The sequence below is a fragment of the Malaclemys terrapin genome, chromosome 4, assembly GCF_027887155.1.
Source record: "Malaclemys terrapin pileata isolate rMalTer1 chromosome 4, rMalTer1.hap1, whole genome shotgun sequence".
NCBI lineage: Eukaryota > Metazoa > Chordata > Testudines > Emydidae > Malaclemys > Malaclemys terrapin.
This window is the reverse complement of record NC_071508.1, coordinates 26,323,683-26,466,031: the sequence shown is the minus strand read 5'-3', so window position 1 is coordinate 26,466,031 and position 142,349 is coordinate 26,323,683. Positions and strand designations below refer to the sequence as shown.

General features: G+C 52.9%; 2 protein-coding genes across 2 annotated transcripts; one reads left to right on the top strand and one right to left on the bottom strand.

Annotated features, from left to right (window-relative positions):
• Nucleotides 1-78,158: 78,158 nt before the first annotated feature.
• GPR37L1 (G protein-coupled receptor 37 like 1) lies at nt 78,159-96,862 on the top strand. The gene is made up of 2 exons (XM_054024694.1): nt 78,159-79,092; nt 95,528-96,862. Exons 1-2 carry the CDS (start codon nt 78,331-78,333, stop codon nt 96,341-96,343), a joined length of 1,578 nt encoding a protein of 525 aa, XP_053880669.1. The 5' UTR covers nt 78,159-78,330; the 3' UTR covers nt 96,344-96,862.
• A 5,783-nt stretch (nt 96,863-102,645) lies between these two features.
• ARL8A (ADP ribosylation factor like GTPase 8A) lies at nt 102,646-140,629 on the bottom strand. The gene is made up of 7 exons (XM_054025549.1): nt 140,421-140,629; nt 112,878-112,958; nt 111,784-111,857; nt 109,009-109,102; nt 108,073-108,140; nt 105,769-105,839; nt 102,646-105,358 (listed from the first exon to the last, which is right to left on the bottom strand). Exons 1-7 carry the CDS (start codon nt 140,541-140,543, stop codon nt 105,309-105,311), a joined length of 561 nt encoding a protein of 186 aa, XP_053881524.1. The 5' UTR covers nt 140,544-140,629; the 3' UTR covers nt 102,646-105,308.
• Nucleotides 140,630-142,349: the final 1,720 nt, after the last annotated feature.

Sequence of the window (142,349 nt, the reverse complement as noted above, 5' to 3'; positions counted from 1 at the left end):
TGCACTCCTGAAATTAAAATCATGCCTGTGGCTCCTTGCTTGAGATGGTGCCAGTTAAATATCCAGAAATGTCTCCACCGCAGGCCCCTTTTTTGCACTTGTAACACAGGTAAGGAAATGATAGGAAGATATTTTGAACATTTCTGGAAAGGGCAAGGTTCATTAATGGTTGAGTAAACAGCAAATTCTTGCCACATATGGGCACTAATGTGTTTTATTGCCAAGAAGGCTCAGTGACTACAGTACTATGGGCTGGGGAAGGGGCGGGGTTTTGAAATATGGTAGCCAATTTGGTAAAACCTGTGGAATTTATTATGTCAATTTGCTACCTGAAATGCAGCAGTGAAAGGCATATTTCCTTGTGTAGACGGAATTGGACCAATTGCAGAAACCGGCTCAATATTGATTTGCTAAGGCTGCGCTTCAAATTCAAGTTAATTTCAATTGCATATGTAAACTGATGTCAGGAAGCAAAGATGTATTGAAACATGAAAACTGGTCATAAGTACAATTTTAAATGTTAAATTGAAGCTTATAATTGCATTGTATACTTGAGGGCAAAAGAAATGTGCACTTGAGAGAAAAACACATGATCTTCTAAGGGATATGGGGTTCCCCTAAAATGTCTCTTAAAATAAAGTGTTGTTCCTTATTTTTCATGTGTTTTTTACCTTATTTCCATCCAACAAAGATAGTCACCCTAGGGGATAGCCCTGATAGGGGCTACGTTATGCAGGGGGAGGGGTTAGCAGTAGCACCGCTGGGGATTGTTTTCAGGGTGGTAGCCGTATTAGTCTGTATCATCAAAAACAACAAGGAGTCCTTGTGGCACCTTATAGACTAACAAATTTATTTGGGCATAAGCTTTTGTGGGCGAAAACCCACTTCATCAGATGCATGGAGTGGAAAATACAGTAGAGAGGTATAAATACACAGCATATGAAAAGCTGGGAGTTGCCTTACCAAGTCGGGGGTCAGTGCTAAGGAGCCAATTCAATTAAGGTGGAAATGGGCTATTCTCAACAGTTGACAAGAAGGGGTGGAAATCGCTTCTGTAGTGCTAATAAGGCCAGTGTAATCAATTTCAAACAGTTAACAAGAAGGTGTGAGCAGGGGGAAATTAGTTTTTGTAGTGACCCATCCACTCCCAGTCTTTATTCAGGCCTAATTTGATGGTGTCCAGTTTGCAAATTAATTCCAGTTCTGCAGTTTCTCATTGGAGTCTGTTTTTGAAGATTTTTTTGTCGAAGAATTGCCACTTTTAGGTCTGTAATTGAGTGACCAGGGAGGCTGAAGTGTTTTCCTACTGGTTTTTGAATGTTATAATTCTTGATGTCAGATTTGTGTCCATTTATTCTTTTGCGTAGAGACTGTTCGATTTGGCCAATGTACATGGCAGAGGGGCATTGCTGGCACATGATGGCATATATCACATTGATAGATGGGCAGGTGAATGAGCCCCTGATGGTATGGCTGATGTGATTAGGTCCTATGATGGTTTCAGAGTAGCAGCCGTGTTAGTCTGTATCCGCAAAAAGAAGAACAGGAGTACTTGTGGCACCTTAGAGACTAACAAATTTATTAGAGCATAAGCTTTCGTGGACTACAGCCCACTTCTTCGGATGCATATGATGGTGTTCCTTGAATAGATATGTGGACAGAGTTGGCACCGGGGTTTGTTGCAGGGTTTGGTTCCTGGGTTGATGTTTTTGTTGTGTGGTGTGTAGTTGCTGGTGAGTATTTGCTTTAGGTTGGTGGGCTGTCTGTAAGCGAGGACTGGTCTGTCTTCCAAGATCTATGAGAGTGAGGGATCATCTTTCAGGATAGGTTGTAGATCCTTGATGATACGCTGGAGAGGTTTTAGTTGGGGGCTGTAGGTGACGGCTAGTGGCATTCTGGTACTTTCTTTGTTGGGCCTGTCCTGTAGAAGGTGACTTCTGAGTACCCTTCTGGCTCTGTCAATCTGTTTTTTCACTTCACCTGGTGGGGATTAAAGTTTTAAGAACTCTTGATAGAGATCTTGTAGGTGTGTCTCTGTCTGAGGGATTGGAGCAAATGTGGTTGTATCTTAGAGCTTGGCTGTAGACAATGGATCACTTGAGGATTGTGTTATGCAGCTGGATTGAGGTCATGCAAAGCTCATGGGCTGGGTTGTTTTATACAGGGGCCAGTCACCAGCTTTGCTCACCCCCTCCATGTGCCCTCCACCCCCCCGCTCACTAATGCTGAGCATGCTGGGAAATGCTAGCTCAGGACTGAGCCACCAATGGGGCCATTTCCCCCGCTGGCGGGAGTCACCACGGCTGCCTCGGTAACTGAGCCATGCCAAGCTGTGCCTAACAAACCGGCCTCCTCTTTGCTAATTACACGGGCAACATAACAAACCCGGAGGGGGGTCTTTTCTCTAAGAGCCCTGCCCACTGCCGGAACTTTGTCTATTATAACCACGAGCTGTTTAGTTGTTAAACAAGTTGGCAGCTATTTACTCCATTCAAGAAGGGAAACCATGGCGACGGGGCATGGCATGCTTTACCAGCGTCCTGGAGACAGAGCCCGTGGGTTTAGACAGGAGAGCGCGCTTGGGGCTTCTTGCCCTGTGGCCATTTGGCACTCGTTGGCTATTCTCGCTCAGCGACAGGTCTCTACCTGCTAGCTGTGGTGCCATTCTCTGCTCCCCCCACCCTCCCGTCCTTCCTTATTTATCCTCCTCTCTTGTCAATGGCAGCCCTTTGTCCGGGCTGAGTGTTTGGGTCCTCGGCTTTGTGCACGCCCTGTGACATACCATTGCAGCAGAAAGATCCTGCCTGTCTCCGGGGATGTCTCCTCTGGAGCTGGAGGTGGGATTTCCAGCTTGGATCGCCATTCCCGCGCTAGCACTGATGTAGCTAGCATGCTAGAAATGGTGGCGTAGCCACGACGGCATGAGCAGGTGGATGGGTTAGACGCCCCCAGTATGTGCCTAGGGCAGCGGTTCTCCACCTGAGGGCCACTTGCAGCCCAGTCAGCACACAGCTGTGGCCCGTGTGACATCCTCAGGGCCGTACAGGTAGTATATATATTGTGTGGATGCGGCCCACATAACACACAGAGAGCTGCATATGTGGCCCACAATGGTAAATAGGTTGAGAACCACTGACCTAGCAACATAGGTGCCGACTCTGTGGGTGCTCCGGGAATGGAGCACCCATGGGGGAAAAAATGGTGGGTGCTCAGCACCCATTGGCAGCCCCATGGATCAGCTCCTCCCCCACCCCCCACCCAGTGCCTCCCACCCGCTGGCGGCCCCTGCCAATCAGCACCTCCCCCTCCCTCCCAGTGCTTTCCGCCCGCCATGAATCAGCTGTTTAGTAGTGTGCAGGAGGGGCTGTGGGGGAGGAGCAGAGTCAGGGTGCACTCTGGGAAGGGAATGAAATGGGTTGGAAAGAGGTGGAGCGGGGGTGGGAAGAGGCAGGATGGGGTGGGGGCTTGGGGTAAGGGGTGGAGTGGGGGTGGGACCTGGGGCAAAGAAGGAGCCGAGCACCCCCCAGGAAAGGAAAAAGTCGGTGCCTGTGCCTAGCAGCTTGGATGAGATTATACTCCAGCCAGCAAGGCCGTCCTGCCGCCCTGCCCCCGCAGCGCCACATCTGGTTTTAGTGCACTAGCTCGATCAGAGCTGGCATGTGTGGTACCTCCAGCTCCAGTGTAGATGGACCCTCACTCAGCTCTGGCAGGCTGGTCCCAGGACCATTCTGCTCGTGGTTTGCAAGGTGCTGAATCCAGGAAGCATTTCTATTCGCCCAAGCACTTAAACTCCTGCTTTGTTTTTAGAAGTCCCAATGAAATCAGGGGGCTTTAAGCATATGTTTAAAGTTAAGCACTTGCTTAGTGTTTTCCTGTACTAGGGGCCTAGTGCTTTAAGCTTCCCCTGCCAAGGGGGGGCCAATGCAGATGCACCATGTGCTCACCCCAGCAGTATTCTCCAGCAGAGAAGCACCCGTTCACAGGTTGACTTCATTTGAAACTCTGTACTGTATTTAACCCTGAGGTAGAGTAAGCCTCTTTTCATCTTTTAACTGCACTGAAGAGTTCCTTCCATAAGTAAGCAGGGTGCAAACCCAAAGCCCCTCTGCCCAGTGGAGCTCATGCACAACTTGTGCCCTATTTTAAAGGTTTTCAAGGGCATTGAGTTGTACTGGGAAGTGGGGGGGGATTTCACCTTTTGATCCAGTGCCGCCTTCCTCTGTCTGTGGCAGCAGGTGAGACTAACACTGCAGTTCCTGGGGGTGTATGCCTGGCTAGGGAGGTTCTCCGGCAGGTAGACGGGCAGTGCAGAGCTCCCCAATCAGATGGCTCACAGCTGGTGACTCTTTATCACTTTTAAGCACTGCTATGAGCCTGGTGTGTGGGAGTCAGGGCGGGTAGGCCAGGTGTTCTGGGAAATCCAGAAGTGTTTGGAATTTGTAAAGATTACGGCTGACCTCACTGGCAAAATCATGAAAGCCGGGGGCAGAATCAGCAGTTGGATGGCTGACCTGGATCTGGAGGATGGCGTGGACTGCACCCTCAGCAAGTTTGCAGATGACACTAAACTGGGGTGAGTGGTATATACGCTGGAGGGTAGGGATAGGATACAGAAGGACCTAGACAAATTAGAGGATTGGGCCAAAAGAAATCTGATGAGGTTCAACAAGGACAAGTGCAGAGTTCTGCACTGAGGACGGAAGAATCCCATGCACCGCTACAGACTAGGGACTGAATGGCTAGGCAGCAGTTCTGCAGAAAAGGACTTAGGAGTTACAGTAGACGAGAAGCTGGATATGTCTCAACAGTGTGCCCTTGTTGCCAAGAAGGCTAACGGCATTTTGGGCTGTATAAGTAGGGGCATTACCAGCAGATCGAGGGACGTGATCATTCCCCTCTCTTTGGCATTGGTGAGGCCTCATCTGGAGTACCGTGTCCAGTTTTGGGCCACACACTACAAGAAGGATGTGGAAAAATTGGAAAGAGTCCAGTGGAGGGCAACAAAAAGGATTAGGGGGTTGGGGCACATGGCTTACGAGTCTATGATTCTGTGATTCTATGACCTGATGGCAATAAGACAAGACACTTGAACCCATCAGTTCCAGACCTTATCAGAGAAGATGGTCGATCCTGAAACTCCCAAGCTCTCTGTATTTTATATTCAGTAGGGCTTCTTGAAGGCCATGACCATAAAATACTGGCCTTCTTGGAAAAGCTGTTGGAGCTGACACATTGGCAGAGACCTGTCTATCGTGTGGTATCAGTGGCTGTTTGGAGATGGATGGAATCTTAGCTCCAATTTTACCATTTCTTGACACTACCATTGCACATCTGTGAAGAAACATTTCAAGTTCTGCAGAACCTTCCTTTCTCCACCAGCCAGGCTCCGCTGCAAACACATTCCCTTGAGAGATTCCCGCCCGGTGATGGTCCTGCATTATTACATTGATACAAAAGATGACAGTTAAGGATCAGATAGACTAATCTAATCCAAGCCAAAGGTTCTGCTGATGTTCCAAGGCCCCAGATCCAGCCAATGAGATCCCTCAAAAGTTAGCTACTCTGCTCAACTGGAGCCCACAGCAGGAGAAGGATGCTCAGAGCACCAGGGATGACATGTGCATGTGTTGAATTCGGGTTTCGCAAATATTCCTCACCCTGGGATGCCTGCAAAGAATGTCACAGGAGATGAGATGGAGGTGTTGCTTAGAGTTCGGTTCACATAAGCATCCTGGACTTGTATGTATACTGCTCCATAGCATCTAAGCACCCCCCACTCATTAAGGGATCATGGCGCAAGGTGGACTAATTGACTTGCTGAAGGTCACACTGGGAATTTGCTGTTGAACTAGGAATCAAACTCTGCAAACCCTCGTCCAGTGCCCTGTCCACATGCCCACCCTTCTCCCAAGACTTGGCCTGAAATCTTGCGAGCATGCTCTCTCTCACACAGATATTCTGTCTGCTTCTGGCCGGCCAAGAAATCCCTTATGAACTGGCTCTCCTGGTATTTGGGCATTTTGACCTCAGGGGCCTGATTCAGCCCCATTTTACTCCATTGGCGTGACACAGGCTGGGGACTGACTGGCTAAGCAGCAGTTCTGCAAAAAAGGACCTGGGAATTACAGTGGACGAGAAGCTGGATATGAGTCAGCAGTGTGCCCTTGTTGCCAAGAAGTCCAACGGCATATTGGGCTGCATTAGTAGGAGCACTGCCAGCAGATTGAGGGAAGTGATTATTCCCCTCTATTAGGCACTGGTGTGGCCACATCTGGAGTACTGTATCCAGTTTTGATCCCCCCACTACAGAAGAGATGTGGACGAATTGGAAAGAGTCCAGATGAGTCCAGCGCAGGGCAATGAAAATGATTAGGGGCCTGGGGCACATAACTTATGATGAGAGGCTGAGGGAACTGGGGTTATTTAGTCTGCAGAAGAGAAGACTGAGGGGGGATTTGATAGCAGCTTTCAACTACCTGAAGGGGGGTTCCAAAGAGGATGGAGCTAGACTGTTCTCAGTGGTGGCAGATGACAGAACAAGGAGCAATGGTCTCAAGTTGCAGTGGGGGAGGTCTAGGCTGGATATTAGGAAAAACTTTTTCACTAGGAGGGTGGTGAAGCACCTAGGCAAGTGGAGGAATCTCCTTCCTTAGAGGTTTTTAAGGTCAGGCTTGACAAAGCCCTGGCTGGGATGATTTAGTTGGTGTTGGTTCTGCTTTGAGCAGGGGGTTGAACTAGATGACCTCCTGAAGTCTCTTCCAACCCTGATATTCTATGATTCTGTGACTCCGATTGAGGTCCTGGTCCCCAATCTCAATGCTGCTCCACTGCCATAAGGCTGGAATAATGCATCTGGGATTCAGGTGCTTTGTTTTGCGGAATCATGGAGCTCAAAGGCATGGAAGAAGTTTTCCCAATGATCAGTAAAAGTTCCTTTCAGGTTAGGGTTATGCTACACCTGGTTCTAACCCTTCCACATCATCACTCATGACATTCCTCCTGTTTGCTGGTTTATGGGAATGTCCAGATTGCTCTCGTGCCTAAAGGCCTCTATCTAGTTTTTACTGTAGGGCCTGCAGGCGGACACCTCTGAGCTCCAGTGTGCCCTGTCCTGACCCTGCAGAAGGGTGAGGGGTGTGTCCCAGAGAAGGCTCTCACCGCTCCAGGCCTTTTTAAAGTGGATGAATCAGGTGTGTCTCCCACATAGCAGGAACCACCAGAACTGCTGCAGTTACATAATAAACATCTCGCTTCTAAAGGGGAAAACAGGTTGAATCGGCATTGCCCGGTAACCCCACATGCAAAATGTAAATATCACCCTAGCCCTGAACCACTGTCAGAGCCTCTGGGGGTTGCAAAACTGTTACATTGTGTTATGCTACTGCTTGACACGTGGGTCTGAGCGCAGGCAGGATTAGAGGGGAGAGCTGGTTCTCACAGACTCTGGGCTCTGCACCCGCCACTTAATCAAACCCATTGGGGTGCAGAATCTTAGCTCATCTGCCCCCCATTTCCATAGTGTCTGAGCATCTCACAACTACCACGTTTGCCCTCACACAGCCCGGGAGGCAGGGCAGTGCTAGGATCCCCACTGTGCAGAGGGGAAACTGAGGCACAGAGCGAGAGTAAGTGACTTATCCAGGGCATCCATGGTACAGCCGGGACTGAATGTGGGTCGCCCCCATCGTGTGCTAATGCCCTAAGCACCAGAGCAGATGTGGCCTCTTTGCAGCACCCCCTTTTCCCATCTCTCTTATCTGGTTCAATTAGTTCCTGCTGGGGTGGGGGTCATCGGTACTCCAACTGAAACGGATGCCACAGCAGAGCTCCCAGGCAGCCGGGCCTCCCTCGTGTCATTCAGGCAGCGGAATGCGCCAGGCCATGTTCAAGCCATGGCATTTCGAAGGTGCCAGGTACCACTCAGAGTATCACTGGAGCTGGCATCTGTGGCACTGCTCCCTTCACCTCCCCCAAGACGAGGCTCTGGCGTGCCATCTCCCAGCATCCCACGCTTACTACATGGTGCCCTGCCACCACAGGCAGGTGGAGAGGGATAGCTCAGTGGTTTGAGCATTGGCCTGCTAAACCCAGGGTTGTGAGTTCAATCCTTGAGGGAACCATTTGGGGATCTGGGGCAAAATCAGTACTTGGTCCTGCTAGTGAAGGAAAGGGGCTGGACTTGATGACCTTCCAGTTCTAGGAAATGGGATATATCCATTTATTATTATTTTCTTGTTCAGGGGAGTGCAGCGCTTTAGCAGATCTGTGGGAGAACAGTGGGACGGGACTAGGCAAGGGTGCTCCGGGTTCAGTTTGAAGCATGCTAGGTGGAAAGGGCAGGACTGGGCTAGCAGGGGGTCTATGGGACCAGGACAGGTGAGAACTGAGGTGCACTGGGGGCTGTGTGAGAGGTGAAGAAATGGAACAGCATTGATCACTGCAGGTTGGAGGTAAGGGGAATGTTACACAGAAGAGACTGGAAGAGGCAGAGGCCTGCATCAACCCCCTGCTGCTTGCTGCTTTCAGACCCCAGCTCCTGGGAATGAGGGACTTTTCCCAAAGGCTGCAGCACCTCCCCTTCCTCTCCCTTAGGTCTCTGACAGACAGCCCCGCCGGGGGGAGCAGGGCACATATTAGCTGAGGATTTGCGGTTGCGCAGAACACCCCTTATTAGGGCTTAGCAGTATTTCTCCTGCCTAATCCATCGCCGGCTGGGGGGCAGGTGGCTCTGGAGAGACGTGCAGTGATTAACCGCTCCCAAGAGACCCCACCTCCAAAGGTGGAGGGTCCTCTGACAGCCCAGGTGTGGCTGCTCAGGCTGAGATCTCTCTGCTCCTGCCGGGAGGTAACTGGCGGACAGGGATAGATGTGGGGGGAGGGCAGCATATTGGGGGAGGCCAATTCTGCTTCTCTTCCTTCCCGAAGAACAGCCTGCCCTTGGCGAAGGGTGCAGGGCCAGGCAGTCAGCCTCCTCTCCTAGCACTCCCTTCCTCCCAGGGACAATGCTAGCGGGGCTGGACAGATGAGGACCAAGATGCACTGGGGGATCTGTGCGGGGTGGGGAGGAGAGCTGATCACTGTAACCACAGCTGAAGGCTTAGCAGAGGGTTCATGTGCCATTTTCGTAGCTGACAGTAACTCAGCTTAATCCAGCAGCTCAGCAGTGCCTGGCAATGCCTTTCTTTCCCCCGGTACCAGAGACACCCCGCCAAGGCAGTAGTGCAGGGTAGGCTGCGGGGGAGATGGATGGGGGGCAGTTGGTTGGGATGGTGGCACATTAGAACAGTGGGTCCCTGTGGGGAGGAGAGGCTGGGACTGGGGCATTGAAAAGTAGAGCCCTTGGGGATGGGGAGGCTGGGTCTTTGGGGCATTGGAGTGTGGCCCCTTGAGGGGAGGCTGGGTCTGGTGTGCTGGAGCTCACTCATCCCGCAGGCTGCACACCGAGTGTTGGCTCTGAAGGCTCCTCACCGCTGCCTGATGATTGCACATCACACAAAAGATATTGTCCATCCCCCGAGCAGTGCAGCCCCCAGGCCCTGCCACACCCAGCCCGCAGGTCGACTGCCCAAGGCCAGGAGAAGCTATTGCCCTGGCTGTGAGGCCAGGGCATGTGGTGGGGGCTAATGTCTGCAATGTACTGGGAGGGTGTCACAGCAAGAGAGTTTTGGGTCCCTCATCTCTCCTGTGTCTCCAAATGGCTTGGCCAAGTGGCCTCCAGCTTCTAACCCCAAACTCCTCTCTGCAGAGACGGCAGCTGCAGGGCCAGGCCTCCAAAGAGCCCCTGGGAGGGGAGAGGGCTAGCACCACGATGAGTGTGACCTGCCTAAAGCCCCGTGGGAAGGAGCTTTTCTTGAGGCCTGGGGGTGCCGTCAAAAGCCAGGCTGAGCACAGACACAGCCTAATCGCCCTCGCTGTGGGCAGCCCAGCCCTGCTGGGTGAGCAGTGAGACCTGGGTATTTGCCACTTCCCTCCAAACTGCAAATACACAACCCGTGCGCTCCACCCAGCTTCTCCGTGGGGCTAGCGGCAGCCTCAGAGTGTCCTAGGAGGGAAGTCTGGATGAGCTATGTGTCAGCGGAGGGCCCCAGGGGCTGTGTGGGAGCCAGGGGCCAGCCCTGCATGGATGACATGGGGGTTGATGGCCAGAGCCCCATGGCATGGGCTGTGTGGGAGCTGGACGTCGTGAAACCCCCCCTCCCTCCCGCCCCACATGTGCCACATATGACCCGAGGGCCAGTGTCACACACCCTAATCTGGAGCTGTTCTGGGCATTGCTGACTGAGAAGCAAAACAGTTGACTCCAAGGCTTGTGAGTTTCTCTTTAAAGCCCAGGCAAGACCAAAAAAGTCAGTGAACCTGTACCATGAATTCCTGATGCCATTGTTTGTGGCCAGTGTGACCCAGCCCATTCTCCTCTGCTCACATCCTCCCTTACTGTAAATTACTGGGGAGATAGGGCCCGCTGGCGGCTGTCCAGGAACACTTGTCTGACAGGTAGAGTGAAGGCACTGGGCTGGATCTGCCACAAACAAGTGGCCAAGTCCTGCAAGAAGCGGCAGTACAGTAGCTGGCTTGTCCGAGCAGGACAGCCATTGACACCGGGAGCGCCCTATCACCAGCACTGGCACGGCCTCTTTCTGCTCCCGGAGGGCAGGGCTAATCAATGCCTAGTGAGCGCGGGGCTAGCCAAAGGCAACGCATGCATGACGGGGAAGATTTCACCTCTTGGGCCCAGGTTGGAGCGACCACTCACCACTGGGGCATCTGAGGGGGCAATTGGAAAAGGCACTTTGGTGCCCAGTTCCCAGTGGCAGTCAATGGGAGTTGGGTGCTAAGTTCCCCCTAAGCCGTGCGGCTGCACAGCAGGCTATCAAGGGCCACGCAGGCACACAGCCACAGGGGCCTGGAGAGGAAAGAGGCACGGGGTGAGCAGGGAGCAAGTTGAGGCATGCAGGGCTGTGGCGGGAAGAGACACCTCTCCCCTAGCCCTGGGCTGCTCTCTCCCTGCTGCATCTACGGGGCAGCCTGCACCCCAAACCCCTCATTCCCAGCCCCACCCCAGAGCCCGCACCCCCAGCCAGAGCCCTCACCCCCCAACCCTGTGCCCCAGCCCTGAGCCCCACCCGCACCTCAAACCCCTCATCCCAGGCCCCACCCGAGCCCGCATCCCCAGCTGGAGCCCTCACCCCCTCACACACCCCAACCCTCTGCCCCAGCCCTGAGCCCTTCCCACATCCCGCACCCCTCATCCCCAGCCTCACCCCAGAGCCCGCATCCCCAGCCAGAGCCCTCACACCCCCCCCGCATCCCAACCCTGTGCCCCAGCCCTGATCCCCCTTCCGCACCCTGAGCCCCTCATCCCTGGCCCTACCCCAGACCCCTCAGCCCCAGCTGGAGTCCTCACCCCCCACACCCCTCAACTCTCTGCCCCAGCCCTGAGCCCCTTCCCACACTCCAAATCCCTCAGCCCCCACCCCCGCCACTCATCACCTCCATATTGCTGCACAGAACAAAATTCATTCCGCACATGGATGTAAAAAATTAGAGGGAACATTGGTTGGGCGCCTCACTGCTCTCTGTGCCCTTGACTATCTTCCCCTGAGCTCATCCCCCAAAGGGGCCAGTGGGCCCCCATCCCCACCGCACCGGGGCTGTCTTTCCTTTCCCCATCTCATCTGCTATTCGGCTTCCCCTCTGAAGCAGCCTCACAACACTCTTGTGCTATTACACTTGGGGCATCCATGCCATAGGCACCGACTTCTACTGGCTTCAATGGGTACTCGACCCCGCTCTTCCCCCCGGCCTCCCCCTGACTCCACCCTTGTTTCGCCCACCCCCATTCCAACCCCTTCCCCAAAGTCCCCGCCCCAACTCCACCCCCATTCTAACCCCTTCCCCAAATCCTCGCCCCGGCCCCGCCTCCTCCCCTGAGTGCCCACATTCCTGCTCCTACCCCCTCCCTCCCGGAGCTTGCTACAGCTGTTTGGTGGCGGCAAGCGCTGGGAGGTAGGTGGAGGAGCGGGGACGTGGCGCGCTCAGAGGAGGAGGCAGAGGCAGAGGAGGAGGAGGAGGTGGGCGGGGAGCTTGGCTGCCAGTAGGTGCAGAGCACCCACTAATTTTTCCCCATGGGTGCTCCAGCCCCAGAGCACCCACGGAGTCGGCGCCTATGATCCATTCTACTATTGCTAGAGGAGCCTGGATTTCCTCAGACCCAGTCTGGGAGTTGTCCGGTTTCACCCACAGAGTCCTTATTGGGACATTCAGTGCACTGGCTGAGATGCACCACGTGTTGTGACAAGTATGTGTGGGACTCATGGATCTTGAAAGCAGACATCCCAAACCCGTGAAAAAAACACAGAAATTGGGCTTGTTTTTGGCTTAACTGGCTTGTGAGTTGCTTGTTGGCTAGTTTTTGACTTGTAGCTTGTTGCTTCTTTTTTTTTATCAACTCCCGGGAAGCAGGGGCCGGGGGGGAGGCAAGCAGGGGCAAGGAGCAAGCAGGGGGCAAAGAGGGGAGAAAGTCAGGGGTGCACAGCAGGCCCACCACAGTCCCAGACTGTCCGCTAGTGGGATCTAGTCACATGTGTTGGGGTTCTTAGGGACTGGCTTGTTTTGGCCTTGTTTTGAAAAGGGATTAGCTTGCTTTTTGGCTTATTGTGGAAGTCGGGGCGGGGGTGGGGGGAGGCTTATTTACCACGTGAAAGTTGGCAACTGTGTTTGAAAGGTGTGTTGTGTGGGGTGTTGATCATCGCAGCAGTGAAGCTATGGCTGCAGGTTTTGCATCTGTTGTTCTGGCAGGTCTGGCGCGGCTCAGAGATGGTGTGTCCTGGTCTGTGTGGAACTTGCTTCTGATGAGGAGCTTGGAGAGAATGAGGGGTTGTTTGATGGCCAGAAAAGGAGGGTCTGTTGTTGTTTTTTTCCTCCCCCTCCCCCATGATAGGAGACGTGTTAACAGGCCACTTCATCTTGAATGGCCCCTTGAAATATATGTTAACTACTTATGCTAAACAATCTGTCCCACCTTGTATTTAGCTGTGACACTGAGTATCTTTCCCAGACCTGACGAAGAATTCTGTGCAGCTCCAAAACTTGACTCTCTCACCAACAGTTGGCCCAATAAAAGATATTACCTCGGCCGCCTGGTCTCTCAGATAGATCCATAGACAGATAGATCAATATACTAAGATGCAGGAGGATAGTAGATAGATAGATAGATATGCATTGAGACCTCATAGACTCATAGACTTTAAAGCCAGAAGGGACCATCATGACCATCTAGTCTGACAGCCTGCACATTGCAGGCCACAGAACCTCCTCCACCCACCACCCACTCCTCTAATAGACCCATACCTCTATTTACATTAAAGAGACCTTATAAGGCAGTAGGCTGCATAAAGCACTTTTGACTCCAGACAGAACAGAATTGATTTTTGTTTCATTTGTGCATACAAACACCTCCCATACGCTTCCCAGCTGACCTGTGCGGTACATGCAGATACAAGTAAAGTGGGTATATTATGATTGTGATCTCTCAGATAGCAGCAGCATCTGGCGCTGTGGTAGGGCAATGAGGGGACGAGAGGACCTGGCCAGGTTTCAAGGCGAATGACTGAGCATGGGCATAGTAGGGAGGCTCAGGGGGGACAAGGACAAGGACTGGCACAGAAAGTCTCAGGCACTTTACAGACACTAGGGCCAAAGTTTTGCTCCCAGTTTCACATGGGTAAACTTGGCCTGACTCCGTCGGTTTCAGAAGAGTCAGGCTGGGTGTACATAGTAGCACAGTCTGGCCCTAGATGAGAAAGCCTTGCAACCCGGCGAAGCAGCTATCACCCCTGTTTTATTGATGGGGAAACTGAGGCATGCAGGAGCGGTGTGTAAGGTACACCGGCAGGAGAGGGAGTGATGGAAGGCATGGCCGTAGACAGAGCCTCTTTCCATAGCACTGCTCCCCAGTGACCCTGTGTCCCTTTGCTGCTGGGGCTGTGATGAGCTCACTTTGCTATGGTAACCCTTCAAGGTGACTGCCAGGCATTGAGTCATTAGGGGATAAAGGAGGAGGAGAAGGAACAGGTTGTTCAAGATCTGCTTGGCCCAAGGCAAAAGCAGGAGAGCGGGTGACTGGCTCAGCACAGCCCAAGGGAAGTGGTGTGTTTGGGGAGGTGGAGGGAGGGGGCTGCCCTGTCTCCCTGGGCTGAGCTGAGGCTAGCAGAGGTTCTCGGGACTCGCTGCTGGGACACACCGGCCTTGCTGGGCAAGTCGTGAGCATGCTGGCCAGCCCAAGGACAGTCGGGGGGCGCTGGCTGAGTACCAAGGCTGTGGGGCTACCACGGGAAGGGGGATTCACAGTTCTCCAGGCCGACTCTGGGGCTCCTGTCTTGGCAGCTCTGCTCCCTGCTCACACCCCAGCCATGCAGCGGAGAAGTCGGTGTTTCTCCCTTTCTCGTGAGGACGGTGGGCAGGGGAGGAGGGTCTAACGCATTGTGGGCTCTGTCCCTGTCTTCCATCACCCACACAGCCTGAGCGAATGCCAGAGAGAACCAGATCTGCCTCCTGTTACCCCTCAGGAACGTCCACCACCCCTCACGCCCTGATCCAGCTGCCGAGGGGAGAAGGCAGCCCGAGCTGGCAGCCTCCTGCCTGCATCACAGTGGGCACTAAGCGGGCAGGCTCGCTAGACAGACCACTCCCCAGAGATGGGTGGTGGGTGGAGGGAATGGCAGAGGGCTGCCTCGGGTCGGGTGTAAGGGATACTGGCACAGCTGTAGGAGCGTGGCCCCTGCCTGCATTTGGCTTGGCTACAGCCAGGGTCTCAGGAGAAGTAAACACACCTCGGTCTGTCTCTGGCTGTCCTGAGAATAAGGCTCATCCCCTCCCGTTCCTCACTGAGATGGCTGAGGGGAGCAGGCGGATTTAGGGTCAGGGTTGGATTAGAAGGGCTGCGGTGGCACTGGGGCCTCAGGTGGGGGCTGTGCCTGCTGGAGCTGCCCAGGGCACCAGGGGAGTGCACACTGCCGTACCGGGGGCGCTGGAGCATCTGACCAGACGCGCTGTGTTTCTGCCCCGTCTACCTCACCCACTCCAGGGATGCTGGTGACTTGGGCCTGGCCCCTGTACCAGGCACAGGGCTCCTTGTGCTGCACCAACACTCTCTCTGTCACACACACACACACACACCCATCACATCTCACACACAAACCTCACCCCATCACATACATAAACCCTAACACACACACACTCACTGTCATACACACATCCTATTCACAAACCCCACCCCATCACATTCCAGACACAAACCCACCCCATCTCACACACACACCCACACCCACACCCACCCACACACACACACACACACACACGGGCCAGGCACTGTCCCTGATTGTTTCCAGTGCTTAGTCCCTTCCAGCCTCACCCATTTGCCATTTGGGGCTCTCAAGGGGAGCTCCCTGGATCCAGGGGTCCCATTAGCTCCCTTCTCCTGTCCTTGGATGGTGGGGCAGGGATGTGGCTGGGCCTTTGCTGGGCAGGGGGCTGTGCCCACACTCTGATGGGTGACTCTCACCTGCAGGTTTTGTCAAGCCCAAGGCAATTACCTGAACACAACGCCCTGTAGAAGGCAGGTGGGGGTGGGGTGAGGGGCCCTGTGCCACTCTGCCCCGGGCATGGAATGGGATCAGACACCAGACACCATAACCCCACCAGCTGTACCCAGCGCAGCCAGCCCCCTGCTCTGGGCCATGACGGGAGAGCTTGCCAGCCAGTGGGCTGCCCCACAGCAGGGGCCATCGTATCGCCCGGTTGGGTGCCCGTTAGATGCTAAGGTCCCCATGAAACTTGGCGCCACGTGCTGTCTGTGAGGAGGCTTGTCTCAGACCAGGCCCTGGCAGAGATGCAGTCTCAGCAGTCCAAGGGGGCCTATTACTGGACCTGTCCTACTAGTCTACAGCTGGTCTGTCCGGGGCAGGGGTAGCATTGAGTTTGTGGGGGAGGCGGCATCACCCGTGCTGCCCCCGGTCTGAGCATTCGCAGAGGGCAACACTCCCCAGGGCTGCACATCCGGTCCCGTCACCAGTGCTAAATCAGACCTAGCCTTCAACTGCCTAAATCCCCGTCTCTGGAAGGCTGGCCCTCTGTTACCCTGGCCCCTCCCCTCAATCCTTCTTCCCCAGCCCACTTCCCACCCCAAACCCTCCCCTCCAGTCCCCCACCTTGCTCCCCAATCTCAAGACCATCCGGTGTCTGGCAGTGATGAGAAGGGCTCTAGGGCCATGGGGCAAAGCGGTTCTGGGCCCATGCCCCTGTATTGAGCAGCACTGGGGGGGAGGCTGTTCTGTGCTGCACCCCTATGTACAGAGGTGCAAGAAGGGGGCTGGCTTGGTCTCCAGCAATGTGGGGGTCTCCCAGGACACCCTTATCAAAGGGCTACTTAGCTTGTTGTATTGAGTGATGGGAAGGCAAAGCCGGCTAACGGTGCCAGCTCACTGAGCTCGGGGCTTCTCTCATCTCTGCCCCATCTGCCACCATTCACCCCCCCGAGGCTAGGCCCAGATGTCGCAGACACGAGGGGATGCTGGCCAGATGGGCAGAATTCAGATGAAAGGAGGGACGGGCAGCCCCTCCGGGCCTACCACTGTACCGTGGCAGCCTCCTGCCCGTTGCGGAGGGAGCGTCAGGCATGTCCCGAGCACTGGCACCAGACAGCGATGACACGGCATGTCCCCAGCCACGCCGTCTAGCTCCCATGCCCCCCCACTGGCTCCTAGCTGACATGCAAGGACATTTCCCTCCCTGTCTGAGCTGGCTAGAGGTGGGATCCATCTGCCGGCTGAAGTTTACAGAGAGTCAAGTGTAACCTGAGCTGTGTGTGTTTGTGTGTACACGTGTGTGTGTGTGTCTGTGTGTGTGTACGTGTGGTCTCGAGCCCAGGGCATGGAGCTGAGCTGAAGACGTCACAGCAGGGCGTGTCAGCCCTGGCTTCACAAACAGACTTCGGGTCATGAACTAAATAAACGGCATCCGGGAGTAGCTTCAGTTTCTGGCTGCTTAAACAATGCCTGCTTTATCTGGGCCATCCAAGGGGAGCAGGGGCAGTGGAGTGAAGGGACCCCCCCTCGCCACCACAACTCAGCTGTCGCCCCACAGCCCAGCCCAGCCCTTATACAGGTTTGGTTTGAATCCCCCAGCCAGCAGATTCTGGTGCTAACCTCAGGCAACCTAGCCAAACTGTGTTTTAAACACAAGATCTAACGGAGCTGCCGATCCCTGCCATGAACCCCCAGGAGAGACAGGGCTTGCGGGAAAGAAACGGGGGGAGGGGGCTGGAATAGTCTAAATGCCAGAGGACAAGGTTGGCTCTGCAGTCTAGGCCAGGGGTTCTCAAACTGGGAGTCTGGACCCCTCAGGGTTATTACATTGGGGGTCGTGAGCAGTCAGCCTCCATCCCAAACCCCGCTTTGCAGCCAGCATTTATAATGGTGTTAAATATATTAGAAAGTGTTTTTAGTTTATAAGGGGGTCACACTCAGTGGCTTGCTGTGTGAAAGGGGTCACCAGAACAAAAGTTTGAGAACCACTGGGCTAGGCTCTGGGCCGGCCCTCTGCACAGGAGGGATTTTCAGCTATGGGGCTGTGCCTTGAGGTGCTAAATGGGCAGGTAGAAGACAAGGCCCGGAGCCCCTGACTCACGCTCTGACCTTGGGCAGGTCACCTGACCTCCTTGTGTTATTGAACGTGGTGTGACAGGAGCAGGATCCCCTGGAGGCTGTCCAGGAGCAGCATTTCCCTAGGGAACACAGGCACATTCCTCCTGTCCTCAGAGCCCACGCAGCTCCAGGAGCCCCACTGCAAAGCCGCCACAGCAGGCTGGGTGCTAACGCCGGGGGCCTGGCCAGGCAGAACCCTGCAGGCCAGTGCAACGAGGAGAGTCTGGCAGCAGGGAAAGAGGATGCTGGCTTCATTATTATTGTAGGGTTGCCAATGAATGCGCTGGGCTCCTGGTCCTTATTTATTTAGGGACCCCTAGGTTAAACTGTATTCGTTTGGAAAGAGATATTTGGCACCAGGGACCACGCAGGCAGAGGCTCCTCACCCTTTCCCTGGGATTCAGTGCGCCAGCCCCTGCCACTGCATTGGAACAGGGCCCTGCCTCTCCCCATCCATCTCCCCGGCTCTGAGAATCATAGAATATCAGGGTTGGAAGGGACCTCAGGAGGTCATCTAGTCCCACCCCCTGCTCAAAGCAGGACCAACACCAACTAAATCATCCCAGCCAGGGCTTTGTCAAGCCGGGCCTTAAAAACCTCTAAGGAAGGAGATTCCACCACCTCCCTAGGTAACCCATTCCAGTGTTTCACCACCCTCCTAGTGAAATAGTGTTTCCTAATATCCAACCTAGACCTCCCCCACTGCAACTTGAGACCATTTGTCACAGAGACCCCGGGCGATGCTCTGGAACTGCTCCCCACAAAGCCAGTCAGGACTTTGGGGAGCCTCCTCTCCCTCGGAGCAGACTGTCTTCAGGGCAAGAAGCTCACACGGCTTCACCTTCCTGGGTCTGACCTTGGAGCATTCAGCATATGCCCCTCCGTGTGCTTCCCACAGCGAGTCTGCCCAGGTGGGGTCCTGGGGAAGCCAGAGGGTCCTGCACCCCTCACTTTGCAGTCAGACGTGACTCTTAGCCAGCCAGTAAAACAGAGGTTTATTAGATGACAGGAACACGGTCTAAAACAGAGCTTGTAGGTACAGAGAACGGGATCCCTCAGCCGGGTCCATTCTGGGGCCCAGTGAGCCAGACAAGCCCATCTGCACTCACTTCCCGTCCCCAGCCCGCTCCAATTGAAACCCCCTCCAGCCCCTCCTTTCTGGCCTTTGTCTCTTTCCTGGGCCAGGAGGTCGCCTGATCTCTTTGTTCACCTTTAGCTATTCCCTTGCAGGGGGGAAGAGCCCCGGCCATTTGTTGCCAGGATACAGAGCGTCGGCCATCTATGCACACTGGAGACTTAAGAAATGCATAGGGGAAACTGAGGCACCCACACAGTATTCAGAGGAAACATTAAGAACAGTCCCACTTCGTCACACCATTGCTTCTTGTTCTGTTATCTGCCACCACTGAGAACACCCGAGCTCCATCCTCTTTGGAACCCCCCTTCAGGTAGTTGAAGGCTGCTATCAAATCCCCCCTCACTCTTCTCTTCTGCAGACTAAATAACCCCAATTCCCTCAGCCTCTCCTCGTTAGTCATGTGCCCCAGCCAGGGCCGGCTCCAGGCACCATCACAGGAAGCAGGTGCTTCGGGCGGACAACAGAGAGGGGCGGCACATCCGGCTCTTTGGCAGCAATTTGGCGGCGGGTCCCTCAGTCCCTTTCAGAGGGAAGGACCTGCCGCTGAATTGCTGCCAAAGTGCCGCCGATTGCGTCTTTTTTTTTTTTTGCCGCTTGGGGCGGCAAAAACGCTGGAGCTGGCCCTGGCCCCAGCCCCCTAATAATTTTCTTTGCCCTCTGCTGGACTCTCTCCAATTTGTCCACATTCTTTCTGTAGTGTGGGGCCCAGAACTGGACACAATACTCCAGATGTGGCCTCACCAGAGCCAAATAGAGGGGAATAATCACTTCCCTCGATGTGCTGGCAATGCTCCTACTTACACAGCCCAATATGCTGCGAGCCTTCTTGGCACCAAGAGCACACTGCTGACTCATATCCAGCTTCTCGTCCACTGTGATCCCCAGGTCCTTTTCTGCAGAACTGCTGCTTAGCCAGTCGGTCCCCAGCCTGTAGCAGTGCATGGGATTCTTCCGTCCTAAATTCAGTACTCTGCACTTGTCCTTGTTTAACCTCATCAGATTTCTTTTGGCCTAATCCTCCAATTTGTCTAGGTAACTCTGCATCCAATCCCTACTCTCCAGCATATCTTCCACTCCTCCCAGTTTAGTATCATCTGCAAACTTGCTGAGAGTGCAGTCCACAACATCCTCCAGATCATTAATAAAGATATTAAACAAAACTGGCCCCAGGACCAGCCCCTGCAGCTCAGCTCTTAGCCCAGCAGCTCACTCCCTGCCCCCAGTCAGTCCTCTCTAGGCCAGATCTGAAGCAGCGACCTCCATGAGTGGGGAAAGGTTACAGAGCAGCTGACAACCAGTCCCTCAAACCCAGCGCTGGAGTAGAACCCATGGCCAGCACCACAGCCCAGCCCCTGTCCCCTGAGCCAGCCAGCACCTGGGGCACTTATCCACAGCAGGTCAAAGCGAAGCATGGAGAATACTCCAGGCTGTGTCCCTGGAGGCTTCCTAGCCTGGGGATCTCCCAGGTGTCCATACAGCCCTTGGCCAGCACCCCACTCCCGGAATACCCACCGGGTTCACTCCATTGCTCTACCATTCATTGTGTACATGAGACAGCAGCAGCCCAGGATGGGCCAAGACAGCTCCACCGTGCCCGTGACACTCCATACTAATGAGCAGCTCCCTGGCCTGCAACTTGGGGGAGCAGGAAGGGGAAGGTGGCTGCGAGTCGACCCAAGGTGAAGACTAGCCAGGGGAGCTGGGATCAAAGCTGGGGTGTGCTGCAGAACTGGGATGGCTTCATTTGGGCCTACGGTGGGCTGCCTGCCCCACACAGATGGGAAAAGAGTTAACGTGGACCTGGGAGGCCAATTAACCCACCCGGTTGCACCCAAGATGAGCCAGGCCTAATTAATGATGAAACGCAGCTGGGGAAGGTCTGGGTGGTGCTGCAAAGCGGAGGAAGTTTGCAGTAGAAGGGAGCTGCAGCCTCTCCTGTAGTAGGGAGTGACGAGAGTGCTGGGAATGAGAAGACTCTGGGTGGGTGAGGAGAAGGTCCAAGGAAAGGGTTGGTAGGAAGAAGTCTGGGGGCTGATCCTTGATCACCTGTCCTAGGGTCCTTGGACTATAACGTAGACTAGCAGGTGGGCCTGGGGTCCCTGACCAGCCACTGGGGAGGTGATGTGAAGCCCTGAGAAGGAGCTATGGACTCTTGGGTGCCCTGAGGAAAAGCTGTATGGATCCCTGGGCTCAGAAGAGCTGCTAGAGAGACTGGATGTTTGGTTCTGTTGGACTTTTCCCCCCTGGAAGGGGTGGGATTGACCATGACCGGGCTGGGTCACAAGGAAAAGGCAGATAGTCAGGCCCCTGCAGGGACTGTCGTGGCAGTTTATAGGGGGTCCTAAAAGAGAGCCTGCTACACCACGCCCAGCCACCTCAACTCTTCCACCGGGGCCACTGTCAGGGATCCGCCTCAGAGGGGTGCATTTCCGTGGGTCTGAAGAGCGGCAGGCGTGCATGTGAGGAGCCCCAGGAAATAGCACTGCCTGCTGCCCAGGTGCAGTAGCTTACAGGTGCTTACTTGGCTGGCATGGAGCCCTGCTGAGCCTCGCTGGGTGCTTCCCAGCTCTCATACGGGCAGTGAGTAAAGCCAACCCCCCTCGCCTGTGCGGAGTGCTCTGGGCAGGGTGGTTTGTGGAGCTCTGCCCCAGCACAGCGCAGCCCAGAGTCTCCAAAATGTCCTGGCCCCGTCACTGTCAGGGCCAGGCTTCTGGTTCCAGCGGGGGCTGGGTCAGACAGGCAGATTCTGCTCTACGTGTGAGGGATTAGGGTTCTGGGGCCTCGGCAAAGTGTGTGTGGGGATCCCAGGAGTGGGATAAGAGGTGGCTGCAGGTCAGGACTGAGGGGCTTTGGTAGAGCTACTCCAGGGTCCATCAGTAGCGCGTTCGCTCCCCAAGCTAAAATAAAACCAAAGGGCTGCTGCGGGCTGCAGAGGCTGTTCGGAGAGTTGGTGGCAGATGAAAATAAAAACCATGAGCCCCAATGATCTGCCCTGGGGACGGCTACTTGCAGCCCTGCACAGTGAGCAGGCAGGCGCTGCCGCGGCCTGGCATCCTTTCCTTTCTCTGGCGGATGCTGTTTAAGGACCTGCTCCCAACCCAAGCCCATTGCAGTCAATGGCAAGACTTCCACTGTGCACCCTCTGCCCCATGGTTGTGCCAGCTGGTGTCTCTCAGTGTGAATGGGCTGCCCTCCACGCTCTCCTAGTCGCCTTGGTTTCTTTAATGAGTGGCTGCTTTGGGCAGACATGGCTCATGCTCTGGACCTTCGCAGGGTGCGGATCAGCTGCTTTGGAGCCAGCGCTGACCTCAGTCAGAGGCAGATCCGTTTAGGGGTTTGTGGGATTCTGGGCCAAAGCAAGTGTGGGGCCTCTCCGCACTCCTTCCACCTGCAGTCCCCCCTCCACTTTCACCCTGCCCCCCCTCCCCCACACGCTCCTGCTGGGGAACAGGGTCGGGGTGCGGGGACTTGCCCCGCTCCTCGGCAGGAGTGCCGAGCGGGTCAGGTCGTGGGAGCGCCCATTTTTCAGGGGGACCCCCAATTGTCCGGGGCCCCTAATCCGCCACTGACCTTGGTGACACCAGTGCCTGCTCTTTGAAGTCAGGGGGCTAAGAGGAGAATTTAGTCCATTATAGGGTCTACAGAGGGTTGGCTTTAGGCTGGCCTGGAGCCCTTTGTTGCTCTGCTCTGATGGAGGAGAAGCACTAAAAGGTATTTGTTCCCCTTCAGGGCTTTTTCTTCTGGCCTGAGGCTAGGTCCACATATAACATTGCACCAGTTCAACTACAGGTGAGTTAAACCAGTGCAGACATCTTTAATTGGATGGATTTAAATTTGGCTTCTCTCAAGGGAGCTAGAGTTGGTAAAATTGCTCAGCTCCGAGCCACGTCTGAACCGATTCAGGCCTTGTTGACACCCAGCAGTCGCACCCATTGAACTGCATGGAGCTGGATTAGGACAGCCCCCTGGGGTGGGGGGCCTTTGTTTGGTTCTAAAGGGCCGTACATCGATTTGGGCCTTGTCTACACATGGGAAAGTTGTGCCAGTTATGCCTAGATAGCAACACAGGTCTAGTTATCCCAGCATAACCCCTGTGGGGACGCTCTCATTGGGATATCATAATAGCTTTTTTCAGTTCAGTTTAAACCCTTTTCCCAGCAATATAAACTCAATCCAAAAGGCCCTCCTGTACCAGTCCACATGGTGGTTTAAATTACACTAGTGTAATTTAATGTTTTAGCTTATCCCGATATAACTCTCCTGTGTAGACACACCCTCAGTTAAATCAGTACAAACTCCGTCTGATGATGTCTCCACTGGGGTTTGCACCGGTTTAAAAAAATTGGTTTAAAACCTACCTTGAGTTCAGTGGCTGCAGCGACTGGGTGTGGACCTGGCCTTAGGACGTTCAGCCTGGTATTCCCTGCAGTAGCTGGAGGATGGCTGGGAGGTATCGAGATGTTCACACCATAACTGAAAGGGCCAATGTTTAAATAAGATGTTAAGTCATTGAAGTTACACAGATGTTAAGAAAATACTCAGCAAACAAAGATCTCCAGGCAGTTTCTGTCCAGGTAGAACTATTGCAGCTAGGGATGGGGTTTTCTATCAATACAGTTTAATTGGCACAAGCCCTAGTGTGGGTACAGTTATACTGGTATAAATGTGCCTTATTCCAGTATAGCTTATTCCCCTTCCCATACTGGGACAGCTATATCCATATATACCTTTATATATATACACCTTTATAGTGGATAGCTGCATCCATGCTTAACTGTGGAGTTAACTGTGATGGGTGAGTTAGAATGGGACCATTTTGTGTCTGTCGGCAATGCTTAAGAATCTGGTAAAATCCCTTCCTTTCTGAATAGCTCACCGTCCGCTCTCTTGGCTAGTCCTCCGGATTCCTCCAGCCTTGACGAGACCTGCATTTTTCTTGCCAAAAAACAAGGAGGCCAAACAAAGCTTTCTAAAGGAGCTCCGCCTTCCCCCCGCCATAACGGGCACACCCCCCAGTTCACTTTGTTGTTAGGTCACCTTAAAATATCCGCTTCTCCTGAATCTCCCTGATGTTTGCTCAGAGACGGGTCCAATGCTAACGCAAATACTGACTGCATCGTGGCATCACTTTGCCACCCATTGTGCTGGCAGAAGAGCAAACATGGGTGAGCTGGGCCTGACAAGCCACTGCAGCCTACTCCCAGCATGGGAAAAACATACAGGGAGATGTTCTCAGGGCTCTCCGCGGTCACAGCGCCCCCCTCACCAGAGAGGAGACACCATGCTCAGGGGAGGGCTGCCAAGGACACTGCCCGACCCTCTGGTTTCCTCGCTTGCACAGGACCACAGCCACGTGGGGCATCCCTAAATCCTGGCCTGGGTTCAGCAGTCATTGAATGGACAGGTGCCTACACTGGAGTATATGTACTTTACTTATCTGGCTCCCTGTTACCATAGTATCTGAGCAACTATCTATCTATCTATCCCCATACACCGCATCTATCTATCTATCTATCTATCTATCTATCTATCTATCTATCCCCATACACCGCATCTATCTATCTATCTATCTATCTATCTATCTATCTATCTATCTATCTATCTATCTATCCAGAAAAAACAAACGTAACAAACTACATAAACTTCTTAGAATTGATATGGGGTTGGCAACCTTCAGGGTAATCTGCTGGCGGGCCGTGAGATACTTTTGTTTACGTTGACCATCCGCAGGCACGGCCCCCCGCAGCGCCCAGTAGCCGCAGTAGAGACATGGAGGGAAGGAAGTGGGTACAGAGGACAGGGAAGCAGGGAAAACATCCCATATCTCTGAGAATTTTTCTTGGGTATTTGTTACGCGTACAATTCTTTCCATGGTGACCAAGCTTATGCCCAAAATATAAATGTATGGGAGCATCACAGAGCATACGGGTTAAGTTAGCACCTGCGGAATCACAGCACCAGCATTTGTCTGACGTAGTAGTACCTGCCTGGAACAGTCAGCATCGCTGTATGATTTTCTGCTGGATTCATCTTAAGCAGAGGTCCAAGGAAGAGTTGGGAGCCCGGGTTTATCCTCGCACAGCCCTGTGAGGCAGGGCAGTGCTGCTGTTCCCATCCCACAAAGGGGAAACTGAAGCACAGACAGGCGAAGGACATTGCCCGTGGCCAAGGACTGAGCAATGGACTCTACACCCCGCTTGAAAGGTGATGCCGCCGGTCTGGGATGAGGGAGGTTGGCAGCTACCTGGGCTATGTATGTTCTGTGACTTGGGTCCCTGGAGTGGCTAGCTTGGCCCCAGCTCCATTTAATTAACAAACATCCCCCCGTGTCATTAGTTCAGAGAGAAATCGCCCGGCAAATAACATTTCCGAGGCAGCTATAAATAATGAGCTGCTGCTCTCCAGTAGTGTCAGCTAACAAGGGCGTTCCCGCCAGACAAACAGTCCCTGTCAGCTGACCTCTCTCTCTGCCAACTCACAGCACGGTTCCCATCCGTGCCTTGGACGCTGGCACGTCTCTGGCAGATTTGCAGCAGGTCGTGGACTCTTGACGTCAGCCGGTGCGCTGCCCCCCTCCCCTTTGCAAATATTGTCACTTCCCCAGGAGTTTGGCTGCATGTGGTGGGCAAGGAGCCAACACAATGAACTGTAAGGGGACAGGGTGTACCTTGGTTCTGGAGACAGCAGTGCATCAGACTGGAGTGCCTTCCAAGTCAGAAAAGATGGGAAGCCCAGTGCGGATCGGATCAGAACCAGAGTGGACTTTGACTCCGAACTGGCGCTGAGCCGTGGACTTGTATCAAAAGGTTGGGGTCCCTCTAGCTTTGGAAATTGTTGATCGTTTTCAGTGCTGCTAGATTCCACTGGAGGCTGCAACCCCATCCCATGAGGCAGGTTCTTCTCCTGCGATCGTTGCCCAGTTCTGCAGGCCCAAGTGCTTCTCAGAGGGATTTCCTAAGGGAGTTAGGTGCCCAACTCCCCATGGCATTTCAATTTTACCTTTGAAAACCCAGCTCCAAACAGCTGAGAGCTGATCTGAACGGAACCAGTGAGTCATCACTAGAAACAGCACCTGTCACACACAATTATAGCAACACACTTCGCGGGGAAAATGCAGCTGGAGGAATTTCATAGAATATCAGGGCTGGAAGGGACCTCAGGAGGTCATCTAGTCCAACCCCCTGCTCAAAGCAGGACCAATCCCCATACAGATTTTTGTCCCAGATCCCTAAATGGCCCCCTCAAGGACTGAACTCACAACCCTGGGTTTAGCAGGCCAATGCTCAAACCACTGAGCTATCCCTCCCCCAATTTCAGCAGGTACCCCAGACAACTCATCGTAGACCCAAATATTAGCACAAGCAACTAGTTGCTTGAATTGATGGGGGGGGGGGGAAGGGGCGGCGGTATTAGGACATGTCCATTCAGTTGCTAAATATTTCTGTGTGGAATCAATTGGGGACGCCTAGCGACCCTAGGATTTTCCAAAGTGACGAGTGATTCTGAGTGACCAACATGAGATGCCTTAAATGGACTTGATTTTCAGAAAGTGCTGGGCTCTCCTCTCTGGGAATTGGGCCCCTTTGTGGTCTCTGTTTGGGCCCCCAAAATCACTCCTCACTTTGAATGTGATTCCAGAGATTTTCCAATGTAAAGTGACAGCTGAAAGAACTACAGCTCAGGGTCCCAGACATGGGATGGCTACAGTCCACCCAACCACATTTCCCAGCCCTGCATTCCCCCTTGGCATTGATGCTGCTTTCACTTCTTGTTATCTGCACGTGTTAAAGTGACCGTCCTTAGGCCAGGGACCTTGTGTGACCATGTGACTGGAAGAGTGACATGTGAGTCCATGTGGACCTGTATAAATAACCAAATATTGCTTTAATCAGAGCACAGGGTAAGCCCCAGTATCGGTGTTAATTTCCAGACAGCTGTCTCCCACCACGTGGTGGTTGGCATTTGGGAAACAGCTGTCTGGTCAATTGTCCTTGTAGCTGAAATGGCCAAGAGATTCTCTGCCACGGAAGCGAAAATGACCAATGGAACCTTGCAGAAGGGCCGTTCTGGGATCCTGTGTGTTGGTGGCAAAGGGAACACTGGTGCCTGGGACATTTGAATATTATCTGAAACAGCTAAAGCCGTCCTCCTTGCCAGCCAGTTGAGAAGCCTGAATGTTGAGATCTGTGCTTTAGCTGAAGTGCGCAGGCCAGGAAGTGGTGGAGAGAAAGTTGAGAACTGTGTTTGTGTTCTCAGGCCCTCCCAATGAGTTGCTGCTGTAAAGGGTGGCTGTTGTACTTTCATGCAATGCCCGATGGGCATTGCCAGCTTGGCAGGTGGTTAATGAACAATTTAGCAGCAGCCAGTTCTGTATCGGCTGTGGGCATTTTACCATCATTGCAGTGTATGGTTCCACCAACACTAAGGCCAACCATGTGGCTGCAGATAATTTTTATCCGCAACTGCAGTCAATCCTTAATGAAACTCCAAAAAGATACGCCAGTGTGATCCTGGGTGACTTTAATCCTAGAAAAGGATAACACCCAGGCAAGTATGATCATGGTGTGTGGCATCAGGCAGAGGAACAGGAATGGGCAGTGACTGCTGGAGCTTCTGGCTGCCAATTACATGGTGATCTCTGATTTGCCCATCCGTCACCAAGAGATTAATGAGCAGACCTGGTACAGCCCAGATGATTTCACCAGGACTGTTACTGTCCACGTCCTCATCAATAACTGTTGGCGGTCAACAGTCATGGATGTACAAGTTCACAGAGGTGCCCCACTTGACACTGATCGCTGGCTTCTGCTAACAGAAGTGCGCCTCTGACTTCACCGCCAGCCAGTTAATGGGCAAGAATTAGTCCGATTCAACCAAAAGCTCATATTCCAGCCAAGCTATCAGACAGCTTTCTGTTCTGAACGGTGTAAGGTTATTGAAACATTAGAGACTGAAACCTCACTCTGTCTGTCGTCTGATGCATCGAGGGGAAGCTCATTTCAAGATGCTCCTCAACTGTCCATCGCTTACAGTCCCTCTTCCGTTTGAAGAGAGGGCAGGAAGTTCTGGTAGATCCACCTTCCTGCAACCAACGGGAGATCTGGATCGCAGTCCGTAAGCTGAAGTCCGGGAAGGAACCAGGGGTTTGTAACATCACCCCTACATAGCTGAAGTCAGGTGAGAGTATTGTTGATCCATGGCTGTGTAGGCTCTTCCAGACCATGTGGTGCCTTAATACCATCCCCGATGATGGAAGAAGGTTTTTTTTCTGCCTCTGTTCAAAAAAGAGTGATGAGGCCAAATATAGCAACTATTGCAGTATTATGCTGTTGTCAGTCCCAGGGAAAGTCTTCGCTTCCATGTTAATGTCTCGAATCAGACAAAGGCCGGGATGCTCATTGTGGCTTTAGAGCGGGTCATTCCACTGTTGACCAGATCTTTACCTTGATGCAGCTCCTTGAGAAGACGGCTGCATTTAATAAGCTGTGCACAGCACTTCTTCTAGACTTCTGTCAGGCCTTTGATCCCGTGCTTTGAGCAAGTTTGTAGGGTCTCATGGGGCATCCCAACATCCCTGGGAAGGCAGTGTCATCAAGAGACGAGCTTCATAATGGAACGGAAGGGTGTGTCCAAGTCGATGGCAGAGACACGGCCTGGTTTCCTGTCTCCACGGGAGTTCGACAAGGCTGTGTGCTGTCATCACTCATGCTGTGGCATTGATTGGTTGATAGATAAGCTTGAGGAAGTAGCTGGTGGTGGTGTTGAGCCAAACACCATTCTGCTTGGGGAGCCGGAATACAACAATGACACTGTCTTGTTGGCTCAGTTTGGTGAATCACAGCAGCTGATGGCCGATCAGGTCATGCAAATAGCAGCCATACCTGGTCTGGTTACTAATCTGGATAAAACTAAGTCCCTGGCCATTACCATCAAACAGCCTCCAGCTCCTCATTACAACCAGCTCAGTATTAACCATCCGGGCAGGACATTGAGCGGGTGGCAGCGGTCGGATATTTGGGAAGAATCATAGACAGTGATGGAGGATGCTCGAAAAATGTGGATGCTCGGATAGCAGCTGCTGCAGCCATGTTTCGGGCCCATCACTAGCCCATAGCGTCATCAAGCTTGCTACGAAGCTGTGGCTCTACAGAAGCCCAGTTATACCAACTCCGCTGTATGGAAGTGAAACATGGGCGCCGAAGAACACTAGGTTGATGATTGTGATTCTCAGCGGCTCTGTCAGCAGCTCCATAACAAGGAGCTGGACAAGATCAGAAACAAGGATAGTCAAAGCCGAACCCAGCAGCCACTTCCATCAGCCCTGGCTCCATTTCGGCAACTTTCTTCGACATATAAGAATGGAAGCCCAATTAATTCAGAAGTGTGTATATCAAGGAATGCTGCTGCATGCCTGGTGATCGTGTGGGCACCAAAAGCTTTGGGGGCTCACCAAGATTGCCTGTGATGAATATACTGAATATACAATCTGACCACCTTAAGCACCTCACCAGAGATCAATCCGGGTGGAGTTTGATTTACACAGAGGCCACGTCCCTCTGGTATTTGCCATGATGATGAGGAGGAGAACCATATGACAAGCCTGCTGTCAGAGCTAGTGGGCTTTATTCTTAACACCTGATAACTCTGGGAGGCTAAGAGAACACCCAGCTAGTCTGCTAACACTAGCAGGCCCTGCTCTGTAACCGACTAGCAGATGCCAACAGGCAAAAGGCACATGGCCCCAAAGCACCTTGTGTCTGATATTCTGCAACCCTCCACCAGTGCAAAGTGGGTGTGAAATGCTCCCATCCAGGCTGTGGTTAGATGTTTGGTGGTGTGTGTGTGTTTCCTTTGTGTGCTGCCCCAACCCTGCGCAGACAGCTGGCACAGCAGACCTTGAGCAAACCTCCCAATGACCACAAGATCTGTTAAAGGATGAAGGCACCCAGCCAGGTTTATTGTCAAAGAAGCATGGTACTAGTATCCCGTAGACTCTACCGGACCACTAATACATGTATGCCCGTGACAATGGACCAGCTCAGTGAACGGTGGGTCTTTCCATTCCTCCCTAGGCCAGACAAAGATACTTCCTCTGAGATGCATTTTATACCCTGATACAAACGAGTTTGTACTGCCCCTTTGATATAGTTAGCTACTGCCCCCTGACATAGCTAGTTATGACCCATCACCTTGTATATGTTGGTTCGATCAAAACATTTTTATTATGTACTGTCATCCTGACCTTATCTTTTCGGAGGGATCAGTGTGTTCCTGTTATCTTTGGGGAATGTTTTTATACCATCCTTGATATTGGGATCTTCTGGTACCACTTGATACCAGGAGGTATTTTCATGAGCACTCCGTGACTAGCACTTCTTAGGAACGTGTATTTTTTGCAATATCAGCCCTGCTCTTGCCAGATTCTGTGAGCAGGCCCTGCCTCATACCAGGCCTCTAATACAAGGGCTTATGTTTCAGTCTCTTTTCCTGCTACACTGGCATGTTCCACCCCCTCTGCTGTCGTGTTGCACAGCTGTAAGCCACTGCACAAGTGGCAACTCAGTGTCCTTGTAGTCAGCGGAGCTATGTGACTTTGTACCAGCCGAAGAGGTGTCCCTTGAGCGCGTGGCTGGAGAGAAGGGTGTCTGAAAGCCCACAGGCACTGGTATTTGCAATACTACAGGAAAGAGATCAGGGCTTGACAAGATCAGAGACATACAGTGTTCTCCTGCTGATATTTGTGCAGAGCTGGGTGTGTCTGGAGCTAATGACGCTGTGGTTTGAAGTCCGAGGAGATAAGCACTGGAATGGAAAGCTGCGGCCTGGATGAAGCTCCAACCATCTGCAAAGGGTGTGAGGCTGACTCCAGATGGGAGAAGCTCAGAGCAGTTTGGCTCCCAGGGCAGGTCTCGCCTGGTTTTAGCTGCACAGGGCTAGAACTGGGCATCTCTGTGTGCCACACATTATTCTTGGATCCAAAGCCTGCCCACTCTGGGTGTATGGTCACCAGAGGCAGCTGGTGCAGGAATCGGCAATTGGACTGACATAGATCAACCGGTGGGTGTTGTCGTCATTTGCGGAGAAACCGACTAACTGCTAAGCATTCACCCTTAGTGCCCCCAGGGGGATCCAGCGAGGCTGAAAGAATCAGGGCAAAATCCTCCATCTGCACAGGGGCCAGCCCCACTGATGCCCCACAGAAGCCTTCAGGCCAGAATGGCTGCGAGTGCTCTGCACATTGAGACCTTGTGAGAATCGGGCCCTCAGTGTCATGCTGGGAGCTGCTAGATGCAAAGCTCGGGTGGTGCTTGTGCTGGCCTCTGCAGAAGGATAAACCCCAGCGTGATCCCACTGAGGCCAACAGTCAAATGTCCAGTGACGTAATAGGATCAGGCCACAGTGCCCCGTCTCACCACGGGGTGACTCTCTGTAGGTCAGTCACAAACAACGCAACCGTATTTGTTAGCATTCTGTGTACCAAGGGGGAACTGACTGGATGGCCGTATTCTAATGCCCATTTGTCCACAGCACAAAACCGGCAGCCTGCTCAAAAGAGTTCCAGGACTGGAATGAGAGGGGACTGTGGGTCAGGACTGAAGGGCAGTGGCAGACCTGTAGGTGGGGGGCTTGGGACTGGAAGGGTAGAGGGGCAGCAGGCCAGGACTGAGGGGCAGTGGCTGGGGAGCAGGCTGGAACAGCAGAAGATAGGTGAGGTTTACACAGGTTATTGAGCAAGAGAGAAACCGTTGCTTTAATTCATATATTGGCTGGACTGAAGATGCTCAGGACAGTAAGTTTGGGGCACTGACCTATCTCTAGTTCTGCACCCAGAGAAACAACTCCCTGACCCCTCCTGGGGCCTCCGTGTGATTCCTTTATAGAAATCTCACACACCAATGGCAGGAGAATGGCGTAAGTGGGGCTGGAAGCACCAGCAGAACTCTGGGCGAACTAGCTCTCTCATCTTCATGTGCCCTACATTTGCCAGGGCTCAAGAAGCTGGAGGAATAAGGGTGACTCTGCCCGGGGGAATTTTGTGTCTTGATGTATCGCGACCCCGAAGGTGTGAATGTGCCAGGCAGGTTTCCAGCCCTGTCGGAGACAGAGGGGTCAGGCTGAGCCAGATACACACAGTGTCATCTAAACTCTTTTCCAAGCACTCCCTCAGGTGCCCTCCCTCCCATCTCCCGCACACCCCACCAATACAGTGTCTCTTTGTCACCATCACAATGGTGCTGATCACATCTCTAACCCACTGCCCTGTCCCCCAAATTAGCATGAAGCTCATTTTCCCCCAAAGGGGTCTTGGAGGACAAGATTAGGGGGATAATTATAGGGTGTTGCCTTTTATTACAGGCCTTTAGAAAGGGAGCTCGGACCCAGGGCCCTGGGAGGCCTTTGATCTCAGCCTTTGAAACCCTATAGCTCTGGTTACAGAGACAATTTCCATGTCGATCGTTTCCATATGGGAACAATGGGCCCTTTATGCAGCCAGCCTGGGCTGGAGCATCCGTCTGCGTCCTCCCCTCCCCCTCTTGCAGTGCCATGTGTACTGGCTGGGGAAAGGGACGGGCTCTGGCTCAGAGTTCAAGTCAACATCTATAAACAGTATTCTTTCTCCAGGAGCAGCATGCACGGGAAGGCCTGATCCGTCACGTGCAAATTGCACAAGGGAGGGAGCTGGGGAGGTGCAGCACAGACAGGCAAGGTGGGGATATAGGGATGAGGGCACTGGTGGCCCTTGCATGGTGGGGGAGGGCAGCCACCATTTGTCTGTGCTCCCCCTGGAGTCCACTAGTGCTTTGGTTGGGGAGGGGACGTGGCCAGGACTCTCCCTGCCTCTTTCACAGTGGGTGGCTCCTGGAAGGGGAGCGTGTGCTCCAACCTGCCAAAGCTATAGGCAGGCCAGGCTCCTGGAGACACCACAACTGCCCCGATGTCCCAAGGCTTCGACCCTGGCACAGTGCAACCTCCGCCCCTCCAAACCACAGAGCCCTCAGTCGGAGACAGATGTGCCACTCTCCTGTGCCCATGGTGGGGGTCAGGGATGGGCCTGCTGATGACGACCTGGCCATCAGCAGACTCAACGTAGCACAGGGGATCAGCCCCAGCGCTGTCAGGTCTGGTGGAGTATGCCCCCTGTGGGGGAATTTCCCAGTCACCTTCAGGAAACGTCACACACTGGATCATTTCTCCAACCTGATTTTAAAAACTTCCAATGAGGAGGATTCCACCACCTCCCTGGGGAGCCTGTTCCAGAGCTTAACTATGAGTTAGAAAGTTTCCCCTAATCTTTAACCTAAATCTCCTTTACTGCAGATTAAGCCCATTACTGCTTGTCCTACCTTCAGTGGACATGGAGAACAGTTGATCACACTCCGCTTTATATCAGCTTTTTGCATCTTTGCCAACTGTTCTGAGGTCCCCCCTCAGTTGTCTTTTCTCCAGACTAAACATGCCCAGTTTTTTTTAACCTTTCCTCATAGGTCAGGGTTTCTGAACCTCATTTTGGTTGCTCCCCTCTGGACTCTCTCCAATTTATCCACATCTCCTGTAAAGCATAGTTCCCAGAACTGGACACAGACTCCAGCTAAGGCCTCTCCATGCCAAGTAGAGTGGGACAATTACCCCCCTTGTCATGTCTTACATACAGTGATTGCCAGAACCAGCTCCACCCTCCAGCACCACCAGCATAAGAACCCTGGTGTAGATAAGCGGCTGCTGCTGGTGGACCCCGGGGGTAGATAGGGAAGATCTGAGCCAGCACTAGCAATTTGGGGGCATTTTTGCAAACCTCCTTAGAGTAGAGAAAGGTTTGGGAAGGGAGCTGGTTCCATGGCTGGGTCAGCCCTTGGCCCCTCTACTGAGGCCTGGTCTGCAGTGTGGAGAAAGGCTTCATGTTAGAAAGCATGTTAACTAGTGTAGCTTTGTCACAGTGTTAAGGACAGTGGGGTTAGCTGGATGTGGCTAGCGCTGTGGTCCCCTACTTAGAACATTTGCTAACGTGATGCTTTCCCCTCTATACATACAGAGGAGGCCTGAGTTTCCTACCCACATGTCAGTGGTGATGGTGTTTTGTGTGACATGGGTGTCTCTCTGTTAGGAACGGCTCTTTCCCAGGGTCATGCTGGGACTGTGTGCAGAGGGTGAAACATTCGCAACACCACCCTGGCAAAAACAGAACTGTGTGGGTTGTCTTGGTAAAGCACGCGACCATCCCAAATTCCCCAGCTCTGACATGCAGGGTGTAAGGTCAGTGCCAGCCCCGCAGTGCCAGGTGGGATGAGCTCCAGTTTGCATTGATCCATCAGTTCCAAGGTCAGAAGGGACCATGGTGATTATCTGGTCTGACCTCCTGGATAACACAGGCCAGAGACCTGCGCTAAGTTAATTCCTGTCTGGACTAGAGCAGATCTTCTTAGAAAAACATCCAGTCTTGATTTTAAAATAGCCAGTGAAGGAGAATCCACCACAGCCCTTGGGAAGTTGTTCCAATGGCTAATCATCTGCACTGTTAAAAATGTGCATCTTATTTCCGGTCTGAATTTGTCTAGCTTCAACTCCAAGCCATTGGATCTTGTTAGACATTTGTCTGCTGGATGGAAGAGCCCATTATCAAAGTTTTGTGCTCACAGACTGTGATCAAGTCACCTCTTAACCTTCTCTCGGTTAAACTAAACCAATTAAGCTCCGGAGTCTCTCGCTATACGGAATGTTTTCCGGTCCCACAATCATTTTTGTGGCTTTTCTCTGACCCCTCTCCAATTTATCAACATCCTTCTGGAATTGTGGGCACCAGAACTGGACACAGGATCCCAGCAGCAGTTGCACTAGTGCAAAATACAGAGAGAAAATAACCTGTCTACTCGTATTTGAGATCCCCCTGTTTATACAGCCAAGGATTGCATTGGACTTTTTAGCCACAGCATCACACTGGGAGCTCATGTTCTGCTGATTATCCACCATGACCCCCAAGTCGCTTTCATAGTCTCTGCTTCCCAAGATAGAGTCCCCTGTTCTGTACCAGGGATAGCCGTGTTAGTCTGTATCTACAAAAACAACAAGGAGTCTGGTGGCACCTTAAAGACTAACAGATTTATTTGGGCATAAGCTTTCATGGGTAAAAACCTCACTTCTTCAGATGCATAGAGTGAAAGTTATAGATGCAGGCATTATATACTGACACATGGAGAGAAGGAGTTACTTCGCAAGTGGAGAACCAGTGTTGACAGGGCCAATTCAATCAGGGTGGATGTAGTCCACTCCCAATAATAGATGAGGAGGTATCAATTCCAGGAGAGGAAAAGCTGCTTCTGTAATGAGCCAGCTACTCCCAGTCCCTGTTCAAGCCCAGATTAATGGGTTAAATTTGCAAATGAATTTTAGTTCTGCTGTTTCTCTTTGAAGTCTGTTTCTGAAGTTTTTTTGTTCAATGATAGTGACTTTTAAATCTGTAATAGAATGACCAGGGAGATTGAAGTGTTCACTTACTGGCTTTTGTATGTTATCATTCCTGATGTCCGATTTGTGTCCATTTATTCTTTTGCGGAGGGACTGTCCAGTTTGGCCAATGTACATGGCAAAGGGGCATTGCTGGCACATGATGGCATATATAACATTAGTAGATGTGCAGGTGAATGAGCCCTTGATGGTGTGGCTGATGTGGTTGGGTCCTCTGATGGTGTCGCCAGAGTAGATATGGGGACAGAGTAGGCAATGAGGTTTGCTACAGGGATTGGTTCCTGGGTTGGTGTTTCTGTGGTGTGGTGTGTAGTTGCTGGTGAGTATTTGCTTCAGGTTGGGGGTTGTCTCTAAGCGAGGACTGGCCTGCCTCCCAAGGTCTGTAAGAGTGAGGGATAATTTTCCAGGATAGGTTGTAGAACGTGGATAATGCGTCAGAGAGGTTTTAGCTGGGGGCTGTATGTGATGGCCAGTGGGATTCTGTTATTGTCCTTGTTGAGCCTGTCCTGTAGTAGGTGATTTCTGGGTACCCGTCTTGCTCTGTCAATCTGTTTCCTCACTTCCCCAGGTGGGTATTGTAGTTTTACGAATGCTTGATAAAGATCTTGTAGGTGTTTGTCTCTGTCTGAGGGGTTGGAGCAAATTTGGTTGTATCTTAGGGCTTGACTGTAGACAATGGATGTGTCTTGGATGGAAGCTGGAAGGCATGTAGGTACGTATAGCGGTCAGTAGGTTTCTGGTATAGGGTGGTGTTTATGTGACCATCACTTATTTGCACTGTAGTGTCCAGGAAGTGGATCTCTTGTGTGGACTGGTCCAGGCTGAGGTTGATGGTGGGGTGGAAATTGTTGAAGTCCAGGTGGAATTCTTCAAGGGCCTCCTTTCCGTGGATCCATATGATGAAGATGTCATCAATGTAGTGCAAGTGGAGGAGGGGCACTAGGGGACGAGAGCTGAGGAAGCGCTGTTCTAAGTCAGCCATAAAAATGTTGGCATACTGTGGGGTCATGCGGGTACCCATAGTAGTGCCACTGACTTGAAGGTATAAGTTGTCCCCAAATCTGAAGTAGTTGTGGGTGAGGACAAAGTCACAAAGCTCAGCCACCAGGCGTGCTGTGGCCTCATCAGGGATACTGTTCCTGACAGCTTGTAGTCCATCCTCATGTGGAATATTGGTATAAAGTGCTTCTACATCCATGGTGGCCAGGATGGTGTTTTCAGGAAGAACACCAATGCATTGTACATGTGGCCTGCATTCTTTGTTCCTAGATGTGTAACTTTACATTTGCCCAGACCCAAACACTTATTGTTTGTTTGTGTCCAGTTTACCAAGCGATCCCAGATCGCTCTGTATCAGTGACCTGTCCTCTTCCTTCTTTACCCCTCCCCCAATTTTGATGTCATCTGCAAACTTGATCAGTGATGATTTTATACTGTTTCCCAGGTCAATGATAAAAATGTTAAATAGCATGAAGCCAAGAACCAATCCCTGTGGGGACCACACTGGAGTCACCCCTGCTCGGTGATGGTTCCCCACTTATAGTTATATTTGGAGCCCTATCAATTAGCTAGTACCAAATCCATTTAATGCGAGCCGTGTTAATTTTATTTCATTCTAGTTTCTTAATCAAAACATGTCATCTTATCAAATATGGCAACCCGTTAGTGTGACAGGATCTATTTTCCATGTTGATTGGCATTGGTTATATCCCATCCCTTTCTTTTGTGTTAATCAAATCCCATATCAGCTGCTCCATTGTTCTGATGAATGGAGGGCTGGACTGGTCTTCAGATGGACAAACTAGTGAGAGGCCACTCTGCCTACTCAGTTCTCAACAGAGATACTCTGGGGTGGGGTTGGCCATCACAGAGAGAGAGGTGTGTGTATGGGGATGGATAACTAGAGAGAGCTAGAGGGAGGGGTGTATGTGGGGACAGAGAGATAGGAAGCAAGCTAGATAAAGGAGTGCATATGGGGATAGACAGAGGAGTGTATATGGGGATGGACAGATAGAAAGAGGAATACCTCCCCTGCGTTCCCTTTTTAACACCAGCTGATGTGACAGTACTTGAGTGTGGTGTGTTAGCAATAGAGATGCAATAGTCTACGGGTTTCCGTCTGAATTGGGAAGAATCCAAAGCCTGGGAGTGGCACAGAACAGCAGGTTTCCTTATAGCTTGAGGATTTCACTGACGTCTGCTCTTGTGCAGCTAGTACCCAATAGATGGGGTTGCAGACCTGCTTCCGATCCACTGCTTGCTTTCTCTGTAGATACAGGGAGAGGGGGACCCGGCCTAGTGTCTCAGCTGCTGACTCTTTCAGATGGCCTGAGCACCTGTGATTGTTCTGGCCTAACGGCACTGACCTAGCACTCAGGTGGTTCAGTAACTGCGGTTCCCACCTGTTTTTGTTACAGCTAGAGGAGTGGTCTTTTGTTACATCCATTGCTCTGTTACTGATTCTGCTTGAGCATTCCCTGGCAGGGGCCGGGAATGATGGAGTAGAAATCAGAATGCCAGGTCTGATTAACGACGTACTGACTTCTCTTTCCAGGTGACCCATTGAAACTCATTTCTGGCTGCCAGCGTTTGGTATCACTTTCTGCGCTGCAGGGTTATAAATAGCAGAGGCTGCAAAACGCTTTGATGAGGCTGAATCCTGCAGTAAGGCAAGTTGCTTCAAGTGGCCATTTGCTTCTAAACAGAATTCAACTGGAACTCTTAAGGATGCTTTAAAGACCACCACGGTTCGTGGTCACTTGTGACAGGTTCACCCCTTAACGTGTAGTAAGCCCCAAATTGTCCTGCTTTCAAGTGTTGAGACATGTCCAGGGAATTCTCGGACCCAGATTTTCAGAACTTTGTGCTGAGAATGAACACCCGGTTTGTACGAACAGTTTCTGCACAGCTGCAGCTGCAGGCCAGTGCAGTATTTGCATGGGCAAATGGCCAGTTAAATGCATAACTAGCCACCTGGGTGCACGGTTATGGTGACACTGTGCAGTGGTGGCACATTTACATTTTGCACGTGACTAGTAATTTGTATTGCAATAGTGCCTGTCATGGATCAGGGCCAGGCACAGTAACACCATCTGTACACAGCTTAGATACTACAATGACAGGCACTGTAGAAAGTCATGAGAGAGATTTAAATCTGGCTCTGAATATATGAACACTCCCTCCTTGTGCTGAGCATGCATGGGTAGAAATAAAAAGGAGCCACACAAGTTAACTGGGCGCAAGGAAACAACATGCACTTTTATATGGCTAAATGAAAATGTATGCATCTGGGAACAAAGAATGTAGGCCACGCCGACAGGATGGGGGCTCTCTCCTGGGAAGCAGTGACTCTGAAAACGATTTGGGGGTCATGGTGGATAATCAGCTGAACGTGAGCTCCCAGTGTGATTCTGTAACCAAAAGAGCTAATGCCATCCTGGGATGCACAAACAGGGGAATCTGGAGTAGGAGCAGGGACCAAAGAGGTTAATTTCCCTCTGTACTTGGCACTGGTGCGACCACTGCTGGGATCCTGTGTCCAGTTCTGGTGCCCACAATTCAAGGAGAATGTTGGTAAATTGAAGAGGGGTCAGAGAAGAGCCACGAGAATGATGAAAGGACTAGAAAACCTGCCTTAGAGTGATAGACTCAAAGAGCTCAACAAAGAGAAGGTTACGGGGTGACTTGACTTCAGTCTAGAACAGGGGTGGGCAAACTATGGCCCGCAGGCCACATCTGGCCCGCCAGCCCATTTAATCCAGCTCTTGAACTCCTGCTGGGGAGGGGGGTCTGGGGCTTGCCCTGCTCCTACACTCCAGCCGGGGAGTGGGGTCAGGGTCCGCTTCGCGTGCGTGTGCTGTGGCTCTGCGTGGTACCGGAAGCAGCAGCATGTCCCCCCTCCAGCTCCTAAGTTTAGGGACAGCCAGGGGGTTCCATGTGTTGCCCCCTCCCCACGTGCCGCCCCCACAGCTCCCATTGGCTGGGAACTGTGGCCAATGGGAGCTGCAGGGACAGTGCCTGCAGACAGGGCAGCATGCAGAGCCGCCTGGCCACGTCTCTGCATAGGAGCCGGAGGGGGACATGCCACTGCTTCCAGGAGCTGCTTGAGGTAAGCACTGCCCAGAGCCTGCACCCCTGAGCCCCTCCCATGCCCCAATCCCCAGCCCCAGCCCTGATTCCCCTCCCGCCCTCTGAACCTCTCGATCCCAGCTTGGAGCACCCTCCTGCACCCCAAACCCCTCATCTCCAGCCCCACCCCAGAGCCTGCATCCCCAGCCGGAGCCCTCACCCCCCCTTCGCACCCCAACCCCCTGCCACAGCCTGGATCCCCCTCCCACACCGTGAACTCATATCTGGCCACAGCCCAGAGCCTGCACCCCCAGCCAGAGCCCTCACCCCCCCATGACCCAACCCCCTGCCCCAGCCCTGATCCCCATCCTGCCCTCCGAACCCCTCGATCCCAGCTTGGAGCACCCTCCTGCACCCCAAACCCCTTATCTCCAACCCCACCCCAGAGCCTGCACCCCCAGCTGGAGCCCTCACCACCCCTCTGCACCCCAACCCCCTGCCACAGCCTGGATCCCCCTTCCGCACCCTGAACTCATATCTGGTCCTAGCCCAGAGCCCACACACCCAACCAGAGCTCTCACCCCCTCCCACCCCCCAATTTTGTGAGCATTCATGGTCTGCCATACAATTTCCATACCCAGATGTGGCCCTCGGGCGAAAAAGTTTGCCCACCTCTGCTCTATAAGTACCTACAGGGGGAACAAAGATTGAACAGTGGGCTCTTCAATCTACCAGAGAAAGGTCTAACAGATGGGATTCACCCAAGAGCTCTGATGGCACTTAAATATGAAATTGAAGTACTACTGAGTACTAACTGTACTATGTAACCTATCACTTAAATCAGCCTCTGCGCCAGATGGCAGGAGGGTCGCTAATGTAATGCTGATTTTAAAAAAAGACTCCAGGGGCGATCCTGGCAACAGGATCCATAAGCCTAACTTCAGTACCAGGCAAATTGGTTGAAACTCTACTAAAGAACAGAATTACTGGACACGTAGATGAACACGGTATGTTGGGGTAGAGTCTGCATGGCGTTTGTAAAGGGAAATCATGCCTCACCAATCTACTAGAATTATTTGAAGGTGTCAACAAACATGTGGACAAGGGGGATCCAGTGGATAGAGTGTACTTAGATTTTCAGAAAGCCTTCAACAAAGTCCCTCACCAAAGGCTCTTAAGCAAAGTAAGGAGCCCGGGGATAAGAAGGAAGGTCTTCTCATGGGTCAGTAAGTGGTTAAAAGATAGGAAACAAAGGGTAGGAATAAAGGGTCAGTTTTCTCAGTGGAGAAAGGTAAATAGTGGGGTCCCCCGGGGTCTGTACTGAGACCAGTGCTGTTCAACGCATTCACAAATGATCTGGACAAAGGGGTAACCAGTGAGGTGGCAAATTGTGCAGATGATATAAACGAGGGTTGCGTATTTGGGTTGGAGATAGGGTGTGTGTGGGGATGGATAGAATGAATACTGGACACTCTCACTCTGAGCAGCAGCCTCAGTGAACCCTCCTCGTTTGAATTCTGCGTGTGCTTCCCCTGCCCTCCGCTCTTGACTCCTCTCTGATACCTTCAGCTTTTGCAAATCAAATAAGGATAGGGCTGGCTGTCACACAGCTGAGCAGCTAGGGCCAGGGGAGAACAGAACGCAGGGCCCCTCATTTGCCAGTTAAATTCCTGAAGGAGAGGGGAGCCATGCCCAGGAGCTGGCTGGGATGTCAGAGCGATTCCCTGGGTTTTTAACAGAGCTGAAGGAATCCTGCCCCAAACTTAACCGCAAACGTGCGTTTGAATTTTTAAACACCTTCCCCTGGCCAAGGGGCTGGGTCGGGTCAGCCGGTGCTGGGCCCCCTCCCAAGCTGGCTCAGTAGTCTTCATTAACCAGCAAAAGGCTGAGCAGCGTGAGAAGGCCACCCAGCAGAACGCCCACTGCCGGGTCAGCTCTCCAGGGCAGCGGGGGCCTAGCCTCGGCCACCTGCCCCGCTCCGGCTCATTCCACACAAGCAGCGCGGTTACCTGAGCTAACAGGGCAGGGGGAGCCTCCTCCTTTGGCCAAGCCCAGCGTGTCGGTGCCTGCCCGTACCTGGCCTAGCTCCCACAGGCATGCCAGCAAAACTAACCCTTCACTGTGGTTGGGAGCGCAGGATCTGGGCCGCCCCATGTAACCTGGCCCTCTGCCACCACGGGCCCTGACCTAATGACCTGGCCCCAGTTCCCCAGACAGTCTGGCCTGGCAAAGATGCCTGGGAGTTGGCTAACCTGCAGGAAGGGCCTGTGCGGGGAAGGGGAAAGCCCTTGCCGGCTCAGACAGGGAAGCTGGCTCTACTGCCAGCTGGTGGAGAGCAGGCGCCAGGAGCAAGGGTGGCATCCTTCCTACACCTGTACTGGGGCAGCGAATAGTGCGGAGAGCTCGTGAGAATGGCCCCCAGCTCCTAGCCCACACGCCACCCAGCAAGTAACTTGTTTGCAAGTATCTGCTTTGCCAACCTGGGGGTGCGCCTGGCGAGATCGCTCCCAGCTTTCCCTACATCCCATTTAAATCCCCTGGCCCAGCTACACCCCATTAGCAGACCCACTGCATCTTCCTTTAGCAGCCCTGTAAGCAGAGACAACACTCAGGGGGGTGGGGTAGTTACCCAGCAGTGCAGGCCCAAGTGCAGGGAAGCTGTAGTGTAAACAGGGTCCAGGCACGGCTCCAAGGTGAGTAGAGTTGCTGCACCCGGAGGATGGCACCTCTAAATTTGGCCCAGAGAGGCAGCTGGGATGACAGGTCAGGGCTGCAAAGGTGGGCAGGGAGGGTGGGGGGTTAGCTGATGCCATGGGAGTGAAAGGAGTCACTGTCCAGCGAAGGAGAGGGAGAGGTGAGCCCTGGGTGTGCTGAGGGTCGTGGGGGAGCCATCAATCAGGAGTGAGTACAGAGCCCCAGAGGAGCAGGCTGTGGGGGAGGGGCCAAACAAAGGCAGAGCAAGGAGGAGGAGGATGGAGAGTAGGCCAGGGCTCCAGCCATGGGGGCCGGGCAAGGCTGGGGGCCTAGTTTGGAGGGGGCTGAAGCAGGGGGCTTTTCCAAGTGATGTCTGCCCTTGGATGAGCAGATACCCACATCTGCCCAGCAGCTTTACCTGCCAGAATATACACCAGGACTTCCCCTGTCCCACTGCCTGCAGCACCCTCTCATGCATGCCCCCATCCTGCTGGCATCCAGGCCTGCTCAAGTATCCATTCCCGTGGCTCGGGCCAAGCTGACTTGGCAGCTGTCTGGCCCCCCAAAGCCGATCCATGCAGAGGAAGGGGATCTGAGGAACAGAGCCTCAGCCCCAGAGAGAAACGCCTCCTGCAGCGGGACTCGGCGCTGGCAGCTCCACTGAAGTCAGTGGCAGCCTGAGCCAGCTCCTGTGGGCACCTCCGCAGCCCAAAATGGCTGGGGTGCTCTATGGTCTGGCCAATCGCCTTCTTGCCCGTCCCTGTGCCAGGCGCTGCGAGGGAGAGGGCCAGCATTGTCCTACGCTGCTGCTGTGCTGGGGGTATCCCCTGAGAAGTCCCCGGGCTCTTGGATGCTGCTGGAGTGGCACAAAGAAGCTGCAATCGGGCCTGTATCGGGTCCGAACAGTGCGTCTTTGCGTGTGGACAGGCACACCCATGTGTGCGTGCAAGCGTGTGCATGCATGGTTGTGTTTCCCAAAGTGACAGGGAGGAGGAAAAGCAGAGCCACTCAGAGCAAAGCCCTAGAGCTCTCCTGGGACCTCCTGCGCTGAGCCTGGAGGGGGGGAGAGGCGGCTGCTGCCCCTGAGGAAAGCAAGTGAGGTAGCAGGTTATACCCGTGAAGGAAGCACTGGGCCTGACCCATGGGGGAGGTGGAGTGCAGAGCTGGGCACTGCCCGGTGCTATCTGCAGAACCACTCAGTGATGCAGGGGAAGGCTGCAGGGTTCTGGGCCAGATGCTGTCCTTGCACATGGCTTGCCTGGCACTCACGGGGTTAAGGCAGAGCTCTATTTCTGGGCCTCTGTCTCCCAATGCCTGTGTGTTCCCGAGCCGCCTCATGTTCCGTAACATGATAGCGTTGGAGTCGGCCACGGTTTTGTGTTCCCAGCACACCGCCTCTCACACACAGGGTCTGTCTGTTGATAAAATCAGAGACCCCTTAATTCTCTGGTGGGGAAACCGAGGCACGGAGCATTTTAGGGTCCTGGCCGAGGGCATGCAGCCAGCGCTAGAGCCAGGCATGGAACCCAGGAGTCCTGACTCCTCACCACCTGCACTATCTGCGTCCCCCAATGCCATAGTATCTGAGTGCCTCACAATCTTAACTATCTTAATCCTCACACACTCCTGTGCGGTAGGGAAGGGCTATTATCCACATGGCACAGAGGGGAAACTGAGGCACAGGGGGACTAAAGGACATGCCCAAGGTCCGACAGGCTGTCTATGGCAGAACAGGGTATCCAGTGAGCCCGGAGCCCCACACCTGCCCAAAGCCAGGAATAGAAGGGCCCTTTCTTGGGAAGAAGGATGGGCACATAGATTGGTCCCTGTCTGGCCCCTCAGGAGATCTTGGATCAATTCCTGGCTCTTCTGCAGACTACCTGGGTGCCCTGGGCAAGTCACGTGGTCCCAGATCGTCACAGGCATTTAGGCTTCTAACTTCCATTGATATCAATGAAAATCTGGGCCTTAGCTGCTCTGTGCCTCAGTTTCCCATCTGGACACTGGAGATAGCAGCACTGCCTGCCCCAGTAGGGTGGGTGACAATGCATATGGAGGAGTTCATATGGGACGGTGTTGGGGCCAAGTAAGTGTTGGGGTCGGGAAGGAATTTTCCTCCAGGGTAGATTGGCAGAGGCCCTGGAGGTTTTTCGCCTTCCTCCACAGCATGGGGCAGGGGTCGCTTGCTGGAGGATTCTCTGCAATTTGAAGTCTCTAAATCATGATTTGGGGACTTCAACAGCTGAGTCAAGGGAGGGAATTATTCCAGGAATGGGTGGGTCAGCTTTTGTGGCCCGCTTCATGCGGGAGATCAGACTAGATGATCATAATGGTCCCTTCTGACCTTAGAGTCTATGAGTCTATGAGAAGTGCCTGGGCAGCTGGAACCCAGGAGTCCTGACTCCCTGCTCAAGCCACAAGACTCCACTCCCAGAGAGTGACTGCTAGGACCGTCCGAGTTTCACTGAGTGCCAATGTGGCAGGCAAGAGCTGCACCCTGCCCATACAGTGGCTGGCTGAGGCCTTGTGGCTGCTTTGCCGGTGACTAAAGGTGAGTGAATGGGCACTGGGGCTGGCGCGTGTCCCAGCAGGTGGGCGCAGGCTGGCCCAGGGAGGTGCCACTAATGGGAGTTGCAGAGAGCGGGAGGATGAATCAGGCAGAAACCGCTGCCCTGGCACTGTGTGGCTGTACGGGCCACAAACAGGAACCTGCCTCGCCCTGAGAGCCTCAGACAGGAGGACTCAGAGGAGAACTACCCAGCAAAGACCCCCCCCACCCCAGCTTGTTATGCCCCAAACCCTCTAGAGACATACCCACCCGCCACGGAAAGTCCCTGCTCCTAGGAAGTGACTGTACCCCCATATACTTCGTCCCCTAAGGCAAGCCCCATCCCAGACAGGGGGAGACCCCAGCCACAGGAGACAGCACATCCCCACCCACCCAGAGCAGCAGGACACAGACAACCCCTCCCCAGGGGAGAATCAAACCTGATCCCCCCTAGGCAGACCATTCATCCTGAGCCCTCCTCCCCAGGGCAGAACCCTCCTAGGAAGAGACTCCACTGCCGCCCCCTGCCACTCCCACACACAGGAGGGACCCTTATCCTCAAGCAATGTTGTCAGCTCTTGGAATTGCATCCTGAGTCTCACAGTCATTGCTGCTTTGCCTTAAAGCTTCAGCTCCCGGAGTCAGGTGATGACCGGAGATACTCTGTTTTGTAGTCAGCATCTGGCACTGGGGAGGAAATGTGCCCCCTACAGGCTCCAGGAGGTGAATAAAGAACCTACCATATGTACCTGTGACAATCTTAGGATCATGATTTTGGAGCCCTTGGGGTTAGTGGCAGTGCCCCAGAAATCCCATCACCTAGGCAGGGCCCCGTCTCCCTCACCACATGCTCCCCCAAGAAGTCTAGGCAGCCACCGATCAGTCCCTCCCACTCTGCCCAAGCCAGGGCAGAGGCACAGGCCTTCTCCATTGGAGCATTCCTTTCACCTCGAAGGCGAGTGCCCCGTGCAGCGAGCATCTCCCTCACTGCTCTGAGGGTATCATGGGTCCCACCCTGTTCCCACCAGTGAGACACGTAGATTACAGCCCCAGTTTCAGAGCCTGGCTCTGTGGCTCAAGCTGTAACAGTTGCTGCTCACAGCTCAGGAGGGCCCCCTTTGGGTCCCTGATGGTGGGCACCCAGGAGGTGTGTATGGCTGACAGTGACACAGTAAGAGGCTCTGTTCAGGGAGCTCGGAGGTGACTTCATACCTTCTGTAGCGCTAGGAGGTTTCCCCCTGAGGGAAGCCAGGCAGGTCACTTTGCTTCCACCCTCTCCTAGGGTTAGGTGGGGTGAGGGAAGAGCAAGGGGCCTGGTTTCAGAGGAAGTACCATTCCCCCCCCGCCCTCCTTGTTCCTGTGCAAACAGGGGGTGTTTCATTCAGTAACATCCCGGAGCCTGGCAGGAACCAAACCCTGATGCTTGTCACTCAGCAGCCGCTTTCTTGCCCAAGTTGTTGTGTGAGGCTCTTTGAGAGCTCCTGGAATGAGGTCGAGCTAAGAGCTGGGACCGTAGCCCCACCATGGATTCCCCCCGGTGGCACATGTCGCTTCCCCTCTTCCTACCATCCTGAGAGAAAGGGACAATGGCAGGCACAAGGGCCGTGCGAACTAGCCGGATGACATTGCAGATTTATTCTTTGCAGCGTGGTAGCTTTTAGAGAGCCTCACTCAAGGTTGCAGCCCCCATGCACTAGGCACAGTACAAATGTACAGGGAGAGGCAGCCCCTGCCCCGAAGCACTTACAGTCTTAACAGAGAAGGGGAAACCGAGGCATGGAGCTGTGAAGTGACTTGCCCAAAGTCAGGCAAGTGGCTGAGCCGGGAGGAGAACCCAGCTCTTTCTCTCCACTAGCCCACACTGCCTGCTCTGTGACAGGCTTTGCAGGTGTAATGAGCTGTATATACTGCAGCATTACTCAGGACACGACTTGGCTCCCAGCTGTGGAGTAGGCACCTGATCCAGGGGCTGGGTCAGCGCCAGGTCTCTGCTCTCCTGTCTCTTCGGGAAGGTGCTGGGCGGGGCCCTGTTCCGCCAGCTCTCCCAGTCTATTCTTTCCTCGGTTTCCTGCCCCCGGTAAATCTCCCTACGCTTGCTCCCCCACCCACGCAGCTCTGCCGGAGACACCCACCAGGAGCAGCAGCCCTCTGTGGCTGGCTGGGGGCAGGGAGTCCTCCCCATGGACCAGCAGTGCCAATGGGTCCTGCATCATGGCTGAGGAGACATTCACCCAGGCCCTAGAGAGCAGGGGAGCTTTCCCAGTCAGTCCCCACTGGATGTCCTCCTGTTTATTACTGGGTGAATTGGGACAGTGGAACCAAGAGGCCGAACAGGGGCCTGAAGCCGCACAAGGCATTTGAGACTGAGCTGACGAGTCCCTGGGTGCTCTGGGCATGAATGCACGGGCCACCCCCGCCGCACACACCCACTCCCCAGTCACCACGGCCCATCCCTCCAGCAGGAACAGCACCGAGAAACGAGCCACGCTGAACTCCTGCCCGCCCCGCCCAGCCGACGTCGCTATTACTGGGCTGACGAGCCTTCCCCCTCTCTGACAGATCACTCTTGGAACTGACATGACCTGAGTCATCCTTGTTTCGCCCCGGGAGGCAGCTGAGTGTTGTCATCCACCTGCTAGAGCTCAGGAAACTGAGGCCGTGGAGGGGCCGGGGCTTGTCCGAGGCTACAGGGTGAGCTCCAGGACTAAAACACATGAGTTCCTGGCCCGGACCTGTGCTCAGACCTGCCCTCTGGGGCTGCACTGCCTAGGTGCTCTTCACCTGAGGCCATGCCAAGAGCAGCTTTTCATAGCATGTGTATTGGGAATGGGCCCACGCAGCACGAGCCTGTCAGCAGCCTGGATACTGCGTGGCAGCCAGTCAGCCCAGCCTTTGCAGTACCTGTGCCCATGTGCCAGCTAGGCCCTCGGCTGCATGACCCAGTGGCTCCCATGCCCTCCGGGTGCTGTGGGCCAGTGGCTCGTGCAGGGGGCTGGGAGGCACCGATCTGGGTTCTGTTCCCGGCTCTGTCAGTGAGTCACCTCCCCTCTCTTTCCCTTCCTTTCTCCATCTCTAAAAGGCTATTGTAACAGTAACACCTGCAGACCGCACCTGAGATCAGGGCCTGGCGGGAGCTGAGACATGGACTGCCCGAGGGCCAGTGCTCTGCAGGAAAATCTGACTCCCAGTCTGAGAGCTAAAGGTGAAAAGGGGGCCCCAATCCACAGGGGGAGACTGTGGCAGAGTCTGAAATTGGTACATTGGACACCTCACAATCTTTCACATACTCACAGGAAGGGCAGGGCATTTGTTCCCATTGTACATGCCCTGCTCCAAGGATTCTGTAGCAGCTGAGGGTTTGGAACCCAGGTCTTCAAGGCCTAGGTGTATGGCCTAACCACTAGGCAAGCCTTCCTCTTTAGAGACAGCCTCACCCAGAGGGTAAATTATTTTCAGAGCTATGGATTTAACACCCTGTATAATTAATTGTTATTACAACTATTTCGCCTGTAGCTAGTGACCCCGTCCTTGCTGAGGCGAGGCCGGGTTCCTGCACATGCACCCTGACCTACAGTGGGTCTGGGGGCTGCTCCATGCCCCAGGGGGCCAGAGCACAGAAGTTCTGCTTCATGAAGGGGTTTGAGCTTTCAAAATCTGGCTTCTGAATCAGAGCGAAACCCTGAACATTTTGAAATTCTCTGAGAAGGAAAATTTGAGAAGAAGAAAAAAATGACTGGAGTCACTTGAAACATTTGATTTAGATTTTGGACTTTTTCTTTTGTTTCGTGTTATGCTGTAATATAATATAACGTGCAGTTGTCCAAACGGGAGGTTTTTGACATTGTCGGAACCTTTCCCCCCTTTTTTATTCCCAAAATGAAATTCTGGTGAAATCGACCCAGTTTTGTCAGGTGATTCAGTTTCGACAGAAGAACATATTCAGCTGGAATGTGGTTCCACCGACGTTTCTCCGACAGTTCTAGTGAGGCGTGCCCTGGCTCTCTCTTGCACATGAAGCTGAACCGTGAGCTGGCAATGGCTGTCTGCTGGGGCCAGGCAGGGACAGGGCTCAGGGCCCCTTACTAGCAGAGGAAAGTGGTGGCCACAGAGACTAGCAGGCAAGAGTGGGAGAGCTTGTCTAGCAGCAGGTGCTGGTGGTAGCAGTGCTGGGATGGGCAGCCAGTGCAGAACCGATCCCCGAAGCTGGGCCAGAATTTTCCAATGGAACATTTTTCCATCCAAAAAAGTCATTTGGTCAAAATTGAAACTTTGCGCGGGAATGTGTCACTTTCAATGACATTGCTTTTAAAAACAAAAACAAACAAAGCATTCGGGTGCTGTCATTTTGACAGGATTGGATTGGCACCTTCCATTTTTTTAACATTAGAAGCGCCTTTTCATTTTGATTTTGATAATATCATATCATAGACCATATCAATCAAAAGCCGAAACTGAAAGAAAACATTTACTTAGACCCAGAACCCAGGTGTGGGTTTTTTAAAGTTTCGTACAGCAGGAAATTTTGAAATTCTTTCTTTGTCCCAATTTGGAACAAATCCAGATTTTGAAATCACAAATGGCTCCAGGAAATGGCAATTCCAGCTCCCCCCAGCTCTCTCCAAAGCCATGTGAGGTAGGACTTTCCAGAAGGCACACGGATGTGCCCTGTCTTCACGCAGCCCTCTTTATTGTCAGCTCTCTGCATGATTCATGCGTGTCCCCTGTGCCAGCTGGTGGGAAGGGCCCGGTTTCATTTTATGGGCCCTTAGATTTTTATTGCCAGCCCGCTTGATTACAAAACTAGATTTGTACCATTGCCCTGATCAGGTGAGAACTCACATTACAGGCACATTGCTTCCCTGAGGAAGGTCAGCCCGCATGGCTGCAGGGGCCCTCCAGGTCTGCGCCCATCGGGCGAGAAGGCACCTCGCTCCCTGGATGCCTTCTGCTAGGGAGACAAGCTGTCTGCCACTCTGCCGTCCCCAGCTCTCCCACCCACTCAAGAGGAGCAAGGCAGCAGAGCCAGCCCCATCAGTAAGAGCCGGTTGGAGCAGCTGACCAGCGTCTCTTGGGTGGGTGACAGTTGGAGGAGCCGGGCAGCTAGAGACATGGTCTGTACTGAGCTCTATACCCGCCCTAAGGCCTTCAGCTCATAAAGGTTGTCAGCTGTAGGTGAAAAGCAGCCTTGCAAATTGCTGCCGCAATCAGATGGTGAGATCTATGGGTTTAACGAGGAGGAACAGGAGATAATGCAGACGGGCAGTGCTGCCCGGAAACTGCTGTGGGACTCGCACCTGGGCCAGGCCTTGATTTTTATCATGCTTATTTGTTTTGCAGTAGTGTCTAGGAGCCCCTGTCACGGAGCAGGACCCCCCGTGCTCGGCAGCAGCCATTCTGTGTCAGGTGTATTATGGTAGCACGGACCAGGCGGCAGACAGACACAGACCAGACAGACGGCCTCTCTCCCAAAGTGTTTTTTATTGTACCAGGGCAACCTTTGCATCCTGTTCACTTGAGAGAGGTATCCGGCCTCTCTGGAACCCTGCAGCGCTCTTGCATCCATAGGGCAGATCCCCAGCTGGAGTCAATCACCATAGCCCCAGTGGAGTTTTACTGGCTTACACCAGTGGGAGATCTGGCCTGATATTGTTCGCCTTGTGCACCAAAGCATCTCAACCCCTGCTTGGATTTCCATGCAGCCGGGTCCTCAGTCTCCGTGGCCAGGGGCCCAGTCTGAGAGGCCAGCCAGTGTTTCTCAAAAGCTTCAGCCTTCAGAAATGTTAACTGCTTTGAAAACCAAAAGTGTTCCCCAAAGACAGAGCGGAATCGGAAGGCACCTCACCAGCTTCCGGGGGCTGTGCTTTCTAACAGCTTAGCTTTGGCACCAGCTTGAGCCTAGAAGTTCTGCAAGATTCACTCACAGCTACCACAGGGTTGCCAGCTGGCCAGTTTTCGACCGGAACACCCGGTCAAAAAGGGACCCTGGCAGCTCCATTCAGCACCGCTGACCAGGCTGTTAAAAGTCTGGTTGGCAGGGCAGCTGGGCTGGCAGGCTCCCGCTGCGCCACCAATCGGACTTTTAACGGCCCCAGGAAGCAGTCGGCATGTCCCTCCAGCCTTGGGGAGGCCACGGGGGCTCTGCATGCTGCCCCCGCCCTGAGTGCTGGCTCTGCAGTTGCCATTGGCTGGGAACCATGGCCAATGGGAGCTGTGGGAGTGGCACATGCAGGCGGAGGCAGCACCTGGAGCCTCCTGGCTGCCCCTGAGCCGGAGAGACATGCGAGCCGCTTCCCAGGAGTTCGCACCCCGAGCCCCCTCCCGGAGCCCTGACCCCCTCCTGCACTCCAACCTCCTACCCCAGCCTGGTGAAAATGAGCAAGTGAGCGAGGGTGGGGAACAGCGAGTGATGGAGGGAGGGGGGATGGAGCTAGCGGATGGTGAGGCCTCAGAGAAGGCAGGGGGTGGGGCAAGGGTGTTGGGTTTTTTGCAATTAGAAAGTCGGTTGGCAACCCTAAGCTGCTCAGGGGTGCTGAGTTTCAGGTGCTGACTTCCTGGAAGGAGGCTCTGTATCCCATAGCCACACTTTCCGCTATAGGAGCATTGTGGACACCACCTGGGGGACAAACACAGCAGAGCTCTCTGAGAGCCACACCTGCTGGTCTGTGTGATGCCATTTCCACATGTCCCTGCTGGGCACTCCAGGACCTGCTGGCTCGGTGAACACAACAGCTATTTGTGGATTTACATCGACACGACTGCTTCTGTCCAATGGGAGCGAAGGTGCACCCTGCCCTGGCATTGCAGGAAGTGATGAGAAGTGTGCTATCTTCACCTCCAGTCCCAGGCTAGAAACAAAGCCAGCCTCAGGCCTGGGGAAACAGACACCACCGGTGCTAATCCGGCGGTTTGCATGGTGATCATGAGAGCTGGAGCTAAATAATCCTCTACACACATGTTGAAATCACCCAAGACACTTGACCTCAGCAGACCAGGCCAGCTCGGCAAGGAGCCAGACCCTGGGCCCATTGAAACTAGGAGCACAAATCCCATTGATTTCAAGGGCCCTGAGAAGAGCTCCATAAATAATCCCCATTTCCACTCTGTGATCCTTGCCGTGGGCTAGCCCTCTCCCTGGGTTTTCAGCACCTCCCCTGTCTACTCACCATCCACCCAAATGTGTCTCAACCTGTTTAGCACTAATCCCCTCCAGCTTGGCTAGTGTTGGGCAGTTTCTGAGATATGTAGCCTCCTCCTGTAATAAACACATTCCTTCAGCATGTTTATTCCGGTATCGGGGATTTAGGACAAAGTTTCACTTTGCCTACTCCACCTGTAGTGCTGAGAGTACACGGCTGCCCAGCAGAAATAATGATGAGTTACTATAGAATCAGGGATGGTGAATGGCCTGCAGCGTATCTATTTATCCTCATACGCCGCATCTATCTATCTATCCCCATACACCGCATCTATCTACCTATCTACCCCCATACACCACATCTATCTATCTATCTATCTATCCCCATACACCACATCTAGCTAGCTAGCTAGCTAGCTATCCCCATACACCACTTTTATCTATCTATCTATCTATCTATCTATCTATCTATCTATCTATCTATCTATCCTTCTATCTATCCCCTTACACCACATCTATCTATCTATCTACCAATAATGATATTAAGCCTTTGCTTTTCTGGACAATAACTCCCTGCATCTGATGGTCTCAAAACGCTTTACAAAATTGGGGAAGTATCATTACCCCCATCTCACAGATGGGGAAACTGAGGCACGGAGACTTGCCCAAAGCTGTCTGGGTGGCAGAACCTACCTTATTCTAGGGTTCTCTCCATACATAAATCCTCCCTGCACAGCCCCAGTAAAGCTATTCCTCTGGTGAAGTTTCCCTGTGCATTCATGGGAACTATATTAGACTGTGTGTCCTGCCATTGCACTATGAACATAAGGCCCAGTGGGTCTGGAATACAGGCATGCAGAGCTACCAGGGGGCAAACACCTCCACACTGCCACCCAGCAGCAGCTATAAGCTACTCCTGCTCCATTGCCCATAACCTGCTGTGGACACGGAACATAGGAAGTCCTGCCTCATGGGGTCTAACAAGCAGCAGCCTCATGGCTTCTGATTGGCTCCCCACCCTATATAAAGCGACTTTCCAGGCAGTGTCCAGGTAATAGTGTTCCTGCTCTTGAACTCCTGGCTTCACCCTCAGCTTGATTCGGCCATCATGTTCTGACACAGACCCTGAAACCTAACTCAGCTTCTGATCCTTGGCATTGACCCTGGCCCAGAACTTGACTACGAACTCCACCGTGTGACTCTCAGCCTCAGGTGTGACCCTGCTCTGACCCTTGGTCCTGACTGCCCTTATCAGGATCCTGACAGTGAATCAGTGATGTCGGTGTCCATGCCCATGGCTAGTGGTCCCAGGGGAAGATCTCAGGTAGGCACCCATCTTCAGCCTGAACTTTGCATGTGATCTTTCACAGTGCCTCTGCTGAAAATAAGGCACTGATTGCTACCCTCATGGGGGCTCACCCCTAGCTAGTGAGAGGGGGCTGACCCACAGAACACTAACCACCAGGTCACTAGGGCAGATCTACTCAGCTCATGCGAAAGATTCAGTTTTCAACTTGAAAAACTTTTGGGGGCAAAAAAGTTTCAAAATTATCTAAACATTTTGTTTCCACATTTTCAAAATGAAACCTCCCATTTTCTGGTTCAAAATGACTCTTCATTTAAAAAATTAAGAGTAAAATGAATATAAGAAAATAAGATAAAAAATGGCCAGAATTGAAATGAAAGGCTTCAAAATTATCTAAATGAAACTTTTCAATTGACCCAAATCCAATTTTTGAGGGGTGGGGCAGATTGGGGGGTTCATGAAAATTTTCAACTTTTTGCCCCAATTTGGAATGGGAAAAATTTTCATTATCTCAAAACTATTTGTGGGATGGGCAATATATTTCTCATCATGACCGGTCCTGCAGGAAGAGCAGAGATCAATGCCTAATTTTTACATTCAGACTCTCCTGTGCTCATCTCCTAAGAGTTCTTGTATATTTCCCCCTTCCATGAAGCCTCCCTCAGACAGTCCTGGTGCTGGATGGCTGAGCCTCCTTTGCTAACAAAGGGGTTTTGGTGGGTTTGTTTCAATTTCAGCCAATCAGCCGCCAATTTTTACATATCAAAAAGTATATTTTGAAAATAAAGCCTCATGTTATGATTGTTTGCTTCTGATTGGCTTAAACTCAGAACACATCTGCTCTCTGGGCCAATCAGAATGCAGCTTTATTTCAATAGTTGTGAAAAGCGGTCACTCCAGTGCATTTATTGTCAGAGACATTGGCTGCTCAGGTCTCCCCTGGGTCCTTTTCACCTTAGGATAACACTTCTCACAAGAGCTGTCCTGGGCCCTTAAAGTGCGTCAGCCAAAAACAGGGGTAGCTATGTGTCCCCTTTCCCAAAGGCCGATCCAGCCAGAGTGTGCTTTGCAGACCCATCCTTGGGCAATGGACTGAGTTAACGCTGTGCACAAAGCAAGCGCCTGACGCCTCTCGATTGCCCTTCGTCGTGTGGGATTCAGGTGCAGGTTTCTGGAATGACAGCCTTTAGTGTTAATGCAGAGTGCCTCTTCCGGGCCTGGGAAGACACGAGGCCCAATTCTGCACCATGCTGATCACTTCTCTGATGGGATAAGGATAATACACTATGCCAGTGTATGTGAGCCGCTCCCTCTAGTGGCTGACTCCAGTCATTTTAATAGCTGCTACTTACTCCCAAGTGAAAGAGTTCTCCTTTAGATCAAAGAGTAGAGACTTGTGCTTTGGGGGCTAAAGGTCTTAGATGCAAACCCCAGTAGTGACTGGGGCGGGAGCATTACATTCTGCATCCTCCGCTCCTGACTGAGTTCAGCCACTTACAGAATCAGGCAACCAAGGAATTTCCTTACTTACGAGCATATGGCTCACAGGTAAGTGATGAATAAGTTAAGCCATCCGTCACTCAGACAGCGCTCACAGGACCAGTTTTTAAGCAATCTGCACCTTGACTCTCATGATCCAACCTCTGGCCTCTGAGCAAACCCCAGATCCGGCGAGAACAAAAAGCCAAGCAGGTGGAAAATTACATCTGACCGCAGTCTCGAGATTCTTAGACAATATCTGGATTTCCTAAGAACCAGTGCAATGGAGCAACACATGCGTGCAGCACCAGGCTGGCTGGGTCAGAAAGCACTTGGCGAGGTGTGTATTCTGCACAGGGGAGAACAAAGTTCAGGGTAAACACGAACTGCGCAGGAGCCTCGGGGAAATTACTGCCTGACATCATCCCCGTGCCGATTTTGCAACTTGGTCTATTGTACATTGCAGCTTTGTGTGTGTAGCTGAGTCAGTTACACTGTACAGCCCATATTAATGGCAAGGAATTGTTTCTCCCCTCAGGTACATGTGAGCCCTCATCACTACACAGTCTGGGAATCCACTCCCCGGGCTGCTCTGTTAAGAGGGAATGGGACTGTTTGCACTAGAAATCTCTGGGCCAACTCAAATGAACCCAGTCATTGACTATCTTGGGCCCCAGTGCTACAAGCTTGGTAATGTAAAGATAGTCTAATGACTCTCCCAACATCTGGGGGTGGGACACATCTCCATGGCTGGAGATGGGACACTGGATGGGGTGGGCCGGTGCTCTGAAGCAGTACAAAGAACTCTTCCTCCAATGTTTGGTTGGCTGGTTCTTCCTCCACATGCTCAAGGGCTAACTGATCATCACTCATGGGGTCGGGAAGGAATTTTCTCCCAGCTCAGATTGGCAATGACCTTGGGGAGGTTCTGCCTCCCTCCCCAGGATGCGGCACCGGTCCCTTGCTGGGGTCATCAATCAGTTCCCTGCCATTTAGAGATAATGGTCCAGAATCCTGAAAGGGTTGTTGCCATGGGATAAGATTAACCCTTTGCTCCCCCAACTGACTACCTTGTTATGTCTCTTTGTTTCTAAATGGAGTTTTTATGTGATTTAGTGCTGGTGTCAGGTGCTGGCCTGTTTGCATTCTGGGCAGGTGGTGAATGGCATGCCCTGTGTACAGAACAGATGCATTGTGGGAACAGCCAGTCAACCGTGCGCGCTCTCACACTCTCTCTCTCTCGCTCGCTCTCTCTCTCACAAACACACACACACACAAGCCTCAGTCCATGTAAACCACCAAACAGTCACCAGGCTCACACAATAGCAGTAGCTCCTGGTCAGTGCTAAATCAGGCTTGGCTCCCACCAGTGACCTATCATCACTATTATTCTTACTATATATTATGATGGCGCTAGTGCCCTAAATCACCCATCAGAATCGGGGGTCCTGTTGTGTTAGGTGCTGTGCAAATACAGAGAATAACATGGTCCCTGCCCTGATGGTCTTTTGTACATAGCACATCTGACCTGTGGAACTCATTACCACAGGACACCATTGTTACCTACATTACGCTGATGAGCAGTGAAAGCATAATTGTCCACTAGAGAGTGTTTCTTGCACTCCTCTCTGAAGTAGCTGGTGCTGGGTACTGTCAGAGACAGGATTCCGGATTAGATGGGTCCCAGGTCTGATTGGCCTGGCAGTTCCCATTTTCCTGTCCATTTCCAGTGGAGTGTGTACTTGGGCATTTGGCAAGTGGTCAACACTGCAGCTGACCCACATAGCAACTCCGTGCCACGCCCCAGATCTCACCTGTCCGGCAGGATGGGCCCCCTTGGGCCTCCGGAGCAGCATCCCGGCGAAGGAGGTTGTGTTCCCTGCTGGCGAAGGGCCAGGGAGTCGGAAGCGTCTTACAGTCCAATCCTGATAGGGACATCGACTCGCTGAGGACTGACCTCCTTATGCCTGCCCTGGGAAACTGAGTCTGAGCAAGACTGAGGGATAACAAGCACCTGATGCTTCAGTCTCCCCTCCCTCCCCACTTCTCCCTCTATCTCCTCCCAGATCCTCCTGCCGCTGCTCTCCCGCAGCGCTCCAATATTTTACAGACATCTGTCATGGAGTCCCCGGGCAATGCTCTGGAACTGCTCCCCACAAAGCCAGTCAAGACTTTGGGGAGGCTCCTCTCCCTCGGAGCAGACTGTCTTCAGGGCAAGAAGCTCACACGGCTTCACCTCCTGGGTCTGACCTTGGAGCATTCAGCATATGCCCCTCCGTGCGCTTCCCACAGCGAGTCTGCCCAGGCGGGGTCCTGGGGAAGCCAGAGGACCTGCATGCACCCCCACTTCGCAGTCAGACATGACTCTCAGCCAGCCAGTAAAACAGAGGTTTATTAGATGACAGGAACACGATCTAAATACATAGAACGGGATCCCTCAGCCGGGTCCATTCTGGGGCCAAGCAAGCCAGACACCCACGTCTGCACTCACTCCCCGTCCCCAGCCAGCTCCAAACTGAAACCCCCTCCAGCCCCTCCTTTCTGGCCTTTGTCTCTTTCCTGGGCCAGCAGGTCACCTGATCTCTTTGTTCACCTTTAGCTATTCCCTTGCAGGGGGGAAGGGCCCTGGCCATTTGTTGCCAGGAGACAGATTGTCAGCCATTTATGCACACTGGAGACTTAAGAAATGCATAGGGGAAATTGAGGCACACACACAGTATTCAGAGGAAACATTAAGAACAGTCCCACTTCGTCACAACATCACAGAGGCCCAGCATCTTTGGGATTATCCTGATTGGCCAGTGAATCTAGGATCTGTTTCCCCGTTAGCCTCTGGAGCTGGGTCAGCCAGTCCAGCCTGCACATCCAGAGTTTGTCTACTTGGGGAAATGTACCGGTGCGGGCTGCTGGTTCCTAACTCAGCTATTGGCCAGTGGCAACCAGCCTGCTGACCCACAGGGGTGAATGTGGGACCTGGGGCTGGTGCGGATTTGCTGTCTCCTGGCTCTGCGCAGCTGGGCCTGGTATTTGAGAGTCTCGCCATGCAGAGCCTGCACTTCACGGCACCATAGGCGTTTGGTTTGGGGGCTTGTCCAGATGCCCGCAAACTGCCTCCCATCTGCCCCAGCCCTGCTGGCTGTCTGCAGAAGTAAGGCAAGCCGCAGAGCCAGGCGGCTGTGCTGCACCTTCTTTGCGGGGCACCAGCAAGCCCAGATCAGCCTCCCTCCCTCAGCCTGTGGGCCTGGCACGCTGTGTCCCTCCCTCCCTCTGTCCACAGAGCTGGTTCAGTGCCCTTTTCCCATTGCCTGGGGTGCCCCTCCCCACCGCCTGTGGGACCGGCATGGTGCTCCTTCCCCACTGCCTGCAGAGCTGGCTCAGAACCCCTCTCCCACGGTCTCAGGCCAGCTCCCAAAGGGAGGGGTGGCCCATGTCACACAAACCCTTTGGGGCATCGACCCTGTGTTTGTACAGCACCTAGCACAACGGGGCGCAGCCTGGTAGGTGCCAGCGCCCTGTGAATGTTAGATGGTACCGGTACTAAAGCATCATCCTAGGCGCTGCTCTGCCAGGTGATCTCTGCTCCAAGGGCAGTGTGGGTCTGGGAGTCTGAATCCCCCTTCGCCCCTAGAGGCCGGTGCACTGGTGGAGAACATGCCCTGCCATTCTCCAGGCTGGACTTGGTCTGTGGAGAGAGGACTCCCTTCTCCACAGCTCTGCCTCCAGCCCTGAACTTGTAACGCCCCCGCTCCCAAAACGCACTAGGTACCTTGAAAGCGCCATCGAAACCAGTGTGCAGGGGCGTCAGTGTCCGAATAGCAGAGAAACGCAGCGCCCCCCACGGGTCCCTCGCAGCGCAGTCCGGCTCACGCGTTGGGACCAGGGAACACGGCACCTCAGCCCTAGCCGACACATCTGCCTCCTCTCCGCCCACTTGCTGCTTGCCAGGTCTCTCTCCCGAGTGGCACCTCGGCAATTGCCCAAGCAGTGTGAGTAACGGGCAACCTCGCATGCCGCCCGGCTGTCACCTTGGCATGTCGTTGGTGGCCACCGGGTGGCTGGGTTCCACCTCCACAGGGATAGCCTGGCAGTGCACAGCTGCAGCGCCTGGTGACTCATGAGCAGTAGCTATTGCAAGAGGACGTCTTTCTGGCAGTTGGCTGTTCCGGGGGGGTGGGCAGAAGGTGCATGCCCCACCTTTATTCCAGAGTCTAGGGACGCTGGGCTTTCCACGTGCTCCTGATCCCGCGGGGCGGGTGGTGTGTGGGGAAGTGACCCCCGTGCTGATGGACACGCCGCTCATGGGACGAGGCCTGGCAGGACGGAGAGAAAACGTTCCCTTGGTAATGCAGCCTCGTAAAGCATCCAGAGCCTCCTCAAGCATCCAAGAGTGTGCAGCCACGTCGCGTCACGCAGGGCTGGGCAGCCCGGCACCTCTGCTGCATCCCACACACCCTTGTGCAACACGGTGACAGGCACGTTAGAAAGACACAGAGAAACCAAGACTGGAAATGCTGCACCGTATGTCGCTTTCCGAGGCTTATTTGAGAGTTTCTTCACAGTGGCACCTTTGATGGGCTAAGGGTGTTAATGCTACCCCCACCCCTCAATCTGGGGACCAGTGTTTTGCTGCTTAGTCTGGTCCCTGTCCTTTGACCTGTCTAATTTGGGAGAACCAACCGACAGCAAAGCTACCGCCGGCATAGCTCGCAGGCCCAAGGGGGACACAAGCCATGCCAAGGTCACGCAGTCCCCAGGAAGGCAAATTGCGAAAGCAGCCAAAGACCTCCCTGGCCTAGAGAGGCGGAGGAGGGGGAGCACATCGCTTTGCACATGTGGGGTCAGCCTGTCAAGTACTCATGAGACTCCGAAGACCTGGGTTTTATTCCTGGCGCGGCCCTGACCTGCTGGGTCATTTTCCCTCCCTGTGAAGCGTCCCCATGGGGTTTAAGATACCGACTCCTTTGGAAAGCGCTTTGAGATCGGCTGATGCACGATGCTATATAAGAGCTGGGAGTGATTATTATAAACAGGCTGAGTTCATCCGAAGATCTGGCCCCTTTTTGGAAATCTTGGCCTAGCTTACACGCTGCGTATTCATCGGCAGCGTTATTATTATTACACTGGTTTCATAGAATCTCAGGGTTGGAAGGGACCTCAGGAGGTCATCTAGTCCAACCCCTTGCTCAAAGCAGGACCAATCTCCAACTAAATCATTGGGGAAGGGAGCAAACCAGCCTCCCCATCGCTAGGTCGCTGGGGAAGTTTGTTGCCAAATGTGCAGCTTGCCCCCGTCTCTGGAATGGGGTCACCTGGCATCTGGGTCGAAGCACCCTGGATGGCCGGAACTCTGCCCTCAGAACCTGCGGCCTTGTTCTGCTCAGGGTGATGTGTCCCATTCATAGCAGAGACGGGTCCTTTTTTCCCCCCTCAGAGCAACATCACAGACCCCAGCCCCACGCCTCTCAATTTTTGCTGTCCCCCAGCACCCCTGCCGTGGGGAACAGCTGCTTGAAAGCTGTGATGAATGCCCAGGAGAGCCAGCCCCAGGCACATCTGACGGGCTCTGCTGGAGAAACTGAGGAATCGCATCCAGGAGCCTGCTTCTGACACCGGCCTGTAGTGGATGCTTCAGAGCAGGGTGAGAAGAGGCCCCAAGTCCTCCAGCCCAATGTGGGGATTTACTCCAAACACGTCAATACCCCTGTCACCCCTCACAGGAGGAGTGGGGCTAAGATGGCCAGCAGGGAGCAAGTCTGGGTCAGGGAAATCTCCCACCAGATTGTGTGTCCCCCAACTGCAGCCTTGCTCCCCACCAGGCCTTCCCCAGACTGCTCTGCCAGGGCAGGGACCACAGTGCTGGACTTGGGGGGGCCTGTGGGGGAGGGGCCAGCTGTGCAGGACCCTGGCTCTTTGGTTTTATTTGCATGCATGGGGTGCAGGGAATTTCCCAGGTTTTCCCGTGGTGGCAGCAGCCGGATGTTCTGTTCAGTGACCTTGGCCCTTCGGGGGAGGGAATGCCCAGGTGTGTAGCGTGCCCACGGTGCCCCGCCCAGCACTCATGGCTCAGAAGAACCCTGACGTGCTCAGAGGTGTGTCACACGGAGCTGTGCCCGCAGGGACCTCTGCACAGGGTGGGGTGGGGGGAGAACACGTGGGCAAGACATGCTGGGGAGGGGTTTGTGTATCAGGCAACAGAGCACACTGTACACATCTCATATAACACAGAGCACACGTCCACCCACACAACACACACACAGAGAGCACACTTCCAGCTGCACAACATACACCCACACACACAGAGCACACATCCACCTGCACAACACACAAATAGAGCACACATCCACCCACACAACACACACACGCAGAGCACGCATCAACCTGTACAACGCACACGGAGCACACATCTACTCACACACAATACACACAAATAGAGCACACATTCATCCACACAACACACACACACGGAGCACACATCCACCCACACACAATACACACAGAGCACACATCCACCTGCACAACACACATCCACAGATCCAGCCTCACACCACAGAGCTCACACAACACAGACACACAGAGCACACATCCAGCCACACAACACATACACAACATGCATGAATAGAGCACACATCCACCTACACAACACACACACAGCACACATTCACCTACACAACACAGACCACATCGACCTGCCCAACACACTCCCAGCCGACACACAACATGCACATACGTCTGCAAAACATGCAGAGAACACACCTTCCACCCACATAAAGAAACACATTCTCACACATGGCATATGACGCATTCTGCTATGTGACCCACAATGTGCAATGCTGCACAGATTTACTCATTTTTTACAACATGATGTGGTCTGTTTGCATAGAAAGCAGATCGCGCCCGGCTCTGAGCGCCGACAGCATCAGGATGCCAAATCTTGCCCGAGGGAGGGGAAGGTTCCCTCTTTCGGAGACAGAGCAGTCCCAGGAGACTAACAAGCTTGGCCCCTGTCCCTCTGGGTCAAGTGACAGCCCGGTTCCCAATGCCACCCCCTGGTTTCACTGGCCCCTCCTATTGTGACGGGTTTGGCTTTGGGCCGGGGCGTTCTGCATTCAGCCTCTGTCCAAAGAGGCCCATTCATTTGGAAACTTGGAGCAAAACCCCTTCAGCTGTGTTTGTGCTTGGCAGCAGTCAAACAGACCTCCTGGCAAATCCGGCCATCCGGAGGAGTGGCCAGGAAGGGAAAGCCCAGATGGAGACCTCAGGACACCTCTCTTTATAGTGCTGAGGATGTTCCCCCACAAACCCCCCTCAGGAAATCAGTGGTGTGGGCTTTGCTTCAGGCTGTTCTGTTGCAACCCAGCCCTTGCCAAATAGAAAGGACACACAGTGCAGATAGCAGGCTTCCCCTTGCACTGTAAACAAGCACCTGCTGGGGCTGGGGGGCTCAGGGTCAGCCAACGGCATGATCAGCTGCTTGTAGGAGGTGCTCCATTCTTTGCTCAGTGGAAAGGTCAATCAGTTGATAGGAGTTCACTTGCAATTGCTGCCTCGGGTCAGAAAAAGGCCACCCAGCTGGGAGGGGAAGACACCATACCGGGCTGGGGCTGGGTGGAGCATAGAGGTGGTTGGGAATTTTTCGGCAGAACGTTTTTACATCGGAAAGTGCCAGTTTGTCGGACCCGGACTGTTGGCAGAAAGGGCGGGCGCCGGGCACCAACCGTTCTTGCAGCTCGAAAACATTGTGAAAACAAAAATGAAACGGTCAGAAGGTAAAATTCCGGATTTGCACTAGGAAATGACTTTTCATTTTGACCTTTGACCTTTGATCTAATGATCCGAAAACCAAAATGTTCATTCGAAAGGGTTGAAAGAGAAACGAAAAGTTTGGCAATTATCAAAATGAAACATCGATTGCCCCGAACCGACATTTTGGGGGATTTTTTGGTTAGCAGAAATTATCAAGATTTTCACCTTTCGTCCTGAATTGGGACGGGAACATTTTTCAATATCGTGAAAATTTTCACAGGATGGGGAAAAAATGGTTTTCCACCCAGCTGCAGCCTGGCATTCGTTTGGGTTGGTATTGCTGGTCTGGTGGGAGCCAGCAGATGGTGCTGCACACGTTGTCTTAGCATGTGAAGAGCAGACAACCTTTGAAGACCTGCTGGATTGTTGGTTTGGCGGTGACGCAGGTGGTTTGTGGGGGAGCTGTGGCAAGCAACAGGAGAGTTTGCTGTCTGCCTTGTCGGAAAATAACAGAGTTCTCACTTTTTGTTTGGGTACAGCAAGTCAGATACTTTATTTTTTCAAGCAATTGCGCAGAGGGAGAGAACTAAACAGGTCTCTCAACAGGTAAACAATTACAGCAAGCATTTATACCTTTTGTTACAGACAATAATGAGCAACAGCTGCATTTTGTTTATACATAGGTTATTCTGATATTTTGTTTTGCTTACTAATATTATTTGCACATTATTTACAGAAGGTCGCAACAACTTCTTACACAGTTCTTTCCCACTTGCCTTACACATGTCTCGCTTCTACAAATCTCGCGTTATTAGGGGTACAGTTAGCCTGACTCTTGCTAACAAACTGTCATGCATTGCATCCCCTTTCTGTCAGTTTTTTTTCTGCTTCCACAACCCCCCCTTTTGTACTACTAGTGCGTCAAACATTTTTAAATTTTTATTTGCATTAAGTTTTGGAATTTAGATTTTACTTTAGATGCTTTAACCTTAGGGGTTTTGATTGGATGTAATGACAATGCATGATGAGCGTGGACGTGAAAGGTATTACTATTATTACATTTTTTATAACAACAATAACATAATTTTAAACTACCTAATAGCAACACAAGCAATAACATTTTTATAGCAATAATATGATGGGGTTGTTGTACAATTTTAGTTATAAAGCACAATACATTATATTTAGTACATAAAGTAGATACTTTATAAGTTGTATGAAAGGCATACTTTTTAACTTGATATATATTTTGAAGCATGTGAATTTGCTTTTGTATTTTAGAGATTTTTTGAATTTTTGGTAACAGTGAAAGCAGATTTTGAAATTGATTAGGCACTTAACTAGTTTAATTAAAGGGTATTTGGAACCTAAGGGCTACTTGCAAAATTTTATGTGCAGGCCAGTAAATAATATGATTGCTTGCAGTGGTAATGAGATTAAAATGCATGTTTTGCAATGTGATGGCTTTAACATACACACAGCTATTATTAGCTTGAAAATGTAAGTGTTCTGTTAGGGTAGTTTTTTGTTTTTTATTTTTTTAGCAAACATAGTTATGGAGAGTAACAACTGCTTCTGGCTTCAGTTTACAGATACACTGAAGCTGTGGGGGTTTTAACGGCCAAAATGTCCATTGACTTTTTAACCCCATTTAAATGTTAGATGTAATTTTAGGAGCACTGACTAAAAATTCATTGGGCATACCAGGTAGCTTAATTTTTTAAATGTTTTGGTGAATTATTTAATTTTACATGCATTTTTTTTATGGATCTGGCAGGATTTGGTATGTGAGAGCCCACGCCCTCCCAACCGGTCCATATGCTTGGAAGGAGCACTGAGAACATCCGCACTTTCACCCAGAAAGTCTTTAAGTATGTTTTTATGGCCACAGATCAGATGGTACAGAAGTTGTGTTTGTAAGGGCAGTGGGCCAAGCCTGAATAACAAAGTTATCACTTTTTGTTTGGGTTCAGCAAGTCAAATACTTTATTTTTTCAAGCAATTGCATAAAGAAAAAGAGCTAAACAGGTCTCTCAACAGGTAAACAATTACAGCAAGCATTTATACCTTTTGTTACAGACAATAATGAGCAACAGCTGCATTTTGTTTATACATAGGTTATTCCAATATTTTGTTTTGTTTACTAATGTAGACTCTTAGTCTACATTCCATATTATTCACACATTATTTACACAAGGTTGCAACAATTTCTTACACAGTTCTTTCCCACTTGCCTTACACATGTCTCGCTTCTACAAATCTCGCGTTATTAGGGTTACAGTTAGCCTGACCCTTGCTAACAAACTGTCATGCATTGCATCCCCTTTCTGTCAGTTTTTTTTTCTGCTTCCACAACCTTAACCTCTCTAACTCAAGTTGCTTCTGGGGGCAGAGTGGCTCCCTGGGACCTGGGCCCTGCTGTCTGGGTTGAGAGGTCAGGGAGCCAGGATTGCCTATCCTTTGTGATCACCTCTGTTCCAGGACTGTAGTGCATATGCGTGTAACTAAATGAGTTATACAAAAAATATGCCCAGACTCTGTGACTGATCCCAAACTAACCTGCAAGGCCCCAGTACAGGGGGACCAGGGGGCCAGGGCCCCATCACCTTAAGGATGAGTGATGGGGGGAGGGGTGGAGAGGAGCGGGTGGGGCCTCGGGGGAACAGGCAGAGTGGGGGTGGGAAGAGGCAAATAAGGATGGAGCCTTGGGGGAAGAGGCGGAGCAAGGGGCTTGGGGCAGAGTGGGGGAGGACTTGGGGTGGGGCCACAGGGGAGGGGAGGGGCAGTGGGTGGGGCAATGGTCTGGGTGCTGGTGGCCACTCCACTTTTAGGGAACTTTGGTGCTCCTGCCCTGATATCTGTCCCCACTTAGCAGGGGGGCGACACTATGCAGGTCTGGCTTGGGGGAGGGGTGGGCAGTAAATCTGGCCCAAGGCCAGTGTGAGCAAAGAATGGATTTAGAGAACTACCATACACTCCCATTCTCTGCCAGGCTCCCTGGGCCCTGTGCTCAGGAGAAATTCCCATGCCCTCTTTTCTGATCCACTGGACCGTCCTGCCTGCCAGAGCCGCCAAACCCACACCTGCCTCACTGATGAAAACAATGCACGTCCCAAAGATGGTGAAAGGCTTGCAATGCCAACAGCAGCTTGCCTGTGCCCTGAAGCCTCACCCACTAGCCCTGGGCCTTGTCACTCTAGGCACATCTGCTGGCACCTGTTCTAGTTCAGGGCGCGCCGTGATGATCCTGTGTTAAGCTCTCAACTTTCTGAAACGTTTTTCTTTAGGGCTGACATTTTGCAGGCCAGGTCTGTGCCTGGAGGTGCTTTTGTGTGTGCGTTTGGATGGGTTGGAGAGGGGAGGCAGGATGTATGTAAAAGTGAGCAAAATCCAGATGCTTTGGATGATGGGCGAATGGGCGGGAAAATACACCTTCTCCATCATCCGACATTCAAACCTGACTTTTCCTGGATAGGGCTGCTGCAGAAGCAGCTGGAATATGAAACGGAGTGTCACGGGGTGCGCTGGCCCTTTAAAGAGGGTGGGGTGCAGCCTCACCTGTGCCAGGTCTCACTCACCTCCCCAGGTGCGAGGATCATTTGACAGGTGCATGTGAGGCAGAACCTAGCCTGTGGGGAGCTATACCGGCAGCCTGCAGCCCATCAGGGACGACTCCACGGACAGCAGACTTTGTAGGGGTGTGTCAGGAAGGGAGTGCCTAGATTGGGCATGTGGGAAGAGGCCCTGGGATGGACAGACAGGGCCGTTTGGGTTAGGGTCTTGTTTAGGGTCACAGGGCTGGCCCTAAAGTGAGATTGGTAAAGCCCCTGCTACACTGGTAGGTAAGGGTCTGCGTTGGTGGATCCTTCTGTGGGATCAGGGCCTTAAACCCAGCTGTAGCTAGCACGGCTCTGCTCCCAACGTCCACAATGACATAGCTGCCACACGTGGAGCAGGAAAGCCCAGGTCAGTTGGAGAAAGGCACAGTCTGAGGAGGCTTCCTGCTTGCATTAGAAAACAGAAACCATCATGCTTAGGGCGAGATTGTACCATGACCAAGGGCGCCTGTTTGAGCTGCACTACCCAGGGGCATCAGCAGGAGGCACTGTGACTTAGACACCGCCTGATGCATCAGTCCCTCCCTGCTTCCCGATTGCTCTGGGCTGGTAGGTCCTGGCCCTGGCCTGTGCCAGCCACATCTGACAGCACCCGCACACCTTCTCAGCTGCACTGTGTGCTAGGGAAAGGGAAGACAAGGCATAGAAGGTGGATCTTAGGGCCGGGATTGGCAATTCTATTCCAACATTTCAGAAGGAACTTTTGCTCCCAGTTGGAAAGAAGCTGAAACTTCTTGCAAAAGAAATTCTGACGAATGTCGCTGGGGGCCCACTGGCTCGTACATTAAAAGGGTACATTTAGTATTCCGCAGCTGGACTGGCTGTCGAATCAAATCAGAATCATGTTTCCCACTTTATGCTTTTGTGTGTGTCAAAATCAGCATCTTCCAGCGAAACATTTGGATTTTGACAACTGCATTGGGTGACGGAAATGGGTCCTTTGACTCTGTGACGTGTCTCCTTTCGGGCAGCTCCCTCTGGTGGCCACATGTGAGCCACTGCGGGCAAAAATATGATGAAGACCTTCATCTCTGGTTTTTGGAATCAGTTTGGAAAATCACCAAGACATTAACTTTGGGTTCACGCCTCAAAGTTTTGGGCATGTTCTGAACGAGATTAAGTTAAAAATACTACTCAGAATCCAATCCCCAGGCCCTTGGATGGAGAATTCCTTTGCCTGATCTTCAAACAGTCTGAAACGAGTCTTGGGCCTTGGAGAAAGTACCGTTTGTTAGAATATCAAGAGACCCAAATTCTCTGCAAAGCCAAGAGGGTCAGACCAGACCGGGAGTGAGCTGGGTGAAGGACGTAGCCCTGTGAGCGCAGTCTCAGAGTCACAATGGTTTACACTAAAGAATCCAATTTTATGCTTCCAGAACTTGGGCTTTGGTTCTCCAGCTGACGTGCTGTGTCACGTAGGTCCCCATGCTGGTATAGCTCCTCCTTCCCCTCGCCACATCTCTACCCTGGCCTTATACCCCACCCTAGCTGGCACTGAAGCCTCTGCAGGATCGTCCTTGGGACAATCGCATCACTCCCTCAAGTGTTGGGGCATGTCCTACAATCTGCCACAAACATTGCTCACCATGCACTGAGCCTGGCAGTGGCGCCTGGTGTGCTGGGGTGCCCAGCCGGAGCACAACGAGTGGGCAATGAAGCTGCAGCCAGGGTGGGCTACAACACTCTGCCCCTGCTTCCAAGAAAAGTTAAAAACCATCTTTGCCTTTGCTGTGCCTGCTCCTGGGGGGTGGCAGCCGGGGCGGGGATGAGGTGGGTTTCTGGAGGCTGACTGTTGGGGGGAGACAGGCTCCCCCACCAGCTCCACCCAGGGGCTGTTTACTCTCGGGGCAGGAACCGGCCATCGCTCCAGGCATGGGTGTCTCCATAGAGGTCTTTGTGGGGGATGTTGGGCCAAGATCTTCACTGACGGGGCAGCTGGGATCAAAGTGCATTGGGGGGTGGTCAATGGATGTCTGAAGCGATACCCTGCCTTGTACAATGGCACGTTGAGGACTTCTCTCCCTTTCCCAGGATCAGTCAGCAGGGACCATCTGCTGGTATCGTGGGGCGTGGCCCCATACTACCCCCAGGACTGCTGGCACCTCAGCTACCTCCATTTCCTTCCGAGTCTGGGCCTGATCCAGCCCAGGACAGCGTGGGAACCCATCCGGGCCACGTGTGGTCCTGGGCATCTGACAAGGATTTCTTTCATGGGTTTCCTCAGGGGCCAGCACAGGCGGGCTGCAGCGCTGAGCCATCCCGGCCTGTCTCCCCTGAAAAGCAAAAGGCATTTCTCTGCCGCTGACAGACAAGGACTCACTGCAGAACCAAGCCACAGCAAGGCAGGGAGCAACCGTCTTAATTACTCCCCCCCTCAGAACCTCCCAATCACGCCCTTCTCTGGAATCATGGAGAGGTTACCAGCCATCAGAGGCCAAACGCAAAAGCCATTAAGCTTGGAGTCTCCAATGCACTGCAAATGCCCTGCTTGATGACACGTCCCAGCCATGGCACCTGAGTTCATGGTGGTTTCCAACCCGCCGGGAACAGCAAAGGGCCCCCAGCGTTAGTCTGCAGGAGCAGGACAAGGGTCTGCTGGCACACTCCCCTAAAAAGGTTTTCTCCACCCCTGAAGGAATGTGATGTGTGTGTAGCCCCATTTTCCTTTGCCACAGCCCTTTCCTGCCCATGATCCCACCCCAGTAGGGCCGATCGGGAATTTTTGGATGAAATAGTTTTTTCCGTCAGAAAATGCTGATTTGTTAAAAATGAAACGTTTTGCAGGATGACACGTTTGTTGGAAGGTTTCTCAGGTCTGTGGTGGCATTTCTGTTCCCAGAGGCATTCAAATGAGAAAAGAAAAGAAGTTAGAGGGGGGACCTGATAGCAGTCTTCAAATCTGTTAAGGGTTGTTATACAGAGGATAGTGATCAATTGTTCTCCATGTCCACTGAAGGCAGGACAAGAAGTAATGGGGCTTAATCTGCAGCAAGGGAGATTTAGGTTAGGAAAACGTTCTAACTATAAGGCTAGTTAAGAACAGGTTTCCAGGGGAAGTTGTGGAATCCCCGTCAATGGAGGTTTCTAAGAAACACCACTCAGGACTGATCTAGGTAACCTGGCACTGCCTCAGCGCAGGGGGCTGGACTTGATGACCTCCCAGGGTCCCTTCCTGCCCTACGTTTGAGCCCAAGTAAGTGCCCTAACCACCAAGCTGTAGTCACACTCCTCCTGCCTTGCTTGTCTAATGAATATTTATTTATTTATACAAAGTGGATCTGCTGCAACAGGACAAATTGTGAGCGAGAGGGCCAGAGGCTGACTCTGGAGCCTAGTGGTTAGAGCCCTGACGTGGGAGAGCGAGGTTCAAATCCCTGGCCTGCCTGATTCAGAGAGGGGCTTGTACCAGGATCTCTCACATCCCAGCTGAGTGCTCTAACCACTAGGCAATAGGTGGGAGAGGGCAGAGGGAAACTGTAGCTATTCTGCATGCACTAGGCTGGCTGGATAATTTGTAGACACCAAGATTTGGGGAGTTTTTTGCAATCCACCATGTGCATTGTCTGGCAAGGGCAGGCCTGTTGCTAGCTCTCTTCTGAGCCAATCCCCTGCCAGGGCTCCCAGGACACCTTCAGACCCACCAGGGTCCTTACAGCTCCTCTGTCAGACACCACAGTTGTTCTAGTTATGCAAACAAATTGCTCGTCTTTCTTGGCTGCCGCGCCACCAAACTGGTTTGCATGGCCAAGGCTGGTGTGGGGAAAGGGGCAGAGACTTGCCATCTAGTGGGAGACTGAAGAAGCTGCATTGGGGGGGACACCCCAGGCCCGAAGAGCCCTGGACAGCCCCAGGGACCCGACAGGATCCGCTACTCAAGAGTGCTGGAAACTTTGTAGACATGGGGAGGAGGTGGGGGCAAGGCCAGAGTGGTGGGAGAATTAAAATACTACTTAACTCTCCTGCAGAGTACAGCTGTAACCGAAATAACCAGAATTCGCCATGTAGCCACATGATACTATTTAAGATTTAATTATAGCACGAACAAACAAAAAATGAGACAATTTTAGTTCTAAACATTAGAGCTGCATTTTATTTTTCCACTTTTTATATTGTCCTTCACTTGCATTTATCATTTGACTGCGTACGCTCCACTATTAATTGTTATTATTGACCTGGAACTTCCCATTCTGTAACATTGCAAGCGAATTGGCCTTGTTTATGGATAATGCATATTTTAGCATTTGGAACCCTAAGCTGTACGGCTCCTTGGAAAAAGGCATCAGCAAAATCAATAATAACAACAACATACAACTTTGAAGGGAGGTAAACGTGTCCCCTAGAAGTGCTACCGTATAAAATGATTTGTTGTCTAATGTTTTATAAAAAATCAAATCAAACAAATGTTTGAGTATGTTTAGCAAACCTAACAAACCCCAGCACCAGGCTGTAGCAGATCAAAGCAATACGGTGTCTATTAAGGAAAAAATGTAAACCTAATGTGATTTTGTTCATCTAGGATCACAGTGGAGATCTAGGCATGTGTCTGATCCAATCTCACGGTGCGTCTCGGCCTTTAGCAGTAGGAGTATGTTTTTTCCACAGCGCATATGTGTCTTTTGTTCAAAAGTGGGAGGGGGCCATGGCCTCCTGCCCCTCCCCGGGTTCCGGCACCGGTGCCGCTGTAACGCATTTTGAACTGTAACTGTTCAGGCATCTGCACCTGGCATATCTGCAGCCTTCCCCTTATGGGCCAGCCCTAGCAAAATACCCCAGTCTGAGAGGTTAGTGGGACCCACCTGAAGCAAGCACCCACAGCGCTTGCCTGTGAGAGGCGATACACCTGGACCACGGCTGGCACCTAGGGGCTTGGGGTGGGGAGGAACCCCAATAATTACACAAGGGTTTGTGAGAAACGGCCCATGGTTGGCAGTTCTGGGAAGGGCTCCACTCAAGGCAGAGCTGCGAGGGGTCAAACAGGGCTGGGCTTTACGTGAGTCTCGTGGGTCTGCTGGCAGGTGTGTACCGAGCTGGGCGCAGTGAATGTGCTGTGGTCGCAGAGCAGCATGGCTGGTGGGACTGCCCGGGCGGTGGGGCGCAGCAGCAGCAGCTAAGTCTGAATGGGAGGATGGCCTAGTGGTGAAGGCACTGACCTGGGAGAGCCGGTCCCTGCTCCGCCACAGACTTCATGTGTGGCCTTGGGCAAGTCCCCTCCCTCTGTGCCTCATTTCTCCAGCTGTACAATGGGGCTAACAGCACTATCCTGCCACCTCGTGCAAGCGATGACTTCTTCTTCCCCGTCAGCCCCAGCACCTCCTATTGGCAGAGCCTGGCCCTGCAGGGTCAGCACTCAAATACACAGAATCACTGCGTTTCTTGGAGTCCTGGACTGCAGGGGCACTGGGTCCCCCAGCAGGGCGGTACCTGGGCAGGACAGGGCTTGAATGCGTGCATGCAAGTGGCGGTAAGAGCCACGCTTGGCCGTGCCCTCGTTAGCTCAGATGTTTGGAAGGGTTCCAGTTCAAGAAGAGTTCAGCCAAGCCTTGGCCGTTACTGCCGGGCAGGGGTCCCCCGCGGGCCGGTGAATGAACCGAGAGGCACAAAGGCTGTTCGGTAGCTAGCTTGCAAAAGGGGGCCTTGTTCAGCCGAGAGGGTACAGTGACTCAGGGAACCCCAGTCCCTGCCAGGTGACATCTCCAGCTTCCTCTCCAAGTTTCATGGAACATGTCCTTGAATCCAGTGGGTAACAAGAGAGGGGGCCATGGGCAGAATGCCCCTTCTGAGATGGGAGCCTGCACACTCAGATTCACCCCTGAACACATCAGCATGGTAACCATGGCGTTAACCACAGGCCTCGCCCAGCACAGGGCCCATGCGACAGGTTTAACCAGTCCTCCCCTCCCTCCCAGTTCTCTGGGCAGGAGGCCATCCCAGAGTGCATTGCTCCACATGCCACTGGTGTTACTCTGCGTGTAAGACCTCATAGAATCATAGAATATTGGGGTTGGAAGGGACCTCAGGAGGTCATCTAGTCCCACCCCCTGCTCAAAGCAGGACCAATTCCCAACTAAATCATGAAAAAAGAACAGGAGTACTTGTGGCACCTTAAAGACTAACAAATTTATTAGAGCATAAGCTTTTGTAGACTACAGCCCACTCTAAATCATCAATTTTTTTTTTTGCCCCAGATCCCTAAATGGCCCCCTCAAGGATTGAGCTCATAACCCTGTGTTTAACAGGCCAATGCTCAAACCACTGAGCTATCCCTTCCCCTCAGGGGAGTCTATCTATTGCTGAGGCAGCTACCCCCAATTTTCCCAGCATGCACTGGGCCAAACGTGGGAGCACAGGGGGGCAGTGTTGTGAGAAATGCAGTTGGGTGGCCACAGCTCCACCCCACTTGTTGTAACAGGAGCAGATGAGCATCAAAGGGGTTACGGAAGTGTGGGCATGTCGTGCAGACAAGACAGCAGCCTTCCACACGAGAAAGGGACTGTTCTGTGGGGCACAGGCCGTTCTCAGCCCCTGCACCGGGCAGCCACGCCATGCTGTTTTAGTGCCCATCACTATGGCGCTTATATAGGGGGCTGCTCACATTCGTGGGCTGTGGAAGATTCAAAGACAGGGGAATGTGCTCCGCTGTGACGTACTGGAACTGCTCCAAAGAAGATCTAAGTAATAATGAGAGAGAGTATTGGGATTTGGGTGACCTGAGTTCTAGTCCCAGCTCGACCAAAGGCCTGCTGGGTGACTCAGGGCACGTCAGTGCCTCAATCTGTGCCTCAGTTTCCCCATCTGTAAAAGAGGATAATGCTACTGGCCTCCCTTGTAAAGCGCTTTGAGATCTACTGATGCAGTGTGCTATAGCAGAGCGAGGGCCTATTCAGTGATCGACCCAACATCCCATCAAACATTGCCAGAGCCAAGGGCAATACTGTAGCAAAAAAAACCCCAGTATACCTGGGAACGCATAAGGACTTGTCCTGAATAGGATAGGTGGGAACACAAGAAGCCAGTGCTAGAAACTCACAAAGACCCCGGCGTGACTGGCTCATCTCTGACTTTATTACTGATCCCCCGATCAGTGACATCCATCGAAGATGGAGTTTAGGGCTGGGACCAGTAATGCTGAGCTACCGAAATGTCACCTGCCCCCAGCCAGCCCCGCCGTACCATGGGGTGTTGTTATCTTCAGAGAAATTCCATGACACATCAGGCTGTTGTGTAACCACGCGACATGAGGCTAAAAATAGCCCTCTTGCTTACAGGAAATTACCTGGGCAGAGTTGCACAATTTCTGGGTCATGGTCCGGTGAGCTAGTCCCACAAGCAACAAGGGTCATTTGGAGCAGCTGGGAGAGCTCCCAGGGCCCTCTCAGAGTATTTGAGGTCACAGAGAGGCCGGTGTGAATTCTTGGGCCGTGACTCACCTCCATCCCCAGCACTGATGCCCACGGCCCTGCTCCACTGTGAATGCTGCCATGTATTTAACCCAGTCCCTGTCTGACCGTGCCCTGCTGTGACTGGCCTTTCGCAGGCAGCATCAGGCTGCTCTCCAGCGGTGCATGGGCCAGAGCCCCTCACCTCACACGGGCACATTGCTGCTTCCAGCCAGGCCTGGGGCGGCCAGGATCAGCACCGTGGCATCCTCCACAAGGGAACCCTTCCCCCTGGCAGAGCCAAGACAGGTGGGGAATACAGGATAGGGCAGTTGGCCCTCCTAGGACTGCTTCTCCTGGTTCAATTTCAGCTCTGACAAGGTCTGGCAGCTGGCACGTCTGCCCCTCACCCCACCTGGCAGGCAGGCCCGAGAGGAGGCAAAGGGGTTCTTGGTGCTGCCCTCCAACTTATTAAAGGCACCAAGTCCTGTTCAAAGGATACGTTGGTTTCAATTTTCCTCCCCACAATGCAGCACTCTTGGAATAATGAAAGTGACCCGAACACTTCACTGGCCAGGAACTACAGCACTCAGTGCCCTTCGGCCACGGAGCTCAAAGCCCCCGGCCAAGGGAGGGCAGCGTCCTGATCCCCCTTTCATGGGGGGAAGGGACTTGCCCAGGGGCACCCCCCGAGTCAATGGCAGAGCCAGGAATAGAAGCCTGGCCTAGCTCTGAGGAAAGGAAGGATAGCCCAGGGGTTAGGATGTGTGCCTACGGTCTGGGAGACCCAGGTAGGATTCTCTGCCCTGTCCCAGATTCCGCGAGTGACTTTTTGCAAATCGCTGTTGTACTAAGCAGGGCCCAGCAGGCCAACTTCAGTTGTGAGCCTAACTGTGATGAGTGGGTAAAGGGTCCTGAATTGTCGCAATGTCGCGCTGTAGAACATTGCTTTGGGAAGCTGTAAGCTGGAGCCAGCCAGAGGGCTCACTGGTACCGCCCGAGGCCTGGCGGTAGGACAAGAGGAGTAGAGGACTCCTGTCAATGGACCAAAACTGGTGCTTTGGAAATTAGGCCTAACTGGTGGACAGAGTAATGAGAGGAGGGGCTCGTCTGCCCATCCCCCCTTCTGGGGACCCTTACAAAGAGATGTGGGAGGGGGGAGGAAGAGGAACTACCCCCACCCCTTCAGTCACTGCAGAGATCCCCAGATCGTCACACGCCAGTGGGACATCTTACCCATCATGGCTGCACCAGCGAGGACCCCAACCTGATCCACGGGAGTTCCTGCTCTGTCATCCCCTCCCGCAGGGGTCCCTTTCCATCTTCTTCCTTTCCTCTCTCTTGGTTGGGGAGGGCAGAGAGTCTGGGGGTATGGGGTGGTGTGGTGGAGTGTAGAAAGGGGGTGGGATCAGTGGGGCAGAGTGAACAATGGGGTCTGGGAGGGGCGAGGCCATGGAGAGCTTTGCAAGCCTAGCGGGTAGTTCTGAATGGCCTCTCAGACAGTGACTCAATGGGGCGCAGTGAGGAAGCCGGTGCTGAAGGATGTGGGGTGCATCTGAGGTGTGGGGGGGGTGCAGACTGGTCCCCCCCAGCCCTGAGCGCAGTCAGCACCGAACCCCTCTGTTAGGTTGAAGGGCACATGCAGAGCAATGAGTCAAAACCAGAAATCGCCTGGCTGGAAGGTTGTAGCATCGCACGACTATTTGCCAGACTCCAAATCGATAACACACAAGGACAGAAAACCAGAAAGCGACAAAGCAGGCTGCTCCCCAGAACAGTGAGGCCCAGCTCACCCACCCAGTTCCAGGCTGGTTCTGCAGTGCAGACTGATTCCAATCCCGCGGAGCCCCCTAGCTTGCATGCAGGAGAGCCCTGACATTTAAAGGGACATCTTGTAATTGTAACACAGCTTTCAATACACCAAACCCTCCCAGAGCTGCCTGGCCCCTGGTGAGCATGGTGCTTGTCATCGTCTGCCTGACTGGGTGAGAGCGTAGGGCTGGGGGCTGGGAGAGCTCAGAGCTGGGTGTGGGGCAGGGGGGTGTAGGGCTGGGCGCAGAGCAGTGGAGGGGGCATGTGGGAGGCTGGATGGAGAGCACTGGGGAGGAGTAGCTGGGGAGGGCCTCTGGACCCCTCCTTAGGAAAATTCAGGTTGTGCCCCTGCCTTCCAGCCCAGCATAGTGTGTCCCTGAATCTCTCTGGGCAGCAGGCTCTGTGCCAGGCCAGACTCCCCCTACTGGGGGGTTGCAGTGGTGCAGGGCAGAGAGCATTCTAAAGCATCAGAGACTCCGATGCTGGGAGTCCACGAGCTGGCTGCACCCCAGCACTCTCCACGCAGAAAAGGACCTGGGGATTACAGTGGACAAGGAGCTGGATATGAGTCAACAGTGTGCCCTTGTTGCCAAGAAGGCTAACGGCATATTGGGCTGTATAAGTGGGAGCATTGCCAGCAGATCGAGGGAAGTGAGTATTCCCCTCTATGTGTCCAGTTTTGGGCCCCCCACTACAAGAAGCATGTGAACAAATTGGAGAGTCCAGCGGAGGGCAACAAAAATGATTAGGGGGCTGGGGCACATGACTTATGAGGAGAGACTGAGGGAACTGGGATTGTTTAGTCTGCAGAAGAGAAGAGTGAGGGGGGATTTGATAGCAGCCTTCAATTACCTGAAGGGGGGTTCCAAAGGGGATTGAGCTCGGCTGTTCTCAGTGGTGGCAGATGACAGAACAAGGAACAATGGTCTCAAGTTGCAGTGGGGGAGGTCCAGGTTGGATATTAGGAAACACTATTTCACTAGGAGGGTGGTGAAGCACTGGAATGGGTTACCTAGGGAGGTGGTGGAATCTCCATCCTTGGAGGTTTTTAAGGCCCGGCTTGACAAAGCCCTGGCTGGGATGATTTAGTTGGTATTGGTCCTGCTTTGAGCACTGCCTTGGCCTTAGCTCGAGCGCTGGCTGCAGGGGTTGCTAGCGGGCAGCCAGGTGCCTGGCAAGGTGTGTGGCACACAGAGCTGAACCACTCACTCCTCTCAATGGGGAATAAACCCAGTAGCTCAGACCCTCCCCAGCCCTGGTGTGAGCAGCCCCTGCAGGAGGGCCAGGGCGCTCAGCAAAGGAGGTCCCAGACGTGCCCCACAGATGCAGGCTGTGGAAAGTCATGTGCTCATGGGACTGGACGGGGCAGGGCTCAGACCCTGGTGACTTTCCAGACAGAAACACCTGCTCACTTTGATTTAACAAGCATGCAGTCACTGGGAGATGGGGGCGGAGCACGCAGCCGATTCACACTGGCATGGGCAACCCGCAGGAATAAACTGCCTCTTTTTCTTGGATCCCTTGGACTTGCAGCAGCTCGGTTTTGTCAGAGATTCAGGGTGTGTCACTAAGTTCGTCTGATCCACTAGCTGCACTAGGCTGGAGTGGTGTCCAGAGGGCCCGGCTGAGATCAGGGCCCCACTGCACCAACAGTAGTGGCCAGGTCCTGACCCGAGGAGTAGACAAGCCAAGTGAACGAGATATGAAGGGAGAACAGAAACAGAGACGACCCGGAACGTGCCTAAGGTCTCCCAGGGTGCCAGTGGCAGAGCTTGGGACAGACCCCTGGTGTCCTGAGTCCCCATCCAATCCCCCATCAGTCAGGAATGAGGGCTTGCAGATGCACCCACCCCTTCTCTGGGCAACCTACGAGCACAGCCAAGCCACAGCAGGGCCGCCCAATTGGCCAAGTGCGTGCGTGCGTCTGTTTGCAGCTGGGAGCATCTCTCCTGTGCCTGCCCTGTTCTTAGTCCTGCTCCAGTCCTACTCCTGCCTTGTTCCCAGCCTTGCTCGGGTCCTGATTCCAGTTCTGCCCCATAGGCCGTATCGCCCGTGTCCCGGTTTGTGGACCACACAGGTCTCCCTCCATCAGCTATCAGTTTTATTATTTAAGATTTCTATTGTGGTAGCACCTAGATGCCAACCAGGTCAAGACCCTGTTGTGCCAGGTGCTGCACAAACCTGTGCTGACAGTCCTGGCCCCCAGGAGCTGACAACGTAAAAAGCAGACAAACAGTGAGGGGAGGTGCCCCTGTGTGGGCGGGCAGGAGCAGGGCTGGGGCCAGGTAGCAGCGTGCGCATAAACAAAAACGACCCTCCCAAAACAAACGACTGCACCCACAGTTCTCCCCCTGGGAAGAGGACGAGAGAGACCCAACCACGTGGGCCAGCCAGGAGTCACGTCACTGAATGCGCTGTCTGCAGGGGCTCAGATACCCCGGGGATGAGGGTCAGAGAAGAACCTGGAGACACTAGAAGACAGCAGGGAGCTGGGATAGCGACAGGCATGGGGGAGGGGTCAAGTCACGTCTTAGCCTTGTCTGCATGTCTATGGGTGCCTGAGGGTTCTCGATATCCCTCGTGAGCCGCTCTGGCATCCTGCTCTGCTTCGCCTCTGAATAGCGGCACCATCCCCCGGGCACCTGCCAGCTGTCCCAACCCTTGGGAGTGGGCCTTGGCTTTCTGCTTGGTTTTTCAGGTTTTTCCCTTATTTCTCAGTACGTCACGCCCTTATAGGGACTGTAGCGTTAATTGCATTTGAATCCCGAATGCGGTAATGCTACAGGCGGCTGGATCGCAGCTTGGCCCGTGACTCTGCGTCTGTCTGGGCAATGGCCAGTGTTCTGGATGGATGGCGCACTCTGCATGGGCCTGGAGCGGCCGAGCTCCCCCCGCCCCTCCGGTCCCCATAGCAACAACCCTGTGTGATCCCAGAGCCCCCCTCTCAGTGGTGCAGGTCGGGGTGTTGTTTGGTTGCTCTGGTGAGTTGCATTACGGCCACCAGAGGGCCCGGGGCTCTGGCAAGGGCCGGTTTGGCTGAGGAAAACTTATTATTCCAGCGAGAGATCTGCAGAGAACCCAGAGCAGCGGTTGGAGCTGGGAGAGCAGCCTGCAGCCTCTCTGCCTCCCGGCTCACCCCACAACTCCTCCACTCCTCCTTCAAGTTGGGGAATTTTCCCTTTCTCTCCATAGCCCCCGGGTTGGGGTCACCTCTGCTTTGCAGGCGCGGTGGAGCTGGTGCCGAGGGAGCGATGCCTTTGCCTTGGTCTCTCGTGCTTTCGCTGCTGGTGCTGCAGACCTATGGGGCCATGGTGAAGCCGGGCACTGCCCTGCTGATCCAGGGGGACCGTGCACATCCCGGGCAGGAGCACGGGGACAGAGGAGGTGATCTGGGGCTCGACCTACCAGCCGATGTTCTGTTAGGGTCACCTGGGAAGGTGCGGCGCCCACGGGATGGTCACCGGGTCCAGCCAGCCTCAGAAGAACAGCTGATGAGGGAGAGGCTGCGCAGAGGGACCAAGGACGAGGACTCCAAGTCAGTCCAGCAGTACATGCCGGGGATAAGGGTGGAGTTCCCCCGGCCCATCAACCCAGCCAGTCTACAGCCAACCAAGCCCCTGGTGCCATCCAGCACAGACCCTGCTGAACACCGAGACGGGAGCCACACAGACCTCCAAGGCACAGACCCCCGTGGCAACCTCCCCACGGTGCTGGACAAGCGTCTGCAGATCCAAAACCCCCTGTACCCGGTGACGGAGAACTCTTACAGCGCCTACGCCGTGATGTTCCTCTCCCTCATCGTCTTCGCCGTGGGCATCATCGGCAACCTGTCGGTCATGTGCATTGTCTGGCACAACTACTACCTGAAGAGCGCCTGGAACTCCATCCTGGCCAGCCTGGCTCTCTGGGACTTCCTTGTCCTCTTCTTCTGCCTCCCCGTGGTCATCTTCAACGAGATCACCAAGAAGAGGCTGCTAGGGGACATCTCCTGCCGCATTGTGCCTTTCATGGAGGTAAGGGGCCAGTGGGGGCTCCGGCAGATGGTGTATGTCCGCTCCTACGGTGCCATTCGCCCAGTGCAGGGATCCAGCACAACCCCTCTGGGTGCCACTTCACCCCTCCGGGCTTGTGCTGGTGTATTTCCCCCAGCTCGCCCAGCACTTAAAACCTCACCCGAGGTCCAGGCACCTGGGTTCAGACAGCGAGCGTGTGACAGGCCCTGTATGGAGCAATCACAGCCCCAGTCCCCTTGTAGGGTGACCAGATGTCCTGATTTTATAGGGACATCCTGATATTCCGGGCTTTGTTTTATATAGACACCTATTACCCTCCACCCCCTGTCCCTGTTTTTCACACTTGCTGTCTGGTCACCCAACCCCTTCGGGCTGTAGTCTGGGGCTCCCAGAGCCGCACGGGGTGTGTAGGGTGAGAAAAGGGACTGTAAAATCCTCCCTCATTCCCGCCCAGCGGTCTGCTTTTGCTAAGGGACCGGAGACACAGCAGAGACCTGCTTTCTCTTGGGCTCCTAACAACTGGCACATAAATAAGCGGCCTGATCCCCAGTGGTGTGGGGCATTCACACCTGCCCTCTGAAAACCAGGTACCATTAACAGGTGTGTTGTGAGCAAGACACGAGAAGTCATTCTTCCACTCTACTCTGCGCTGGTTAGGCCTCAACTAGAGTATTGTGTCCAGTTCTGGGCACCGCATTTCAAGAAAGATGGGGAGAAATTGGAGAGGGTCCAGAGAAGAACAACAAGAATGATTAAAGGTCTAGAGAACATGACCTATGAAGGAAGGCTGAAAGAATTGGGTTTGTTTAGTTTGGAAAAGAGAAGACTGAGAGGGGAAATGATAGCAGTTTTCAGGTACCTAAAAGGGTGTCATAAGGAGGAGGGAGAAAACTTGTTCATCTTAGCCTCTAAGGGCAGAACAAGAAGCAATGGGCTTAAACTGCAGCAAGGGAGGTTTAGGTTGGACATTAGGAAAAACTGTCAGGGTGGTTAAACACTGGGATAAACTGCCTAGGTAGGTTGTGGAATTTCCATCTCTGGAGATATTTAAGAGTAGGTTAGATAACTGTCTATCAGGAATGGTCTAGTATTTGGTCCTGCTATGAGGGCAGGGGACTGGACTCGATGACCTCTCGAGGTCCCTTCCAGTCCTAGAATCTATGAATCTATGAATCTGGGCACCCAAAGCGAAGGGCCTGGCTCTCAGCACCCCAGCTGCAGTGTTGTAGCCAGTGGCTTGGACTGCCGCCAGCCCTGCCCAGCTGCGGACGAGTTAACCCCCGTTCTACCCTCTACCCACCACGCTCACAGCCTGCTAGTGCCAGGCCCTGTGTTGCTGGCAGGGTGTGCAGGTGAGTTGGGACCCAGGTGGATAGCCAGAGGGCGGAGTTGTCGCTCACGGAGGGCAGGCTGAGCCAGGGGTGTGGGCCAGATCAGCACCTTGTGTTCAGAATAAACAGACACACTGAGATGCCATTTTCACAGTCACTTCTCTCCCCGTCAGCGCTAGCCCCATGCACAGGAAAACGGGCTGGACTGAAAGAGCTGGAACCAGCTTTCACGCGGTCAGGAGAGCTTGATTGTGGGGTGGGGGCAGGGGCGGCTCTAGCTTTTTTGCCACCCCAAGCACAGCAGGCAGGCTGCCTTCGGCGGCACGCCTGTGGGAGGTCCGCCGGTCCTGCGGCTTCAGTGTACCCGCCGCCGAATTGCCGCCGAAGCCGCGGGACCGGTGGACCTCCGGCAGGCTTGCCGCCGAAGGCTGCCTGACAGCCCCCCCCGCAGCTTGCCGCCCCAGGCACGCGCTTGGAGCGCTGGTGCCTGGAGCCACTGCTGGGTGGCGGGGTTGTGTCCTTGTTGGGGGAGACAGAAGCTGACACAGGGTCTGGCCACGCTGCAGTCAGGGGCGTGAGTGTGGCACGTAGACAGACCCAAGCTAGCATTGATTTAGCTGGAGAAATGACCGACAGCTGGGAAGCTGCGGCACCAGGGGCTGCAGCCAGGGCTGCACAGAGGTTTTGGGGGGACAGAGGCGACAGAGGCGAAATCTGAAACTGAGGCCCCCCAACCTTTCCAGAAAACTTACGACTGAGGGGAGGCCCGGGGTGTGGGGTTGCAGCTGCACGCTCACCCCACAGCTGCTCCCATCCTGCGAGGCTGGGCCCAGCTCCCTGCTCTGGGTGTTACAACCTGGCATGGGGGGGGCTGCAGAGCCACTCAGGTTTGTCCCAGCCCAGCCATCCCACCATCAGCACGGAGGGGCAGCCAGGCCAAACCTGAGTGGCGCTGTGACCCTGCACACCAGGTCACCATGCCACTTGTTAGAGGGCTTTCCTGCCACCCTCCCACTTCCCTGCTTCTTGTCACGCAGACAGCAAGCAGCTAAAGACTAGGAGTCCAGAGTGCAGACAATGCGATGTTTATTGGGGTTAATTTCCAGCAAGCATGAATCCAATTTCCCCCCCACTTCCTGTTTGACAAAGCCCTGGCTGGGATGATTTAGTTGGGGTTGCTTTGAGCAGGGAGTTGGACTAGATGATCTTCTGAGGTCTCTTCCATAGGGTTACCATACGTCCGGATTTTCCCGGACATGTCCGGCTTTTTGGTCCTCAAATCCCCGTCCGGGAGGAATTTCCAAAAAGCAGGATATGTCCGGGAAAATAGGGAGGCATGGTAAGGGGACCGCCTCCTCCCCGGGCTCCAACTTTCCAGGGCCAGGCAGTGGCTGTTCGTTCTCCCCACCTGGGCAGCCGGACTCGGGAGCAGCCCTGCTGCAGCTCCCACTGCCGCGGGGGGAAGCGGCCAAGCATGTGACACTCGGCGGCTGCAGCTCTGGCGCCCGGGGCGTGAACCCCCTGAGCCCGGGCCTGCTGTGGGGACCCAGCTGGTGCAATCCTGCAGGCGGCCCCCGGAGTGGGGGCAGCAGGCCCCAGCCTCCCCGTCCCGTTTGGGTCCCGCAGGGGAACGAACGGGGCTGCCGATGCCTCCGCCCCGGGACCGCCCGCGGGATTGCACCAGCTGGGCAGCCAGCCCAGATGCGACTGGCCAGGGGCTGAGTGCACCGTGCGTGCTGCTGGGTCCCCACAGCAGGCCCGGGCTCGGAGGGTTCGGGCCCGGGTGCCAGAGCCGCAGCCGCCGAGCGCCACGTGCTTGGCCACTTCCTCCCCCCGTGGCAGTGGGAGCTGCAACAGCGGCTGCTCCCGAGTCCTGCTGCCCAGGTGGGGAGAACAGCCGCCGCCTGGCCCTGCGGGCCATCCCCCTACTCTCCCTCCAGGTACCGCGCCCGAGTCCTGCCTGCTTGAGGCCAGGCCGGACTCACACTCACCCTGGCCCTGCGCTCCCCTGCATCTCCCGGGCCTCCCTCCAGCGCTTGCGGAGGGAGGAGGAATGGTGGTGGGGGGTTGGTTTTTTTTTTGTTGCTCTGGTCACCCTGGGGGCGGAGTTGGGGCGGGGACTTTGGGGAAGGGGCACAGTTGGGGCAGGGGCGGGGAAGGGGCGGAGTTGGGCAGGGCCAGGGGCCCCTGGAGTGTCCTCTTTTCGCAGGATTGAAATATAGTAACCCTACTTCCAACCCTAATATTCTATGATTCTGTGACCCCAATTTATATAGTAATATTCTCAGCTATACCTTAACCAATCATTTTACTGAAATCTAACTAACCAATCCTAACGTAACATAATTCTCTAACCAATTATATCCCACGACCTTAATTAACTTACACCTAGCAAAATTAATTATACGGCAGACAGAACCAATTAAAGAACCAGACAGATTAACAATACAAAAGTGGGGGCCATAAAGATAAGAGATACAGAAATGAGGGTTTCACAACCACAGCTATTGAGAAGTGATTGGATGCTATCAAACTAAGTTTTCTTTAACCATCACGGGCCCTATCAGGACAGGGTTGTATTCTAGGGTTACCATACGTCTGGATTTTCCCGGACATGTCTGGCTTTTTGGGTCTCAAATCCCCGTCTGGGAGGAAATCCCAAAAAGCCGGACATGTCCGGAAAAATAGGGAGGGAGGGACCGGCGGTGCTCTGCCGGGGGCCGGAGCCGCTGGGGCCGGCAGTGCTCGGCTGGAGCCGCCGGGGCCAGAGGTGCGGGGCCGGAGCCGGCGGTGCGGGGCTGGGGCCCGGGGCCGGCGGTGCTCGGCTGGGGGCCGGGCCGGGTCCGGCGGTGCTCGGCCGGGGGCGGTGGTGCGCTCGGCCGGGGGCCGGGGCTCGGGGCCGGAGCCGCCGGGGCCGGAGCCGGAGCCGGAGCCGGCGGTGCAGGGCCCGGGGCCGGCGGTGTTCGGCCGGGGGTCGGGCTGGGGCCGGGGTGCTTGGCCAGGGCCGGAGCTGGCGGTGTGGGGACCGGGGCCGGCTGTGTTTGGCCGGGGGCCGAGCTGGGGCCGGCCAGGGGTGCTCGGCCAGGGGTGTCCTCTTTTTGGACACTTAAAATATGGTAACCCTATTGTATTCCTAACAACCCAATAGCACCTCATTTCAATGTGACACGTTTGGGATGTGAGGATGTGACCATTCGCTTCCCAGTTTATGGCTGCCCCTGCTGCTTAGCCAAACGCCTCAGCTAAGAACAAGGCCTCAGACTGTTCTAGCGAGAGAAGGCCCTTACACAGGCAGACTGTGATTCTGATTCTTTGTTTTATACCCCTGTAACTAACAAAGTGATAAAAATACATCTACATTCTTAAAGTACAGGCCTTTACAGGCAGGCCTGAATATCTATATTCTAACACCACTCGGCTTAGGCGCCCTCTCAAATAGGGGGCCCAGGGCAACCTGCCCCTTCCCCACCCCTCAGTGGCCTGGTACCAGCCCACCCTGGACCCTGGGAAATTATTCAGCCTGCAGCTGCCCTGCTGTCAGTACTCCAGCTAGCTAGGTCACAGCTGTGTCTGCACACGCTGCAGTCGCCTCGGCAGTGCAGACCCCACAGCCTCAGGGTACATGGTCCTGGCAGGGCTGGGGGCTCGTGCCTCTGGCTAGTTCAAAGAATCAAGCTGAGCTGCCTCTAGTGCCTTTCCTGGGCCACCCCCGGGATGAAGGGGGAAGAGGGGCATTGTGAGGGGAGGTTACCCTGGAGAGGAAGCTCTCCTCACAATGGAGAACTCATGCATGCGAGCGGAGGAAAACCCATCCCCAACTCAGCCTCTCCTTGCCCTGCCAGCTGCACTGAGATCACGGGGGAGGGGGACTCTAAAGCGGGTCTGGGAGCCGGGAGCTCGAGTCTCCCCTCCCTCACCCTGATAGCATCGCTGGCCTCATGCTAGCATAGAGCTGGTGTCAGTGAGACCAGAGAACCCCGCTCCCTAGTGTCATAGGAGGGACCCCGCAGCCAGCCTGCATGCAGCTGTGCCTCTCTGCTGCACATGGGGGACCAGATCCCCAGCCCACGTCATCGGCCAGAGCTCCATTGGAGTCAACGGGCCGGATCCCCAACTGATGTGAGTCAGGCATAGCCTCCCTGGTGTCAGTGGAGCTCTGCTGCTGTGCACCAGCTGGAGATTTGTCCCTAGGAGTCAATTCGGGACTGGCTGCAGGCTGCTTGCATGTTCCTGGTGCTCCAGCGTGGTTACTGCATGACAGGCCGGGAAGTTGGTCACATTCCCCAGAGCTCTATGAAGCTCTTGGCTGCGAAATCGGCTGTTCTCAGCCTCACCAAAACGCAGCCTCCAAAAACCTCACACACGCCCCTGTGCAGTAGAGTCCAGCACTTCGCTGCCATGGTGGGAGACACCTCAGCATTACCTCGAAAGCGCCACAGGCACAGGTGCAGCTGGGCGAGGATATTAACGCTCTGATGTAGCATCACTTCCCTCCTGAAACCACCCGGCACCTGAGCCTCTGCAACTGCTGCATGTTGCCAATCCCTTAGGCTGGACCGTACGTGGCAGGGCCTGGCGTTTGGTGCTGCGTCTGTACAGCCCCTCACACAGTGCGGTCCTGGGCATGCTAGGCTGTAATGTGATATAATTAATAATGACTAACGAATCGATACCAGGGCCAGGGCCAGGTCAGGGGGTGGTCTTTGTAGTTTCCGCCTAGTGTAATAACGCACTGCGAGGCAATGGGGGAAATACCTGGAACCGAACATGATCGTGAATTCACGGGGTGAAATATACCCTGTGCAGGGGCCGACACAAGGCTCCCCCGGGGCTTGGGTGGGCCTGGGCGTTATGCTGGGCCTGCTGCCCTGGGAGGAATCCCGCCCCTGCAGAATGGTGCTCAGACTCCTAATGCTGTCCGTCCCGTGCTGGGGGCTGGAGGCTGCTCCGGGAGGGCGGGGAGCGGCCCAGGTGGTGTGCCCAGCTGCAAGTGACACAGTGGCTGCGGTCAGGCTGCTGTAACGGCTCATTCAGTGGAGGAGGTGGCTGGGACAATGGGCCTCGGTGTTGGGTAGTGTCAGTCTGACGGGGGGGCGTAGTATGCGCTCAGACCGGCGCGGCTGCATTTGTCATCACTTGCTCTCTCTGGGGGGATCCATGGTGGGCTCTGGGGCTGTGTCCATGTGCTGTGTCTTAACAATGTACTGTCAGGGCTCCCCGCCCCCGCCCGCCCAAGGGCTGCATCTGGCCAAGTTCACTGGTTGGCCTCCAGATTGCTCCTGGGTCACCCTGGCACCTGCTAGAAGTTCAGAGGGGTGCAGGGCTCAGAGCCTGGGGATGAGGGCGTAGCTCAGTCCCTGGCCAGTGCTGGTCCTTTCCAGGGGGTCCGCAGGGGGCGCGGTGGTTGCCGGGTTTGGAAGCAAATTACCTCAGTAGTGTGCTAGGCTTAGTGAGGCAGCTAGTGCAGGCTCAACCCGTCTGGAGATCAGCTCCTCCTCTAGCCTTCAGAAGCCCAGAGCCCAGGAACGTGCTGCAGCGGGTCACGTGTCATGGGGCTGGGTCCTGCTGGGCCCTTGTGACGGAGCAGGGAGCAGGGCAGATTTGACCTGGGAATGTTGCAGGGGGGTTGCAGTGGGGATGTGGGACTTCCCTTGAAGGAAGCTACCTGAGCTGTAACCTGAGCCAGGAACGGGGGTGGGGAGAATTAACACCTTCTGCCCGGGAGACTGAACAAAGGAGAGGAGGAGCTGGGGGGAGGGGGAAGAGAGGAGCTGCAGGAGGAGTTTTGGTTTGGTTTCAGTTTGGGCTGGGTGGTGCAACGCAGGGAACCCCAAGCTGGGGTCTAAGCTCCCTGAACCTCCCAGAGGGACCTAATTGAGGGGGTCTGGTCGTACCTACACGCTCTGCTTGAGACTGTGTTCCTGTCCTTAAATAAACCTTCTGCTTTACTGGCTGGTTGAGAGTCGCAGTGAATCTCGGGAAGAGGGGTGCAGGGCCCTAACTCCCCCACACTCCGCAACAACTGGTGGCAGAGGTGGGATCTACTGCACCCCGTGGACGGCGCTTCCTGCAGTAAGTGACTGGGGAGCAGTAAAACGAAGGGGGATTGACGGGGACCAGGCCTGCTGAAGAGTGGGAGAGAGACGGTTATTACCCCTGGGAGTGTGTGACCAGCGAGAAGGACTTTTGCAGTAACAGGGTCCCCCGGGGGGATCGCAGCGAGTGGTCCCAGGGGCGGAGGAGTCTGCAGCTCGACCCTGGCAGAGAGGCGGTGACCTCGAGAAGGGCTGGCACACTAGGGGGCCCCCTGGGAACTGTGGGGAGCTGTGAGCACACAGGCCGGTGAGTGGCCAGCAGGAAGATGTATGCCAAGCGGCTTAAGAGCGACCTGGTGGAGCTGTGCAAGCAGAGGCGGCTGTGCATTGGGAGGCTCACCAAAGAACAGCTCATTGCCCAGCTAGAGGCGGAAGATCGCGCGAATGAACTGATCCCTGTGTCTCAGGGAAGCAGCCTGGCAAATGCAGCACAGGCACCAGTGTCTGTCCCAGCTGGGAGTGGTCAGCCGGCTGCTGAGGGCTTCCCGAGACCCCTCCTTCCTATGCCTAGGGGAAGGGTGGGGAGGAGCCCAGCAAATACCGAAGGCGCCGTGGCCCCCCCGGCCAGCAGGGGACCCTCCCGGCGAAGCTCGCCGGCCAGCAGAGGATCCTCCCGGCGACGTTCGGCATCCGTGGAGCGGAATTGGCTGGAATGGGAGAAAGAGCTAAAACTGAGAGAGCTGGAGGATCGTGAACAACAGAGACAGCATGAACGGAAGGAGAAAGAGAGACAGCATCAGCGTGAAGAGAGACAGCGTCAGCATGAACGGGAGGAGAAAGAGAGACAGAGACAGGAGAATGAGAGACAGCGTCAGCATGAAGAGAGACAGAGACAGGAGAATGAGAGACAGCGTCAGCATGACCTGGAACTGGCGAGATTGAAGGGCAGCGAACCCCCGGCTGCGGTGAGTGAGGGGGGACCCAGGACTGCACGGAGCTTTGATAAGTGCATCATGGCCCCATACAAGGAGGGGGAGGACATGGATGACTTCCTGGAGGCCTTTGAGACGGCCTGCGAGCTGCACCGGGTTGATCCCGCGGACAGACTCCGGGTCCTTACCCCCTTACTGGACCCCAAAGCCGTGGCATTGTACCGCCAACTGGGAGAGGCAGAGAAAGGGGACTACGAACTATTCAAAAAGGCCCTGCTACGTGAGTTTGGGCTGACTCCTGAGATGTACCGGGAAAGGTTCCGGAGTCAAGATAAAACCCCTGAGATCTCATATCTGCAACTAGCCGTCCGCATGGAAAGATACGCCAGCAAGTGGGCTGGTGGGGCCCAGACGAAGGAGGACCTGATTAAACTGCTGGTACTGGAGCAACTGTATGAGCGGTGCCCATCCGACCTGAGGCTGTGGTTGGTGGACAGAAAGCCAGAGAACCCGCGACACGCCGGGCAGCTGGCTGATGAGTTTGTAAAGAGCCGGTCAGGGGGTGGCAGGGAGGAGCCCCAAAGGAACAGGCCCGCCGCGATGCAGAGAGAGAGTCACCCTGGGACCTCCCAAAGGGGGAATATGGGGAATCCCCTCCCACGGGGAATGCCCAGCATCAGGGACAACCGACCGGCTCGAGGGGACCCACGGGACATGAGCTGCTATTACTGCGGCCGAAGAGGCCACGTTCGGGCCCAGTGCCCCAAGCTCAAAGACAGACTGAGCAGACCGAACCCGCACCGGGTTAACTTGGTAGAGGCCCAGACGGACGAGGGGCAGGCTTCCCACGCAAGAGGGGCTGGCAGCTTATCAACTGCTCAAGAGAGAGAAGGGCCCCCGGCCAGCTTCTCTGGGGGGCCAGATGCTCCGGATTCAAAGTTCTCCGTTTACAGGGTTGGCGCGGGGCTGTCCCTGCGGAGCGAGTGCCTTGTTCCCCTGGAGGTGGATGGGAAGAAAGTTTATGGATACTGGGACACGGGCGCAGAGGTGACACTGGCCCGGCCCGAGGTGGTGGCCCCAGATCGGGTGGTGCCCAACACCTTCCTGACCCTGACCGGGGTGGGCGGGACCCCATTCAAGGTTCCTGTAGCGAGGGTACACCTGAAATGGGGGGCCAAGGAGGGCCCCAAGGACGTGGGAGTGCACCACCATTTGCCCACTGAGGTGTTGATGGGGGGGGACCTAGAGGACTGGCCAAGCAGCCCCCAGACCGCCTTAGTCGTGACCCGTAGTCAGAGCCGGCGAGGGGCACTACGCCCTGACCTTGGGAAGGATGTCCCACCGGAGGCACCGAACCCTTCCCGGGTGGGGAGGGAACACCCAAGGACAGGCCGCGGGGTGGCTGGGGCTTCCGACCCAGCCGACGAGAGGGAGCAGGTCCCCATCCCTTCCCCAGCCGCCGAGTTCCAGGCCGAGTTGCAGAAGGACCCCTCCCTGCGGAAGCTAAGGGGCCTGGCTGACCTCAGTGTGGTACAGACCATGAGGAGAGGATGCAAGGAGAGGTTCCTGTGGGAGAAGGGGTTCCTGTACCGAGAGTGGGCTCCCCCGGGGGAAGTGGAGTCGTGGGGGATCAGGAGGCAGCTGGTGGTTCCCCAGAAGTTTCGCCACAAGCTACTGTACCTGGCCCATGACATCCCTCTCGCAGGGCACCAGGGGATCCGGCACACCAGGCAGAGGCTGCTACAGAACTTCTACTGGCCCGGGGTCTTCACCAACGTCCGGCAGTACTGCCGATCCTGTGACCCCTGCCAGAGGGTGGGGAAGGCCCGGGACAAGGGGAAGGCAGCATTGAGATCTTTGCCCATCATAGAGGAGCCTTTCCAGAAGGTGGCCATGGGCATAGTGGGACCTCTCAGCAAGACGACCCGGTCTGGGAAGAAATACATCCTGGTGGTGGTAGATTTCGCCACCCGCTACCCCGAGGCAGTGCCCTTATCGTGCATTGAAGCAGACACTGTGGCGGATGCGCTGCTGACCATTTTCAGCCGAGTGGGGTTCCCCAAGGAAGTCTTGACGGACCAAGGGTCCAACTTCATGTCGGCCCTACTCCGGTGCTTGTGGGAGAGATGTGGGGTCCGGCACAACTGGGCCTCAGCATATCACCCCCAATCCAACGGGCTGGTGGAGAGGTTCAATGGGACGCTAAAAATGATGCTGAAAACATTTATGAATCAGCACCCGCAGGACTGGGACAAGTACTTACCTCACCTGCTGTTTGCGTACAGGGAGGTACCCCAGGAGTCTACCGGGTTTTCGCCTTTCGAACTGCTATATGGAAGGCGGGTAAGGGGGCCCCTGGACCTGATGAGAGACGAATGGGAGGGGAAGGCCACTCCTGACGGAGAGTCGGTGGTGGAGTATGTCCTGACCTTCCGGGAACGACTTGCCGAGCTCATGGGCCTGGCCAGGGAGAATCTGGCCAGAGCCCAGAGGAAGCAGAAGGTCTGGTATGACCGCACAGCACGGGCCCGCGCCTTCGCCACTGGGGATCAGGTGATGGTCCTCATCCCCGTGAGGAAAAACAAACTCCAGGCCGCCTGGGAAGGGCCCTTCAAGGTTGTCAAGCAACTAAACGAGGTAAACTATGTGGTGGAGCTGTCGAACCGGGCACACCACCACCGGGTGTACCATGTGAATATGATGAAGCCATATTATGACAGGGGGAATATGGTGTTGGCCGTGTGTGGACAGTGGGAGGGGCAGGGAGATGACCCTTTAGTAGATCTATTCCCTGGGACAAGAGTTGGCTTCCCCCTGGAAGCAATTCCCCTCTCTGATCGGCTAACCCCTGCCCAGCGAGCTGAGATCGGAGGGGTGCTGCATCTGTACCAACAGCTGTTTTCCAACCAGCCTGGACGCACTAATCTGACTGTCCACCGGGTGCAGACAGGATCGCACCCGCCTATAAAATGCTCCCCCTTCCGAGCCACAGGGAAAACTGCTCAGGACCTGGAAAGAGAGGTCAATGACATGCTGGCTTTGGGGGTGATCCAGCCGTCTTCCAGCCCTTGGGCCTCGCCGGTGGTGCTGGTCCCCAAAAAGGACGGGTCGATCCGGTTCTGTGTGGACTATCGGAAGCTCAATGCCATCACTGTAGCCGATGCCTACCCCATGCCCAGGCCGGACGAGCTCCTAGACAAGCTGGGAGGTGCTCGGTACCTTACCACCATGGATCTTACAAAGGGCTATTGGCAAGTGCCACTGGATGCAGATGCCAGGCTTAAATCGGCCTTTGTCACCCCTCTGGGGCTCTATGAGTTCCTGACCCTGCCCTTCGGCCTCAAGGGAGCGCCGGCCACCTTCCAGCGCCTGGTGGATCAGCTACTGAGGGGGATGGAGAGTTTTGCCGTGGCGTATATCGATGACATCTGTGTCTTTAGCCAGACCTGGGAGGACCACATATCCCAGGTTAGACAAGTGCTGGACCGACTCCAGAAGGCTGGGCTGACCATAAAACCGGAGAAGTGCAAGGTGGGGATGGCTGAGGTATCCTACCTAGGCCACCAGGTGGGAAGCGGCTGCCTAAAGCCGGAACCAGCCAAAGTGGAGGTGATCAGAGGCTGGCCCGCTCCTCAAACCAAAAAGCAGGTCCAAGCCTTTATTGGGATGGCAGGGTACTATCGGAGGTTCGTGCCCCACTTTAGCGCCATAGCCGCCCCCATCACTGAGCTGTGCAAGAAGGGGAAGCCAGACAAAGTGGTCTGGACCGAGGAGTGCCAGGAGGCTCCCCGGGCGCTGAAGGAGGCTCTGGTCAGTGGCCCAGTTCTGGCAAACCCAGACTTTGACAAGCCCTTTATGGTGTTCACCGACGCCTCAGACACAGGACTGGGGGCGGTGTTAATGCAGGAGGACGAAAAGGGGGAGAGACACCCCATCGTGTACCTGAGCAAGAAGTTGCTACCCCGGGAGCAGAACTACGCGGCCATCGAGAAGGAATGCCTGGCCATGGTGTGGGCCCTCAAGAAACTAGAGCCATATCTCTTTGGGCGTCACTTCACCGTGCACACGGACCACTCTCCCCTGACCAGGCTGCACCAGATGAAAGGAGCCAACGCCAAGCTCCTGAGATGGAGCCTGCTCCTGCAGGATTATGACATGGACGTGGTCCATGTGAAGGGACGTGACAACCTGATAGCGGACGCATTGTCCCGGAGAGGGAGCCCTGAACTTCCCCAGGTCACTGGTCAGAATGACCCCGCTCAGTTCAGTCTCGAAGGGGGGAGAGAGATGTGACGGAGCAGGGAGCAGGGCAGATTTGACCTGGGAATGTTGCAGGGGGGTTGCAGTGGGGATGTGGGACTTCCCTTGAAGGAAGCTACCTGAGCTGTAACCTGAGCCAGGAACGGGGGTGGGGAGAATTAACACCTTCTGCCCGGGAGACTGGACAAAGGAGAGGAGCAGCGGGAGGGGCTGGGAGTTTAGTTTCGGTTGGGGCTGGGTGGTGCAACGCAGGGAACCCCAAGCTGGGGTCTAAGCTCCCTGAACCTCCCAGAGGGACCTAATTGAGGGGGTCTGGTCGTACCTACACGCTCTGCTTGAGACTGTGTTCCTGTCCTTAAATAAACCTTCTGCTTTACTGGCTGGTTGAGAGTCGCAGTGAATCTCGGGAAGAGGGGTGCAGGGCCCTAACTCCCCCACACTCCGCAACAGCCCTGCAGAGCCTGGGTCCGTCCACGCTGCAGCCAGAGGAGGGACTGCACCATGGGTAGGAATTCCCGAGCTAGCGCCAATGACAATAGCTGCAAGGCCACGGCAGCACGGGCTGTACGAGTCTGTCAGGCCCCTGGGGCTGTACTCGGGCGGCTGAGTTATTGGCACTAGCTAGCTCAAAGCCACACGGTGCAGACACCCTTGGATTGGAGTGCTGAACGGCCACCTTCAGGAGCTACCTCCTGGCTTGAGGAAGGGTCAGGCCCTGGCAATGGGAGGGGTAGAGCATGTTGGGAGTGCAGGCCAGGCCAGGTGGGCGTGGGGCTGGGATCCCACAGTCCCAGCAGCCAAGAACCCCTTCCTCTCCCTAGCGTAGCGCTCCGTCGCCAGCTTTCTTGGGGCAAAGGCTTTGTCTGCAGAAGGAAATGGCCCCGCTGCGACTACATAGGTTCCGACGCCGATGCAGCCCCCGGGGGTGGGTGCTCTTATTCCAGTTTAAGAATGTCCACATGGGGAGCTGCACTGATGTACCCCAATCCAGTTCCACAGCGATTTAGCCCAGCTGGGGCCATTCTTTCCTGTAGCCAAGCTCCAAGAGCCGGGCCACATCCCTGGAGATTGGTCCAGTCCCTAAAGGTACATAGGCACTGCTCAGGTAGATGTCCAGGTGCACCAGCGCTGCTTAAGCTAGCACCTAAAACTAGAAGTGTGCCACTCGGCCAGCCATCCAAATCCAGTCCTGCCCGCCCCCCTGGGGACGTGCCTGGGCAGTTAGCATGAGCTACCGTGGTTGCATTGCTCGACCTAGCACAGATCTGTCGTCCCACACTGGGTAGCGTCCTCCCAGCTGCAAGAGGGGCCCTTAATTTCTTGGTGCCCCATAGCTTATAACCGCCCATCCTTTCTCTTGTCCAGTTAGACCAGGGGTGGCAGGCTGTGGGGGAGCACCTCCAAGTGGAAATATTGTGATCTGTGTTCTGCCCCCATGCCCGGCGTGATTGGAGCACATGGGATCAGGCCAGGCAGCAGGAAGGAACTGGGGTGATGGGACCGGGGCTGGCAGCAGCTGTCCCCAGCGAGAGAAACACCCTGGCCGCCCCTTCTGCACCACTGCCCCGATGCTCCACCTCCCCATTCGAAGTGAGCTCCCGCGGCGTCTGAGTTCAACTGTGAGCTCCCTCTGTGTGTGTGTGTGTGTGTGTGTGCAGCACCTGGTGCAACGGGGCCATGAGCTGGTGTGGACACCACTGGAATCCCAATAGCAGCAGCTGAGGGACCCAGGCCGGGGCAGGGCCCAGGGGAAGCGCTGGGATCATGGTGAGGGGATGCTGATGGAAGCAGGCGGGGAGGCAGGCTGAGGTGAGAGCACTGGGCGGGAAGGGACAGCTGCAGAAGGAACATCCTTGTGTCTCTGATGATGATGCGACAGCCAGTGCGGGGGTGGTGAGCACTGTGGGGGCACAGCTTAGACAGGTGGCATGGGCATGTTGGAGTGAGGGCTGAGTGCAGGATGGTGGTGGGTAGCACCCTGCGATCCCCAGAAGGGCCTGTGCCAGGATCCCCAGGGGAGTAACTTTTTGAAAATGCTAAAGGTTGGGTTAAAAAAAAAAGGGACCAATGTCAGATATTTGCTGAGCACTGAGCACTTCCCTTGCGGCGGTCAGAAAGGGCTATGTGTGTGCTTGGCAGGGGGGTGCCCGCTGCTGGAATACAGAGTCCAGTTCTGGTGTCCGCAGGATGTGGATGCTGAAGGATTTTGATAAATTACAGGGGGTTCAGAGAAGAGCTATGACATGGATTAGAAAACCTGCCCTATAGTGAGAGACTCCAGGAGCTCCAGCTATTTAGCTTAACAAAGAGAAGGTTGAGGGGTGACTTGATCTGTCAGTACCTACATGGGGAACAAGGAGTTGATCATGGGCTTTTTAGCCTAGCAGCCAAAGGTCTAACACAGTCCAATGGCTGGAAGTTGAAGCTAGACAAAGGCAGACTGGAAATAAAGTGTGATTTTTTTACAGGGAGGATAATTAACCATTGGAACAAATTACCAAGGGCTGTGGTGGGTTCTCCCCTGGCAAATTTTAAATCAAGACAGGATGTTTTTCTAAAAGATCTGTTCTAGCTCCACGAACAGTTAGTTCGGGGACGGGCTCTGGTTTTCCTGCGCTGTACAGGGGTCAGAGTAGCTGCTCCCAGTAATCCCTTCTGGCCTTGGGGTCTAGGACTCTGGGGAACGGTGGAGCCCAGCAAGCGCGTCCTTGAACAGCTGTGCGCAGACAGTGGCCATTTCTTTAGCAGGAGGGCTGTGGGATTGGGGCTGCAAGTGAGTGGGCAGTGCTGGCACAGTGGCTGTGGAGCGGCTGTTGGTGTTTATTTTCACTCCGAACCCTCCCAGAATTTGGCATTTTTTCCTACCAATTGTGTCCTCTTCCTTTGGCAGAGGGGGATGTTTTTCCTGGGTTTCTCAATGCAGCGGAAATGCCCAGGGGCTGATTTTGGACAACAGCTTCAGCTTGTTCAGCACATGGGGGAGCGGCTAGCGAGGGACAGGAAGGCCCGGAGCAGAGGACTGGTTGCCTGCGAGGAGCCTGCTGGTGGTCCGAAGGCATGCGGCCGCTCGTGAGCCTGGCTCTCCCCCTTGTTTTCAGCTGCTGCATTGCCTTAAATGAGCTTCCAACCCCTGCCCGCTCTCACTGGAACTGTTATGGGAGGGGAGCGTGGGACAGGCATTCTAGTCAGTCGTAGCCTAGCGGATGAAAAAGGAGGAGAGCCCTGGCCTGGAGGGATGAGCACAGGGCTGGGGCTCAAACCCTCCAGCTCAGCCACTGGACTCCCTGAGCAGCCTCAGGCAAGTCACTGAATCCCTCTGCCTCAGTTTACTCCCTGGGGGCAGCTTTAGCTCCCTCCCATGTGCTGGGAGGCCCCATGTACTATCCATGCAGTGCGCTGAAACTGCAGTTACTTATGTCTCCGGCTGCAGCCACCTCTGTATTGCACAGTCACTCACAGGAACGTGGGTGCAAACTGGGTTTGTATCTGCACTTTCACCTCCCCCCTAGAGCCCTTGCTCCCGCCTTCAGAGCTCTTCCCACCGCTGCAGAAGAAGCAGGAAATGGTGTTATTGGCCCCTTAACAAACACGTGGGTGGTTGGGGACTGTTGTGATGTGTGGCTGTTCGTTCCTCGGTGGCTGCTTTAGAAATGCAGTGCTTTGGAATCTGGGAAATGGTCAAACTTTGGCCGGTGGATTAGATTTGGGGCACAAGCCCTGGGAACCCCCTTAAACTCTGGCTCAGCGGTGTTCTCACTGGCCAGCAAACTTCCATCTCACCAGCTGTAAAAGCCTGATGTGTCTCTGGCCAACGCAACCCTGTCTCCATTTAGTGCCACACAGTGACCCCAGCCTGTCTCTTTTTCCATGTCCCCAGGTGTCTTCCTTAGGTGTCACCACCTTCAGCCTTTGCGCCCTGGGCATCGACAGGTTCCACGCAGCAACCAGCCCTCAGCTCAAGATGCGGCCCATAGAGCAGTGCCAGTCCATCATTGCCAAGCTGGCCGTCATCTGGGTGGGCTCCATGACTCTCTCTGTGCCGGAGATTCTCCTCTGGAAGCTGACGCAGGACACATCTCCAGTCTCCGGTGTGGTGACCGAGTACTGCACCATGAAGCCTTCACTGGAGCTGCCGGAGTCTGTCTACTCCCTGGTCCTCACCTACCAAAACGCCAGGATGTGGTGGTATTTTGGCTGCTACTTCTGCCTGCCCATCCTCTTCACCGTGAGCTGCCAGCTGGTGACCCGAAGGATCAGCAGCGCCGAGAAGAAGGCAGAGTGCCGGGGGTCCAAGCACGGTCAGTGTGAGAGACAGCTCAACTGCACCGTCATAGGCCTGACGGTCATCTACGGCCTGTGCACCATCCCCGAGAACATCTGCAACGTTGTGGTGGCCTACCTGTCCCCGGACATGTCCAAGCAAACCTTGGACCTGCTCAACCTCATCAATCAGTTCTTCTTGTTCTTCAAGTGCTCCGTCACCCCCGTACTGCTCCTCTGCCTCTGCAAGCCGCTGGGGCAGGCCTTCATGGATTGCTGCTGCTGCTGCTGTGAGGAGTGTAGCCAGGACGCGGCCTCCAGCGAGGGCAGCAGTTCAGACAGCAAGCTGAAGACAGAGATGTCCTCCTCCATCTTCTTCGACAAGCCCAGGGAGTCGCCTCCCCCGATCATGGCCCTGGGCACGCCTTGCTAAGCTCCATCATCCCCGAGGGAAGCAGTAGAGAGTGTTCCTTTGGCGTCTCCCAAGACCAAATGTTGTTACTTTAGTCTCAGTGTCTGCACATGAGATGGAGCAGGGCATCTTCATGCCTGCCATGGGCTTGTTTGATACCCAGCAAGGACATTAGTGCTGTCGCCAGCTGATGTGGCTTCTTAGGCAGCTCTCCTGCCTTTGCTGGAGAGTCACCAAGGCCACGGGCATCTTCCAGTCGCAGTTCCCTGGCACGGCTCCGAGGAGTTGCTGGCCTGGGTGAGGGGATGTCTTGGAAAGGTCCCATCTGCAGCACTTCAAGGACTGAGAGTTACCATAGTGTTTCCTAGAGGATGTAGCAACTATTAATCTGTCCGACGTATCCTGGGTTCTCACCATCCTCCTTCCCCCCCAGCCCGTCCTCCAAACCAGGAGGCGGCAGCAGTGAAGAGACTCCTGTAGGATCTCAACTCTCCCCTTGTACGAGTACCCTGTCCTGAATAAATCACTAACTAGACAGAACGAAGGGCCTCCAGCTAGGCAGGTTCTTCGATGCAGTATCACAGGGCAGCGGGCTGGGTTCTCTGAGCTGCCCGTCAGGTATCAAACGGCCTGTGGCTGCCAGCCCAGCTGTTTCAGACTTAGATCAATGTCCTCTGACGCCGTGCTTCCCTCCACTCCAGGCATGGGGAGGTGGCGGCCCATCCTGGGGAGCTGGACACTGGAAAGGGCTGGACATGTAGATCAGTGTCATCGCCCCGTGTAACTGGAGACAATCCAACTGAGCCTGCTGGGATGGGTGCTGGGGCCCAGTGGAGCAGTGCACAGGCAGGCAGAGGACAGGTAGCGAAGTCGCCTGTCTGCTCCCACGTTCCTGGGGCTGCTCTAAGTTACGCTGGCAGGAATCAGCCCCTAGGGATCGTTCTCCCCGTGGTGGATGGCTGGAGTGCAAGGTGCTGCTTCTCCCTGGGCCTTCACCTCGACCCATCCCTGACACCAGAGGAGCAGGTGGTGCCATGCTGGCTGTATCCCAGGCTGTCTCCATGCCAGCGGGAGATGCCCCTGCATTGCTGAGGCACTGCATTGGTAGCATGGCTTTCTGGCTGTGGGGCACAACCCCGGTGGCACAAAGCAGCCAGAAGGGGCGCAAGGATCAGGCTCCCACCTTAGCAGAAACCATATAGTCTGGGGTATTTCGCTCCGGGCTGAGCGCCAGCTCATCCTGAGCCCTAATCCCAGCTCTCAGGCGAGTCCCTTACCCCTCCGAAGCCCAAGGACAAGAGCTGGCCTTAGGGGTGGGGCTGCTGGAGCAGTCACGCCCATGAAGATCCCCAGAGGGGCACAGCGTTAGGTGCAAAGGCCCATCGAGCTTGGGTCAAAGCGCAGCCCCCAGCCAGCTGCTCCTCTGCAGATGCTGGCTGGCTGGAGTCCTGGAGAGCCCTGGTCTTACACAGAAGGCTGCTGCCAGTGGGGGTGGGGAGGAGAGTAGGGCACAAGCTCAGGGTCTCAGCCCATTGGGGAGCCTGGCACAGCTCCCCCCTTGGCACCGACACAGAGAACCCCCTTCTGCTGGCTGTGGCCTTCACATGGCACCTGGGCCTTTTGTGAAGCAGAAAGGAGCCAACAGCAGCCAGGGCCCAGCGCATGTGCCCACAAAGCAGGCATTCTGTGCACCCAGCAGCCGGAGGGGGTGGGAAGTAAACCCAGCTCTGGGTCCACCAGCTCCCTGGCAGCTGAGAAGAACCGATATGCAAAGAAACTCCTCTGAATATCCCTAAATGGGCAAGAATCCATCCCCGTGCCCAGGCAGGGGGGAGAAACTGTGACCCCAAAAGTCCTTCTTTGCTTGCATTCCCCTCATGCCCATGTTCTCTGAGCCCGCTGGCCAGACCCAGGCAAGCCCCCCATGCACACCAGCAAGGCAATACCCCCAGGTTACTAGTGATTCCCAGCTCCACCCCGAGCAGCATGACACAGGGCACAGGGCCACAGTTCCCTCACCCCTGGTTCTGAACCCCTACAGCACCACTCTTTGCAGGATGGGGCTCCCAGGGTGGGGTTCCCAGGTTTGCATTACTGGCTTCCCCGGTGAGGGGAGTTTTGGCCTCTTGCCCTGCACTGGCAGGGAAGCTGGGTCAGCCGCACGGAGAACCAGCCTAAAACCTCACCCCCAGATCAGCCTGAGCTCAGGCGCTGGGAGAACTGCTGCATCAGGGTCATGCTGCCCAGCAACCTGGTTTCCATCGGGACAGCTATGGCCACTCTGAGTGAGGCTGTTCTCATTGCATGTCTGAACCAGGGTGTGTGAGAAATCATCCTGGGAGAAGTCCAGTCCAGAGCAGGTTGGGGGTTGGCATGATGGAGCCCGAGGCCTTGCAGCTTACCCAGCGCTTTGAGATCTCAGGCCGAGAATGCTCCAAGTGCAAAGGGCTCATTACCCCAGTGTTTTACAGCCATCACCCCAGAGCCTGCGGCGTCTCCAGCACCGGCTTCGGGATGGGCCAGCACAATGACGCTTGTGCCAGTCACTGGTAGCACTGGCTGCTTCGCCAAAGCAACTCAGGGAACACCCCCTCCCTAGCCCCCTGCTTTCGCTCTATCCCAGGATCCTGTTGTGTGAGAGGCTGTCACTGATCACACCCTTCAGCGGCCAGGAAAGCCTGCCAGGGCTGGAGAAATCACAGCTCAGGTGGCGTGAACGAGAGACCGATGGACTAGAAAACTGGCCTCTGTTGCCACATGGCGCATCTGCGCCCAGGCCAGGCAATGAAGGCCATGGTCCCGTGACCTGCTTGATCTCTAGACAGCAGCGGGACAAGCAGCAGGTGAATGGGCCCAGCTGGTCTGTCCTGGTGGCTCGGCTGCACTGGCTGGGGATGCAGGCCCGTGGCCCGGGCCTCGCCGACAGGCTCGGCTTTGGGTTTGCTGCCCATCCCCACCTCAGCCTCCTGGCCCCGGTTGCTCAGGGATGTTAAAGATCCTTGTTCTTGCGCTTCGGCGGCCACCCCCAGCCCAGTGAAATGCCACGGGGCAAGGGAGGTGGTTGCTAAGCGCCAGGAGCTCAGCGAGGGCTTTGTCCAGGGATTGACACCCACCAGTTTCCTTGGGCCTGTTGCCATGGAGACAAAAGCCCCGATCTTTGTTTAGGGAGCATGAAGACTGCCCCCCCAACCCACCACTCAGTAAACGCGCCAGGTCCCGCTGGCAACCATGCATGCCTGCTAGCTCCCAAGGAGACCAGCACTCGCTGGCGGGCTGGGCCGCTCGCTCCTTTGGCTGTGCAGGCGGGGGGCAGCCCTGGCATTCGAGGGGCCATCGATCAGCCCAGCAAACCCTAATCGGCCCAAGTGTGTGTGTGTGTGGGGGGGGGGGGTGGTGGATGATAGAGGTTTCAGGCCCTGGCCTCTGCAACCAGCAGCAGCTCAGGGCAGTAAAACATGACTCTAGGGGAAGCAGGGGGAGTGGAGGCAGCCAGGGAAATGGGGGGGGGCATAGGGGTGTGATGAACACAGGGTAAATGCCTACATGGATAGAGAAGGGGGGCGGGGGAAGCATCCACATGCAGAGCCAAGCTGCAGCTGCCTGGCTGTATCTGCCATGGGAGTCGCTAGCCAAGCATCCCAGCCCTTGCATGGCGTGTGGGGGAAGGTGATGGAAGCCCGGGGGGGGGCCGCCCTTCCGCAGCCCCCTCACTCCCTTCTAAGCACCGCCCTGCACTGGTGATGTGCTGGAGGAGTAGGCCCCATGGGGCTCGTGCATGGGAGCAATGGTGCAGGAGTGGAGCCACTGGACCGAACAGTCCTTCCCACACACCATGGCCTGGTGGGTTCCTAGCTGGGGTGGGCTCCCCAGCTGACTGGGGGCTGCAGTGACTCGCATGCTGGACGAGGGCTGCAGGGTGGGGGGAGCTGCCTTTCTATGGCTCATTCTGTGCTGGTTTGTCCTGATCTGGGGCCAGGGGGAACAATGCAGGTCTTGTTTGGGAGCCTGGCTGGCTGGCTGGAGGGAGGGTGCTGAGAAAAGCGAGCCGGGGAGGGGCAGCCGGAGGCCAGGATGGCTCCCAGTGTACAAACAGGGTTGAAAGTAGCTTGTGGGGCCCCTGGCGCAGGGGGGCAACTGCCCCAGCCCACCGCCCACGAATGGCCCCAGGGGTAGGATGGAGAACAGAGTGGCCAAAGCCAGTGTGGCAGGAGAGGAGAGATGGGCTCCTTCACACAGCGGTAATGAGCTGGCAGTGGAAGTGCCCCTGCCTGAGCAAGGGGCCCCCCACGCCAGAGGGGACAGGATCTCTGGCCCTGGCTTTGCCTGGCACTAGGAGGGGGCTGGAGCATTGCACTCAGCAGCGTTGGGATCTCATGCCCAGCCCACCCCACGTAGGGCAGTCAGGGGTCACCTCTATTGGGGGGGGGTCTCGTGCTCCATGGCCTCCCCCGCCTCGCTCCACCAGCCTCTTGGGCACAACTCCACTCAACAGGCTCACTCCCTCCCATAGCAGAAAGGGGCCCCGGTTTTCCCTCACCAGAGGGTCTCCCCCCATGGTACAGTCCCACTGCCAACCCCTCTGCACGCAAATGAACTCTCCCCCCCCCCCCCACCAAAAGTGAGCCCCTCCCACACATCAGCAGCAGGGGAAGCTGCCCTGTTCTGGTCACCAGGTAGGACGTGGCACGTTTGCCTTTGGGGGGCTTCTGTCAGCAAACCACCCAGCTCCTTCATTGCTGGCAGCCAGCCCAGTGCCTAGGCCGTGAGCCACATGTAAGAGGGGGGCACGAGGCTGTGCCAGGCCCTGGCCAAGTGGAAGGAGGCAACTGCTGTGGAGCAGGATCCTGGGTTGGTGCTAGTGGGGAACAGCCAGGCCGCTGGAGCGCGCACAGCTCAGAGCGAGAGGGGGAAGGAGCCTGCAGCAGAAACATTCCCAGCCTAGCAGGCTCGGGCGATGCTAGCTCTACGCCCTCATAGCTTGGGGCAGCTCCCGCCCTGGTGATCTGCCCCCCAGGCCAACACCTGCTGCTGAAATTCCAGGTGTGCAACAGGGCAGGGACAGGCTGCCTTGCTGTCATGCGGAGGGTCAGGTACACAAGGGCATAGGTGGGCCCTGGGCATCCACAGAGCCAGGAGCACACCGCACCAGCCCCGCCTTTCAACTGTGGGAAAAGCTTCCCCTAGTGCTGGCCTTGAGGGCTGCATTCGGTGTCTCCCGAGACTTGCTGGAGTGGCTGGCGCTGGCACTGGCGCCCAGCCTGCTCTGCCCCTCCCCGCACCCCGGGAGGTGCCTTCACTGCACTAAATCCAGGACGGGATGTGCTGAAAGGGGGCCCGTGGGAGCTTGAGTTTCTCGCAGCAGCACTGGGCACCTTGCCAACACTTACTCAGAGCCTCTGAAATAGGCCCAGAAAGGCCAGCAGCCCAGGGAAAGGAGCACAGGAGGAGGGGCACGAGGGCACACTCAGCCCAGGGCTGGTTGGCTGGCAGCAAGGCTGCTTTTAAAGAAGCATATCCCGCTCCCACTGCTGGGAGCCAGCCCTGGCCCGGCCCGTAGGGCTTACCCAAACCAGACAGGCAGGACATAGTGCAAAGCAAGTGCTGGGCCCTGAGAAGTCTGCAAAGGGCAAGGAGTTGTCCTGCATGCTGGAGGGCGAGCAGAGCAGGGGGAGGAAGCTGGAGGTAGAGGTGTTCCACCCACCACAGCCCAGACCCATAGCAGGGCACAGCCCACTGTCAACAAAGCTAAGGAAAGGGAGCTGCCGTAAGCTGAGGGCTTTGTCTCACTGCCCCAGAAGCAGCCAGCTAAAGCTTCTGCCCAGCTAAATGTCCTTTCCCTGGCACAAAAGCAAGGTTTGTGCCTGCAGCATCAACAGCCACCGTCACAGGCGGAGCACCATGCAGCGAGAACAGGTGAGCCTGAGGAGGATGGTGTGGAGCCGCTGGAGAGCAGCAGGGGGGAAGGTGAGTGCTACCACCCTCCAGCTCCGGCACTGGGAGACGTTGCTTCCCCTCCACCTTCTCAGTCATCTCTACCCCAGCAGGAAGAGCTGACACTGCCGCACAACTGACGCTTCAGCTACTAATGTAGTTATGGGCCTGAAGGGGTTAAGTCTAGTGGGGTATGTGGGGGAGGGGAGGGAGACTGCTCCGAATGACACCCCCCAGCTGCTCTCGCCCTCAGGCAATAAACCAGGGCTCTCTTGGGCACTGCCCTAACTGTGCAAGGTAGTGAGTCTGCCCTGGCAGCTGGACCATGTGCTGAGACCACTGCCAGGCTGGGGAGATGAGGAGAGGAAATGAGACCACAGCAAACACTCCCCCAACACAAAACTGTTAATTTATTATGATTAGGAGGCCAAAAAAGAAAAAAAAAAATGGTACAGTTACAAGAATCATTTCCCACCAGAGAAGGTCAATATGAGCCAAAAAAATCTCTCCTAAAAAAGGAATAATGACACCACTTTACAATTCATTAAATAAACCATGGAAATGGCTCCTTGTGCAATTCTGCGAAAACGAGAAGAGAGGAGAACAAAGCAGCCTGGAACCCCCCCCCGCCTCCCCCCGGGAGCGGCTCTGTGCAGAGTGGGGGTCTGGGGAAGGAGCCCAGGGCTCTCAGCCGCCCCTGAGCTGACACACTGGACAGGGCGGGACATGGCTGTGCCTGGATTACAGGCAGCCGCCCTCAGGCAGAAAGAGGCAGGCTGGGCACAGCAGCAGGCTCATAGCCATTCCCAAGATCCCATCACTTCACCCCCAGCCTGCTCCGGGCCATCTCCAGTGCAAGGAGAGCAGGCTCCAGCACAGGACAGAAATCACATGGGCTGGAGCAAACTGGGGCTCCTTTCCCCTCCTTCCAGGCCTGGCTGGCAGTTCCCCTCCCTGCCAAGGCTGGAGAGGAGACCTAGGAGCAAGGCTTGGAGCCTGGGCTGTAGAGGGCAAGGAATTCCACCTTGACATCACACACGGCCCATCAGCCCTGCTGTTCCACTGAGACAGGCCTTTCCTCTGGCCCCTGCGTAGTAGGAGAGAGGTCAACACCCCCTTGACGTGCCCCTGTGCCAGCACTCCCGGCTGCGCCCCCTCTGGGCTGGGACAGAGGTGGAGGCAGCAGTCTGACACAGTCGGCCAGCTTGTTTCTAGTCCACAAGAGCCCTGAGCGAACAGCCCTGGGTTGGGAACACAGGCCCGGGGCGCTTTGCTCAGCAGCCCTGGCACCTTTCAGAGCAGCTCTGCTGTGCTGAGACTGTGGGCAGCCAGACATGCCCCTCCTGCTGCACCCCTCCCCAAGGGCGAGCCCTCCTCCCAACATGCACACCACTGGAATGGCAGGGAGCAGCACATCAAGCAAGGGGGAGCCCACACCCAGCACTGTAGGGGGTGGGCATAAGGAAGCCCCACCGCCGGAACTTGGAGCACAGGGCAAGCCCCCCTCACTTCCAGACTGGGGGCGGAGCAGAGATATCTAAACCTCCTGAACTCACAAGAGGTGGGGTGTGGGTCTCTGGCTGCCAGTCTTCAACACGGGGACCCTCTTGGGGAAGGGAGAGCCCTGCCCCTAAACCCAGAAGCCAAGGTGGAGAGCTCCTCTGCAGGGCACAATCCCACCCTGGGCCCACGGAGATGGACGAGACCAGAAGGGGTTTTCCCATCTCTGGCTCCCCAGAGCCTGAGCCCCTGATCTCCCGGGTATGAGACATGCAGATGAACTGGGGCAGACACCCCCGTGCTGCAGCAGGAGGGGAACCCTGCTCCCAGACTCAGGAGCGGGAGGGAGGGAGGGAAGGGGAAGGACCTTCCCGAGAGCTTTGTCCTTGGCTTCAGTTCTACAGCAATTGCAACAGCGATGACCCCTCCACTAAGCAAAGGGGGGCCTGGCCCCACGGCAGAGCCAATGGCACAGGTCACAAGAGGGCAGGTGAGTGCGTGCTGCACATCACCCCTCTGCATGGGCCTGGGCACAACCTGGGTCAGCAGGTGCTACAGCTCTGGGCACAGAGAGCATTCCCCAGGCGCTGGTCACTGGCCCGCAGGTACCAGCTCACCCCCATGCTGCACAGCTCGTCCCACCCAGAGAGCTTCTAAGGAGCTGGAGAACCCCCAAAGCAACCTGGGGGAATGGCAGAGTGCCCCCACCTTCCTCCACAGCCAGGGGAACGGGCAGGAGTGAGTCACTTGTGGAGACTTTGGGGCCTGGGTTGCAGGAAGGAGAGAGGATAGGGAGGGAGGGAGTTGCCCCTGCCTCTCCCAGCCAGTGCCCAATCCCTGCCTGAGCATGGGATTGCAAGGCCGAGTGCCTGAGGAAAGGGCAGAGGGCTAGGGGCAGGAGGGGTAGCTCTGCAGACGGGCACAGCACTGACTCCCCACAGCCTGGTCAAGACTGCTGGCCTCAAACACCCCCATTGCCCTGCCCCCCAGGGCCGTGTCCACATGCAACACGGAAAATGGGGGTGGGCATGGGGCAGTGGGAGCTCCAGAGGTTTGGGGGCGGGGGGAAGGAGGGGGAACCGGACCTAGTGAAGATACCAGAGGGGCCCAAGGACCTCAGGGTTGGAGGGACACCCCCATGGGAGCCTGCGTTCAGCATGGAATGGCCCAGTCAAGCCACTCCGCTCCCACGCCACCCTCCCAATACTGCCTTGGGGGCTCAACCACCTCCAGCACTTCTACAGGTCACGGGGCCCAGTTTAGTAACAGCGTAATTGCTTAAATTAAAATATATATATACATATATATATATATACTGTATACACATCGACCACAACAGAACAGTGCCAAAACGAGAGGGGGAGAGAGACAGAGGAGTCCGACAGCTTCTTTACAATAAAAACAGGAGCTCCGTCTCAGCAGGAGCAGAGCCTGGGGTCCCCTAAAAATACCCATCTAGAGAGAGAGATGGAGAGAGAGGGACAGAGAGCAGGGGACAGAGAAGGGGGCTTGGACAATGGCATCTTCCCCGCTCCGAGGCGCGGTCCCAGGGCTCTCAGCTTCTCCTGGACTTTGAGTGCTGAATAAGCCACTGTAGGGTGATGTCTGCAAAGGCAACACACAGAGTTACCGCCTGCAAAGGGCAGAGAGCCCCCTCCACCACCCCCTCCAATGTGGGGTTCAGGGGAAGGGGTCGGTGGGGTCTCCCTGGGGGCTCAGAGACTGGCACCTTCTCTAACACAGCTGTTCACTGCTGCATTTCAGCCACTACTCTGTGGCAGTGTCCCCCACAGCCTGGAAACCTTGGGCACAGCTCCTTGGGCACTGCCCACACCTGCCTTTGGGATGGGGAGTGTAGGCCACTAAGAGCTGAGAAATGATACTTCTGCCCCATTTGCCTCATCATGAGCTTAATGGGCTTCGGAGCCAGAATACCTGAAACTGCAGGTGTTTCCCAACTGAGCCCAGCTTGTCCCCTCCCTCTGGCTCCCTGCAGACCACGGCCCAGCACTCACCAATGTTGTCCTTTTCTTTGCAGGAGATGGAATAGCAACAAATCTCTCGATCTTGGATGGCAGACAGGTTCCTGTGGAGAGATGGAGCCGTGAGAGCGCAGACTGATCAGTGCAGACTCCAGCTGCTCCAGTCAGCCTGGGTCAAGGGCTCAGGGGGAGCAGAGTCCCTTCCATTTGGGGCCACCCTCAGAGGCCCCTGCTATAACCTTCTAGTGCTGCTGGCTCAGGATGAGGCTTGTCAACAGTCTTGCAGCAATGAAAGAACCAAAAATAAAAGCTTCTTGACAAATGGAACAAGGCCCCCAACCATGAGCCCACCAGGTGGGCTGTGTATTACCCAGCAGCTCTTACAGCTCGTTCCACAATCATACAGGAGACAAGAATCAGGGCCCTACCCACGGCACCAAGTCAGACTCAGCCAGCATGTCCCCTCTCTGCATTAGCATCCCCACTGGAAAGGGGACAAGAGTGACCCACTGTTATCAAATGCTTAAGATCCTCCAAAACCAAACCAGTACTAGAAGTATTACTACCACGGCAGCGGGTACAGGAGAGCTGTGTGCCATGGCCCTGGCTCCAGCCCCATTGACAGAGCAGCGGAGCCTTTGAAGGACTTCGCCGGCTGTTTGCAAAGAGTTCCTTGGCTGTGCTGTGTCCCAAGGTGGGAGCCTGTGGAAATGCTCTCCTACCACTCGGGCTGCAGGAGTCTAAGGGTACGTCTTCGCTGAGGTTAACCCAGGCTCTTACCCTCACCGCTACACAACACAAACACCTCGGACCTGGATTTGCAGGTGCCTTAAGCCCAGGCTAGCTGACCAGGTTGGGGGGGGCGGGGTTAGAGTCAAGGCTGTGCTTTACCTTGGGCTGGAACCTGCCCACTTTGCAGTGAGGATGCAGGCAAAAACCACTTACATGCTGCGTGACCTCCAGGGCCCATCCCACAACACCTCCTGCAATGGACTGGGAAGGAAGCCTCGAGCGGCTCAGCACGGGGGAGTGCAGACACAATGAAGTGGGTAGGGCTTTGCCAGGCTAACCTGGGGGCTCAGACTCAGGTGTCAATCACCCAGGTTAATTGTGCAGTGTAGACTCACCCTTGGACTGCAGTAAGAGTCAAGATGTGTCTCTGGTGCCACCATGTGGCCTAGGCTGAGAAAAGCTCAAGCAAAATGACCATCTTCACCCTGACATAGCAACTTTCAACCAAGGGCACCTCAGCTCCACACAGACTGGAGATTAGCCCCATTCTACAGCTGAGGCCCTGCCCAAGGTCATACAGAGAGTGTGGGGCAGAGGCAGGACAGAACTCAGGGCCCTCGGCTCCCCTTTCCAGCTGCTGGCACTGGGTAACGAGGCCTCCCCAGGTCTGTGGCGCACGGAGAAGTGTAGATACAAAAGAAAAACCACTCATGTAACAGTGAAAAAGCTACTGCAGAGGGGCAAAGCAGAGCACCTAGGACATGTTTCCCCAAACCAGCTGCCTCGCTGGTCACTGTCTGGGCTGCCAGTTCCCCCCTCCCAGCGCCCCCAGCACGGGCCTTTGCTTGGGCCTGCCCAGCCTGCCCCAATGCCTGGGGTGTCACAAATGGGATGCAATGGCTTCACAGCAGGACCCAGGCTGGGGAGCTCGGCACAGCTCTGTTATCATGAAGGGATCGTGGAGATGAACAAACTTCTCTGCCCAAAAGGCTTTCAGGCCCTGACCCATGTAAGGGGGCAGTACCGTGTGCTGCTGGATTGCAGAAGCATCCCCAGGCGGAGCTGGAAACCTGTGCTCCTTTTCCCAATAGCGCTTCCTGCTGACAGGCCATCGCAGAGCAACTCCCCAGCCGTGAGCTAGCAGGAAGGGACCAGGGCTCTGCACATGCTGGAGAGGGTTACAGCAGCCCAATGGCCATGTTGTTAGGGTGGGAGCTGGTGGAGGGGGAACGTCTTAGGGAGTGGGGCAGAGAAGCCATGGGGTTGGGGGCACAGGGAGAGATGGGGGCATTTTGGGGAGCAATCCATGCTTCCCTCCATGGTGGGGGAGCCCTTTCTGCTGTTGCTCTGGGAAGGCCTCTCCAGCACCCTGGGAGAAGCTCCCGCAATCCCACGCACCAGGCACCTTCATTAACCCCTTAGCAGCCACCTGGATCAGACCCCCGAGAATCCTACTCAGCAATACACAGAGACTTGGCGTCCCCAAAGCAACAGCTAAGCAAACTCTGTTACAGTCCCACCCCAGCCTTTGCTGAGAGGCACACGCAGTCAGAGACAGACTGACAATGCCTGCCGCCGGAAGGGGAGGCAGTGAGCCGTACTTACATCTTCTCAATAAGCTCTTTCTCATCCAAGGCACCAACGAGATCTCGCTTGTTCCCAAGCACTAGAACCTGTAGGGGGAAAAAGACAGTGTCAGCACTCTCAGTCCCACACCGAGCCAGTTTTGACTGTGCCCAGGCCGGGGGAGGGATGGGGAGTCTGGCAACCTAACTATAGTTTTAACAGAAAATTCGTTGGTGTAAAGGAATCAAAACCTCCCCGCCTCCCGGGGAATTCCTGCCAGCCAGTGAAAGCCAGTTGCCCACGTGCTCCTCTCCCAGGATATGCTGGAGTGGAGGAGTTGCTGGGGATACTAACCACTAAGGCGGTTTTTGGAATGAGATCATGTGCTTTACGTGCTGCATGGAGCTGCACCCCCTCTGCATTTCTGAAGCATCAATCCCCAGCTCAGGGTGAAGATATTACAATTAGCATCTTGCAAACTGCCCCAGCAGCACATCTGAGCTCTACTTCCCAGCCAAAACCCTCACTGCGATGTCACAAACAAGACTTGCGTTCCAAATGGCAGCTCTCCCTCTTGAGCATACTCAGTGGGTGTGTCACTTATAATCCCCACTCAATGGGCCATGGACAGGTCATTATCTACACTCATTGCTTCCAGTCCAGTCACTTCTGAGCTTCCGGTGGGCCCACCAATGGGACCAGGGGGTTTAATGGCCTGTAGGATTATGGGAAGTTGGTCATGATCTTCCTCAAACTTTCCAAAAAAGTCACCTTCCAGCCCAGCCCCAGCCTGGAGAGCATCACCTCACAAAGCTACTTCTACAGACGAATGAGTGAGACACTATCACAGAACCTGCTTTGCAGCGTGTGTGACCAATCAACCAGAGACAACCCACCCTAATGACTGGGGACCAGCCTATGAGATCTGTCTGCTCCCCATTGTCTCCCTCTGTCCCAGGACTGGAGAGTGCTTACAGGGATGCCTTGGAGCTGTGGCTTGTCAAGCAGGTTGTGAAGTTCGTTCTTTGAAGCCTCGATCTTCTCCTGGTCTGCAGCATCCACCATGTACCTGGAATGGGGAAGGAACATTATCAGTGAGCCTGGGCCACTGGAAGAGGAAGATTGAATGAATCCCGCCTGAGGAGCACGAAACAACCAGAGTCCCTACCACCTCTCTCCATTACCAAGTACTCAGGCCTCCTTAGAGAGCTGCTACTCTCCACTGGGCCAGCTTCCTGACTGGTCAGTATAAATCTACGCTATGAAGCAGATCGGAGTTACCGCTCTCTTTCTGAAGCGCTTCAGATTAGTCCCCTGGTACTCACCACGTGTCAATGACCCACACCCTTCCCTTGGCACCTCTGGGCTCTTAGCACCCTTTGGGAAAGCCCCGATGGGTCCTTGTGGGGGCCAATCCACATCCATCCCTCAGGACTGCAAAGCCAGTCATTAACCCTTCCCCTGCTAAGAGCCAGGAGTCCTCATGGGCATAGAAACAACTTCGACTCACCCAGAGTCTTCTGCTAGAGGCAACCCCAGCCTTGCCTACACTTACAAATTAGATCACCCGAGTGATGGCTGGGTGAATCATTTTGTGACTTGAGCGCCGCAGTTAAGTCACCCTAACCCCCAGTGTAGACATGGCTAGGGTTCATGGAAGATTCTTCCGACCATCCAGCCAAGCCTTTCAGAGAAGTGGATTAACTACATCAATGGAAAAACCCCTTCCACCAAGGTAGGAAGGATCGATGCTGCAGTGACACAGCTGGAGCACAGACATACCCTTAGTTTACCGTGTGCAGCAGCATCAGTCACACTGTGCATCAGTGTAGCTGAAAAGCCAGTGGGCGTGGGAACACCACACTGCGTTTGGATGCCTTACAGAAAGCGGCTCTTGCTCTTTTAGATTCTTATAAACGTTTCTGCAGCATCTAACACCCTGGTGGCTGGGGGCACTTCACCGTGCTTTTCCCCAGAAAAGCAGCATACACCGTGCTCCATAACCCCATCCAGCATCCAGATAGCTGACCGCAGAGGTGGGGAAGCCCAGCCAGTGGGCTGAATGCCAGAGAGTCTACAGCCAGGAGATAGAGAAATGACAGCTATCAAGTTCTAAATGTGATCAGGCTGGGCTCAGTCATTTCTCCAGAGGGAGAGCCTGCTACGGAGATCACCCCCTCCCAGGCATCTGGGAGCGTCATCAACGGGACAAACAACTGCCCCGTTCCTGCTAAAACCCAGTGGGGGTTGCAGAGCACAGGAAGGGTGGTGTCTAAGTGGCCTTCGATGTTAGTCCCAGACAGCGCGTGGTGCAGTAATCCAGCCTAGAAGTAGCAATGCATTGATGATAGATGCAGGTTCTATCAGAGAGGGAATGGTCGACGTAAGTGACAGAGGGCATTTCTGGCTCCAGCTGCAGACCGGTGTCTGGTTAGACCTGGAGATTGCAAGCCAAACAACAACTAATAAAACACCCTCAGTTAAGGGAAAAACTATAAATTTCCTCAGATCCTCAAAGTGCTTCTCTGTGCCAGTCAGTATCACCACTGCCTTATCTGGGCTGAGTCTAAATCTGCTAAACTCTGGCTTTCATCCAGGCCTCAGTCTCGGCCAGACGGCAGAAGAACAAAGAGTCTATTCCGTCCCTGTCTGACGAAATGAGGTGGAGCTGAATGTCATCGGCATATTTATGACACCGTAGCTCATGTCACCAAACTCTTCCGAGCAGCCGCACGTAAATGAGGATACTGAACATGGTGAGATTAGGGGACTTGAGCTGGGCAAATAATGGATGTCCTTGCATTTCGTGAACACCTCTTTCTGCTTACAGACATCTTACGTGGATTGAGATTCTCAACAGCATGTGTTACAATCTGTGAATAACTCTGGTTTGTGGCTTGCTGGTGTACAGTTTGCATGTATTTGATATGAAACATCTGTGCTGCTTTGTAAACTCAAGCCCCGAAATGTTCACAAGCAGGACCACAAAAGGGGGGTAGACTCAGGCAAAGGGAATTTGTTTACAACCATGAATGAAGATTGATTGAAGGCTGCTGCTTCTCATAAATACAGAATTTGCCAAGCAGCATAAGAGGCCTTGGGAAGGAAGAGCAGCTGCCTATCGCTGTCCCCTAGGACCACCCTACAAAATGAGCTGAGCCACCCAAGGCTAGGCGGTCCACCTTCACCAGGCCCCCCCTTCAAATGAGCGACTAGCACCTCTGGAACAAAAAGATCTAGTAGCATCAGCAAAGACAACCGATCTTCAGCCAGGAGCACACGAGCCTGTTATTCTGGACAACACCACGCCCAAGAGTAATTCTACTACCTAGGGCCCCAGTCCGTGGTGGGTTGGGGAGACTGGTAAAGCACCAGAACACTGGGATTCCTGCACTAAGCAGATACATTCATAGGACTTCCTATCCCCAGGAGCAGAACCTCTTACACCTCATGCTGGGTACCAAAGCACAGCCCAGCCCTTCCCAGGCTGCACTGGGCAAGCTGCTGGGAAGATTGAATTCAGTGCGAGGGGCCTGATTCCCAGCAAAGGATCTCTGCACCCGAGATTAGCAAATTGCTCAACCTGGGCGAACACAAAACCCACTGGACACAGCCCAAAAGGTCCTGCCAACCCTCAACCAAGAGACACTGTTTGAGAGCCTAATACTAATACTTTCCCATGCTGTATTAAAGGCTCAGCAGCCCTGGAACGTCTGCGACAGAGTGTGAGCACAGCTGGGGGGTACTTACACAATAGCACTGACTCCGCGGCAGTATCGCTCCCACATGCTACGGAAACGAGGCTGACCGCCGATGTCCCAGAGCTGTGGGAAAGAGAGGCAGAGTCAGGAAGCACATGGACCAGGGAAGAAGGCACATCAAAAAGCAGAAGTGGATCTTGGAGCCCAATTGAAATGGATTTTGCACACCGCTACTCAAACTCTTACCCCTTCTTCCCCTGTTGATGAGCCCTACACAAGGTGTCACCTTGCTCCATGGTGGCAGGTTTGTGGAATTCATAAGCACAGCTGGGTGCAGAGCCTTGCTCAGTTTGTATGCAATTACCCAGAATGTTCTGCCCACTCACAGCTACTTCCTGCAAGGGCTGGGGTCTAAGGCCCAGTGTCCCACGGAGCCTGGGTTCTCTCTGTGTTCGCCATGCTAGGATGATGGAGGAATTTCCCCCTCACTGAAGAGTTCACATGTTTCAAGGACCACATTTTGTCCCCAAAACGCATGAGCAGCAACCAAAGGCACAGAATCTTTATAGTGAAGGAGTGATGGGAAGTGCTGGCTAACCCAAGATTTTCTGGTTTTCCATCCAGGTGCACCTGGAGGAGTGGAGGGGTAAAGAGAGTGCTATTTGTCTGATTGCTGCGACACGAATGTTATGAATCATGGACTGTAGTCCCACAGCTCCAATGGGCTCCTCCTTCCAGGACCTGCAGCCTCTCCCTTCCCTTCTCAGCAAAATACCTGTCCAGTCTCTGTCATGGACAAAGTTATCTGCCCACACTAGCCTGGGGAAATACCAAGAGCAGGATGAATGCCATCAGGAAATCCCATGTTACTGCAGCCTGGCCAGCAGCCCTTTACTGCAGGAGCCTGGAATAACTTGCATCCCAATAAACTTGACCCCCCCTTTAGGGGAGCTGCAGCAATCTAAAACCTTCCAGACTGAACTAGTGTGGAGGCAGGTCTATTTTTAAGTCTCCTGACTGAAGCATTAGTCAGTATTATTTGCACCCCAATAACCTGCTGCACAAGAGCTTGTGAATCTCTAGATTTTCCCCACCCCGTCTCCCCCTCCAACAGCCACTGCAGAGGAGCTGCCTACGTCTTACCTTTATGGTGACGTTTCCCTTGGTGATCTTCCTCATGTTGAAGCCCACCGTTGGGATCATGTCTTCATTGAACTGCCCCGACTGCAAGGAACAAACCACACTGAGTCAGCCATATCACGGGACTGGGGACCTGCAAACCCTCAGGCCGGCACAAAGCATCTAAACTTCCCAGCCTGATGGCACTGGGCAGACTGCGGTGGAACAAGACTTAACTGCAGCTATTATTAAATCCTAGCTGGAGGTGAACCAAGATGCTCTGCAAGGACTGTCCTAGAACATGCCCCAAATATTCTACCTCCTTTGGTCACACCCCAGGTCATGGCTAATGCCAGAAGCAAAAACACCACAAATCAGAACCAGGTATCCTACAGAGAACAGATACTGCCCAGCAGCTGGTAGTGGGATGCATGCTTCTGGGCCCACATGGGGAACTCCACTCATAACAGGCCAGGGCCATTACTGCCAATATGCACTGGCTTGTAGCTATAGTGCCAGCTATTCATAGAATCATAGAAATGTCAGGCTGGAAGGGACCTTGAGAGGTCATCAAGTCCTGCCCTGTGTGCTGAGGCAGAACCAGGTAAACCTAGCCCACCACTGACAAGTGTGTGTCCAACCTTTCTTAAAAACCTCCAGTGACGGTGATTCTATACCCTCCCTTGGAAGCCTGTTCCAGAGCTTAACTCCCCTTAGAGTTAGAAAGTTTCCCTACTATTTAATCTAAATCTCTCTTGCTGCAGATTAAATGTATTACTTCTTGTCCTACCTTCAGAGGACATGGAGAACAATTGATCGCAGTCTGCTTTATAACAGCACTTAACATATTTGTAAACTGGTCACCCCTCAATTTTCTTTTCTCAAGACTAAACATGCCCAGTTTTTTTAACCTTTCCTCACAGGTCAAGCTTTATAAGCCTTTTATGATTTTTGCTGCTCTCCTGTAGACTCTCTTCAATTTGTCCACATCTTTCCTAACGTAGGACACCCAGAACTGGACATAGCTCCATGAGCTCCATGAGCTATTAACTCTGAAGCCTAGGGAAGAATATTCAGATGCAACCACTGTTAGACTGTTTCACTTTTGACTAAAGCACATAAAGGAGAAGTGCAGATCTTCAGAACCTGATCTACTGTGAATGGCCACTGATTTTGGCATCACAAGTGAGGGAATTGTGGGAGAACGCCCTCATCTATTTTCCTCCGGTCTAACCCCTGACTTTGGGGCTCCAACTGGGTTGAAAGGGTCTATAAAAATTCAAGAACTTCCTATAATTAAGTCATGCTTACTTGTTATGTTTCCAGTAACACAAAAAAACAAATTCAAAGAGTTGCAATTAAAAAATAAATAAATAACCTATTACAACCGAAGTTAAGACCTAAACTTATTACAATCTGTTCAAATAGTTTAAATAAAAAACATGCAAGCAGTGTGCATTTTCTGCTGAAGTTTTAAAGGAAGTCAAACCACTCAACTAGTGGAAGTCACTGGGTAAGCCCCTGAAACCAGAGTTTGTTGAAGTGCTAAATCAGCTTTTGACAGCAGTAACCTCTTCTGCAGATGCAGAGAGAATTTCTTCTTCATTTCAGCTTATTCAACTAGTTCAGTTCAATGACTAATTTGTTCAAAGTTAAGAAACCAACTGAGAGTTGAAACAGCAGGAAAGTTTGTTTTCCTCTTCCAAGCTAAGAATAAAATGAGGTGCAAGAGGATGAGATCTACTAGTTCTAAGGCTGAAAGACGCGATGACCAGAAACTCTCTTCAGTTCACTAATACTTTGTTTAATAAATCAGTTAGCTGTAAATACAAAACATGTTTTGATATGCATCCAGCACATTTAAGGTAGTTTTGCTGAACTATTGAAAACAATTGTAAAATGCTAGTTTTCTGCATTTTCAATTGAATTCCAATTTCCATCCAAGTACAGCTTGATGCAAATCATGAATAAAAAAATTATCACCTATTAAATAATAAATGTATCATTCACCAATTCCTAACATAAAAAAATGTAAAAATTAAGAATCTGAATAAATGTATGTTAAGCTATGCAATTACTTAAATTCAGATAGATTTAGTGTATCCGCCTGATTAGCAAAAAGAAGCACCAAATTTAGTGTAAAGGCTATACTTAATTGCCAATTGACATGTTTTAATGGGCTGCCAAGCAATGAGAATCAACCATTCTTTAGGAAAACAACTAAAAAAAGATTAAAATAGAGGATTTAAATTAAGGTTTCCTGCCTGCTGACTAAATGGGTGAATTAAACCACTGCACCCTGGGGGAGTTAGCCCTGCAATCCCAAACCGGCGGCTTTGAAAACTTCCCATTTGTAGGTCACACTCTCCCCAAACAAAGGCTATTAATAGGCCTGGCATCAATGTTGCTTTTGTTGGCCGCAATCAAGTGCATGAGATGGGCTGCACCCAGGGACCGAGACCACAAAACCAAAGCTTTGTCTCCGCCAAGGCACTAGTCTCCCTCAGCAGGGCAGCTATATCAGCTGTGACCCTCCCCTTCAGTTCTGTGTGCAGCCTCTGGCCACGCTCACTGAGCATTTGCCACTCTGGAGCATGTAAAGTACAGTGGGCCCCACGCGAAGCAATTTCTGATTTCTCCATCAGAGTTGTTAACCTTCTCAATCCATTTCTGCTGAACCCTGTGCATCTTGTCACCGTTCTAGGGAAAATCTGCTCTAGTGACTGGAACTGTCCAGACAGATCAATGGGTTTAAATCCAGTTACCTGGGATAAGACTAGGGGGCTCTCATATGCCAAAACCCCGAGAACTAGTGCAGGGCTTGAAAATGTTTCCCTACCAGCCAGAGAGATACGTGAAGGGTAAGTGTGACTGACCTGTCCAGGGGCAGCTCCATGGTTACAGATCCAGCCCCACCATCTTTGCTACATCCCTTCAGCTGTGGAAGAGTGCTGCCCTCCAATCCCGGCTGGGGGCTCCGTCTTTCATATCAGCTTCTGGCCAGTGGGTATCTGATCAATTTGAAATTCTGGCCCCTTTAGCTACTGGAAGCAGCTGTCTATCTTTTCTGCTCCCACCAAAGCCTCCTGACTGCTGTGAGGATGGGATGGGAACAGCTTTTTGCTACTCCCCCAACTCCTGGCTATTGCAAGGAGTGGGAGAGGGGAAGATCTATTCTACTCTACCCCTCCCCAACCCTCAATTTTTAATTTCTTTTTGGATTCTACTTCCCCTTGAATAACTCCTACACACAACTAATCCTAGATTTGCCAAGCAGCAGCAGCATGAAATTTACATGGATTTCTGGAAGCATCAATGTTGTCCATAGATCTTGAATAGCAGCACTGAAATTGACTGGTCTTGTCAAACCTATAAGGAGTAAGTACCAGGGGTTCTCTCTGCAGCCCTCTCCTTCACAGACTCGGAAAGACATCTTAGATTCTAAGGACAGATGGGACCACTGCAATCACCTTGTCTGATCTCCTGCATAACACAGGCCATAAGTCTTTCTTGAATTAATTCCTGTTTGAAATTGAGCAAATCTTTTAGAACAGCCCATCCTGATTTAAAAATGGCCAGTGATGGAGACTATCACAAACCCTGATGAATCATTCCAACGATTAATTGCCCTCAGTATTAAAAATTTACTCCCACTGTTAAAAAAATTATTTCCAGTCTGAATGTGTCTAGCTTCATGGCTTCAGACCAGATTTGGAAGGTTTCTGTCACAACCATAGCGGGGCATAGAATTCTTTTAAAAAAATTAGTAAACTTCAGTGGAGCATAAGTTTCTTTAGGCCCCGCCCACTTGCAAGGTATTTACAGAGGCCACTCCCCTGTGACAAATGGATTTTCCATTTCTGTACAGGGGGTGTTATGGGTGAGAAATGGCATGCACCAGCAGAGCAGCATGGAAACCCAGGACTGGAATAGCAGAGTACTGCAGGTAGGGACTCAGGTCCATTATCCCCCCCCCTCGTCCCCCCAATTGTGCTCTGACTGGGCGCAGACAGCACTGACCCTTTGCTTTAAAGAACGCTGATGTTTTAGGCCAGATTAAAAAGTGGTCGCTGATTCTGGATGCCACGTTGAGGTGGTCAGCAGCCAAAATGCCAAGTGAAGTCAGTGGGAACTGCAGGTGCTGGACACCTCTCAAAATCAGTCCCAGCTTATCTTAAGTTGGACACCTCAAATTGAACAAACCGAAACTGGGGGAGGTTTAGAAATTTAGCTTCGCCCATTTTTGTATTGGGGGGTGGATTGGTCCTGTGTATCTATGCCAGAGACCTGTGGATTCTCCATTTCCATTTTATGAAAGTCCTTATGACACAGCCCCCATCTTTACAGCTGCATGTAGGACAGGATACGGACACCCCTTAGCCAGTGCTCCTTCGTTGGGCCCAAAGGTCTGAGCACTGTTAAGTCCCCTACTCTCTGCCCTCTGCTGGTCTAAGGAGAAAGAGACTGGAGAGGACGTCTGCCCACTGCTACACGGAAGGTACATTCTACACCTGCAAACCACTAGGCCAGTCAGTCCCTTGTCTGTTTTTCCCAGTTACTTACATGACTGACCCAGCAGGAGGGGAAGGCAGCTGACTGTCAAGGAAGCCACTGCCTACCCTGGCATTGCAGCAGAAACAAAGCAGAGGCTCCATCCCAATGCTGCTCCCTACTTTGTATCCCTTCTCATTTATTTTTTAATCAACCTCATTTTCCCACTTGTCTTTCCGGGCTCTCCATGGTCCCACAGTGCTCCAGTACCACAGATGAGTGAGGCAGAGATTCAGATGGACAGACAGACAGACTTATAGCGAACTGACCGTTCCCCCTCTATTCCCTCCCTACCACGTGCCTCAGCTATGGGGCCACTCTCACTGTTGCTGCCCCATTTGTCTCACGCTTTCCCCCTCTGGACATTCTCTCTTCTGATCACATTTTCTGAGCTCACCTTCCTCATTAGCTTTAGCTGAATTCTGAGGATGCTCTCTCTGGATGAGGGTACAGAAAAACAGTGCCCTGGAGAGACAGTTTCTTTTTTTCTAATTGATGGGGGCATATTTTAGTGCTGAATTGACAACCTGGAAGACTAGCGGCTGCTCTCCACGGAACAGGTACAGCACAAATAGCAGGAGCACAAGCATCCTCATGCTGGCTCCCACACTCATGTGCTTAACCCCGAGACGGAGCCATTGCTTTGTGGGTGAAGTATAGTTCAGTCTCCCATTCTGTCTTCAGCCTCTGCTGAGATGGTCAGTGAGAGGACCAGCGAATGCCACATCTGATAGATGCCCTGGGAACTTGCCTGAACACCCACTCTTTATACACAGGCCATCAGAAAACTACACCTTTCAGTCGTGAGACACCTGTGCGAGATTTAAACTGGTGGTCTAGGAAAGGGCCTCTGTAGCCCATTCCTACTCCAATGAACTCTCCAGCTTCCTTCATTAGGATTTCGTAATCCCATGCACTCTTCCCCAAGCACAGAAAGCCGCAGAAAATGAAGGAATTGGGGTACACCTCCAAAGCTTCCTGTCACTATTGTGCATCTCAAATAATTCAAGGTGGACTGCAACATCAAATGGGTGTTCACATCCTGTTTTGCCTCTTAAGGTTGTATAAAGATGGTCGACAAATACTGTTGTTTTTGTTCCTTATTTTCTGCATTAGAATCTAAGTCTTACTGGCCCAGTTTCCCTCAAGACTCTATGGGAAATTAAGGACACCACCACCGTTCAGGTAACAAACAAGGGGAACCTAAACAATTGACCAGGGAAAGGAGTTTGTCCAACTGATTAAAACCATTTTGTTTTCATTAGCACCTATTTAACTCGAACTAATGACAAGGGAGTCAGGAAGCAGGCTCTCTTGAAGAAAGATTTTACATCCTGCTACATTTTACTAGAAAGCAGCAAAACACACACACACTTTCCCTCCCTCCCTGAACAGGGCTAGGGGCTCGATTGCTTGAGGTCCTTGTTTTAGAAATAACATTGTACTGTTCAGCATTTGATTGCCGAATGTCACAAGCCCTTTGAAATTAATATGTCCAGCAGAAGAGCTCACCCACTGCTGTTATATATTTCCAGTGATTTAGCTTCTTAAAATTGCCACTATTCGAAAACTTTTCCTGGTTTTAATCTGAACTGGGGGAAGGGGGGTTATGGGCTTGTAGCCTCTAGCTACACCACAAAATCCTACTGTCAGTGAAGACAATTTATGTAACTCTGCAATCAGACAAATGTAGTGCTTTTAGCCATTGGCTTTTCTAGATATAGCATATTAGCAAATCTTGAGGGTTTTCAAACCTCCTCACAAGGATTTTGCAATAGATGCAGTTTCTTTTTTATTTCCTCTTTTATATTTTCAAAGAAATTCTGGTATTCATGAAAAGTGGGGAGTAATATCCCAGGCAAAAGCAACATTCCCACACCCTTTTACTACTCTAAAAAAGACCCAGGAATCTATCTCCTCTTGTAAGTATTCTCACACTTCTTATCAAACTGTCTGTACTGGGCTATCTTGATTATCACTTCAAAAGTTTTTTTTCTCTTACTTAATTGGTCTCTCAGAATTGGTAAGACAACTCCCACCTGTTTATGGTGGGTGGGTGGGTGGGTGGGTGGGTGGGTGTGTGTGTGTGTGTGTACTCAATATTTATTCCACTCTGTATGCATCTGAAGAAGTGGGCTGTAGTCCACGAAAGCTTATGCTCTAATAAATTTGTTAGTTTCTAAGGTGCCACAAGTACTCCTGTTCTTTTTGCGGATACAGACTAACACGGCTGCTACTCTGAAACCTTTTACTACTGCAGCTCTGTTATAAGAAGCAATGCACCATGCTATTCTAGTCCAGATATAGGGTTAGTGGTGTAAGTTTTGGGAACCACTAGATCAAGTGGTTCCAAGGATACAGCGCACCCAAAAATGGTCCACTATTTTTTATTCAGAGCTGGGGGGTAACCCTTGGGACAGAATCCACTTAAAGCTGCCATTGGTAACTTCCCCTGCTCTCTGTTAGTGTTCAATACACAAAAACAGCTTCAAAATCCAACACAGCAGGACCCCGTTTATCTCATCTCATGGGCACCAAGGCCAGATCGGATAATCAAAAAACCTGGATAAACTGGAGAATGGGCAAAGAGTTACCTATCCATTATTTTAAGATGTGGAGTGGCTTTTAAACTAGCCGACCCCTCCCGGAAAAGCATTAAAACATACCATCCTTCTTTATTTACAGCGTACACAAGCCATTACTTCTAGTAAAGAGTACTCGTTTTTAAAAATGCAGAAATGATCATTTTAAGTTGCAACCGCAGCCATCCTGTACTATTTGGGAGTTGCCTGAATTTATCATTTCTGCATTTTTAAAAACTGGCACCATACTCTTTACTAGTAGTAACGGTTCGTGTACGCTGTCAATAAAGACGTGGGCTGTGTTTTAATGCTTTGTACCGATCCTGTGTCCACGCTGGTGGTTCTGTTAATACAGAGAGCCGGATAATGGAAGCTCGGCTAAAGGGGGATCTAGTGTAATTAAAGAGTGACTGGAAGTTGATTCGGGTTCTACAGAGAGGAGTGCAGAGCTGAGCCAGGAACAGGGCCAGCCACAATGAGTCTGCTGAGCTCTGGCCCTGCATTCTATACGTTCTAGAGGAACCTGTCCCCTAGAAGTAGCAATTCCCCATGATGGACTGTTTTGCCATAGATTGTACGGATCCTCCCTCATGGAGACCTGCCTCCTAGACCCAGGAATTCCCTTTTTGCAGATTTGCAAATATGGCAAGAGAGTCCCTTAAAGAGAAGCCCTCTCATCCGAGGGCCCGCCTGGGGCCCAGCATGCAAAGATGTTCACTCTCATTTGGGGAAAGCAGTGACCCCCTAAAGCACAAAGATGAGAGGGGTGGCCCATCTGGGCATCCCCAGAAGCTGAGTGGAGGAGGAATGGCCACCAGGCACCCCTATTCCATAGAAGACTGCATAGGTGAGTCTTTGTGAGGAGTGACATGTGGGTCAGAGCTGGTGTGTGTAGGGGACAGACTCAGCAGTGCAGGGGAGGGGCATGAAAGGGCCCCTTTGCCCAACTTCCCCACCCTTAGGGGCTGGCTCTGCTTTTTTGAAACTCCCAAGCTCCCAGACAGCAGCGGTGTCTTTGGCAATCCCTCGCTCATCCCAGGGATCCTCCAAACACTATTTGCGGCGAACCAGTAGTGTTTCAGTTAGAGCTTTGCCGAAGTGTCACGTTTTCAAAACACAACCTTGAGAAGACCTTTGATGAATACATAAAATGTCTGTCAAAGACAAGTACGGTAAAACCTAAGAGTTACAAACACCTCAGGAATGGAGGTCAGTTCGTAACTCTGGTGCTCGTAACTCTGAGGTTCTACTGTACTCTCTGCACCCTTTGGGGGGTTGGGAGGTGCAGTGGATCTGGAGAGCTGGGCAGAGGAGTGAGACACTGGCTCTGTCGGAGTCCCCCTCCTCCTTCATCAGAAAGGAGCTCCTCCTTGAGCAGAAATAGAGGAAATTTCTGGGCCAGTGGCTGCCTCGCTCCCTGCTTTTGTATCCTCCCACCTCCCTGCAAGTCACTGGCACCCCACCCCACAGCTCTCCAGTGCCTTTTCTTTCTCACCCCTTCCCCCCACTCCACTCAAATGCCTTAGCAAAAGGTTGCTGCACCAAGCTTAAAACAAGCTCCCAATCACTTGTGCTGTCTACAGATGCCAGGGCACCATTAGCAAGAATGAACATTTGCTTTGGTGTCCTGGCTAAAAAGTCCAGCTGCAGTAATTACACAGAACCTTCTGCCAACCATAAATTACCTATGTCGTCTGAAGTGCAGATTATCTCCCTTTTTACATCCTGAACTGTTACTGAGTTTGTCAGACAGACACTGCGTCTCACCCCAGAGATGGCTGGATTTTAGGACAGGCTCAAGTATGGGGGGGTGGAAAGAAGAGGGGGTATGAACTGTATGCTCAGAGGGGACAACAGTTCTTTGTACATGGTGTGGATGCTCTGACCAATACTGGGAGGATGAATAACATGCCCTGTACTGAACACGGTCTTGCATGAACTGTGTGTAGAGGGGAAGTGTGAAATGATAGGCTCTCTGGCCCTTTTTATGAAAGTGGAGAGCGTCTGGCCTCCAGTCTCTACTTCGTGGGCTCGTCTGCACTAGGGATGTAAAATAGTAAATGGTTAACCGATAAGACTAATGCTTATCGGTTAACCCGCACTAACAGTTAACCCCAGCCGCGCCGGCCGGAGCAGCCCCAGCCGCACGGTATCAAGGTACAACTTCCACACATCACGTGTTTTGGCCGGGAATTTCCTTTTTTTTTTTTTTTTTTTTTTTTAAAAAGGAGAACTAATCCTTGTAAAGAGATTACTACTTCTTCCTAACCCTTTTAAGAATTGTTGCATTTTTAAAAACCACCACCTCTTACTGCCTTACACACTTGGTTACAAGCCAACACCCCTAACTTGTCTTTAAATATCAGGGACTCTCAAACATACCCTAATAACAAGCAGCAGCTAGAGTAACTACCTGCTTAGGGCATCTAATCCCGAGCATGCAAAAATGAACAGTCTGGGCTGGAGGGCATGTGAAAGGTCATCAGGTGCTCCTCTGCCACAGAACTTGGAAACTCTGCAAAGCAGCAACTCCGACTGCAGCCCTAATCCTGGACATCTAATACATTCATCACAAGTCCTGGCACTGGTGGCTGGCTCTGCTTCCACAGAATTTACCAACAACAGGCAGGGCAGACTCTTTGGGGATTCTATACAAGTTTACAAAGGAAAGATGGTCTTGTGGTTAAGGCACTGCATTTGGACTCTGGATATCTGGATTCAATCCCTGCATCTGACAACTCCTTACACAACCTGGGACAAGTCACTTTATTTCTCTGCCTTATTGGTAAAAGGGGGGGGATGATATTTTTTTCCTCTCCCACTCTCTGTCTGTCATGTCTATTTAGATTTTAAACTCCTCAGGGCAGGGACTGTCTCTGACTATGCCCAGCCTCATCTCTGTTGGGGTCTCAACATGCTACTTCCATAGCTAAGACTTTCTCTGCTTCTGCAGCCTACTGTTGTTATAAATAATGCAGTCTGCAGAAGGAGTAATGGCCTTGGCTAAGGCAGTTCTCTGATCCTGAGGAATTTATAAAATCCACATGCTGCCCAGACCCATTCCGTCTCTGTGCTCCTAAAGAATTTATAACCCCCACATAATCTTAGCAAGGAACCCTGCTGACCTCATACACACTACAGTGCTCCAAGTTCTCATAAAATAAAGATATAGTGAAAGGCTCCAAAGTTAATCCACCTAATTTACCATGAAAGCTACAATTTCTATTGCCTATGCCATTCTTGGCATCCTAAGATTGCAAGCAAGGAATCCAATCAGTGCCAGTTATGGGAATAGTTTCTGTGATCTAGGAACTGGACTAAGACCAAATGCATTTCAGAGAGGGGCCACTGCATGGTAACTTTTAATCATGGCTGACCTAGCCTAGACTTGCTCAACATAGAGGTGGTGAAAGAGTATGGATATCCCTTCATCAGCGCCCCCTCCCTGGTAAGGAGGAGGGATAGCTCAGGGGTTTGAGCATTGGCCTGCTAAACCCAGGGTTGTGAGTTCAATCCTTGAGGGGGCCACTTAGGGATCTGGGACAAAATCAATACTTGTTCCTGCTAGTGAAGGCAGGGGGATGGACCCTATGACCTTTCAGGTCCCTTCCAGCTCTATGAGGTATACCTCTAATCCAGTCCTCACCATAGATGTACTACTGACTCTGATCCCCTCCTGCCCTGCATCATGTATTACAAAGCAGCAGAGGAAAGTTTCTTCAGAAATCCTGCTCTTAACATTCTAGCACAAAGTGTACAGTGTTACCACACCCTCCCCTCTTATGAGGGGTGGTTTTGTCTAAGGCCTTGGCTACACTGGCGCTGTACAGTGCTGCAACTTGCTGCGCGCAGGGGTGTGAAAACACACACACACACACACACACACAGCCCAGTACAGCGTTGTAAAGTGCCAGTGTAATCAGAGCCTGCAGCGCTGCAAGCTACTCCCCTGGGAGAGGTGGAGTACATACAGCGCTGCGAGAGAGCGCTGGCAGCGCAACTACACTCGCGCTTCACAGCACTGCCGCGGCAGCGCTGGGAAGTCCCGAGTGTAGCCAAGGCCTTAGGGCTTGTCTACACTGGCACTTTACAACACTGCAACTTTCTCACTTGGAGTGTGAAAAAAACACCCCCCCGAGCGCTGTAAATGCCAGTGCAGACAGCGCTCGCTGTAAATGCCAGTGCAGACAGCGCTCGCTGTAAATGCCAGTGCAGACAGCGCGCGCTGTAAATGCCAGTGCAGACAGCGCGCGCTGTAAATGCCAGTGCAGACAGCGCGCGCTGTAAATGCCAGTGCAGACAGCGCTCGCTGTAAATGCCAGTGCAGACAGCGCGCGCTGTAAATGCCAGTGCAGACAGCGCGCGCTGTAAATGCCAGTGCAGACAGCGCGCGCTGTAAATGCCAGTGCAGACAGCGCGCGCTGTAAATGCCAGTGCAGACAGCGCGCGCTGTAAATGCCAGTGCAGACAGCGCGCGCTGTAAATGCCAGTGCAGACAGCGCGCGCTGTAAATGCCAGTGCAGACAGCGCTCGCTGTAAATGCCAGTGCAGACAGCGCGCGCTGTAAATGCCAGTGCAGACAGCGCGCGCTGTAAATGCCAGTGCAGACAGCGCTCGCTGTAAATGCCAGTGCAGACAGCGCTCGCTGTAAATGCCAGTGCAGACAGCGCTCGCTGTAAATGCCAGTGCAGACAGCGCTCGCTGTAAATGCCAGTGCAGACAGCGCTCGCTGTAAATGCCAGTGCAGACAGCGCTCGCTGTAAATGCCAGTGCAGACAGCGCTCGCTGTAAATGCCAGTGCAGACAGCGCTCGCTGTAAATGCCAGTGCAGACAGCGCTCCCAGTGCTAGTAGCTATTCCCCTCGCAGAGGTGGTTTTTTTACTATGCCGCGACTACACAAGCCACGGCAGCATATTAAAGTTACTACTGAAGACGTGCCCTTAGTGTGCAAGCTTGTGGGAGCAGGGACAATATTGTTGGTGTGTCAAGCACTATACATGTGGACAGGACTAGGTCAATGTTCTTGTTTTTTTAGAATTACGGATCAAGTAGTGTAGAACTGTCCAAGATTTCAGAAATTGTCAGTAGGAACCTGGTTAAGATCCTGTTTTGTAGGACAGCAATAAAATGGGCACTATTTTGGATATCCTTCAACCTTGAAGGGCAATCTGTAAACACTGCCTATGTTAAGATGGCACTACCTTTTCCCCACAGATCTGCTCCCCATGAGTACTCCGCATTAGCTCTGGGTTGGATTAATGGAAACCGTTAGGCATTTTCCTCATTTAGGAAGATATAACTGAACTGCGTTCATTTGACCCTATTTCCTCTGCATTTATGTCCATATAATTCACTTGTCATTGTTGTGGGGTAAATGAGGTCAAGCCAGTCTTGCTAGATGTGCCGCTACCCAAGTCATGCTCAGTTGAAGCAGATTTCTACAAATGGAGGGTTTAGCATCCCTGATGAAAGGAGAGCTCCTTTGTACAAGTGGGAAAGAATGATTCCTAGGACAGTATTGCTCTAGTGTGCATGTTTACATGTTACTCAATGAAGTATTAAGGGGGAGGGGGAAGAGAAGGGAAGAACCCATATAAGATTAGAACAATTCCAGTCTTAAAGGGAGCTGCATGGCTGGTTGGGTGAGGGGGGAGAAATCAGCAACTAACAATAGCCTCTAAAAAACGGCCTTGTGTCAAGGAGGTTGGAGGGCTTTAGATTTCCATAAACACCCTAGGGCTATTACAGCACAGAGCCAAGCCAACAGAGCCAGGAGAGACCTTTCTGGGTAGAACCTGAGGGAAGCTCAAGCGGGGGCAGGGAGGGAGAAAACTACCCCAAATATGGGACATCTCTCTACTCTTTAGAAATGAGCGCAGATAAGCCTATTTGGGGAAGTGCAGACTTTCATTTTGCTTTCACTGGGGATGTGTGCAGGAGGATATGTCCCCTTTATACTCACCCAGGCTGGTGGGGGAACATAGTCCAAAATCCGGGAAGAATCTAAATATTTTTACCCAATCTCTCTCCCCTGCCACCCCTACTGAGTCTTTACTCTTTGCCCATTCATACACCCTGTCTACACTTAAAAAAAAATTACATCTGCACAACCACACTGATGTAGTTACACTAATGTCAATATCCTTAATGCAGACAGGCCCTAAGACAAAAAGTGACCCATCATCATGAGGTTTACAGGCAGACAGCACCAGTGCCTCTTCTGGTGCTCACCACTTTGTCAGGCTGCTGCATGAAATTAAGAAGATTCTTGTCTGTTCATCTACTCCTATTCAAAACCCTGTGCTCAGCAGTGAAAGTGTCAAAAATAATGCCAGTTTCGTACTATTGGTTGGGAACTCCCCAATCGGGGCAGAGGCAGGGCACTGGAGAGAAGGATGGCAAAACAGAGCCATGGGAAGGACAGAAAGGGATAGAGACCTTTTCCCTCCCACCTCACAAACATTCAGGCAGCAGCGTGAGGCTATTGGATGGCGTTTCAAATTTATCAGACACTGACTAACCCGAGGATGATATGAAAGATGAAGTGAAGTCCTGAAGCAGCATCCAGTGGTAGGTTTCCAGCAGCTGGGAGACTGGACTGGAATTCTCAATGACATTGCCCAGGGATCTCATTGGCAGAGATACCCCTTCCCTTCATATCAATCTCTGTCTAGGACACAGGTTCTCAGAACAATTTTTTTTGGTGTCCTCAGAGTGTGGGCACCAACCCTCGCTGGCAGCCACTCTGAAATTTTTTCCAAACACGAGCCCCACTGCCCGGGCTGAAGCCCAGAGCCCGAGCCCAGGGGCTGAAGCCCGAAGTCCGCTGAGCGCACACACCGGCCCCATGTGTCTGCAGAGGTGCTGCCCAGAGCCCCCAGGAAGATATGCGGTGCAGGCTGCTGATCCCCTGCTGGCAATGCCAGCAAACACAAAGGCAGCCAGGAGCAACAGCTGGGTGCTTTTGCCCCCCAAACTCCATCGCCACCCAGGAGGCTGTCCTGGCTGCAGAAAAATCCCCCAGCGGCCGCATTTGAGAAACGCTGGCGTCTGAAAACAAAGGGCTTGTCTGCAATGCTGTAAATTGCCAGTGTAACTTTCTCGCTCAAGGGTGTGAAAAAACCCCTCCCTGAGTACAGCAAGTTTCAGCGCTGTAAAGCACCAGTGTAGACAGTGCACCTGCGCTGGGAGCTATGCCCCTCGTGGAGATGGGTTTTTTTAAGAGCGCTGGGAGAGCTCTCCCCTAGTGCTGCGCCGCGACCACACAAGGCATGTTAAAGAGCTACCGCGGCAGCGCTTTAGCATTGCCAGTGTAAACTAACCCTTACTGAGCGTCTTAACTACATTGTTACTTTGCAGGCACTTGCGCTTATATTAAGTTTTACATTTTTTTTCTTTTTTAAAGAATGGGAGGAGTTTGGGGAAGGTAAGTGAGCAGTCAGGGCTGAGTTTGTGTAGCCGATAAGTATACCTATTTGAGACTGTACCCAAGGCATCCAGGCAATGTCAAGCCCAGCCCCTAGCTGGTGCAAAAGCTGGGAATCAAGACCTTGGGAAGGTAGGAGTGATGGTTACTGAGTCTCTAAGCTCTTAAGGTCTAAGCTCTATTAGCCTGCAAACAACTAACATACTTTTGGCACTATTGTATATAAAAATAGTCTCCCTTCTTTAAGACTATTTCTTTCAAATGAGACCACATATATGAAAGGAGGAAAGCCCCTCCAGCTGACACCCACTAGGCAAACAGTCAAAGATCAAAATCACTCCAATTTAAAAACAAAAAACACTCCACCAGTAGAATTCTACAAAAACAATTATTGTAACATCCACTTGAACAATAGCGTTACTGCAGCATTGGCACCATTACTACAGTACCCTCCTCAAAAGGGCTGAATGTGAGGAGCAAATGGAAGTCAGGCGTTTTCTTAAATGCTTTGTCTTTAAACTTTTTTCAAAGCATTCTTCAGTATAAACTTTGTATGTAAGGGTGGACAGTGAATATCAGTTTTAACCTTCAATGCTGCAGGCCTGTAAGAAACAAGAACTCACACATGGCTATTGCAGCAAGGATACAACTGCCCACCATCACAGATGGTCTCATGTAACTTAATTATTTTAGTTGTGAAAGCCACAGTTAACGCTGCCACAAAACTCTTACACATACATATGTGTACATGCCTCACTCACTCTTAACATTTCAGCTTCAGCCCAAAGGTGAAGTTTGGGGATGATCCATTCAGCTGATGAGTTATCCAAGTAGGGAAATATGGATTCGGTGTGGGGGGGAAAGTAAAGCGAAGATTTTTTTAAAAATAGAACAATTTTAGTCTTCCAAGCCCATATCTCAGCACTTGAGAGACCTGATTTTCAGAACTGCTGAGCACCCAGCCATTCCCAGAAGATTTCCACCAATAGCAGTTGGTCCAGTAAAAGATATCACCTCACCAACCGTGTCATTCCTAGAAGAGCAAGTTGTGAGAGCACCCTGGTATAACAGATAGACAACCATGTTTGCTCCCTCCTTGTTACAGACACCACTAACCAGCTGTGAATTTACCACCATTTGCCTCCCCCTTAGGGAGGCTCCGCTTAGACAGCTGAGCCCCACTTCTAGGGAGCTGCCTGAGCCTCTCTCCCACTGAGGTGACAGATGCAGTGGTCAAATGATTCACCTGAGGCTGCAGCGAATTACTGACTCAGACAGCATCATCCTGGCTTCTGTTTCTGTGCTCACATGGTGCCTTTGAAGGTCACCACCTGTGTGAAGCTTCATCAGTTGTGGTTTGACTTGCAACAGATGCTAAACACCTGCAGCTTCTAGAGACTTCCAGTGGAGCTCTGAGTGCTCAGCACTTTGGAAAAATCAGGACTTCTGCAGACAGCTGGTTTCATAGCTATTTCTGAAGAGAACAAAAGCATCTATGCAACACACTTGGTATGTGGCGGGTTAAATCTGAAGCAGGATTGAAAGCATGCTACCAACATTCTCTGGTCTAGGGAACTACACTATAGAAGATCACACCAGAGCCACTGCCCTTAGTGATCCCACATGACAAGTCCTGGTCAGCTTCACCTTGCTGATCCTGCTGAGGAGGGACGAGAACAATGTGTAGGTGAAACAAAAGCAGGCTGGGGTGCTCCAATACTACAAGACATATCTGGAGTAAAAGAAAGAGGTTGGAGTCCCCTTTCCCCTGCTCTGGCTGAAAACTGGCCCCTTTGTTGCTCTTCACATTTCTCCAGTGAATGAAACTGACTCCGTTACGTGGTCCTCCTGTGCTCAGGAAGCAATATGGAAAGAGGTGGCGTTTAAGGAAGGGAAGGATCACAGGGTGGAGAAAAGAGACCAAGTGAGGAAAAAAGAAGTGAATTACTTTGGCCCCAATGGTATCTGAATTTTATTCAGTTACAGATTTAATGGAGCAAGTTGTCTTCCAAAGAAAAACAAAGCCTCCTCAAGGGTTAGAATCACCATTTGAAAAGGGTTAGGATGGAAGACCATAACATAAAATCAGTCAGACTGGATCCGACCAATGTCCATCTAGCCCAGTAACCTGTCTTCCGACAGCGGCCAAAAATGAAATCACTAACACTCCCAACAAGAAACGATTTTATTAATCCCTCACCACAAGTTACAGCAGCTTTCCAGGGAGCTTCCATTTTTTGGCCAGCCAGCCTTTTCAAGAGTAACAAGAGCCTTTCAATGTGGTATTTCAGCCAGGTACACACAGACACACCCTGCCACACATCTCGTACAGTGGTCAAACATGGCTCTACTAAAACAAGGTTTTATAACTGGGTTCCAATATGCCTGAGTATAGCACACTTCTCCCTGTACTGGGTGAACAGATTAAAAAAAAAACAACATGCTAGTAAAAACCTAAGATTTACTACAAGACAGTTTACACAGCACTTTTTCTAAAAGGAACTGCTTGGGCTCTATCTGTTTAAAGTGGGTTCAGAGAGACTCGGTGGATGAGGTAATATCTTTTATTGGACCAACTTCTGCTGGCAAGACATGCTTTTGAGCGTCTCTCACCAGCAGAATTTGATCCAATAAAAGATATTCTGTCACCCACCTTGTCTCTCATATACCCTGGGACCAACGCAGCTACAGCACCACTGCATACATAAAACGGTTTCAGAGTTACAAGCTCTGATAGCAGCACTATACAGCTAAAGTCATGGCCTGAGCAGGGTCTCCCTGGGTCTTGGTTTGAGGGGAAGCATGGAAGATGCATATCATCTGCAAGTATTGACTCCAGTTTAGTCACTACCTCAGGAGCAGCAACACACCATGGGTTGTAACTTGTCATAAAAGTTCCTAGTCCCAAGGGAAATATAGTCTAGGCTGACTGAAGTGAAGGTTTCCGCGGGGTGGGGGGTGGGAAGTTATTGCCTTACAATATGAAAGAGTAACTGACAGAGATTAGCTGCTTCCTGAGAGGAACGTTTTCAACACTGGAGCCAATCATTTCTCCCCTAGACTCCATACCAAGTATTTTCTAGATCCTGCCTTTGCATGAATACCTATTTTAGCCCACTGAATCATGTGACTATGCCTCAGCCAATAACAGAGTTTGTACAGTAACAGTGGCTAGGAAGTGAGGGAAATTAGGAGAGAGGAACATGTTCTGGATACAAGTTGAAAGAGAAAGCCAGCAGATTTAAACCCTACATTTAGTTTCAACATGTAGGTGTCATTTTACAATAAATGTAGTTCTGCTTCGAGTTAATTTGTATTCCTCCCCCCTCTCCCTGTGCTCCACAGAATGAGAAAAATGAGGATGCAAGAGTGAGAGATTGGGCTGATGGGAGGATGTTGGGTCTTGAGAGAATCTGACACAAAGTTGGAGAAGCACTGGGTTACTTTACAGGCAAACGGTGTTCGTTTTCTCAACTGTCTCCCACTTCTTTATATGCCCGTCACAGGGCTTGTCTCCATGCTGAAGAGTTCCATTGTTTGTCTTCAAATTTCAAATGACTTCAAATTTCATTCATTTTCAAGTCTCCCTAATTCAAGGCTTTTCAACCTGGGTGGTTGTGGACGAAAGGCAGGAAACCAGTCTAGTCTAGCAGAGGACAGAGGAGGAGACAATGCAAGGAAAAGGAAAGAAGGAAAAAAATTGAGGGAACATCAGGAAAAGCTCCTATCCAGCCCTGCCACCAGTACAAATTCATTGTTGGGGCTATGAGTAAATTGCAGGTTGCTCCTGGACAAGTTACTTGCTTACCTTCCTCCCTGCTCTTTTGCAACTTTCAGCTTGCCCATAGGAGCACCTGGAGCCTGGCTGCAGAAAGCAGCCAATGGCGCACCGTCCTCACCCACCTGCCTTAGCAGCACATGCTCCCTGATGGAGCAAAAACACATCAGAGCCAGAAGACATTAAAGATCAGATACAGAAGAAAGGAGAGGGGCAGCAAGTGTGTAACTGAAGCATGGAACAAGGGACACTAGAAGAGAGACAAGGAGGCACAAATGCACTGCATGAAAGATTCCAGCAGGTAGCGATAGAGACCCATGGCCCAAATCCAGCTTGTCACATCCTTATGGCCCTCTTCTGAATCCTTAATTCAAAATGTGGCACTAATTTCACTGGCCAAGATTACAGCTATTGATGTTTGCACTTTTCTGGGATTTCATAAACAAGTTGGAACTTAGTATCACCTTTCCTTAATTAAACAATTAAAATCTCTGTTATTTGTTACTAGTGGGAGAGACTGGGGACTGCCCTCTCAGGGTGTCTCCAGAACAGGATAAAAGTTTTTTTTTCCCCTCAGCTAACGTATAAAAAACCCTTTTATCCTACTTGATAGATAACTTTGGATATCAGTGCAGGGAGCTTCCCCCTTCACCCGTGAAAAACACAACATCAACAGCCTAGTTCAAGCAAAATGCATTATCTGGGTTCAATTCAAGATCTTGTCTAGACTACTCACACTTGCCTATTCCTGGCATTATCCCTGTGCAGTGCTGTGCCAAGGCATACAAATGAGAAACTGAAAGCTTCAGCTGTAGGTGCATTGCACATTATTAACCCACCTGAGAACGTGGAGGGTGCATCACTTGGCAATTAGAGAAGGGAGAGGTGGACTCGGGAATTCTGGCTTCTATCAGAACTCTGCTACTGACTCACGTAGTGATTGGGTCATTTTAATTCCATGCTTAACATTCCTTTTTGCATAACGAGAATAATATTTATGGGCATTGCAGGGAGCTGGGGAAACTTATTAGCGGACGTCAAATTGGGTGGGCTCACTGCAGCGAGGCAAGACGGTGAATTCAAGCTTTCGTTTAAAAAAAGATCACTAGCCACCTGATTGCAAAGATAAGGCTTCAAAATAGGAGCTGATGCAGTTGTCTGATGTCTGCTGATGACCTGAAACAGCAGCTCCCAGGTGCAAACTTCCCTTATTCAAATCAAGAAACTGGGGTGTTAATCCTGATGCCTAGTGATGTTTAATATCATTGTTACCTATTCACTCCTTATTAAAGCACACAAGAAAGAGGGACACAATTTGTGCAGCAGCTCATTTTGTTGTCTGGAACGGCCTGGGGTGCAGTTTGAGGGATTTTTTTTGCAATCTTAAAATCTCAAACATTTAAGGTATTTTGAAGTCTCTGGATACAGCTGAGCAACATTGTTCAAGTGTGGGATCAGGGAAGTTCAGATCTAGGCCTCAACCCACCAGTAATTTATGAAAAGAAAAGGTTACACATGATGGGCGACTTACCACAGTCTAAGGCAGGGGTTCTCAAACTTTTGTACTGGTGACCCCTTTCACACAGCAAGCCTCTGAGTGCGACCCCCCCCCCTTATAAATTAAATACACTTTTTTATATTTAACATTATTTTAAATGCTGGAGGCGAAGCGGGGTTTGGGGTGGAGGCTGACAGCTCACGACCCCCTGAGGGGTCACGACCCCCAGTTTGAGAACACCTGGTCTGAGGTGGCTCTACACACGGTTTCCAGCCACAAGAGAAGGTAACGAACAGCCATTCAAGTGATCCACACATGAGTCCATTTGAATGAAAAGAGACTATTCAAATGTGAGGAAGTTCTCTGGCCTGTGTTATGTAGGTGGTCAGACTAGACTGGTCCCTGTCTTGCCTTGGAATCTATAACTGAGCCCAGTGGTAAAAATATCAAGCTCAAGATGCTGAAATCCCATCATTCCATGTTGCATCAATGCTTCTGTGTTCAGCTTCCAGCAGTTTTACTAATCTTCCTCAGAATGGGACACAAAGGATCCTAACTCCACTGGGAAGAAACCATTTGGCAAAATGGAGGTGACAGAACAGAACTAAACAGTCACTTTTTTAAAAAACAAAACAAGGACAGTGTTTGCGTTAGAGATCTCCCTTGGAGGACACATTAATGCAAACTGGAAAATTTCTCAGTCCTTAACTGAAAGGAGGGTTGAAGAATTAACAAAAAACCCAACCCTTTTTCTTCCAAGTGTGTCTTATGCATTTGAGTTAAGTGCCTTAAAGTCTGAAGACAAGTTAAATCCCCTCTCAATCAAATTTTACTTGTGTATCTATTGCCAAATCTGCTAGTTTTCCAATTGTCCACAGTATCTCCAAGGAAAACAGGGCAGACAAGACTTGAATTTCTCATGAAAGCCAATCAGAATTTGTTTTGCAAAACCTTTCGGACCTTCTTTACACATACTTCTTTGAACCTCAATTCCTCCCAGGCAGACAAGGAAAGACAGTTGGTGTGGTAAAGAACAAGCTATATTTGAAGGTGGACTGCACCCTTTCCACTCCAGACAGGCTAGAACAGGCCTTCTTAACATAGCAGGAGCAGCCAGCAAACCTTTCACCTGCTGGACACAGAAGACAGCTGGGGAGTTAGTGCCTGCTTCCGTCTCCACCTGCTGGAAGGGAAGACCGCTCCAGTCATCTGAGCTACCACAGAAGACCAACTATGCCTTGAAATCAAACAAGATGCAACTGTTCACTAATGGCTTGCACTGGTGCAGCTGTGCCCCGGACTAAAATCCTAGGGTAGGCATGGCCTTACAGGGCTTTGGAGCGGAGCTCGGAGCAGCAGAGCTGCTGGTTTTTGCCTGGAGCCGGAGCACAGCTCCAAAGCCCTGCTTAGGAAAGCCTAAGGAATGCCTCGTCTATCCCCTGCAGTTGCCAATTGGGAAAATTCTTCAAGGCCTATTCTCCCAAGCAGCTCCATACTCAAGAGCCATTTTGTCATAATCCCTTCTTTACATAGAATTATAACCTTCCAATATTACAGAATCACAGTACTGACAGTGTAATTAAAAGTTGTGACTAGTTTTCCCACTGTACATCTGATTTAGGTCCTTACTCCACCAGAGAGCTTTACATTTCAAATTTCACTTGTGTGGTCTGGATCAGAAGAGATTTTTGGTGATATCTAAGGTGAATCAGACAAGCTGTTTCTGAAGTACAGAGCTTAGAATCATTTTCAAAAACTGAATTACAGCTACTTTCCCACAGCTTTTGTCACACCATCTCAAACACAGCATGTCCCAGAAATTTCAAATGTGGTTTATTTAGGACTCTAAAAAGGTCAGGTGCTTATTTTTTAAGAGATACTTGCAATGGAATTTGGAATGTCCGAACAACCATTTCAGCCACTTTATTGATTTTGTTAAATGTATGGTGGACTTTAAAAATTCGGCTGGTACACACCTGTAGTGGATAAGCCCGTGTTCAGACAGCTGAACTACTCCACACTAAGGATGTTATAAGCTCCACTGGCATACATGACAGTTTGTAAAGCTGTTCACCAGCAGAGTGTGTAACGGCCTTAAACCAGAGTGTGGAGTATTTGATTTGAATGCTACTACAATAGAACCTCAATGTTATGAACACCTCGGGAATGGAGGTTGTTCTTTCAAAAGTTTACAACTGAACACTGACTTAATACAGCTTTGGAACTTTACCTTGCAGAAAAAAAATGTGCTTTTAACCATCTTAATGAAAGAAACACAGAAAAAGTTTCCTTACCTTGTCAAATCTTTATTTTTTAAACTCCCCCCCACACACCTTTTTTTTAGTAATTTATGTTTAACACAGTATTGTACTGTATTTGCTTTTTTTGTGTATCTCTCTGCTGCTGCCTGATTGCACACTTCCGGTACCAAATGAGGTGTGTGGTTGACCAGTGTGCTCGTAACTCTGAGGTTCTACTGGATAACACTTTTGCTACATCGAATGATTGCAAAATATAGATAATTATAAAACAGAATAGTCTATAAGTTCCCATATGTTTACTTTATTATACATTATAACAAGCTGCAACATGTGAAGAAAAAAACCAGACAGAAGTCAGGGGGTGGGGGACTGGCCATGATAACAGAAAATCAGCACCTTGTGCATACTTGATAATCTCAGCTCATCACTCATGATATACCTGAAACATCCTGATAGGATCTCAATAGAGCTCTTCAAGATGGAGGCTAGGAACACAAGGGTCATATAGGGAAACAGAGTTAAGGTTATCAAGTATCAGAGGGGTAGCCGTGTTAGTCTGGATCTGTAAAAAGCGACAAAGAGTCCTGTGGCACCTTATAGACTAACAGACGTATTGGAGCATAAGCTTTCATGGTGAATACTCACTTAGTATGTAAACCTGTCTTTGAATTTCTACTTTAATTCACAAATTTAACAGCATCAAAGATTCTGATCTGAAAAGAACATTGTTTTCCCTCCCAAAAACTCTGTGCCTTTGCCATCACACTGCCATCCCTTCTTTCAGCAATTCTACTCTAACAGCCATTGTTGCTGAGCAAGTTGTTCACCTGTTGGGAGACAAAACCAATCAAAAGATTGTGCTGGCCTCAGGTCTCTACTGCCTACAGGAGGGGTTCTTTCGTTGACCTTGCACTGTCTACACTGGGGGCAAAGTCGGCATAGTTATGTCTTTCAGGACTGTGGATTTTTCGCACCCCCGGAGAGATGTAGCTACTCTGATATAAGTTCCCAGTGCAGACCGCTTCATTGAGGTACTTTCCATCTGGCCTTAGAGGTGAAACTTCATCTTTTTAAACAACTTTTTAACATATGTTTAGACTTCACTTATAAATGCTTTTGTTTTAGAATGTGTGTAAGATATCGTTTCCTTCTTTACTTATTTGGCAAGACACAACCATGGTCAGGAGCATGGGTTTCCCCTGACATAACTAAGGCCATCACAAACCCCCAAAACAGAGCTGGAAGGACCTGGGGACAATAAGAGCGGTAAAGTCATCTTACAGCTCTTGCTCCCTGCTTTGCCATGGTCTAATGCTGTAACTAGCTATTGGAATATAAAGTCAGCCTAAAAGGTTTTTTCAGGGGTTCTGCTCGTTCAAAATTCATGTCTTGTCCAGCCTGTTTTTCCTGGAAGCCGATGAACAACTGGTTGGATAACATCAGATACCAAAAAAGAGAAACCTGACTAACTACTGAGAGGTGAAGAAGTTATTATATTTGGACTGTTTAAAATTGTTTTGTTTACACCTATTTAAAAAGGAACATTTCAACTTAATTACACAGGTCTGAAATTCTTATTTACTTGCTATTGTTAAAAGTAACTTCTAAGAATCCCATAACAGAGCACAGAAATGGTGCTGTCAAATAGGGAGCCTATGTCATCAGTTTTCCTGATTGTGTGGGTAAATATTTTATATTTAAACATGACACTTTAAGACCACAAACCTTAGCAGGGGAACTCAAGGCCAAGTGTAGCCTCAAATTATTTTTAATTCATGTTTTTTCAAAAACAAGCCCGAGTAGATTTCAAGTTGACAATGTCCCTTTAACTCTAATGCCCGAATAATAATTTATAGAATGGGTAATTTTGTTAAAGATCCAATACCCCATTCCCTGCAGTTAAGAATTGAGAGCGCTCCCAAACCAGAGGTGACCGCCACCGAAACAGAGAGGACTAGACTTGACATTCTTAATATTTCTAAAATTAAACAGAAACATTTACATTTTAAAGCTTTCTTTATTCATCACAACCCCAACTCCTCTCTCTTCAGTTCACCTTTAGCATCAGACAAATAACTGGAGTCATTTTCAGAAGAAGTATTTGGTGCTTACAGTGTAAGGTAGCTCTGACGTGGACACCGCCACAGTATTGGGCAGGAACTGGTCTGAGTCACAGTATTCTGTTTCTGCATTGCCAGTGTCAAGGGAGACGCCCCTCCTCTGTATGATGGCTGCTAAGGGCAAGGGGGCTTGGAAATGACTATAACATGCAAATAAAATGTTTCTGTGACTGCTAGAGAAGGTTTCTGAACTATGTACTGGACAGAACAAGCATGTTTTTGGGGTATTGCTGGTGCAGTTACGGTCTTTTGGGAATAAACAATGTCTATATTGAACGCTTTACAGATTAAAGTTAACTGCCTCAGAAAAAAATACATGTGGCACAGGCCATAAAGGAAGTAGTAAGCAGACACTCCAGAGATATTGCTGCATTTGCAAGAGATTCAAGTCTATTGGCCTCCTCTCAGCCTTGGACAATGGAGTTCTCAGACATTGTGGCAGCAATAAACTAAGCCTCATCAAGGAGGAAAGCCACTGCTTTGCTGCTGCCTTTCTAATTCTGACCCCTGACAACTGATCCATGGACTAGTGTTGACTCTGAAAGAAGCCACCAGCTCCCCAAACACAGCACCGAATCCACTCACCTTCCAGAAAAGATGGAGGAAGAATAAGGGAAATCAAACTGCCCTCTCCAAAATAAAGCACTGGGGGAATCAAACATAGCAAGGGCAAAGCCTAGAGGAAGATGGGGATGCCTTCTTACTAAAACACCATTCACAAGTGTGTGCTTTTGAGAACAATTCCATATGAGCAGCATTCCCACCGCTGCCCTTTTCTTCAGCCAAGACTTCCAAAACTTGCTGGTTTATCTTTGCTCCCAGACGAGTTTTGCTGTTGTACCAGTTTGTGTGGAGCTGCATAGTGCAGCCCGGCAGATCAACTGGTACCGTTTGGGTGATATTACTCAGAGGAACTAGCAGTGCATCCCTGTGGCCAGGTCTGCAGCTGCCCTGCACAACCTGCCTCAGACAAGACAGTCAGAGTTACAGTATTTAAGAACCTAGTCTCATTAATATTACATTACAAGCAAATAGAATTTATACTTTCACTCAAGCTAGTTGTTTACTAAGCCTAACGTAGCTCAGGGGCATGAGACCCTAACAGAAAGGGTCACCATATGCTGCAATGCCCAGGAGGGAAGATGCCAGATGGCCACCTTGGAGACCAAAAGCTTTTGTTTATCCAGAAAGCTCTTCTTCCCTACCCCAGTGATTCATCCCGGGCATAGAAAGGACCGTTTCTACACGAAAAGGGGACTCAAGCCCTCTGGCCAATCAGTCTTTGGCTATGTTGGCTGCCAACAAGAGTGCCAATTTTAAGGGTGTCTGCTAGGAAGTGAACAAGACCACCAATTAACGCCAGATAGCGGCAACTTTAAATTGCTACCACTGACCTGGGAAGAGGACCAAACCAATAACAAGGAGTGAAAGCTTCCACTCCCCATTCACAATTCGTTATACCACCTAGACTTTGGCATTTCCACTCATTTCAGCTAATGTTACATCATGAACTACAAGGTAGTACAACTACATTACTATAAGGTATTTCCCTCCAACCTCAATTAATATCACAAGGCCCCGGACGGCATGATACACAGTCAGCGAAAATAGGGAGTGGGTTGTGAACCCTGATGGCAGACTATCTAGAGAGAGCAGGTGTTTGGTTACTGAGATCAAAAGGGTGCACTGATCGAGACCCACAGAAGGTACCATGCGTCAGGCCCACAGCTCTATCCAGCACACACTGCTAAATCAGTTGCCAATGACAGAGCAGCTCTTCCAAAGAGAAGCCTACAGAAGCTTCCATCTTGCCGTATTGCCAGCTGGTGTTGCTATGGCTTCAGCATACAGAAACAAACAGAATTAAATTATTTAGACAGAATATTTGATGGGCTTACACCTCCCACAAAAAATACTGCAACACTGCATTTAGAGACATCATGAATGTTACTCCTACCCTTAGCCACCAACAAAAGGCTATGAAGGACCCCCTAATTACCTTGCTCAGGATTGCATTACAAACCTGCAGTTCCTCTACGTGGCACTCCATCAAACCATACTTATTTCAACTGGCTAAAAAAACTCTTTGAAGTAGTGCATGACTAGTGTTATTTATAAACTTACCTGCAACAGGAAATATTCTATAGAGTGAATCCCCTTTGACAATGAAATAAAACAGGCAGCCACAACAAAGCAAGCTACCAGCCAAGAAAACCCAGATTCTGGTTCTGCCCCTAGCTATCCCCATCTCCAGCCAGGTGGGAGGAAAGGATTTTGATAGAGGATGGGTTCAGACTTCTGAAAGATATGGGGAGGGAAACAGGCTGGCCCAGCCACTTCAGTCGATTTTACCTTCCTCTGCTGACAAAACTACTTAGCATTCTGAGGAGGTACCTTGTGATTCTGGCCTGTGCCATGCTGCAATCCTCTTTCCAGGAAGGAAGATGGGACAGGCTCCAGTTTAAACAAAAAAATCAAACCCTACAGATTATTTCATATTAAATCAATAGCATAACCCACTATAGTCTATAGGTTTTATCCTGATAGTTTAAATATGCACATACTATGTATATCCATATTCCCTATCCATTTAGTTACCCACGTGCTGTGAAAGGCTTTATTCTCCTTCCTAAAATGCACGCTCTGAAGCCATTACTGCAGACTACACAGAAAACAACCACCCAGGCCTGAATATATCAGATCTTTCCATCTGGGAAATTCCCCTGTTACGAGGATTTTGCTGTTTTCCTCGGACTCTGTATTGCAAAGTTAGCCACAAAAAACACTATTTACAAAAAACACTACCCACCGCAAAACTATACCCACGCTGAAGAGCCAGCAAGGCTTTCTGGCTGCCATCCCCTGCTAAGGGCGGTATTGATCAGAGAGGATAGAGATGAAATTATCATCCATCATACGGGATGAGACAGTCTTCCTCCCCACCCCACCGCCCAGGGCTGTATCTCTGGGTAGGCTGTCACCCCCACCCGCCAAAAAGCCTCCAAAGCAACACCCAGCCGGGTGACACACCACGATGCCCCCACACAGCCCAGGGGCACCAGCCCAGCAGAGGTGTTTTTTCCCCAGCGCACACACTTTGCACAAATGCTAAAACCCTGCCGCCCCCCGGCAACCCCACTCCCCGCAGGGGGACAGGCAGCCCCCCTGCGCCCCTCAGACACACAACCCCCCCCGGCAGCCCCTCCCATCTCCCCAGCAACCCCCCCGCCCAGGCAGGCAGCCCCCCCCCGACACACAAATCCCCCCGCCCCGGCAGCGGCGGCCTGTGGGCCGGAGCCAGCAGGGCGGTTGCCCCGCGCGGCGGGGCCGGGCCGGGCCGGGCCGCTCACCGCGATCACGTTGACGAAGGTGGTCTTGCCCGAGTACTGCAGCCCCACCAGGGTGAGCTCCATCTCCTCCTTCCAGAACAGCGCCCGGAACCAGTCCAGCAGCTTGGTGAACAGCGCCAGCATGCTGCCGCCCGCCGTCCGGTCCGGCTCGGCTCGGCTCGGCTCGGCTCTCTCTGGGTGGGGCCGCTCCGCGCGCCTCCGGCCCGGCCCGGCCCAGGGAGGAGACTCGGGGCCCCGCCGCCACTGCCCCCTGCCGGCCGGGAGGCCCCGCTGCGCGCAGGCGGCCGGGCCACGTCCCCCAGCCCAGCCCCGCCCCCTCCGTGGGCCGGGCCTCCCCCAACGCCGGGGCCTAAGCCCTCCCCGGGCCGGGCCTGCCTCCGGGGCCTAACTCTCCCCCACAGCCCGGACCGTGCCCCGGACCGGGCCTCCCGCCAGAGTCATGCCTACCCCCTCCCCATATAGATTCAGGGGTCTACCCAGCCCATCCCAGGGCCTACCCCTTCCCACACACAGTGACCCAAGGTCTAACCCCTTCCCCACACAGCTTAGGCCTACCCCGCTTCAGGTAACCAAGCTTGGCTTACTGAAGATGTCACTATATTGCCTTTAGTTAAGGTGCCCAGTGTCCTCCAGGGCTTGGGCTCGGATGCATTACAGCCTAATTAAATGAGAATCTCTGCACAGGTAACCGAAGAGGTGAGTTGGCTGTTGAATATCAGCTGTCTGACCCGCCCCACCTAAGACACAACCTCTGAGGAAATAAAAGGAGAAAGCATTTAAATGGGCTGGGGCCTCTGAGTTAGTAACTTCAGCCCTCCTCAGTCTCAGCATGGATCAATTTCTGCAGAGGGATCAGACCTGTCTGAGGCTGATTTTAGTTTAGTTTTATTAGCTACCCAGTCAGGCAGCAGTAAGAGGTGATCCATTTCCACAGTGCCTCTAATGACTAAGAGAAAGGGACTGGGAGTCAGACTTGGCTTGTATTCCCACTGTCTGCCTGTGTGACCTGGGGCAAGTCATTTTCCCCCCATCTGTAAAGTGCTTTGAGATCTATGGATGAAAAACTAGAGCTATCTAGAACTATAAGAGCTAAGACCAAGATGTTTAGAAGTGACAAGTGATTGAGACACTTCAGAGGGGCCTGGTTTTCAGAGAGTGGGTGCTCAAAACCACCCCACCCCTTATAACACTGAAATGGAAGCACCCAAATCTCCGGTCAGTTTTGGGAAATTGAGCCAGGTATTTATTACCCCCGCTACAAGGCTGTGGGATGTTAAACTACTTCTGCAATCCATAACAGTGTGGGGAGTGATCTCAGTAATATCTCTGCTGTACTTCATAAGGGTGTTATGATTCTGAGCACTTTGCAAACATTCAGTGAACCTCAATGCAAGGTGCTAGAGAAGTGCAGACTTTGTCACTTAGCTTTCATATAGTCAGGGCCGGCTCCAGGCACCAGCCTACCAAGCATGTGCTTGGGGTGGCACCTGGAGGGGGACGGCGCTCACCCGGGGAGAGCGGAGCCGCAGCAGGCTCGCCGCCCTCCCCTAGCGGGGAGAGCGGAGCCGCAGCGGGCTCGCCGCCCTCCCCTAGCGGGGAGAGCGGGGCCGCGGCCGGGCTCGCCGCCCTCCCCTGCCGCGCTCCCCACTGGGGGGGCGGCAGGAGGCTTTTTTGCCTGGGGCGGCAAAAAAGCCAGAGCCAGCCCTGCATATAGTAACAACCTTGGCTCACACTTAGTCTCTCAGGGATCAGCTCAAATTCAGCCTGTCTCCTTATACTATTCTGAGCCCACAAGGGGCATGTAAGATGAACAGGAATCATTTGAGCAGAAGCTCATTTACTACTGAAAGACAAGTGTGTAGTCACTGAAGGTAAAGAAACGTAGTTCTCAGTATTTGCATCACAGTGCAGATTCTAAAGTGCCTGCTA

What these genes read in the sequence shown, in the direction of transcription:
- GPR37L1 (XM_054024694.1), top strand. Translation starts at nt 78,331, where the DNA reads ATGCCTTTGCCTTGGTCTCTCGTGCTTTCGCTGCTGGTGCTGCAGACC. An exon ending in GCATTGTGCCTTTCATGGAG is followed by an intron (nt 79,093 to 95,527) that starts GTAAGGGGCCAG and finishes CCATGTCCCCAG; the next exon opens with GTGTCTTCCTTAGGTGTCAC.
- ARL8A (XM_054025549.1), bottom strand. Translation starts at nt 140,543, where the DNA reads ATGCTGGCGCTGTTCACCAAGCTGCTGGACTGGTTCCGGGCGCTGTTC. An exon ending in CGCGGAGTCAGTGCTATTGT is followed by an intron (nt 109,103 to 111,783) that starts GTAAGTACCCCC and finishes TCCCCATTCCAG; the next exon opens with GTACATGGTGGATGCTGCAG. An exon ending in CAAAGAAAAGGACAACATTG is followed by an intron (nt 105,359 to 105,768) that starts GTGAGTGCTGGG and finishes TTGCCTTTGCAG; the next exon opens with ACATCACCCTACAGTGGCTT.